Genomic DNA, 144,179 nt, shown 5'->3' with positions numbered 1-144,179 from the left:
TTTCCAACATCCAGACCCTATCTCACATGGTGGAGTCATCTAAATGGATCAAATGAAGTTAAGGAAGTTCTACATTTTGGTAACCTAAGACAATTGTGCAAATGTAAATTGAAATTGCAGTTCATTCAGGAAAATTGCATTATCAAGTAATATTTTTGACACACCTATAATCATCATGGTTTACAAACTTCCCACGAAACAAGGTTTAATAACCTTTTCTACAGTTATTCCAATTTTAAAATTATGTGGCAAGTCAGCAGTGTTGATTGTATAGTCTCGAAATAAATTTGTTAAATACCGGTTTATGTTTTGTATGTGAAATCAAACTACAAGAAAGACGATGATAGTCCAGTACTTGCTGCATACACTTTTATCGGTATCATCTTATCTTAATACAGAGGACACGAGGAAATAAATTGTTATCAGTAATGAAGCTGTGCAATATTACATCTCAAGTCATGATAGCAAAGATCATGAGACAGTAAAAAAATAAAAAAAAATAAAAAATAACTCAAATAATAATATAAAAAATGAAAGAGTAAAAGTTGTATAAATTAAAGAGAACCTGAGATGGCCAGGTCTTTGGTTAATTCTTTCTTCTCTTCACTGTTTAACCTTTCTTCATCCCCAACAATTTGTTTTACATGTTCATCAGAAGATTCCGGATCATCGTCCGATGCATCTTCTCCAACAAAAGTGGAATCATAAACACGTGTTCCATCAGGTCCTTCAATAAACTTTTTAATTTTCAGGTCTTTGGTTAATTCTTTCTTCTCTTCACTGTTTAACCTTTCTTCATCCCCAACAATTTGTTTTACATGTTCATCAGAAGATTCCGGATCATCGTCAGATGCATCGTCTCCAACAAAAGTGGAATCATAAACACGTGTTCCATCAGGTCCTTCAATAAACTTTTTAATTTTCAGGTCTTTGGTTAATTCTTTCTTCTCTTCACTGTTTAACCTTTCTTCATCCCCAACAATTTGTTTTACATGTTCATCAGAAGATTCCGGATCATCGTCCGATGCATCGTCTCCAACAAAAGTGGAATCATAAACACGTGTTCCATCAGGTCCTTCAATAAACTTTTTAATTTTCAGGCCTTTTGGCATTGTCTTCCTCCACATACCCTTCTTAAATCTACAATTAAATGACGAAAACCTTGGTTAAATGGATACAACACGTTAAATGATTCAGTACATGAAATTGATTTCAATTTAGTATTCAGATAGGTCAGCAATTGTTTGAACAATGGCGAGAAGCTTTTGGGGGTTTTAAGGGCAATGTCAAAATTATACGCAAGAAAATACACAGATAATGATTTATAAGTACTGGCATCATTAATGTTGTAGTGTTTTTTAGGTCATGGAGAAGTTGTGGTCATAGCTTTAAATTAAATTACAGTTGAGGTTACATACTAGATTTTTGGTCAGTGTAATTGTAACTGCTGCAGGCAGCAATAACAATGCCAGTTACTGTCAAAACAGCTTCGAAATTTTTCAAGCTTCTGGCCATGAAATTTTATTTTTGAAATAAAAAATACAGTATTATTTCTACAAGCTGGTGCAGTCGCCGCTAATACATAGTGGATGATTTTTTTTAGGGTATTTGAATCCCCCCACAATTGCGATGTGATGCCATGCCTCAAGTACTATTTTTTTACAGGGAAATATTGTTATAAGTAAATTAGTGGTTATGTTAGCTTCCAGTGTTAGTTTCCAGTGCTGCATTAAATAGCACAGTCCTCAATTTGAAACCATGGGTGTAAATACATCATCGTTCATCGAATGTCAAGGCCAAGATAATGGAACACTCAACATCAAGTATGTCTTGGTCAAATCAACAAGACAGCATGTAGTTCAAAGAGACGAGCTACCCACATTCTCTTTTGAACACTCTCTCTACTATTGTCTTGTTTTAGTAACTAGAACTCTACTGAGTAGGATTTAAGTAGTGAATGAATAATATACATTCAGAAAGGAAAAAAAAAAAGTTTGATAAATGAACTTAATTTCTAAGAGAATTATGACCAACAGTTTGATATGTCAAAAGTGTATATAACATACGAGTGCCAAACGTATTAAAATCATATTTTGAATAAACAAGGATTGACTTACTTTCTGATGTTAGTCGGGGATGGTTCAGGAACTAACGCTTCCATGTAAGCTTCAGTCAACTCTTTCCTCTGGCGGTTTAGGAAAGGTGCTTGAATTGCTACAAATACTCCTCTACAAGCAAATGCCACAACAAATATATACAGAACTAAAGCACCGATTCGCCTAGGTTCCCAGTTGTTGACATTCTGGTATAAGAATAAACTACACTGTTTTAGTTCACATTTAAAAAAAAAAAATACATAATAACAAAAGTAACTGGAGCCAATTATACGAATAAAGCAAGGAATCCACTTCTGCCATGCTGATCCAACAGTTTATATCGCATCGCTTTCAGTCAAAACAAATTTATCAGGACACAAATGGTTCTAGGATAGAAAATACATAAATGCGAACAAAGTCAATTCCATTCATCAAACAAATGCAATGTCATCCTATCGTATCCAATCAGTATGTAAAGAAAAATGAGAGATATCATGGCCCTGTTTGGATAAACGGTTTAGTTAAGCGTTTATAGCATAAGCGTGAATCATATAAGTGCTTATGTATAAGCTACTTCAATAACAAAAGATAAAATCAAATAAAAAATATATATATAAGCGGTAAGCTGTTTTCATAAGCTATCCTAGAGAACTTGTTGAAATAAGCTGAAAACAGCTTATAAACATATCATAAGTTTCTTCCATAAGCTCTCTTAAACAGTCTCGTGAATGCTTATGTCAATAGATAAGCTCAAATAATCTAATCCCACTCATCAAACAAATGCAATGCTATCCTATCATATCCAATCAGTATGTAAAGAAAATGAGAGACATTATGGCCCTGTTTGGATAAATGGTTTAGTTAAGCGTTTAGAGCATAAGCGTGAATCATATAAGTACTTATGTATAAGCTACTTCTATAACAAAAGATAAAATCAAATAAAAGAAAATTGTATAAGCGGTAAGTTGTTTTCATAAGATATCCTACAGAGCTTATTGAAATAAGCCAAAAACATCTTATAAACATATCATAAGTTGCTTCCATAAGCTCTCTTAAACAGTCTCGTGAATGCTTATGTCAATAGATAAGCTCAAAAATCTAATCCCACTCATCAAACAAATGCAATGCTATCCTATCATATCATATCCTGTCAAGTATGTAAAGCGAAGTTGTCACACATTAGAAGTGGAGAATTGCGGGTTCGAACCCGCACCCCAGCATGTCAAGTGTCCCTTACGATTTAAGTTGTACTTACGGAACTATAACTATCATTTTCTAGTTTCACTTATAAATACAAAAACGTCACCTTATTTCCTATTCACATTTTCTTGTTCAATACAACAGATACTGAAAACAAAATTGGTAACTATCGATAAATTAACAGTCCCTAACAAGTAACAAGTATACCAAAACACAAACATCATCCCAATGAAAACTAAACAATCTTAAACAAACCAAACACTAAAGGATCTGTTTGACTTATTTGAGTTTACCTACCGGCATGAGTTTTGTGAGAACTTACGAAAACAGCTTATGACCAATGTCTGGTCATAAGCTGTTTTCATCTTATTTCATAAGTCCTCAAAGATAGCTTATGAAAACAGATTACAGCTTATACAATAACAATTTAACTTCCATTTATCTTTTTCTATATAACTAGCATATACATACGCATTTGTGCTATAAGCTGCAAATAAGTTGCTTATCCAAACACGGCCTAAATTGAATTTAGTAAATTCTATCTCATATCACTATGAATGAAACTAACAACAAAATCTCATTACCTTCCAATTCTCGAACCGGTTCCAATCAACAAACTCATCCAAACTCGGAGTTTTCAACTCACTTCCAACCTTCCTCACACCATCCACAAACTCACCAACCTTCCCAACCCCATCTCCCAAATCAACACCCGTCTCTTTCTTCACCAAATCCCTATATTTCACCAAAAACCGCCTCGAAGCCCGGTCCAACGACTCTGACCAAGATGACCCATCAGCGCCATTTGGGTCTGCTGTAGATGAAGCTCGAAGCTTGAGCTTTCTGCGGTTGTTACTGAAGCCTAGCGTGAAAAAGTTAGGATTTTGAAGAGATGGGGTTAGTGGTGATGATGAAAGAAGAAATGGGTTTGAAGTGTTTGGAAATTTGAGAGCCATTGATGGATTTTTTTTTCTACATGGAGCAGAAGCTTCTTGGTTTCATTTTTGTAGTGAAAGATGATTTTGGAATTTTGGGGTTTATGTTATGTTGAGGATGAAGGGGTTTATCCATCATTTTTTGTTTCATTTGTTTAACTAATTATATAAAAAATAAAAAATAAAAATTTGAAGGATATAAAAAATAATTTTAAAATGTATAAAAATATAAAATGAAAATTATCAACATTAATATATTGTTTCTATTAAATAATGTTTTGAATGATAATATGTATTTTGTTCTTATAAATATATCAACTTTTTTATTCAATCCTTCAAAAAATTTCAATCACTAGTTTTAGTCCCTAAATTTAAATCAACTTATGTGAAACATTTATATTTTTGGGTTAAATATATTTTTTGTCTTTATAAATATAACAAATTTACGGTTTAATCTTTATAAAAAATTCCTTCCACTTTTAGTCCTTCAAAAAATTTCAATCTCCATATTTTGTCCCTACTTTTTTAATTCAATTCATGTGTAGCCTTCTTATTTTTTTAATGAAAATCACTAGGAATGTTTAAAATATTAAAAGGATCTCTCCCAAATATAATTAGAGTATTTTTACCCAAAATGAATTAAATATAATTTTTTTTATCTTTTTTATGTTGGTTCATCAAGAAACAACTTCACCAACATTGTGTCACCTTATATCTTTGGGTCATGTTAATTTGTGCCCTTAGGGCACAAGTTAAGAAACTTAAAAAGGAAATTAAAAATAAATTTTATATTGAAAGTATAACTTTTGCAATTTTTAAGATATTGAATGCACAAGTTCCAAGAAAAACTTTCTACATTTCTCTTCTTAACTTATGCCTCAAGGGCACAAGTTAACATTTTCCTATATCTTTATCTTTCAGAAGATATGTATCTGGTTGTATCCGTGAAGTATTTCATATGCATCAGTTGAAATATTTTTTATGAAGTAAAAAGAATAATTCTCATGCTGCTTAGCTATGTATCCACCAACATATGAGCTTTGATGTCCGACTTCTTTCGTAAAGAATCTTGTTACACAGCTCAAGCTCAACAAGAAAATTGTTTTTCTGACATACAAAACGTCCTAATAACGGGTAAAGATCCTCTCCATTTTTAGCTTTTTCCATTTGTTGCAATTTGGAGGGAGATAGACACAAAAAAATAAGTGGTGGGTCCTATCACTAAGTGGATCCCACCATCATTATTTTTTATGTGTCTATCTCTCTCCAAATTGCAACAAATGGAAAAAGTTACAAATGGAGAAGATCTTGACCCCCCTAATAACACATGGAAATTTCTAAAAAGCCTCCAGCGATAGTTAACTATCGTTCTGCAAACCGGTAACAGTTAACTACTGTTGAGGCCAACGGTAGTTAACTGCCTCTGCGCATGATACGTATTCAAGTCCGAACCCAGCTTCCAGACACTCTATCATCACCCTTTCTCTTAAAAAAAAAAAAAAACTCTACCAAATCATCCCAAATTTTTGGCACTAAATCACAAGTAAGTAATCACTTAGGCTATTATCATAAATTTTAGTTGGTATATATGTTTATATTTTATAATTTTAGTTGTAGTTTAATTTTTAAATTTTGAATTATTTTTTTAATAGGATTATGTTATAGATCTGAAATGATATTAACAGATATCATGAATACTTGTAATAATGGAGTTATATTGTGTAGATCTGAAACATTGACCGATATTTTCGACGTTCATGCACAATTCAACGGCGGAGAACCTCAGAGGTTGAAGATTCGGTGTCTTGGTGTCACGTTAAGAGGTCTTAAGGATCAACTGAATGAATTCAACCAAGGAGTCAACCCCGGAGACACAAGGAGGGTGGAATACGTTTGGTATAAACGTCCAACGCTCGACGAGGGGAGAATATCATTTACTTGGGTGGAATTAACGAACGACGATGACGTGAGGAGCATGTTTTGGGAGCTCAGCAAGTTCCAGTGGATCGATATGCGTGTAACGTTGCTGAGATCAACTGAAGATATTATCAACAGTTTGATTCCTCCAGAAGATCGTGATTAGGTAGGGAATTCACCTTCCAACTACAACAATTATCTTACTCTGAAATGGGGTAATTCAAACTTGTTAAACGGCAGTTCTCAAGCATTCTCCCGGCATTCCTATTGTTGCTTTCAAAAGATTAAATTCTTGTTAGGCTGGTTTTTTTAGATGAAGGTATTGAAGTGTCAAGGAATGCACCTCATTCTTTTGACACTTGAATACCATCATTTAAACCAAGCCTAACAATAATTTAATCTTTTGAATGGAACAATAGAAATGTCGGGTGAATGCTTGAGAGCTGCTGTTTAGCAAGTTTGAATTTACCTCATTTCAAAGGTAAGACAATTGTTGTAGTTGGAAGGCTCTATCTAAATGTAACGTAATGTAATGATAGAACATATTTAGGAACATTATGTAACTTTTATTCGAATTTATTTAATACACAATTTTTATTCGAATTCACGTTGAGTTTAATTAGTCTTTATTCGAATTTATTTAATACGCAATTTTTATTCGAATTCACGCTGAGTTTAATTAGTCTTTTTTGAATTTATTTATTCTTTAATACACAATTTTTATTCGAATTTATTTATTTCATATACAATCTTAAAATAAATGCAAATAAAAACAAAAATAAAGGAACACAAGTAATAGATATAAAATCTCATTTTATTAATATAATAATACATTTACAATGGGGTAAAACTAAATCTGCTTCGTCATACCAATAACATTAGCAATCGACTTGAGAGCACCCAAAATTGAACCTAGAACTTCTGGATACTCTTCTCCAAGATACTCAAACAAGACAACACCAAGATAACCCAAAATTGCTCCTCACCTTTGCAATCTTGTTGTTTAACCTCTTGTTGTTCTTCACCTTTGACCCAAAATTGGTGAAGGTTGGGAGGGTTTTTATAGGGGAAAATGTTGAAAAAATAGGTAGAATGATGAAAAAAAAAGGTTGAATAAAGGCTTAATTGCATGTTTGGTCCCTTATGTTTATTTTAGTTTTCAAGTTGGTCCCTTACGTTTTGAAAGTTTCAAGTTAGTCCCTTACGTTTTAAAAGTTTTCAAGTTGGTCCCTTACGTTTTGAAAGTTTCAAGTTGGTCCCTTATGTTTATTTTAGTTTTCAAGTTGGTCCCTTATGTTTATTTTAGTTTTCAAGTCGGTCCAAAACATAAGGGACCAACTTGAAAACTAAAATAAACATAAGGGACCAACTTGAAAACTAAAATAAACATAAGGGACCAACTTGAAAACTAAAATAAACATAAGGGACTAACTTGAAACTTTCAAAACGTAAGGGACCAACTTGAAAACTAAAATAAACATATGGGACCAACTTGAAACTTTCAAAACATAAGGGACCAACTTGAAAACTAAAATAAACATAAGGGACCAAACATGCAATTAAGCCTTGAATAAATGATGGAAAAAGAGGTTGAATGAATGATGGAAACAGAGGTTGAATGATGAAAAAGAGGTTGTATGATGGAAAAAGAGGTTGAATCCCAGAACGACCGTAGCGGTAGTTAACTGCTGCCGGTTTGCAGAACGGTTGTTAACTACCGCTGTGAGCTTTTTAGGAATTTCCATGTGTTATTAGGACATTTTTGATGTCAGAAAAGCAATTTTCGCTCAACAATATGCCACCTATAGACACCGTAGGTTGCACAAACCAAAGACCATGGGCGGACCTGAACAAGGCTTGGTGTGGCAAGTGCCACACCAGCCCAGGCCCAATGTTTTATTTTGTTACTTGTTAGCTATGAAGCCCCGATACTTCAAAATGGATGTTGTATCGTATCCCCTGCGTATCCTGCACCGATATCTTCCTGATACTTCCCGATACGTATCAGGAGAGTATCCGAAAATTAAATTTTATTTTTAAAAATAATAATTATCCGATAATTCCCGATACGTATCAGGAGAGTATCTGATAATTAAACTGATACCTTCCCCGATATTTCTCAATTAATATTAACTAAAATAACTTAACTCTTGAGTATTGATGTGTTCTTTTTTGGATATAGTGCTTCTTTTTTGGATCGATATATAGTATTATAAATAGAGGAGATATTAGGTTGAAAGACTAACATATGCAAAAAAAAAAACAAGGATTTGGAGAAAACAAGGTTTAGAGAGGAGGGAACAAGGGGAGAGAAGAACCAAGAGAAGGATTACCAATCGATAATTCTAAGGTAAGGGTGAGACTATCATTCGGTAATATTAAGTCTGTAATTCTGAATTTGCAATTAACATGTTCTAGGATTAGTTTGTGAGAGTTTTCGAATTAGGGTTCCGAGAGAGAATTGATGATTAGATGATGAGAAGTTGTTAGATTGATGTAGAAATTGTGTACAGACCTTAGATAATCCATGGGTAATCATAATCATAGAGCTTGAAGTGAATTTATGTTGTTCTTGAAGGTTTTCATGAAAAATGGGTCAAATGGTGATTTTTGTTGAAAGGGTGTTTTAGTTCAAGTTTTATATGGATTTGGGTGTCTTTTCATGTTTAGAAACGTTTAAACAAACACTTGCGACCAAATTTGGGCTTAGGGGATTCAAAATTGAGATTTTGGGATGAAAAATGGAGTTTTTCCGAGAGCTATCTCTGGCAGCATTCTCTATTTCATGTTTTTGCATCTTTTCACACATTTCAGTTTTGTATTGGCTTTAGGTGTAAACACGAAAGTTGTAGGTATGGATGTTAGCTTTCTAATGCCGTTGGTTTGACTTCAAAAGGATTTATAGAACTTGAGTTATGGTCAAATTACTGCACGTAGGTCACAGTGAATTTTTATGGACTTTCAGCACAACGTTTCCGAATTTAAAATGAAAACTAGTATTGATCGGTACAGAATTGGTATTAGGCATAAACATGAAAGTTTTAGATAATTTTGTTAGCTTTCCAGTGGCTTTGTTTGACATGAAAATGATGTTTGGTCTTTGAGTTATGATGAAAATACTACAAGGAGGTCTTAGCGAAATTGCACAGTGACAACATTCTCTGTTTCATGTTTTTGCGTTTTGTTCATATGTTTCTGTTTTGAATTGATCTTTGTTGTAAACATGAAAGTTGTTGATAATTGTGATTTCTTTCCAGTAGCCTTGGTTTGACATGAAAATACGTTGTGCATGATTATTTATGTTCTTACAAAGATGCATGATGAATTGTTAATACTTGAATACGATGTTATATGATGAATTGTTGATATTTGAATATAATATTAATGATGATCTGTGAAGTTGTTATAAGATGATTTAATGTTGTTACTGATGATATATATAATCGTATATGCATTATGTGTTATTATGATGCTTATGTTGATGTAATGCTTAAGATGCTATTATTATCATTTGATACTGTTATGTTGTGATGCTGATATGAAATGAATTTATAAGTGCTGTATATGTTGCTGTTGATCGTTATTAAGATGTAAATGTCGGTCTAAGTCAAAGAGTTGTAAGATGTTCATGAAGTTTCTAAGACGTAAGATGTTGGGTCCATGCATACTCATTTAAAGATTTGTTAGGTTAAATAATTGCAAACCTAAAAGTGTATAAAGTATTTGCTTCAAAAAAAAAAAAGACAAGATGATAGGAATGAAATTGATGCGATGCATTTTTTTAGATGGAATTTGTTAGGTTAAATAATTACAAACCTAATTTGCAAATAAGCGGGAAAAAATTAGGTTAAATTACTACAGACTTAACAAAATTATTAACAAAATTAATAAATAAAGATGAGTCTTGCAATATCAAGCGAAATTGTTTTCCCGAAACTTTCAAGAAGGAATAAAGGCAGATAGTGGGTATAAGCTTTCAGTTTTTTAACATGTGAATTTTTCGCAATTGGTATTTTCGGAAAGTTTAGCATTTTCCTAACTTAATATATTCCATCAATTATACTCTTTGACCACAAATGTTTTCCAGCCAACAACATATTTGATTGGCTAATTGCTTTTCGTGACCGGTTTGCGATAAAGTCCCTCGGGATGAATAACACTACTCTTCCTCGTGACATGATCAAGTTTGAAAGCCTACTCTTCCCTCGGTACGGTGAAATTAATGGGGTGTAATTGATTAAAATTTTAAAAGAGAATTTTTCTTTAAAAAGGTCTTGAGTATTTTAAAAGACTTTGTATAACACACTCTCTATCACAATATTCTTAATACATACTCCATCCGTTTCTTTTTACAAGAAAATTTTACTTTTTAGATTCATTCAATTAATGATGTATGTCGTCCATATTATGAACCACATACATCATTAATTGAATGAACCTAAAAAGTAAAATTTGCTTATAAAAAGAAACGGAGGGAGTACTCTTTTATTGAGAGAGAGAGAGAGAGAGAGTAAAACTAAAATCTTAAAAGTAAAAATAATTATAAGAAATCTCATGTTTTAATGAAAGACTTTTCATGCTAAACAATCACTGTAAATTTCACAAAATCCATCAAAATCCAATTTATTAAACAATCTTTCAAAATTTGAATACCATAAGACCTTTTTTAATTGATGAAAAGTCTTGATTGAACACGACAAGAGTTTTTCGAATAACAGAGTCTTGATTAAATACCGCAAGACTTTTTCGTAATAAAAAATTCTTTTAAAATCCCTTAGAATCTTAATCCAATACAACCCCTTAATAATTAGGGCTTTGGTCAGTTTTAGTAGTTTATTGATTTCATTTTTTTTATCAAAAAATTCATCTCGTTTTCTTTGTTACACATACAAACAAAGCCTACTATTTTTCTTCCTTTTTTTTTTTTTAAGTAAAAGTTGGTAGCAAGAAGCTAACCAACCCAAAATATATTAAAAAAGAAGAAAGCAAACAAGGAGGGGACTAGGCGGACTAGGCCAATACTCCCAAAAAGATTAGTTACAGAACCTAATTATAATTAGGCCAGCCTAATTTGTTTTTGACATATGATTCTCTAATAAACAAAGGAGCTTTCTGCCAATACATCTTTTTGATCAGAACTTAAAGCAAAATTAGTAAGGATGTCTGCCACTTGATTAGCTTCCCTATAAATTTGAGTGATGATGAAATTCATTGGTCTAAGATAAGTCATTGCATTGCTCCATCTGTTTCTTAGACTCCAAGGAACAACATTGGAATTCTTAATAGCCATAACCACCAAAGAGGAATCTGTCTCTAACCAAATTTGATGCCAATGTTTTTGATGAGCAATTTCTATAGCTGACATAATACCACAAAGCTCAGCCTTGTAGCAAGATAAGATTCCAAGAGGTTCAGCAAAGAAAAGCATGTTTGCTTCATGGTCTCAAAAAATTCCTCCACAAGCAGATATACCAAGGTTTCCTTTTGATGCTCCATCATAGCAGGAGGAGGGTGCCAAACAACTTCTTTGATTTGAGGGGCCTTAGGATGGTGGATGGTAACTTTGAATTGTTTGAGAATAGTAAAGTCTCTGATGGAATTATTAGAGGTTTTCGTTGTATAATTACTTGAAAGAGATGTACTAGCCAAGATCATAGAGATTGCAGACCTCCATGAAGTGTTTTTGTTATTGAACCTTCACTTGATTTCTTGCATACCAGTAGTGTTTAGAATATTAACCAAAATTGTTGTAATCACTATCTTGCATTAAGGAGACAAGGACAAATCACAAAGCTTCCAACATATCCTCTATAGAAGAGAATTGCAGAACTTTATTAATAGCACAAGCAAACCTTAACCACAGTCTCACTGCATAATGACATTGAAAGAACAAATGCATTGAGCTTTCATCATTAGCACAACAAAGAGAGAACATAGTGGGAATGATGCAGCCTCTATTTTTCAGATTTTCATCAGTGGGAATTTTCTCATGCATCAATCTCCAGACAAAAAGAGATTTAGAGGGTGGAATATCACAGCTCCAAATACTCTTAGCCCACTATTTTATAACAAGAATTAAAATGGTAGTTTTGTAAATTAAGAGAAACATAAATTAAAAGAATAAAATGTTTTTTCAAACCAAACAGATCCGTAATTCCTAAATTCAATTTTTAGTAATCTTTAACTTATGTTTCCTCCCAACATTACTTGATGATATTAGTCTAGGATATATATATTATAGAATCAATAGCTTGCAAATGATGGATAAAAGGCTACGTGGATGCATGCCGTAGTGGAACGAATCAGGGTCTTGTTGTGCTGCATTCCTTCTTTGGATTGATCTGAGTTAGAATCTAGTCATAATTTATTGTTATGAATTTAGATTATGCTTTCTTGATGCTGACTTCGAAGTGCATATTAAGAATGTTCATGTTATGTTATGAAATCTGGCATCCATGAAGAAATGTCATAAAAGCTTCAAACTCATTGTATTGATCAAAGTAGGATATTACAAATGAGTATTTCACAAGTCCTAACACAATTGATAAAAATATCGAAATTGTTAGGTCGGACGTTATAGCTGGGGTTTGAACTCTGGCACCTCCACTTATGTGTTAGTTTACAATGGCTTTGTCATTTCGTCTATCTACCAAAAAAGAATATATATCATAATTGAGTGAAAAGTTACCTTCTAATTGTTAGAACAATCACTATGTTCTTTGCGCAGCAAAAGTGCTGATGAAGAATAAGCTGTTTTAAGCAAGATGAGAAATAACAGAATTATTTGTAAAACTGAAAGAGAGAAAACTAATAGAAATTTTTATTGATTCACACACATTCTCTTAATATTTACAACATATGAGTGAGTATATATACAACTAGACGTTGTAACAAACTCCTCTAACAAACTAACTCCTTTGGTTAACAAGCTAACCAAAGTTTGTTACTAGACCCAGCTTCAGAAGACATCAGAAGCTACACTTCAGAAACTCGCTGATGTTCAGAGGCTGCACTTCAGAAGCTGAACAACAGTTATTGATTAATATCCTAATACTAATGAGGTGGTTACATTTATATATACTACCATCTCACTGGCACTAACTTGTAACTAATCCATGTCTCCAATAGTTTATATAAATCTTGTTCAATGATAAAAACTAAACTTGATTGTGATTGTTCAGCAACTTGCTTTACATGGGCTGTTTGATGTACACGTGAAGGCTACATGTGACGGACACATTGATGATCATCACACAAATGATTGAAACTCAAACTTTCTTCATTTTCTTAATTTCAAGATGTTACATAATGAATGATGTGCATGTTTTATTATACAGGAAATTCGCATTTACCTCATTTAACATGTTTCTATTATTACATGCACTCACGTGCCCGTCTGTCCTCTTGCTCCCTTCTTTAGCACTTTTCATTAACATAAATGTGGTGGGAGGTGTGATGCATAGCCCTCCAAAACTAGTACGGTAATAGATTTTAAATCTCATGTTGTTATGATAAACAATGTTTGACAAGAAATTCAAATGACTCTTTTCTCAAAAAATAAAAATCAAATGACTTTAATCGTTTCTTGTTTACTTAACTGTTTTCAGTTTTAGTTTCCAAATTTTTTAACAATAATTAGAAATTTTCCACTTTGTTTTCACCATTTCGTGTACAAGTAAGTATTTGACAACAAGCTTTTTTTTATTATCGAGAAAGGAAATGTTTCTGAATCTAAACCATCGTTTACCTATCTCATTGCAGATAATGATGGATTGCATCATGGTTCGGATTATGATCACAGGTCATCATGGCTTTCTAAAATTCTAAACCAAATATATATACCATTAATTTCAAGTATGTTATAATACTAAACAAACATTATGACTAACATTGTCCCAGTGAGCTTAGCTCAGTTGGCAAGGACAATGCATAATATATGCAAGGTCCGGGGTTCGTGCCCCGGACACCAACAAAAAAAAAAAACATTATGACAAACACTAAACTGAAAATTACACTAAAAATTTTATTAAAAGATTATTTGAGATCGTGCTTCACAATTCTGCAGAAGATTTGACTTACACTTTTGTGCAAAATTGAACCAATTTAGACAAAAATGTAAAAAAAAAAAAAAAAAATCAAATTTTGTGCAGAATCATTTAAAGTAAGCAAATAAGATCTTTTCTTTTCTTTGATTAGGATTTTCTAACATTTTATGATAAAAAAAGAGTTATTGAGGGACACAAATTAGAAAATGAAGAAAGTATTTGTACCCATATAAAAATAACAGAATAACTATTCTAACAAATCCAATAGATTGGAAATCCATCGTAGGATATTTTCATCAATGCATCAATCCCAATAGCTTGAAAATTGTAAATAACTTCATAATTTGAAGGAAGTATTAACTTAATCAAGGCATTGCAGTCAGGCATGGTTGAAATGCAATACCAAATCTCTGGTTCTGCTGGAACAGTTTCCTTCCATTTGGCAGAGGAACCTTCGCCCATTCCCTAGTTGTTCTGTTGTAAGTAATCATACGATAAAAATTGTGTGAATTCAAGTAACACAAGAGCAAACATTTGTTTCCAACGCAAGTCAGGCGAACCGACTTCCTGTGAAATTTTGAGAAAGACTTCCTATAAACCTCCTTCAATATGAAAGTCATTTTCAGCACCTCCCATATGCACACACATGTAACATCATTCTCTTTGACCAGCCCCACAAGCATGATCCGCCCATCAGACTCGGCCAATGTTAAGTCATATGAATGCAAAGGCACTTGGATCAAGTGTTGTGTCCAAACCCCTGTTGACGTGTCATACGAAAGAATTCCTTCTGGTTTTTCATGCTTGAAGTAAATTTTATTGTCAATGGAAACAAGATTGGAAAGCATAAAGTCTGTCCACTTAATACATTCTGGTATCTTTCCTAGATGACTCCAACATTTTGTTACTGAATCATAAATTTCATATTCTCTGGCGTAACCCAATTTCAGGACCATGTAGCCTGCACTTCCATTCATTGTCATCCCTAAACTATGCCACCTCTCAATCGACCCATCTGGCAACTTCTTAAAGGATTGAGTCAATATTGGATTACAAACATACAAAATTTGACCAAAATAGTAGTCTTGGAAACAAACTAGACCCCCTGCAGAAGAAACTGGGAAGGCAGGGGTTTCAAATGTATTAGGATAATGCCATCTTTTCGTAAAAGGGTCATACATGGCTTCGGCTTCGTAAGAGTTATTATATCCAAAAGTTATGTAAAACCATGGATATACTTGTGAAACTTGAGCAGAAAGCTGGGAAAATCTTTGAGAGATTATCAGGTTATTCCATTTCCGACATACAGTGCGAAAACATATAATTGTGGCAATAGGAAGTCGTGCAAGTACAACCTCAAATAGATCTTCAGGGAATCTTTCCCAAATTTTTGGTTTCATAGTGTCAGTCATATTTGACACTCTAGATGATTTTCTCATGTTCCTATTTCTTCGAGACTTCCTACTGCATAGAGGCTTCATCGAACTAAAACCTCCAAAATTTTCAGCTGCCATTAAAGGTCATTAAAAGATTACCAAAAATATTCATATACTTCCTACCAGGCTACCATGATATGTAATTTGATATTTCGTCATAATTAGTATCCCTTTTGCCAAAAGCATGATGAACTTGTTGAACTTGATTAAATTTGATTTTCAAAGTAAAAATTATTAAGAATGGAAATGTGAATAAACGATCCTAGTTTTCACTTGATTCATATTTTTGGCAGAAAAAAGATATAATATACACACACAAAGAGAGGGATTGATAAATAATCTTGTTCCTTAAGATGGCTGCAAAACCAATATATCCTATTCCAAAAGGTGCATCTCTCAAATAAACATGAGCAGAATATTAAAAGTTCAATTAAAAGTTAGAATACCATTAATGATAGAAAGCATAGCTCAGGTGATAAAAGCCATAATTTTGATCCAAGGGTTGTTTATTTTGATCTATTACTTCTATTCAAAGTATATTGTTTGTTTATTGATATTATTTTTCGATAATTAAAAGAAAACTAAAATCTAATACGAGAATTAAAGTATCTTCTACAGTTCAACATAAAAAATTAAAATACAAGAAAATACGACTAACCGGTGGTAGCTGAAGTGTAGAAATGACAGAGAAGAGAGTGGCGGCTTCAGGGGTCGGAGAGAGATTAGGGTTTGCTGATGGGAGTAAAGTGGAAAACTCTTCTATTCAAAATTTAATTATAACTAGTAAAATACCGTGTTTTCGGGTAACATTGCGATAGTTATGTAATAAATAATAAAATTGTTAATATTGTCAAATATTTTTAGATATTAAATGAAAATTATAGGTATTAATGTAATGTTTCTATTAAATATTTTTCTCTTATATATACAAAAATTTGTTAAATAGTTGAATCACGTCAGTTGTGGATTTTATTTGCTTATATATGTGAAAACAAATTTTTATATACATATATGACAAAGTCAATGTTATGACAAAGTCAATGTGATAAAATATTGTAAACTAATGACTATTTTCAAAAAAATAAACATTAATGTAGTGTTGCTATTAAAAACTTTTTGTTTTATATGCAAAACACTATTTCAATGTGGCAGATTCCCTTAGATTGGGCAAAAGTTATGGTGCATAAGCCATAACTTATGCACCATGCATAAGTTAATCACAACCATCAGATAATTGGACACGTGTAATGATCCTGTGCTTCTCAACTCATACCCCACAAATTTTTCTCTGTTTTCGCGTCCGACGTCGTTTTCCGGAAACTTTTACAGAAGTTCTCTTCTTGCTGTGTATCCATACTCAGATCTCTGAATATTCTGTCTACGCTTCTTCACCACCATCTCTCCCAATGCAACCACACCTACCGCCGCAATCACTCCAACCGCTATTCCTGCTTTCTTGCCTGAACACATTCCTCCGGCGGACGATTTTCCGTCTTCGCCGATGCAGGTGTGGCTAATTGCGTTTTTATCCGCCGCTTCGTCCGGAGATGGCACGGGTGATGGTGTAGGTGAAGGCGAAGAAGAAGAAGAATTATCTGGTGAAGGTGCTGGTGGTGAATCGGAATGAGGAGACGGAGTTGGAGTTGGCGCTGGAGGTGAAGTTTCCGGAGAAGGAGAATTTACCGATGAATTCGTCGTCGGAGTCGCTGTCGGAGCCGGGGAATCTGCGGATGAAGCGATGTTGACTACGAAAGAAAGAAGAAGGAAAACAAGAGAGAATCTTGCAATTGCAACTAAAGAATTCACCGCCATTGATAAGATTGAATTTGAAAATTGAATGGTTGGATCTGAAATTGAGTTGAAAAAAAACGGTTACGAATGAAGTTGGATCTGAAAAAATGGTGTTATGTCTTGCTGAGATCGGTTCAGTTCCGGTGAGAGTTGTTGTTCTTCGCTGTAGTTCTGATCCTCTTTTCTTCAACTTGGATATGGACTTGTGTTAATTGAATGAACGATGGCCGACGGTGTTTGAAGGTTTGATGTAATGGATTGGGAAATGATTTGATGTGAAATCTGTTGGTATAAGCTGGAATTCAGATTTGATGAATTATTGAGAATGTTGTGATGAATTGTGTTGTTTATGATCAATCTGTTCGGATCTGGTGTTAGCATTATTCACAGAAACCATTTTCACTGCAAAATGGTTTTGGAGTCCAACTCACGGAAACCATTTCCACAGCAAAATGGTTTTGAAACCAACTCATAGAAACCATACCCATAGCAAAACCATTAGACAATTATTTTGGTTTCTCATAGAAGACTATCAAAACCATTAAACCATAATTATGGTTTCAGTAATAATTTCAGTGTATAACATCTTAATCATCATTCAAAACCATCTAACAATAATAATTTCATTAAAAACCATTACACAATTATCTTAGTTTCACATACATGATTATCAAAACCCAAAATTTCTTAAGAATAATTAAATACTTTAAAGAGGAACAAAAACTTAGCAGATAACCTAGCAGATTTTTCTTAAGAATAATTAAATACTTTGAAATCATATGTTGAATAATCTTTAGATAGGTTGTTTTCAAAGGAAACAGTATACGATAAGGGCTGCTATTGCAAAAGAACTCAGATACATAATCCCATGCACTTGTTATCTTAGGAAATAATATTAGTGTTGAAATAATTTGTACTACAGCATTTGTGAATTTTTTGTTAATGGCGTTGTTATTCGATCTTTCTTTTACCGGTGCCATGGATGTAACACTAATCTTAGTTATCCATATTCACATTCATTCAGAGACGTGTTGTTATCACCAAAGCAACAGGCACAACAGCTTCAGATGCTAAGAAGAAAAAAGATGAAAGAGTTCAAAGCTACAAGTAAAAAAAACAACGTCATGAGGTGTAGAAAGCAATTTTGTTGGACTAGGTGTTAATGGGCTGGACTTATGCAGGACTTATTAGAATTAAGCTTTCACTTAGGGTGTAGAAAGCAATTACGTTGGGTGTAGAAAGCAATTATGCACGGTGCATACGGATTTCCTTATGCACCATAACCACTCCCTTAGAGTGGTTATGGTGCATAAGGAAATCCTTATGCACCATACATAAATCCCAGCCCATTAATCAACTGCAAGCTCAATACCTCTCCTCTCTAGGCCTGTTTGCTTTATTTGTTTTTTACACCCTCACTGTTCACACACTGCACCCCCTTTCCCTTAAAATTTTTTTCTATTTTTCTTCTTAAAATCACTTTAATCTTTTATTGTTTTTTTATTATTGTTATTTTCTTTGTTTGAATATTCTCCTTGATTATTTTAATTTGTGTGTTTATTTTTTTTGCTCCATGTTCTCCAAAGTAAAGACCTTATAGAGATATATATGAATTTAGTGAAGACATGCAAAATGTAATTGGTGAATTTTGTAACTATGAAGGGGGAAAAATGTTAAGTACTCACCACTAGAATTGGAAAGGCAATATGGCCTGTTTGAGAGCATTGTGCTACCTAATATATATCAGGTCTATCCTATGTTTTTTTTTAATCAAAAATGGCTATATGAATCCTGCTATGAAGCATTATAGTTTGTACTATCTCTATAAAGGAAATTATGTTACATCTTGTTACAAGTACCATAATTATGTTACTATCTCTATGATATTAGTCACTGTGATTGCAGACATTGCAGCTGTTGCAATGCGTATTGCAGTCTTTGTGATGTGAATTTATTTTTAATTTGTACCAAATGTTATAATTTATTACTTATCTTAAAAGCCACACATATTATATTTTCTCTCTAATTATTACTGAAACCATAATTATGGTTTAATGGTTTTGATAGTCTTCTATGTGAAACCAAAATAATTGTCTAATGGTTTTGTAATAAAACAAAAGACCAAATGTAATAAACATTTAAACCATTATTCACTAACTTCAGGGAGTGGATTATTGAAACCATAAGTATGGTTTAATGGTTTTAATAGTCTTGTATGTGAAAACAAAATAATTGTGTAATGATTTTTAACTAAATTATTATTGGTACATGATTTTAATAATGATTAAGATGTTATACACTGAAATTATTACTGAAACCATAAGTATGGTTTAATGGTTTTGATATGGTTTAATGTTACGAATCAAATCTCAATCTATGCCAAAACCATTTTATTGTGGAAATGGTTTTTGTGAGTTGTACTCCAAAACCATTAAATGTACTTGATGGTTTTGATAAGTGTTTAATGCCCTCAGATATGCAATTAACAATTTTACAATACAAAAATAGTCACGTCAAATGCCTTACAAAATTGATCCAAATCACTTCTCAATATAAGGTCTCAATGGACAATGAATTCAATCCAGCATACTCTTATTACCTGTATTACTTATATGCAAACTTGTACACACTCAACAAGGTTTATGTTATTAACCATTCATCTCTTAATAGAACTCTAGCTAGGCCCTTAACAATTGACTATTGCCTTCATTTCCCTTTTTTCTCTATCAATTTCAAGGACAGTAGTGAAAATAAGAAAAAGTATATTAAAGACGGAGCAAGACTAGACTCTAGAAAGGAGTGGCGTAAGATTTTGTACTTTCTTGTCGTTATTATTCCAATATGGAAGTAACTAAAGGTGTGATCTTGATTCCTTTGTTGTTGTTGTCTTGTTCTTCTAAACTGCGTATGAATGTCAATCTGGAAACGTATGAAAAAGGATTTTCGTGTTCTTGAGTTGTAGATCTAGGCTTTTGTGTTCATTATTTTCAAAATCTAAGTCTGGATTTGTAACAAGGATAAAAAAGGATATCTGAATATGTGTTTGTTTTCAAGTTTGGGAGAGTTTTGAAATTCCGGCGCGGCGGCGCCACCACCGGCCATCGCGCCGGAATCTGGAAATGTATGAATATGTGTTATGAACATTGAAGATGAATATTGTTTAGTGAGAGAAGAGAATATTGTTTAGTGAAGAAATGAAATGGAAAGGGAGAAGAGAGTTCTCTAAAGAAAGAGAAACTTAAAAAGGATGGACATAAGTTAATGTTTTAATCATGTGTGCTCCTCTCTTCCTTTTTAAGATACACTAGCAAATCATGATCCATTAAACAAATCTGATGGTTATGAAGTTCTTATGCATGGTGCATAAGGAAATGACTTATGCACCATAACTTATGTCGTGGTTCTTGGTCAAGACTTGGCGTCTTCAGAAAAACGCCGCTCAATGTTTGCATCACATCTGTTGAAGATTTCATGTACTTATATTTGCATAAACAAATTTTTATGATAAAATTTTGGAAACTTATGACTATTTTCAAAATTTCAGTATTAATGTAGTGTTTCTATTAAATAAATTTTTATTTTATATTTAAAACATTGTTAAATATTTGCACCACACTCGTTGAGAATTGTATATGCATGCTTATATATGCAGAAGAAAATGTTTATGTACTGATATGTGATATTCGATATGATAAAATTTGAAAATTGGTGGTGCATAATTTTGTGGAGAAAGGCAACCACGGTTTACATACGCCAGAAACAACTCATCTGATGTCTTCTCAACGGAAAGTTTCTGATATTCAATGTCATCAAATTAAACCAGCAGATAGTGTCGTGTACAACAAAGGAAACCATTTGATTTAATAAGTAAGGAAGTCGGAGGCCGAGCTAACTTAGGTATTATTCGTCTTGATCAAAAGAGTTATTTCGGAGAAAAAGACAAAGACGTTTGGTACGAGGGGAAGTTGGCTATTTATTGCAATACTTTCAACAACAACAAAAAAACTAGTAGAAAATTCAACTTTCTACCATGCCTATCAAGTAGATATTGAAGATGTCATATCACCAATGTGTTTTGGGCAGATGTTACGATGCAAGTTAATTATGGCTATTTTTGTGGTTATTTATTTTGATTCAACATACTCCACAAATCGTTCGCATAGACCACTAGCAATTATATCAGGATTTAACCACCATCGAGGGGCATTGGTTTTCGGAGCCACAATATCATATGATGAAACAACTAAGTCATATGTACAAGTGGCTCTTTGAGACATTTCTTGAGGAACACAAGCAGAAAATGCCTCAAATAGTTTTTAATGATCAAGATCAAGCAATTGCAAAAACACGTTGAAGTTATGCCTTGAACTTACCATGGCCTGTACATGGCACTTGATGCAAAATGTAATCAATCACTTAGGAAGTTTAATGAAAGGGGAATCTCATTTTATTAGTGTCTTCAGGAAATGCATGTATGGTTACGTAAATGAAGAACAATTTGAAGATGGTTGGGCAACCCTTCTTGTAAAGCATGATGTCCACGAAAATAATTGTTGGAACATTGGTGTAAAAATGAAAATAAATTGGAAGGTTGGAAGATTAAACACCAAGTTATTAAACTTTGATCTAATGTTGTGTGAATTGAAAAAATAGAGTGTGGGGGTCCCACATAAAATAGAACACACACATTAGTAGTGTTTAAATAGTGGTATTTAATTTTAAATACCTGATAATGATGAAAATAATAATTATTATTATTCTTTATTCATGGACATCACTTCCCATAATTTTAGGTTATGTTTGTTGTGATAAGATTGAGAATCCAACTGAATTTTCCATCTTTCCTTCATTAGTTTGTTTCAGCTAATCTTGTGGGTTTGTTTCTTTTTGAACTTATCCGATTAGTTTGTTACTTGAACTAATCTGTGGTTGCTTAATTTTTAAGTTTACTTAATTCTTAAGTTTCTCCAAATTAGTTACAAACTCTCCCTATAAAAGGAGAGTTCACCTAGTTCAAAAATCACACCAAAGAATTTCATTGAGTTGTCGGGAACTCTTTCTCTCTTCTCCCTTTCTTGACTTGTGTTGACGAGTCTTTCTTCTCTTCATCTCCTTTTTCTGTCCCTTCGGAATTAAGAGTGTTCTTAAGACCACAGTCCCTTTTCGGTTTAATGTCCCTACAGAATTAAGAATGGTCTTAAGTTCATAGTCCCTTCGATATTTTTGTGTCCTTCGGAATAAATAATAATTTAAGATCATGGTCCCTTTTTTGGTATAATGTCCCTTCAAAATTATGAATGATCTTAAAATATATTCTTCTTCGACTCTTGAAGAAGTTAGACGTTGGAATGGTGTAAAACCATATTTGAGTGATCATAGTATCATAGTTGGAGAAGTTAATAATTAGAATGGTGGTAACACCATATTTGAGTGGTCTCAGTACCATAATAGAGTGGTAACAGTACCATATTAAATTAGTTTCAGTATTAAAGAGTGGTCTTAGTACCATAATTGAGGGTGTAATTCTCGAACGGTTTTCTACAGTGTGCAGTAGTTAACCGCACAGTTGTAGCTGAGCTTGTTTTATCCTGGAGGCGGCGTGGTTGATAGTCTGTCTTGCACAATTTTGGGCAGTGCCACAAAACGTCTTAAAGAGAGCGACCTGGTCGTGACTCAACCTAGTAACAACTTCGGTAGATAATAGAATTTGGAAATCCAAATACAACAATTTTAAGACGTTTCGATATGCTATGTCTACCGAAGAAATTAGTTATTGAGATTTCGTTGTCCCTACATATAAGAAGGATAAATGAAGTTATAGAATTACATCTTTTGACTGAAATGACGAAGTATATATTGTTTCAAACGATAACATTAAAATTCACCAGAGAGCAATGATTTTATTTGACATTAAAAGCCACGTGCAGCTTGATTCCATTTCATATTAATTAAAAAATATGACTTGCGATAATGTTAAAAGAACTTTTATGGAATTACATAGAAGTATGAACCCTAAGCTTGGATATGACTTCATTCTTCCTATTGAAAACTCAACATTTGCACCGAACCCTTTATTGGTTGCCATTAAAGATTTCTTGGATGTACTAATGATTTCTACGGTGCAATAAGCTGGGATGGATTCAGTTGCTACCTTAGTAAATTGCTCTCCGAATAATCATATGGAAAAATGCACAAATTCTTAAATTTGAGCACGGATTATTCAGTTAAAGGAAATAGCGTGATTTTAGTTCGGTTGGGAGTGCTAAAATTGGGAAGTTAGTTACTCTCAAAATAAGAAAGAATCTGAATTTCAGATTTCTATTGAATAAGACTGAGTTGACTCAGACTTAAAAGAGACTTGTGTACCATGCATTTTTGTGGTAAAAAAAACTGTGCATTTGATGGTATGTTCAAAATTAAATTATCCTTTTATTTTATTAGTTGTGATTTTAATGTTTGACATATCAAAATTTATCACGTGAACAAGCATTTAATTTTGGAATTTGAGTAACTTGGATTTAATTTCAAAGTTATATGATTAGACAATTTTATTTATTGCAGTCAAGATATATGAACCAAAAGTTCATATAAATCAGAATTTAGAGAATATGAATCTCTAAACTTAATAAATTATGATATGTGCGAATTTGATGGCACATAAATTAGAATGATATTTTTATCATATTTATTGATGACTGTGAATTTTGGAAAATAAAATTGATATGCTTGATATGTTCAATTTTTATAACGAAAATTGAAATTTATAGAGTACCCAAATCTAAGAACAAAAATTCTAATTACAAAATTTTTGAAGAAAAGACAATCCAACTTGTCTGATTTTTGAACTTGGGATTGTATGGACTATATTTTGACTCTGAATCCCAAGAAAGTTGAACTCACTAGTAGAGCCTATGAATGTGTATTCATTGGGTATGCCATAAACAGCGAAACATGTAGGTTTATGACCTAAATGCTAAAGTGATCATAGAATTAAAAGATGCCGATTTCTATGAAAATATTTACCCCTTTAACCAAAGAATAGTGGGGGCAATAGTGGGGGCGCTAGTGGGAGCAAGGTATTAGTGGGGGCAAAAATAAATTCCTTTTTTTAAAAAAAAAATTATTAACTAGTGGGGGCACTATATCTGATCACATTCCAGTAATCAGAAATAGTTATGAAAACATCGTATGAGATGTTAAAGAACCTCGAAGAGGTAAGAAAGCAAGAATTGCTAAAGAGTATGAACTTATGGTTTATACATTGGAAGAAGATTCATTAATCCTTAACGAAGCTATATCCTTATTGGATGTTGAATTATGGTAAGAAGCAATAAACGATGAAATGGTTTTTCTAGTGTAACGCCCCATTTTTATTCTATTATTTTTTTAGTGGATGTTTGAGTGTTTTATATAATTTTATATGATTTATTTGGTATTTGATGTGTTGTATATTATTTAAATGAATATGGCTTTATTATTTGTGGAAATATTAGGAGAAATAAAAATAGGAGTAAAATATTAATATTTTGGTTAATGGGAGTTAATTAGTAATTATGAGAGTTTAGTGGGAGTTAAATGAAAAAAAAGAAGTTATATTTTTGGGAGAAAAAGAAAGAGAAGCAGAGATAAACAGTTTCACGTACAAACAATAGAAAAACTGGTTTTTGGAGAGAAAAAGGAGAAGAACCAAGAGAAAGCTAGGAGAAGAGCTAGGAAGAGAGAATCCAACCGTTTTTGCTGTAGAATTTGCTGTGATAAGGTAAGGGTGGGATTCCTTTCAATAATCATGGTATATAATTTGAAAATTGATGAATTTGTTGTTCTTGGTTTTTAGGGTTTGAGAAGTTATGTTAGATGATGAATTATGATGAAACTTGTTGTTGAATTGCATGATTATATGTTGTTTTATCCCCTATGTTGTCTAATAAACCTGTAAACATGTTTCTAATTCATTTTGGGTGATTAGGGGATCAAAAAATGGGTTTTGGAGTGAAAACTGGTCTGTTCTCGTAAATCTGTCCATGTCCCATCGTAGTACGATGCTGGGAAATCGTACTACGATTTTTCCAGCAGCAAACAAGACTTTTTCAGTGTATCCCATCGTAGTACGATGCATTCCATCGTAGTACGATGTAATAGTGACAGCATTCCCCTGTTTCGTGTTCTTGCGTCTTTTTCACCCGTTTCTGTTTTGAACTGGCCTTAGGTGTAAACATGAAAGTTGTAGATAATTAAGTTAGCTTTAAAATGGCCTTGGTTTGGAGTGGAAAAGATTTGTAGATTTTGAGTTATGATAAAAATAGTCCAAGTGGATCTTCAGAAAACTTTAAGAAAACTTAGCATAACTAATCCCAAGTTAGTCCAAAAACATATGGTTGGTTTCCCAACTTCAAACTTAAGTGTTAGGGACTTAGTTGAGGTGTTTTATGGGTATTTGGCTTATGTCCTATTGATCAAAACTTAATTGCTTTTGAAGGATGTTTTAGACTTAGAGATGAATGTAATTGATTTATATATATGCTATGTTGTTTAATTTCCGTTGTTGATGTCGTTGTATCATCTGATGTCGAAGTTGGGGAGTGTGTCATAATTGTTGTAGGCACATATGTTGTTGTTGTAGTCGTTGTTGAAGTTGTATGTTGATATACACAAGTCGAGTCCATATGCATACTCATGTTCTGTTGGGGGCTTATGCCCTGGAATGTTTATCATTCAAATTGTTGGGGGCTTATGCCCTGGAATGTTTATCATTCACCTGTTGGGGGCTTATGCCCTGGGATGCTTTAACCATCCAAATCGTTGGGGGCTTATGCCCTGGAATGCTTAGCATTCAACGCGCGTAGATTGGTACCACCTGCATGATGCATTAGTTGTTGTTGTCGTAGCATTGTTGGGTTGTTGTTGTCGTTGTAGCATTGTTGAGTTGTTGTCGTTGTCGCATTGTCGAGTTGTCGGTGTCGTTGTGGATAACGTTGTTGTTGTTGTTGTTGTACCTTGTTGCTGAAAATAATTATGTCGTTGCCTATGTGTTTATTTAAATACATTATTAATGATGCCTGTTGTGATATGCTTTGTTGTTTTCATTAATTTGATGAATTATATATTATTATTATTGGATAAGTTTCTCACCCCTTCTGCGTATATGTTGCCTCGACCGTGGGTAATGTGCAGGTACTGATGACTTGTAGGTTTGGTCGGCTCAAGTGTCTAGGGCTCTGATACATACTAGGATGGGGAAATCGTTGCGAATGTCTTCTCATTTCTTTTATGTATCACATATTTTGGAAAAGACTTGCTATTAGAGTTTATCGTTGTTGAAAATAAAGTTGATTTATGTTGGGGCCTATGTGCCAAGATTTTCATTGATGTTGAATTTTGGTTGAAATTATATTTTTAAAGAATTATTCCGCTGCGGTTTATTAAGATTCTTTATGTTGGTCTTAAATAAATAGATATTTTCTATTTATGAATTTTTGAAAAGTAGTGTGACACTCCGTTGTGTGATTACTCTGATTATAATAATTAATATTACGTTGTTGGGAGAACGGGGTGTTACAATTGGTATCAGAGCAGGTCGGTCCGTCCGCCCAATTAGTAGAGTCGTGTCGAGCCTAGTAGTGTTGTGTGACAATTTTGTATTGTCCTAGTTGTCCTGTTTGTTGTTTGTTGTGTAACCCTTCGTATGAACTGGTTGGAGTACAACCATGTTCATATTAATTGTTATAGTAAGTCGGTGTATTTTTCTTCTGTTGAAGAAGAAAGTGGAGCTGAGTTCTTGACTACTAAGCAGTTAACGTGTGATGGAATTCCGATGTTTTCTTGATGGCGTATTTGTCTGTGGAGAATCAGGCTATGATTGATAGATTGCCCGTTGTGAATGAATTTCCTAAAGTTTTTCCTGATGAGATTCCAAGATGTGCCACAGAGAGGGAGGTTGAATTTTCAATTGACCTTGTGCCGGGTACGAAGCCTGTGTCGATGGCTCCTTACCGTATGTCAGCTTCCGAGTTGGCAGAATTGAAGAAGCAGTTAGAAGAATTGCTAGATAAGAAGTTTGTAAGACCGAGTGTCTCACCTTGGGGAGCGCCGGTATTGTTGGTAAAGAAGAAGGATGGTAGCATGCGACTATGCATAGATTACCGTCAGCTGAATAAAGTGACGATAAAGAATAGGTATCCACTTTCGAGAATTGACGATTTGATGGATCAGTTAGTGGGTGCACGTGTGTTTAGTAAAATTGATTTGAGGTCAGGTTACCATCAGATTAAGGTGAAGGATGAAGATATGCAAAAGACGGCCTTTAGGACACGGTATGGACACTATGAATATAAAGTGATGCCTTTCGGTGTTTACTAATGCGCCTGGTGTGTTCATGGAGTATATGAACAGAATTTTTCATGCTTTTCTGGATAAGTTTGTTGTTGTATTTATTGATGATATCTTGATTTATTCTAAGATTGAAGAAGAGCATGCAGAACATTTGAAGATTATGTTGCAGGTGCTGAAAGAAAAGAAGTTGTATGCAAAGTTGTCAAAGTGCGAGTTCTGGTTAAGTGAAGTAAGTTTCCTTGGCCATATTATTTCTGGTAGTGGTACTGTGGTTGACCCGTCGAAGGCTGAAGCGGTATCACAGTGGGAGACTCCTAAGTCAGTTACAGAGATTAGAAGTTTTCTTGGTTTGGCTGGTTATTACAGAAGATTTATCGAAGGATTTTCGAAGTTGGCACTTCCATTGACTCAGTTGACCTGTAAAGGTAAAACTTTTGTGTGGGATGCTCAGTGTGAGAATAACTTCAATGAGTTGAAGCGAAGATTGACGACGGCTCCAATTTTGATTTTGCCAGAGCCAGATAAACCTTTTGTTGTTTATTGTGATGCGTCCAAGTTGGGCTTGGGTGGTGTGCTGATGCAAGATGGTAAGGTAGTGGCTTATGCTTCTAGACAGTTGAGAATTCATGAGAAGAATTACCCTACGCATGATTTAGAGTTGGCTGCTGTGGTTTTTGTGTTGAAAATTTGGAGACACTATTTGTACGGTTCCAGATTTGAAGTGTTTAGTGATCATAAAAGTCTGAAATATTTATTTGATCAAAAGGAGTTAAATATGAGGCAGAGAAGGTGGCTAGAGTTGTTGAAAGATTATGATTTTGGCTTGAATTACCATCCGGGTAAAGCTAATGTGGTTGCAGATGCCTTGAGTAGGAAAACGTTGCACATGTCGGCTATGATGGTGAAAGAATTTGAATTGCTGGAACAGTTTAGAGACTTAAGTCTTGTTTGTGAATTGGCATCTCAGAGTGTGCAGTTGGGTATGTTGAAAATTAATAATGATTTCTTGAAGAGTATCAAAGAAGCCCAGGAGGTTGATGTGAAATTTGTAGACTTGATGGCTGCTAGTAATCAGAATGCAGATGGTGATTTTCAGGTTGATGATCAAGGAGTGTTGAGATTCCGAGGTAGGATTTGTATTCCTGATAATAATGAATTGAAAAAGTTGATTTTAGAAGAAAGTCACAGAAGCAACTTGAGTATCCATCCGGGAGCTACAAAGATGTACCACGACTTGAAGAAACTGTTTTGGTGGTCTGGGTTGAAGCGAGATGTCGCACAATTTGTATATGCTTGTTTGACTTGTCAGAAATCGAAAGTTGAATCAGAAGCCTGCTGGTTTGTTGACACCTTTAGATGTGCCGGAATGGAAATGGGATAGCATCTCCATGGACTTTGTGACGAGTTTACCAAACACTCAAAGAGGGCATGATGCCATTTGGGTTGTTGTCGATAGATTGACGAAGTCGGCACACTTTATTCCAATTAATATCACTTATTCGGTAGCTCAGTTGGCGGAGATCTATATTCATAATATTGTGAAGTTGCATGGTGTCCCGTCGAGTATTGTGTCGGATAGAGATCCGAGGTTCGCTTCGAGATTTTGGAAGAGCTTGCAAGAAGCTTTGGGCTCTCAGTTGAAGTTGAGTTCGGCTTATCATCTGCAAACAGATGGTCAGTCGGAAAGAACGATTCAATCATTAGAAGATTTGTTGAGGGTGTGTGTACTTGAGCAAGGTGGAGCTTGGGATAGTCACCTACCGTTGATAGAGTTCACATACAACAATAGTTACCATTCGAGTATTGGTATGGCACCTTTCGAAGCTTTATATGGTTGAAGGTGTAGAACTCTTTTATGTTGGTTTGAGTCGGGTGAAAGTGTTGTGTTGGGACCTGAAATAGTTCAGCAGACTACAGAGAAGGTCAAGATGATAAGGGAGCATATGAAAGAGTCGCAGAGTCAACAGAAGAGCTATCATGACAAGCGTAGGAAGGACCTTGAGTTTCAAGAGGGTGACCATGTGTTCTTGAGAGTCACTCCTATGACCGGTGTGGGTCGTGCATTGAAGTCCAAGAAGTTGACTCCAAAGTTTATTGGTCCTTATCAGATATATGAGAGAATTGGCACGATGGCTTATAGAGTTGGTTTGCCACCACATCTTTCGAACTTGCATGATGTGTTTCATGTGTCGCAACTTCGGAAGTATGTAGCGGATCCTTCACATGTTATTCCTAGAGATGATGTGCAAGTTAGAGACAACCTTACGGTGGAGACTTTACCTTTGAGGATTGATGATCGCAAGGTGAAGACGTTGAGAGGCAAGGAGATACCTCTAGTGAGGGTTGTTTGGGGAGGAGCAACTGGTGAAAATCTTACTTGGGAGTTGGAAAGTAAGATGCAGGAGTCATATCCTGAGTTGTTTGCTTGAGGTAATATTTCGAGGACGAAATTCTATAAGTTGGGGAGAGTTGTAACGCCCCATTTTTATTCTATTATTTTTTTAGTGGATGTTTGAGTGTTTTATATAATTTTATATGATTTATTTGGTATTTGATGTGTTGTATATTATTTAAATGAATATGGCTTTATTATTTGTGGAAATATTAGGAGAAATAAAAATAGGAGTAAAATATTAATATTTTGGTTAATGGGAGTTAATTAGTAATTATGAGAGTTTAGTGGGAGTTAAATGAAAAAAAAGAAGTTATATTTTTGGGAGAAAAAGAAAGAGAAGCAGAGATAAACAGTTTCACGTACAAACAATAGAAAAACTGGTTTTTGGAGAGAAAAAGGAGAAGAACCAAGAGAAAGCTAGGAGAAGAGCTAGGAAGAGAGAATCCAACCGTTTTTGCTGTAGAATTTGCTGTGATAAGGTAAGGGTGGGATTCCTTTCAATAATCATGGTATATAATTTGAAAATTGATGAATTTGTTGTTCTTGGTTTTTAGGGTTTGAGAAGTTATGTTAGATGATGAATTATGATGAAACTTGTTGTTGAATTGCATGATTATATGTTGTTTTATCCCCTATGTTGTCTAATAAACCTGTAAACATGTTTCTAATTCATTTTGGGTGATTAGGGGATCAAAAAATGGGTTTTGGAGTGAAAACTGGTCTGTTCTCGTAAATCTGTCCATGTCCCATCGTAGTACGATGCTGGGAAATCGTACTACGATTTTTCCAGCAGCAAACAAGACTTTTTCAGTGTATCCCATCGTAGTACGATGCATTCCATCGTAGTACGATGTAATAGTGACAGCATTCCCCTGTTTCGTGTTCTTGCGTCTTTTTCACCCGTTTCTGTTTTGAACTGGCCTTAGGTGTAAACATGAAAGTTGTAGATAATTAAGTTAGCTTTAAAATGGCCTTGGTTTGGAGTGGAAAAGATTTGTAGATTTTGAGTTATGATAAAAATAGTCCAAGTGGATCTTCAGAAAACTTTAAGAAAACTTAGCATAACTAATCCCAAGTTAGTCCAAAAACATATGGTTGGTTTCCCAACTTCAAACTTAAGTGTTAGGGACTTAGTTGAGGTGTTTTATGGGTATTTGGCTTATGTCCTATTGATCAAAACTTAATTGCTTTTGAAGGATGTTTTAGACTTAGAGATGAATGTAATTGATTTATATATATGCTATGTTGTTTAATTTCCGTTGTTGATGTCGTTGTATCATCTGATGTCGAAGTTGGGGAGTGTGTCATAATTGTTGTAGGCACATATGTTGTTGTTGTAGTCGTTGTTGAAGTTGTATGTTGATATACACAAGTCGAGTCCATATGCATACTCATGTTCTGTTGGGGGCTTATGCCCTGGAATGTTTATCATTCAAATTGTTGGGGGCTTATGCCCTGGAATGTTTATCATTCACCTGTTGGGGGCTTATGCCCTGGGATGCTTTAACCATCCAAATCGTTGGGGGCTTATGCCCTGGAATGCTTAGCATTCAACGCGCGTAGATTGGTACCACCTGCATGATGCATTAGTTGTTGTTGTCGTAGCATTGTTGGGTTGTTGTTGTCGTTGTAGCATTGTTGAGTTGTTGTCGTTGTCGCATTGTCGAGTTGTCGGTGTCGTTGTGGATAACGTTGTTGTTGTTGTTGTTGTTGTACCTTGTTGCTGAAAATAATTATGTCGTTGCCTATGTGTTTATTTAAATACATTATTAATGATGCCTGTTGTGATATGCTTTGTTGTTTTCATTAATTTGATGAATTATATATTATTATTATTGGATAAGTTTCTCACCCCTTCTGCGTATATGTTGCCTCGACCGTGGGTAATGTGCAGGTACTGATGACTTGTAGGTTTGGTCGGCTCAAGTGTCTAGGGCTCTGATACATACTAGGATGGGGAAATCGTTGCGAATGTCTTCTCATTTCTTTTATGTATCACATATTTTGGAAAAGACTTGCTATTAGAGTTTATCGTTGTTGAAAATAAAGTTGATTTATGTTGGGGCCTATGTGCCAAGATTTTCATTGATGTTGAATTTTGGTTGAAATTATATTTTTAAAGAATTATTCCGCTGCGGTTTATTAAGATTCTTTATGTTGGTCTTAAATAAATAGATATTTTCTATTTATGAATTTTTGAAAAGTAGTGTGACACTCCGTTGTGTGATTACTCTGATTATAATAATTAATATTACGTTGTTGGGAGAACGGGGTGTTACATCTAGAGTCTAACAAAACATGACACTTGGTTGACTTGCCTCATAATTGCAAAATTAATCGGTTGTATTTGAATTTTGGAAAAAGAAACTACAACCTGATGGTACGGTTAATGAATACAAGGCTCTCCTTGTAGTCAAAGGTTGTAGAAAAAGAGAAAAATATAGACTTCTTCGACACTTATTCACCAGCCACTAGAATAATATATCCATAAGAGTACTAGTCCCTTTAGCCTCCGTTCATAACTCGATAATACTCCAAATGGATGTGAAAATTGTCTTTTTTATGGTGAACTAGAGGAAGAAATCTATATGAAACAACCTGAACGTTTTGTGATTCATGGACAAGAAAACAAGGTATGTAAGTTAGATAATTCTTTGTGAGGTCTAAAATAAACTCTTAAGAAATGACATGAAAAAATTTGACATTCTAATGTTATTGAATGAGTATAAAGTGAATGAAAGTGACAAATAATATTTGCACGACCATATGTCTCGATGAAGATGACTTGCTCATATTTTCTCTAAAGATTCATGTTATGAATTATGTGAAATCATTGTTTATCAACAACATTGATAAGGAAGACCTAGACAAAGTTGAAGTAATTTTTTGTTTCAAGATTACTAGATCAGAAAAGAGAACTTTTTTGATAGATCTCACAAAGTTGAGAAAATCTTTAGGAAATGTAATTATTTAACCGTAAACATCATATATTATAATCCAAGTGTAAGAACACTTGAGATGGAGTTAGAAAAACAGAATATGCGAGCATCATTGGCAGTACGTAGGTATGCCACTGAATGTATTAGACCCGACATTGCCGATGTCGTGAAACTCTTGTGCAAGTTTACTAGTAGACGGATGAGAAGCATTGCCATTGTATAGAAAGAGTCATGAGGTGCCTTAAGAAGACTATGACTCTAGGATTACTTCATGAGGAGTAACCTATTGCACTTAAATGGTACAAGATATAAAATAGAACATCCTTCAGATGAGTATTTAGACCAGTGACTGCACATTGAGCATCATTGGAGGAGTTGTTTGTTAAAACAAATGATATTGACTCAGTCCACTATGGAATGAATCTGAGATGAGAACACTAGAGAAAACTAGTGAAAAAGCAAGTTGATAAGATGCTTGCTAGTTGAGAACCCTCAGTGGTTAAATCGTTGCCAAAAGTGTTAATTCATTGTGATAGTCTGCAGCTATTACAAAATTGAGAATCGTTACCACAATGGTAAGAGACGATAATTAAGGCACAAACATAGAATAATTATAGAGCTCTAAAGGAACGGTTTAAAGTATATCGTGCACGTACTAATGAAGAATTAGTTGATCCTTTGACGAAAGGAATTACTCGAAAGAAAGTCCTAAACACATCCAATAGGATGGGACTAATGCCCAAAGGTCACAAGTGATGGTAACCCGACCTACATGACTGGAGATCCTAAGAAATAGGTTCAATGGGTAATAACAAGTCACAAGTGATAGAACATGCTATGACAAAAGTAAGAAAGCATGATTCCTGCAGTGATAGAAGGATGAGATAATAGAAACTCTTAATGAGATCTATACTCTATGTTGAGTGGAGTACATAACTACAGGAGTACTCTTGATAGACTCACCTATACGAATGTGGAACAGAGGCTGATTCCTATGGTATTCAGGGCAGAATACCTAGAGCGTTCGTTAAATCTGGGATAGACGTGCATGTCCATAAACGCACGGGCTTTTAGAATACACCTTAGGAAAAGGTTTGTGTGCGGGTTTTATGTCTGAGATAGAGTTCAATGCTATAAGCAACTCTTGTAAATCGGAATATTATCCACTATGCAAAGGTTCAAGTTGTAGGCAACACCTTTGTTTATTAGCAACCTTATGGAAACGTTTTGACGTTATTATTGAAACCATTTTTTAAATTCAAGTGGGGGATTGTTGGAACGTTGGTGTAAAAATGAAAATAAATTGGAAGGTTGGAAGATTAAACACCAAGTTATTAAACTTTGATCTAATGTTGTGTGAATTGAAAAAATAGTGTGTGGGGGTCCTACATAAAATAGAACACACACATTAGTAGTGTTTAAATAGTGGTATTTAATTTTAAATACCTGATAATGATGAAAATAATAATAATTATTATTCTTTATTCATGGATATCACTTCCCATAATTTTAGTTTATGTTTGTTGTGATAAGATTGAGAATCCAACTGAATTTCCTATCTTTCCTTCATTAGTTTGTTTCAGCTAATCTTGTGGGTTTGTTTCTTTTTGAACTTATCCGATTAGTTTGTTACTTGAACTGATCTGTGGGTTGCTTAATTTTTAAGTTTACTTAATTCTTAAGTTTCTCCAAATTAGTTACAAACTCTCCCTATAAAAGGAGAGCTCACCTAGTTCAAAAATCACACCAAAGAGTTTCATTGAGTTGTCGGGAACTCTTTCTCTCTTCTCCCTTTCTTGACTTGTGTTGACGAGTCTTTCTTCTCTTCATCTCCTTTTTCTGTCCCTTCGGAATTAAGAGTGTTCTTAAGACCATAGTCCCTTTTCGGTTTAATGTCCCTTCGGAATTAAGAATGGTCTTAAGTTCATAGTCCCTTCGATATTTTTGTGTCCTTCGGAAGAAATAATAATTTAAGATCATGGTCCCTTTTTTGGTATAATGTCCCTTCAAAATTATGAATGATCTTAAAATATATTCTTCTTCGACTCTTGAAGAAGTTAGACGTTGGAATGGTGTAAAACCATATTTGAGTGATCATAGTATCATAGTTGGAGAAGTTAAGAATTAGAATGGTGGTAACACCATATTTGAGTGATCTCAGTACCATAATAGAGTGGTAACTGTACCATATTAAATTGGTTTCAGTATTAAAGAGTGGTCTTAGTACCATATTTGAGCGTGTAATTCTCGAACGGTTTTCTACAGTGTGCAGTAGTTAACCGCACAGTTGTAGCTGGGCTTGTTTTATCCTGGAGGCGGCGTGGTTGATAGTCTGTCTTGCACAATTTTGGGCAGTGCCACGAAACGTCTTAAAGAGAGCGACCTGGTCGTGACTCAACCTAGTAACAACTTCGGTAGATAATAGAATTTGGAAATCCAAATACAATAGTTTTGAAATCTAAAAACAACAATAAATGGTTGCAAAAAGTGTACAACATAAAGGAGAAATGGGCATCTTGTTACATGAAGAAGGCCTAGACATTAGGGACGTGAAGCAATCAACTTAGTGAAAGTGTAAATGTTGAAATTAAAATTTTTAAGTGAAGAAAGTGTCAATTGGGGATGTACAAGTATTACATTTTCCATGTAATGACTTTAGTGGTTCAGAAAATGTTATTCAACCACAATTTTCTGACTTTTAAAGTTTATGAATCACTTATGTTGGGCTTTTTACCTTTTGGATAGCTGCAACTAAATATTGGTCATTCATTTTGGATAGCAAGTATTATCTTTCTACTGATGTTTCTAGTAAATAGTTCATCGTTAACAACGGAGCTTGATGAAAATATAACCACATAACTGATCCAGATCCTCGGCTGTGGCAAGAAAAACTCTTGATGTTGAAATTGTCGCGATGGTGGTGAAAACAAATTAGTAACAAGAAAACAAATATTGAAACACTGATTAATTAAACTGATATCAGTAACAAGAAAACAAATTTTGATATTTAGACGAATATCCAAGTGGAAGAACTTACACAAGTTTTATTTTTATAATTACGTGGCGTTTTCTGATTGAAAAATTAAATCTTTGATTTCAGAAATTGTTGGAGCTTGAAGCATTGTAAGAGTATTTTTGTTGAATTTAGGTAAAATAATTGTATCTCTAAAATAATTAGTGATATTTGAATCATGAATTGTAGAGAAAAGGACCAGAGGTGAATTTCAGGCTATGAGAAAATAATTGAAATATTTTTCTACAACTACACTGGCCAATTTGTATAAAGGTCAAGAGATAAAACAACACAGCAATCTTCAGTGACCGCATACTGGAGAAGATAATTAATCTATTTCCTAAGAAGGTGAATGTTTATGCGGACATATTAATCAAATGGATGGGAATTACGATTAATGATTAAGAGGTTGCTGCAGACATATTAGACATCATCATTTGGTATGTGCAGTTCCAAAGGGGTTCTGTCAAGTTCTTAATATCTTGGTCAGCACGCATATGTGGATTGAACTACTGATATTACTGATCATAGTCTTCCATCAAAACTCAAGACCAGTCCTTTGCTCTAGTCTCTTCAATCACAATGCGTACATGTCTCGTGACAATAATTGGGATTGCCGAGTAAGTATTTGTAAAAGAAGTTGTCAGCATTGATATATGTTATTTCATGGGATAAGAATTTGTATGTGAGACCCTCTCCAAACCCTACATTGGTGTGATCCGTCCGCAGCAAGCAACCATTTTTTGTGTTATTGTTGGAACTTGGAAGGTTATAAAGTTTGTTTCTTGTTGTAGGAATAATTTATACCAGCAAGGTTTTCTGTTGATTTATCTTGAAGAACAATCAATGACTTTGTATTGTACACATGATTTTTAAATTATTTAGGTTCGCACATTAGTCATCACTTGCTCAATTATAGTAGCGCAAATTCTCTGTCTAAAAGTATCAGTACAAGTATGCTTCGAGTGTTGGTGTGAAATAATATGTATATTATAAAAGCAATGTTAGTCACAGTTTAATGAAGAATGTAAATAAAAGAACATGGTAATATCAAATTAAAAATATCACTAAAATGAAGATGTTGCTCTTGTTATTGGAACGGTACTGCAAAGAACTCTGAAAAAAATTTAATAAAAATAAAAAAAATATACTAAAAATCTTGCACACACGATCAAGTCATTAAATCACGGTTGCCGCCACCAATATCTTCTTCTCATCTCCACATCTACAATTGCCAAAATCACTTATTGAATTTGAAACTGTTGCCCATATATGTTGTTGTCTCCGCAGTCATTGTTTCCGTCATTGTTGTTGTCTTCCCTGTCGTTGCTGCTGTAACCATCATCGTGATTCTCGACAGTTGCAACTCCAGCCTCCAACCATCAATTTAAATAGATTCCTTCGGTTTCAGCATTCAATTCAATTGAAAGAGTGGATATAATTTGTCTATTTATTGCATTTTTCTTATTTCGTTAGACAGAATTTTCGGTTTCTTTGCTTATTAATTTAGTTGATTAATTTAAGTTATTTTGTTTTAAAATAATTGATGCACTAGTGGAAGCATGATTTAAGCATGATTTACTTCATCTGACCAAGAGGAAAGTTGTGATGATAATTTAGATGAAAATATTGTTGATGAAGATGAAAAATTTAAGGTTGGGATGACATTTAGTTCTGAAGAAGATTTTACCAAATATTACAAGAATTATGCTCGACGTGTGGGTTTTGGTGTTAGTAAATTCATTTCAAAAAATGCAGATGATGGAAAAAAATACTTTACTCTAGCATGTAGTCGTGCAAGAAGCTATTCAAGCAAGGCAATGAATATGTTGAAGCCAAATGCTATTATTAGATCACAGTGTAAGGCTGGAGTAAATGTGTGTATGTCTTTAGATGGAACAATTACAGTTTCAAAAGTTGCTTTTGAGCATAGTTTAAGCCCCAACAAAGTCAAGATATTTTAGATGCAACAAGAACTTGGACGCTCATATAAAAAGGAGGTTATAGGTTAATGATCAAGCTGGCTTTAACGTAAGTAGAAATTTTCGGTCCATGGTTGTTGAAGCAAATTGGCTATGATAATCTTACTTTTGGAGAAAAAGATTGTAGAAATTATATAGTTTTAAAGACACAAGGTTCAAAGTATTCTTCAATGAGAAAGACTTTGAAATACAATGTGCATGTTGTTTATTTGAGTTTAAAGATATATTATGTAGACACGTCCTTTGTGTTCTCGTTGATGATGATTTATTGCAAGTGATGAATTGGATCAAGGATTTAAATATTAAATTAACTTGTAAAGAAAGTTCTCATGTGGTTATAGAAGAAGATAAAGGACATCCTCCCTCAAAATGGAAATATTCTAAAGTTGATCAAATTGTGTAGATGAAGATTGCAGGAAAGAAAACTCAAAATTGCAACACAAAGTAATAATTATCAAAGCCAAGAAGAGATGATGTTGAAAATTTTCAAGTTTATTTTCTAGTTAAATGAAATAGCATATATCTTTAATTTTATATTTTTTGCCGCAGGGATTATTATCTAGAGTTCAAGAAAGTAAAAATGCAAGTTTTTCTACATCTCAAACCATTGAAGAAATTAGCACACTAGATAGAATTCAAGTACATTTAGCTCTCCCTTCAATCCAAATCAAAGATATCCAATTAAAGTAAATCAGGTGCAATTAGATTAAAAAAAAATTAATTTAAATTGGAACAATTTTATTTATATTATGGAAGTAATTGATTCAATATATTTGTTTTGCAGGTTCCATGTTACTCTCAAAGCATAAATCATAATATTACCTATTTAGAACTCTTAGAGGTATTTGTTCTTTAATTTTTTTAGTAATATAATCAAATTTTGATATAAATCATCAATACTTACATTCATTTGTTCTTTTTATAGGCACAACAGCATATGAATGATAAACCATTATCACCATGAGGACATGAATGAACCGCTTCTTTGGGAGTTGCGAGTTGAAGATGACTGTTGCGCACTTGCATGCATCTCGACTATGATGGTTGCGTTTCTTCAGGAGCTTGTTCCTTTTGGAGTTTCTCGGCCTGTTTTTCTTCGGTCCAGGATCTTGTGCAGATGGTGTATGCAACTATTACAGTTTATGTTCGCATTTTGAGTAGCTTGTCGGTCTGCTTTTCTGCTCTTTTTCTAATTCTGTGTGCTGAAAAGAAACTTGCAGAGTTTCCTCTAATTCTGTTTGACAGATGTTCCAGTTTCATTTTCTTTGGATCAGGGTGTTTTATGATGTGGATCAGGGTGTTTTATGGTTTTCATTTTGTTGTGAATTGTTTTGTTATCCTGTTTCTTTAACTATTAGCACACCCAAAAGTATATCTTGTACTTTTGGATACATGTTTTTATGATATGAATGTATTTGTAACAACTATTTACAATCAATCATTGATGTGTTAATCAAAATCAATCTTCTTTATATTTCATATTCACATATTACAACAAATGTGAATACAATAACAATTTGTGTGTTGATCCAAATCTTGCATATGTAGTTTTTTCTACAAATATGCCTTTACATCAATTTCTACAACTCACATATTATGGACCCTGAAGGCCTTGTTGAGAGGGTTCGAGATGGTCTTGGGCTTAAAAGTAAATTTTCATAAGAGTTGTTTGATAGGTGTTAATGTGGAGTCAGAATTCATGTCGATGGCAAGTAACTTTTTGAATTGTAGTCAAGGTTTGATTCCATTTGTATACTTGGGACTCCCGGTAGGGGCGAATCCGAGAAAGGTGACAACGTGGGAACCGATGGTGGAACAATTAAGGAAAAGGCTCCTTTCGTGGGGAAATAGATATATTAGTTTGGGAGGACGTATTGTCCTTCTAAACTCGGTGCTTAATTCTATTCCTATTTTCTATCTTTCTTTTCTAAAAATGCCGGCTAAGGTGGTGAAGATGGTGGTGGCCCTCCAAAGAAATTTTCTTTGGGGGGTGGGAAGAGGTGACCATAGGAGATTGTGTTGGGTAAATTGGAGGAGGCTATGCCAACCAAGGCAAAAGGGTGGTTTAGGAGTGAGAGATGTGAAGTTGGTGAACCTTAGCCTTCTAGTCAAATGTTGATGGAAGCTTCTCAAAGACGATGGTGCGTTCTTGAAGCAAGTGCTTGTAGATAAGTATGGAGAGGGAGTGGGGCCGTGAGGGTATCAAACGGAGGGGTTGAGTATCGGCTAGCTTCCTTGTGGTGGAAAGATTTGATTTTGTTGGAGGAGGGGAGTGGGACTAGTTGGTTCAAACCCGAGGTGGTTAGGAAGTTAGGAGATGGTATGAGTACTAGTTTTTGGAAGAAAAATTGGAGATCTAATATCCCCTTTTGTGAGCTTTTTCCGCTACTTTTTGTGCTTTCAAGGCAAAAGGATTGTTGTGTAGGGGAGGTTGGTTTAATTTCGGATGGTTTGAGAAGTTGGAGTTTTATGTGGCGTAGAGATCTTTTCGTTTGGGAGTCGGAACTACTTGATAATTTACTAGGTATGTTGGAGGGAGTGGTGTTGGGGGAAGGGAGTGATGATTGGAGATGGAGGCCGGAGGAGGAGGGAGATTTCGGTAAAATAGTGCCATAATCTTCTCGAGAAGGTGTTTTTGATTGATTGTAATATTCCCAAAGGTGAGGAGCATATGTTTGATTATCTTTGGAAATGTCAAGCCCCGTCAAAGATATTGGCATTTGCTTGGTCAATGCTACTTGATAGAATTCCAACACGGGTGAACTTAGTTTATAGAGGAGTGTTGAATGTGGAGGCATCAAAGAATTGTGTGTTTTGTGTGTGGCAGGAGGAAACGGCGTTACACCTTTTCTTGCACTGTGAGGTGGTAATCCATAAAAGAGGTTTTTGTTTGATTTGGCTTGCTTCTATTTGGGCTATTCGGAAGAAAAGGAATGATATTATCTTCAATAATGGTGGTTTTGAGATTGAGGAATTGGTCGATAATATCAAGGTGTTAGCTTGGTTTTGGAGCTGGAGTAAGTTGAAAATTGCTTCGTGTTTGTATTATGAGTGGTGTTGTTACCCTCGGGAATGCTTACCTAGATAACCATCCGGTGTTTATTTTGAGGCTATTTTGTTTGAGGGCAGCTGTGGTAGTTTTTTGGTGCTGATTTTTGCACAGTTTTAGCCGTGCAGCTGTGTTTTGGGGTGTGGAGTGCTGGCTGCTGTTTTTTAGTGCTGTTTTTTTTCATGTTGTGCCCACCTTTTTTAGCGTATGCGCTGGGGTGTTGTATGGTGTTTTTCCGGACCAACTTTCGTCTTGAGAGTTTTGGTTCTGGTAATAATATTGGCTGTTAAAAAAAAAATATAGCATTCAGATTGTGAAGCACTCTTTGCCTTTCTCCAATGCAATTTCCTTGTGAAAAATATAGCATTCAGATCTGAAAAAAGTAGTATTTCCCTTATCTAGACAAACAAACAGAGGCGTGCAAAGTGATCAACTCGGTTCAGCCGCGCGTGTGAGCGTAACACTTGACCTTGTTTCTGTTATCATACTTCTACTTTTGAGCAGTTCCAGTATTTTACCCTTTTCTACCATAGTACACTTTTAATTTTTGAGCAATACTTTATTTTGGCAGCAGATAATACTTCACTACTGCTTCATGTTGTATTGACTTCAACAAACATTTTAAGCTCAATCCTTTACACAAGATATCATTACATTGCGTTTTTGAAAGCACTGTCCTAAACACAACTACTTGAATCCATCAATTCCACAAGGAAACCACATACATAATTTTAATATTGGCATGTAACACTATCTTTTTATATTTCTGCTATTCAGCTTCTGCAAACAGAAGACACAATATCAAATGCATTTCTCCAATTCAAAGTTGAATCCTTTCAAATTTTTGATTGAACTAAGCTTAGTTTAGTTTCATTCAGGTTTGGCTCTCTTTTTCATTTCAAAATTGTCGTTGTTTTTGAAAAATTCTTTCTTTTGATTAAAGTTTACATACTCGCTGGTAAACATGAAAAAGAAACCAATCTTATTCTTTGTTAACAACTAATGCTATATGATTCCCCCAAAACAAATCAAACAGAGAAGGAAAAAGTGTCTCATTGTGGCAATGGCATCAGACCGTGTTCTACTAGGTCGAGAGTGAATTAGTGGGGCTTCAACAAGAGAGGTGTTTCCAATTTCTCACCGAAAATCAAAAAAGGAAACTGCGTGCACGAAGAAAAAGGGAGGAAGGGATTAAGTGATTGTGGTGGTATCGCAGGATGTGGAGAGTTTTGATGCATAGAAGTCGATTCCAGAGTTGGCGTAGTTCAACAAACAATACAGGGTTAAATTGGGTATTTTGTATGAAATAGAATTTAAGAAAGCTGGGATGCCACCTCATTCGTGTGGTTTGCACGAGTTTTGGTGTCTAGCCATATAGCAGTTCAGTTCTGTTACTTGAAACTCAAACTTGCTTCATTTTCTTAATTTCAAGATATTACATAATAAGTTTACTAACACAGTAAATAGGATTTGCATTTACCATGGAACTTGTTGAAATTGAATATATATGTAGGCATTAAACTAAGAGGTTTCTATTACTATATATGTAGGCATTGCTTCAAGCCCTTGGTGATAGAAAGGGTATTAACCGGTTTGGCGACTTCTCTGCTCCTCTTGATCGATGAAACATTGATACACGTTTCAAGAAGTTGAGAAGCTAATTTCAAATGTCATATATTTAAGACAAATATGATTTTAAATCACATATTATGAAGTCAAACAAATTGTTTGAGATACTGTTTCCACTTTGTTTTCCCCATTTCAAGTATTTGAAAACAGCGTCTTTTATACTAGTGAGAAAGGAAAATGTTTCTAAATCCAATCCATCGTTTACCCATTGTCATTGCAGAAAATGATCGATTGCAATCATGGTTGGTTAATTACAATCACAGGTCATCATGGCTTTCTAAAATTCCTAACCAAATATACCATTAATTTTAAGTGTGTTAATAATAATTAAAAAAAAAAAAACATTATGAATTACACTAAACTGAAAATAAATTAGACAGTAGATGTAAATTTGAACATGAAATTTGCAGTAGTACCAACCAAATAAGATCTTTGCTTTTCTCACATGATATTATAAAAAAGAGTTATTGATGGACACAAATACAATCAATTTTAAACTAACTTAGTTTTGAACTCACACTTAGGCAACAATAGCATGATCAACTGAATAAAATAACTAACTCTAACAAATGTAATAGAATCATAACTGACTAATAATTAATTAATAAATACCATCGAAAATACTTTGATTCTTAAAGTGTTACTCTCCTCTGAGCATTGTACAATCCTAGTAAATTCTTCCAATAACCGCTTTGTCTTCTCACTTTCAGTCCTTAAATTACCATCAAGCCATGTTTTTCTAATCTTGAATACCTCACAACAAAATTTTTAGAATAAGGATGATTGTGAAGCATCAAAAGCAACTCTTTACCAATTGAAACTAGAGGTTGTAATTTCCATTAAGAACTAGTCAAGTAAAGACGCTATTTGTGAGGTCCAAATATCTTAACTCAACTTTGACTTCCACCACTCAAATTTAAGTCTTATTTAAAAAAAAAAACTCTCACCCTCGTACATTCTAGATTCACATTATGCACCACCTAGATTTACCTGCCTAGGAACTCCTCTCAAGATATCTGTAGCGATCTCTTGCAATGTAGCTTACAATACAAGTCTCACATTTTTTTTGACCAACACTATGATTACTAAAAGCAATGAAGTAGTATAACTCTCCTTCAACTCAAGCAAACAACGCACTCTTCAAAGAAATATCTGCTAAACAATGGGACAATAGTTCAAGATCCTATAGGTCCACGCAAGCTTATGGTAGCCAACCACTTCAAATAAGGTGGCTATCCTACCCTCCTAACAATTATACTTGTAGTTTTTTTTTGAGAGAACAATTATACTTGTAGTTAATATCTAATGAGTTTCTCCAATCACTTAAATCCCCATGATAAAAGACAATTGGGTGTAGACATCACACATTCTTGATACTAGTAATTCAATCGTCACTACTTATCATAGATAAGATCAAGATCAAAGTGCTTGCGCTTGGAACACACACTATTTCAAGAAAACATATTGATTTTTTTTTTTTTTGGAGTAAGTCAGAAATGCACATCATCTTTAGAGGACTTCAACCGACATGACTAGCGCTAAAATTACTTACACAAACTACCCAGACATCCCCACTGTCCGAACTGGATCGAACTTCTCTGATACCAAATGTAACGACCCAAATTTTCGGACGTTAAATAGCAACTTCTTAGTGAAAAGACGAATATTTTTTTTTTCTTTAAAATAATAACAATAACTTAAAACTCATTGGATTCAAAATAACAACAAATAAATTTCTCTTAAATTTTCAAAGTAGTGAATCAGAGTTCTTACATTAAAAGTATAAATTCTTAAGAACATGACTTTTGCCCTTTCCTACCCAAGACAAAACCTAGCTGATCATAGTTGTGGATGCTTGTGAATTTTTTTCTCAACAAGACTAATACCCCTGTCAGAATATAGCAAGCCTCCAAATGTGCACCACTGTTTTACTTGTGCCTTCTTCTACTAGGTCATTTTGCATCCCTGACGTCACGACCAAGGAGGAAAAACGGATTGACGGTTATCTGTCCAAAAGTAAGGGTCATCTTCAACTAACAAACATGGTTCAAATAGGCATGCAACATAGATTTCATAACAACAAAAATAAATGAAACATACATGACACATTGCTCTAGTTTCTAATCATCACCCCTAGCACCAAGATACAATCTAACTAAAATGCGTTAGTCTCTAATGGTCAATCTATATGCCAATGCTCATGATCCGGATTTCACCTCTAAACGGAGCCAAATGTCCCACCATTGGACAATATACCCCACCATTGGGCAATACCCCACCATTGGGTAATAACTCCTAAAAATTCGATGTTCAGTACCCCACCATTGGGCATTATTCTGAATCATCTAATGCATGAATGTCTCCGTAAATACCCCACCGTTGGGTAACCTCCTAAAATCAAAAGTCTAATATCCCACCTTTGGATATTGTTTTGAATCACCATTTTAGTTACTTAAGGTTATTCACCCATAAACAAATAGTATTTATATTAAACAACACCACAAAAACAATACACAAAATATTCATGCCAAAACAACACCACCAAGACAATTATCACATCACCAATATATAACACATAGCATTCATTTCAAAACAACAACACTATGATAATTATCACAATAGAAATATATACACACATACACGTATGAAAGCGTGTGGAGTGATGCCCTTACCTTCACAATAGTAGCTCTTAAAGTTTCCACACAACGGTCTTTGTTCCACTACATTTATACCTTCACAATTAAATAAAAACTAACCTAGTGTAACTACTACCCATCATTATTCCTATGCAAGATTTGAGGTTTGGCTACGGTTTCTTATCACAAGAATTTCACTCAAAATATAAATAAATATTTCTAAACATAGACTAGTGTAAAAGAAAAATAATGAGTTTCAAACCTCAATATTTTCTTCGCAATTCTCGACCTGCGCGTTCAAGTGTACTCTCATTCTCAATTATTATTATTTTCAATTCTCTTAAGTTTTAGCAAATCCAAGTTTCGACATATTAATAGTTGATGAAAAGAATTAACTTTAGCCTCTAAAACTTTCAAGATTCACACAATTTGTCTCTAGCATTCTATTATCATCCATTCATTTTATACCTAATCTTCTGACCAAAAATTTGTTTTCTAATCATTCCACTATTATAAAATCATTTGAACCATTAAATCATCCTAAACATTTTCGATACATTTATATACTCTAAAAATAATCATTGACGTCTATATTTTTTCAAGAATCTATCTGCATATTTAGGGAGAGTTTTCAATTGAAATTTAACATAAGAAAGTAAACTCATTGGTTTCTAACAATAGGTTAATAATGAGAAAGAATGATGAGAAAATAGTCTTACTTGGTGATGAGGTCTAATTGCTAGTCCTTAAGGTTGGTAAATTCATCCTCTTTTCTACCTCCTCCGAGACTCTCTAATGTTTCCTTTCTCTCTCAGTTTTTTTCTATTTCCTAAGTGTAGAAATAATAAAGTGATGAATGAATAAAATGAGAGAGGTAACCGGTTGTTATTAATAGTGAAATACTCCTATCACTAACTCCCTAATTGAGTGGCACTATGCTTAAAGAGAGGGATGTGAAACTGACCATGTAACTAGGAAGGAGGTTGCATTGTTTCTTTTCAAATACATGTCCCCATTTCTTTTCTACAATTTTGGACCAGTCATTATATTTAATATTAGTTTAATAGTAACATGAGATAAAGATGAAAATTGGTTTTGCTACACGTACATGCATTGAAAAACAAATGGAACTCAAACCTAGAATATAGTAACTACTAGTACATAGGGGTGGAAATGGGCTAGGCCGGGCCGGGCTTTGTAAGGCCTAAGCTTGGCCTACTTCAAAAATTATAGGCCTAAGTCTGGCCTATTACCCGTCATAGGCTCATTTTCGAGGCCTTGCCTGGCCTTTTTAAAGGCCTGATGAAGTCTTAAAGCCTATTTAAAAGCCTATTTTATGCTAAGGTCTGACAGCACATGTACGCCTGCTCCTAAATAGGCCAAAACTTATTAAGGCCTAAAACACACAAATATGTTTGCTACTAAATAATGAATTCTTACGAAGGTCTAATCACACCAATATATCAGCTACTAAATAACCAATCATATGAAGGCTTTTGTTTATGAAAAAAAAACTTCAATAATATCAATAATGGAAGATATATTATATATGAAAAAGCTTAATAGGCCGGCCTGATAGGCTTAGGAGGCTTTTTTGTAAGCCTTAGCCTGGCCTGTTTAATTAAATAGGCCTTATAAAAAGCTTGAGCCTGAACTTGTTAATAAACGAGCTGGGCCGAGCTAAGCTTTAAATAGGCTAGGTCGTAGGCCCCTATCGAACGGCCTGACCTATTCCCACCCCTACTGGTACATAAGACAATTAGGTATCAAGACCAAGTCATTTCCCCATACCATAATAATATGCATAAATGGTACACAGTACACTATTTAATAATTAGAGGAATGAATTTAGCTATATAATTTGATGATGGTAATAATAATAATAATAGTAGCAATACTATCAGATAATAAATCATGAAGATAACATATTCTAATGTCGAATTACGATAAAATAATATAGAAAAAAAAATGGATAAAATATCCGGGTCTTACATCTTACACTTCATGTGATGTGGAATTTCAGACGCAACTAGGACATTATAAAGAATCAATCTATTTTCCACAAACGCACTCTGTTCTTGTGATATGCATTTTGGTAATAACCTCTTCAAACGATTAGGCAACACTTTGGAGATGATTTTGTCGAGTACGTTGCATAGAGATATAGGTCGTAAATCTCGCATGGTTTCCGGATTATCCTTCTTTGGAATTAGTGTTGGAACAAAATGTGTTTAACAATAAACCTTTGAGAGTTTTGATGATAACAAGGTATTAAAAATTGTCAATTGGACTAGCTAATATTTGTTCAAGTGTACAGGACCATAGACAAAATTTTACATCCGAAATAGGTTTTGAATGAACAAAAGAGAGCTAAGAAATCAACAAAAAGGAAGCTTTAAAGCATCTGAAGAGAAGTGCTCCTGAAGTCAAAAGTGTTCCTGAAGATAAAGTGCTCCTGAAGTGATGACGTCATCAGAAGCTGAAGTTCATTAGAAGCAAGTTCATCAGAAGCGACTTCATCAGAAGTTGAAAATCACCAGAAGCTGAAGATTCAAGAATTAATACTTCAAAAGTTGTCTAATGGATTCGAAAGCAATGCAGAAGACTGGGAATACAAAACAACGGCCACTTTGAGAAGATTTGATCAAAAAGCATTGACAAAGTACAACTGTACGAAGTGTACAACCACTACCTCCACTACTCTGCAATGTCCATACTACAAGACAAGAAAACATCTCTGAAATACAGCTCTGCCTGCAACGATGTTCCTTCACAATGGGAATGGATTTGAAATTGATCCTTCATAGGACAATACCCAAATCAGGCAAAAGATCATTGGTGATTGATCAAAGCTTCAAACGACTCTTTTTGATGTGCTGGCAATTTCACAACGTCCTTCACACCTCTATATAAAGGAGTGAAGACTTAGAGTTTTATATAAGACTTAACAACAATTTACAAGTGTCCTAAACTCTGCTGAAATTGTTCTTCAATCAAAGTTCACTTAGAATTTCTGTGTTCAAGTTCATATCTTAGAAATTCTAGAGTCTTAAGAGTCTGTATCTGATTTGTATTGTGAACACCACTGATTGTATATCAAGTGTTCAACCTCAAACATTTTTCTTTGTAATTCTGTTTGATTAGAAGTCTCTTGCAGTTGTGCTTGAGCAATAGAAGTCTCTTGATTGTGTTCAGGAGCATAGGAAGTCTCTTGCTTGTGTGCTTGAGCAGTTTGAAGTCTCTTGCTAGTTTTAGCAGTGGGCAGTTGTAATCAGATATTACATATTAGTGAACTCTCCTTGGAAGTGCAAGGGGGACAGGACTACTTCCGGTTTGTGGAAGGAACCTGTATAATTGCTTTGTGTCTTTCTTCTCTCTCTCACTCTCTGTTTTTATCCGCTACATTTAGATCCTGAATATCACTTCAGAAGCAGTCATTATTTGCTTCTGGCCAGTGTGTTTCAGCTTAGGAGAAACGAAGAAAAATCAAACACAATTCAACCCCCCCCCCCTTCTTGTGTTTTTCTCACCTTCAATTGGTATCTAGAGCCTTGGTATGTTGTCTTAACACTTAACAGTGTAATAGAAAAAGATCTGAGAAAAACATGTCTGGTGAATCCTCCAACTCTGGTTCTGGCCAAACAAACAACAATGTTGTCTCATATGATTATGGTGACAGTAAGAAATCCAACTTTGGAAAGATTCCTAAGTTCAATGGAGATCCTGAAGAATTTTCTTGGTGGAAAACCAACTTTTACAGCTATGTCATGGGCTTAGATGAAGAACTATAGGGCATACTTAAAGATGGTGTTGGTGACTTGGTTCTTGATGAAGAAGGAGATGATGTTGATAGAAAGAAACATACTTCTGCTTTGAAGAAGCTTTACAAGAAGCATCATATTATCAGAGGAGCACTTGTCACTGCTATACCTAAAGCAGAGTATATGAAGATGAGTGACAAATCCACTGCTAAAGCTATGTTTACTTCTCTCTGTTCTAACTATGAAGGCAGCAAAAAGGTCAAAGAAGCAAAAGCTCTTATGCTTGTTCTTCAGTATGAGTGTTCAAAATGAAGGATGATGAAACTATTGAGGAAATGTACTCAAGGTTTCAAACCTTAGTCTCTGGACTACAAATACTGAAGAAGAGCTATGTTTCTTCTGATAATGTTAGCAAGATACTGAGAAGCTTGCCTGCTAGATGGAGACCTAAGGTTACTGCTATTGAGGAAGCTAATGATTTAAACACCTTAAGTGTTGAAGATCTTGTCAGCTCTCTTAAAGTTCATGAGATTAGTCTTAATGAACATGAGCCTGCTAAGAAGAGTAAATCTATTACACTACCATCTAAAGGGAAGTCATCAAAAGCTCTGAAGGTTGTTGAATCTGAAGAAGAGTCATTTGATGGAGACTCTAGTGAAGATCCTGCAGAGAAGATGGCTATGCTTTCCAACAAGCTTGAGTATCTGGCAAGGAAGAACAGGAAGTTTCTGAGCAAGAGAGGTGGCTACAAGAGCTCCAAGAAAGAAGATCAGAAGGGATGCTTCAATTGTAAGAAGCCTGGACACTTCATTGCTGATTGCCCTGATCTTCAGAAGGAGAATTCAAAGGACAAGTCAAAGAAATCAAGTTTCAACACAAGGAAATTTAGAAAGCAGATTAAGAAGAGTTTAATGGCAACCTGGGAAGATTTGGATAGTGAATCTGGGTCTGAAAAGGAAGAAGCTGATAAAGATGCTAAAGTAGTTGTTGGGTTAGTGGCTACTGAGACTTCAGAAGCAGATCCTGACTCAGACTCTGAAGATGAAAATGAGGTATATTCTAAAATTCCCAAATAAGAACTTGTTGAGTCACTTAAAGAACTTTTTACACATTTTGAACTAAGAACCAATGAGTTGAAAGATTTAAAAAAAAAAATATGTTGTGTTAATGAAACAACAAGAATCAACTCTATTGGATCTGAAAGCTTCTGTAGAGGGACTTAGAGGCTTTGACTTCATTTGTAAAACTTATAAAGAAAAGCTCAAGTATCTTTGTCAGAAGCTACAAGAAAAGTGTAATGGAAAGTCTTTAAGCAAGCATGAGATTGCTCTTGAAGATTTTATTATATCTGGTATTGACAGAAGCAAAGTTGCTTCAATGATTTATAGCATTTACAGAAACAATGGCAAAGGGATTGGATTTTCAGGAGGGAAACCTAATGAAATCAGTCTCAAAGCATGTTGTTAATGCGTCAAGGAAGGATTGAAAACCTTCTTGGTACCTGAAGGTGCTAAGTTGGAAACTGGTGTTCAATCAAAACCTGAAGCTTCTAGTTCTAAGGCTAAGATTACTTCAAATCCAAAGAACTCTAAGCCAAAGGCTATGATTAACTCTGATTCTAAGACTTCAAAGATCAGGATTCTAAAGATATCAGAACCTGTTCCTCAGAGTCTGGTGAAACCTAAATCTGAGGTTCTGAAGACTAAGTTTCAGAAGAAGACAGTTACTGCTCCTGGAATACCAAAACCAAAGGTTATTAAACCTAAGGTAATGGTTAACCAGAAGCTACCAAACTTACAGCACAAGGTACAAGAAGTGAAGAGTAAAACTTCTAGTACTAACCTGCAAGGACCCATAAAACAATGGGTACCTAAACTTGGAATTGTCCATGAATTCTCTTCTCCTAGAACTCCAGAACAAAATGGGGTTGTAGAGAGAAAGAATAGAACTTTAGAAGAAATGGCTAGAACCATGATCCATGAAAACAATTTGGCTAAACATTTCTGGGCAGAAGCCGTGAATACAACATGTTATGTCCAAAATAGAATTTATATCAGACCTATCTTGGAGAAAACTGCATATGAACTCTTTAAGGGAAGAAGACCCAATATCTCTTACTTTCATCAATTTGGATGTACATGTTACATTGTAAATAACAAACTCTACCTAAAGAAATTTGATGCCAAGGCCCAAAGAGGAATCTTCTTAGGTTACTCTGAAAGGTCAAAGGCATACATAATATATAATTCAGAAACACTTTGTGTTGAAGAATCAATGCACGTAAAATTTGATGACAAAGAGCCTGGAAGTAAAACTTCAGAGCAAGATGAAGGTTTTATAGAGATACAGCTTCCTGAAGATACTCCAGAGCCTGATCTGAAAGCTGAATCTGAAGAAAGTCGAGAAGCTGAACCCACCCCAGAAGCACAAGATGAAATTGCTTCTGATGAAGCTTAAGATGGCTCTCAGCAAGATATTCAATCCAAGAACACATTCAAGCATAAGTCTTCACATCCTGAGGAGCTAATCATTGGAAACAAAGATAGTCCTAGAAGAACAAGATCATATTTCAGACAGGAAGAGTCTGTGATAGGATTGTATTGAACCTGCTACAGTTGATGAAGCACTTTCAGATGATGGATGGATACTGGCTATGCAAGAAGAGCTTAATCAGTTTCAAAGGAATGATGTGTGGGATCTGGTACCCAAACCTCAACATAAGAACATTATTGGAACAAAATGGGTATTCAGAAACAAACTGCATGAGCAAGGAGAAGTAATCAGAAACAAAGCAAGACTTGTTGCACAATGTTACGGTCAACAAGAAGGCATTGATTATACTGAAACATTTGCTCCAGTTGCAAGATTGGAAGCAATCAGGTTACTTCTTTCCTATGCAGTAAATCATGGCATAATATTATATCAAATGGATGTCAAGAGGGCATTTATAAATGGAGTCATTGAAGAAGAAGAAGTGTTTGTCAAGCAGCCTCCTGGTTTTGAGGATCTTAAGCATCCTGACCATGTTTTCAAACTTAAGAAATCACTATATGGCTTGAAACAAGCTCCTAGAGCTTGTTATGATAGACTTAGTAATTTCCTGATTAAAAATGATTTCAAAAGAGGCCAAGTTGACACAACACTCTTCAGAAGGACTCTTGAGAAAGACATTCTTGTTGTGCAGATATATGTTGATGATATAATATTTGGTTCTACTAATGCATCTCTTTGCAAGGAATTCTCTAAGTTAATGCAGGATGAATTTGGAATGAGCATGATGGGAGAGCTGAAGTTCTTCCTAGGCATTCAAATCAATCAAAGCAAAGATGGAGTCTATGTTCATCAAACAAAATATATTATGGAGCTTCTGAAGAAGTTTAAGCTAGAAGATTGTAAAGTGATGAACACTCCAATGCATCCAACTTGCAGTTTAAGTAAAGATACCAGTTCAACAGTAGACCAGAAGTTGTACAGAGGTATGATTGGTTCTTTTTTATACCTCACTGCATCTAGGCCAGATATTTTATTCAGTGTATGCTTGTATGCAAGATTCCAATCTGATCCTATAGAATCTCATTTGACTAATGTCAAGAGAATCTTCAGGTATCTGAAAGGAACAACTAATCTTGGACTCCTGTATAGGAAATCCTTAGATTATAAGTTGGTTGGATTCTGTGATACTGATTATGCTGATGATAGGATTGAAAGAAAGTCAACCAGTGGAAATTGTCAATTTCTAGGTGATAATCTGATATCCTGGGCTAGCAAAAGACAAGAAAATCTTGCTATGTCTACAGCAGAAGCAGAATACATTTCAGCTGCAAGTTGTTGTACACAACTACTTTGGATGAAACATCAGTTAGAAGACTATCAGATTAATGCTAACAGTATTCCCATTTATTGTGATAATACTGCTGTTATTTGTTTGTCTAAAAATCCAATTTTGCATTCAAGAGCTAAGCATATTGAAATCAAACACCAATTTATCAAAGACTATGTTCAAGAAGGAATTTTAGATATACAATTCATTGATACTGAGAATTAATGGGCTGATATATTTACTAAGCCTTTAACTGTTGAAAGATTTGATTTTATAAAGAAAAATTTGAACATGCATTTTGTGTCTGATTAAAAGTTTGCTTGCTCCTGAATAGGATTTTACGTTCTGAAGTCTGTTCAGAAGTTATGGCCCATCAGAAGCTCTTTATTAAGGTTCTGAGGAAAATGTGCTTTTGATGATGACGTCAGCATCTGAAGTCCAGAAGCTGGGTTTTGTGCTTCTGAATATCAGAGTTAATGGAAACGCTGGAAGTTACTTGTTGGTAACAACTGGCCCACTAACTTGGCAGTTATTCTGAGAACCTCTGACGTGGATTATTTGTATTGGTGTATAACTTAAGAGGGCTATAATGATTTTAAGCTTTGAATGTACTAACACGCGCCCCCTAAGTCATTAATGCTATTTTTGTTTGTCGTTTCTGAATTGCAAACGTTTTACTCAAAACATTTAGACAATTCACACACTACTCACTTCACAACAAACACTTTTCTCTTTCAACCTTCGTTGCGAAGTAAGCGCAATCCCTGTTCTCAAAACTTTAGAACCCTAAAACTTCATCATCATCTATGGCATCATCTAGTTCGAATCAAGATATTCTAGAATCAACTTCTAACATGAAACAACAAGGTGCTCCAGAATCATCTTCACAAGATACTCCAGCATATGAGATTACTGGAAGAACGATGAAGTTGGAAGAATGGGATTTGAGCATTCAAACTGAGAATCCAGTAGACTTCACATCACTAGCACATCATGGGTGCGATATCAGCAGTTACTATGAAGCTCAGGGGTTAATGGATTACTTTACAATGTTGAATGGACCAACATATGAAGCTTTGGTAAGGCACTTCTAGGTACGAGCCTCAGTCTACAACAAAGCTGCTTCTGAAGCTGAAGAGAGACAGAAGATTCTTCTTGATCCTTCTTTGCCTGGTAAGACAAAAGAAGAAATTGGTTTGGAACCATACAGATGTCTGGAGATCAGGTCCAACATCTTGGGTATCCCAGTGTTAATCTTTGAAAATGTTGTTGCTACAGTACTCAGAAGAGATACTTCTGGTAAATATGAAGGATCAGAGATACCCAATTCAAAGTCAAGTCCTTGGAAGCTAATAGTGAATGAAACAATCTATGGAAAGAAGAAGGGAGGCAATAATGCTGATCTCAGCATTGAGAAGAAGATTTTTCTGAAAATCCAGAACGAAAATTTACTTCCAAAAGGTGGTGGTAGTGATCAACCTTCTCTGGCTCATAAAGTGTTTCTCCATCACTTCATCAACAAGATCAGAGTGAATGTGCCTAAGTACATCTTCAGGCACATGATCAAAGAGCTGAAGGAGAGTCAGGACAATGGCATATTCTGGGTTCCTTATGGGAGACTCATTTTAGAAATTCTTCATCAAGGAGGAATTCTGAAGGCCATCAGCGAGGTCAAAATCTACAATGATACTAATTTGGGCACTGTCACAGGCAAAGTCATCAGTGGAAAAACTCTTAGGAATATGTCATTAATTGCTAAAGATGGTTTCAAATAGCTTCCTACGGATCTGAAGGTGTCAGATGCCAAATCAAATTTGATGGAAGACTTCCCACCAATCTGCAAGCAAGAGCCTTTGGATGTTCAAATGTACGTCATTCAAGAGCACTTTGCTCTAACTGGTAAGAAGATCAGGCTTGAGGATGTTCCTGAGACCATGTATGGTGGAGCATTACCAGTTGCAAAAGGCAGAAAATCCAGAAGGAAGGCCATCTCTAAATAAGAGTATTTGGAAGCTGAGCAACCTTCCAAGAAGGCAAAGAAGGATAAAGCTTCTGAGAAGCTTAAGCTTGGTGGCTCTGGCATGCCATCAATTGAAGAAGAAGTTCAGGACCTGGATAGTGATGTGGTTCTGAACCAGAAGACCAGGAGTGGAAAAGCTGCTGCTTCTTCACAAACTTCTTCACAGGTTGCTCCTGAACAACCTCCAGTGCCTAAGAGGAAGAGCAAACCAGCTATCAGGAAGATTAAAGAGTCACCCTATATGACTGAGGAAGTAGAAGGTGTAGAAGCTGTTACTGACTTGGTTACAAGAGAGGTCAAGAAAAGGAAAGCTGAAGAAGCTACTGCTAAAGCACTCCAGAAGGTTGTGGAGATTGCAAAGGAAGTTGAGATTCCAGCATCCAACCTAGCTAGAGCTGATGCAGCTGCTGATGCTGAAGAGGTAGTGAAGGCCACTGAAGCTGTGCAAGAGCTAGCCACTTCAGAAGCTGGGAATTTGATAATGGTAGTAAGAGCTTCTGCAGACTCTGCTGCTGGACAAGTAGATACTGCTCCAGAAGCTACTCAAGGTAATCCTGATCTCTCACATACTAATGATGTAGTAGAGATAGAATCTGACTCTAACCCTTCATCACCCTCCCAATCCACATCATCTTCATCATCCACTGACACACATGATATTCCTTTAGGCCAAATCTATAATATCAAACTCAAACAGCCTAAAACCAATATTTCTCAAGAACCTGTTAGAACTGCTATAGATGAAAGAGTCATTGGCTTAGCTCAAAGAAAAGCAGATCTCTACAATAGATTTCCTGTTAGTTGCAATCCTTTAAAGCCACCAATGATTCAACCACTTAACATGGTTCCTTCTAAGAATATTGAATCATCATCATCATCATCTCAACCACCCTCAACCAACCAAAACCAAGACAACACTGTCTTAGATAATCTGGTTAGTCACTACTCTGGTGAGCTACCAAAGGTTAGGCCAAATCCAGAAAGAGCCTCTGAAGTTGCTTCTGAGGAAGTTGCTTCAGAAAGCCCCCAACAACAAACACCAAACTCACATATAGCCCCACAAACAAACTCTAACCCTATCACTTACCCTGAACAAGTCTCTACATCTGAGCATGTCTCCTCACCTGAACTTGTTGTTCCTGAACAGATTGTTCCTGAACAACTTGTTCCTGACCAATCCCAATCATCTACCATTCCCTTACCTGAAACTGTTTTTAAACCAACCAGCATTGCAAATCTGTTTCTATAGCCAGATCAGTGGACTCTGACTCTGAGGATGATCAAGTCAATCCTCAACCTGACACATTAGTTATAGAACCTAACCCTGATCAACCATCTTCATCAAACCTACCTGAAAATGTCAGTGATATTGACAATATAATCACATCAGATGCTACTAATATGGAGATTGAGCAATTTGTCTCCAATGTGGTTATAGAGTCTGTCTCTGATCAACCTTCAACCAGCTCCACTCTTATTCCAAACTCTACAAAAAGCCAACCTTCATCATCCAACCTAGCCACTGTACCTACTGCCCCTCCTAAACCTACAAAGATACCCTCACAACCAACAATATTCCTTGATTCTACTCTACTTCAGAATGTAAGTGAGAATATAGGTCAGGAATTAGTTCAGCTTATTCAAGCCAGAGAGGATCTAGTGCACAAAGAGAATCATGAGAAGAGATGGAGCAGACTCAAAGAAAGAGCTGACTATGTTATGTCTGCACTCCAATCTACCTGCATAGATACTCAAGCTCAAGCTCAGCAGAAGCTTCAAGACTGGCTGAAGGGTATTGATAACAGTCTGCAGGAAGTCAAGGTTCTCAGGACATGGGTGCATAATCCCCCAGGTATCAAAGGAAGAGAAGTTACAGACTTCAATCCTTTAGGTGTGCATCCAAGAGGACTGGACTTGACCTTCCTTAACAAGATCAACTTCAAGACAGCCTCTCCTGATCTAGCTTTGCTGCAAAAGAATGCTCTCTTGGAAGAGAAGAACAAGAAGCTAGAAAATGAACTCCTAGAGCAGAAGCTACTGTTATTAGAGTACATGTCATCTACTAAAGCCAAGCTAGAAGAAGCAAGAGTAAGGGAAGAGAATCTGATCAGAAGCAATGAGGAATTTAAAGTTGAAATGAAGCAACAACAAGAGAAGACAAATATGTTGTTACAATAGATGATGGAAATGTTCAACAAACAAGCCAAACCTTAGTTGCACACCTCTTTAGCTTGTTTAGTTTAAATTTCCCTGAATTGCATCTTCTTGTCTTTTTGTGCTTCTGAATTAAAATTTTGCTTCTAAACATCTTTTGTGCTTATTTATCTATGCTTCTGACCTTAATTTATTTACTCTGATATACATTTGATTATATTGCTTACTCTGATATTTATATGTTTCTCACTATCTTTTTACTATCTTTCTTTTCGTCTTTAGTTTTTAAAACTTTTTGTTGATGACAAAAGGGGGAGTAGTATGTATAGTATTTATAGGCTCTGAGCCCCATTAATTTAAAATTAAAATTTAAATTAATAGGACCATCTTCTTATCTCTTAGTCTATTTTAATGTGAGATTATTCTGAGAGTTATTTTCGTTTTAAATGATGAATTTAATTAACTTGAATAGAACTCGGGGAGCTTACAAAACTCACCTTAAGGACTATTAGACTCAGGGGGAGCTTGCAAACCTCAAACCCTTAAAGTCAACATGTTAATTAGATTAATAACAATTGCACATTTTAAATACTATTGTTTGTCATCATCAAAAAGGGGGAGATTGTTGGAACAAAATGTGTTTAACAATAAACCTTTGAGAGTTTTGATGATAACAAGGTATTAAAAATTGTCAATTGGACTAGCTAATATTTGTTCAAGTGTATAGGACCATAGACAAAATTTTACATCCGAAATAGGTTTTGAATGAACAAAAGAGAAGTGCTTTAAAGCGTCTGAAAGAAGTGCTACTGAAGTCAAAAGTGCTCCTGAAGATAAAGTGCGCCTGAAGTGATGACGTCATCAGAAGCTGAAGTTCATCAGAAGGAAGTTCATCAGAAGCGACTTCATCAGAAGCTGAAAATCACCAGAAGCTGAAGATTCAAGAATTAATACTTCAAAAGCTGTCTAATGGATTCGAAAGCAATGCAGAAGACTGGGAATACAAAACAACTGTCACTTTGAGAAGATTTGAAGGCATTGGATGCTTATCTTCAAAAAGTGTTGACAAAGTACAATTGTACGAAGTGTACAACTACTACCTTCACTACTCTGCAATGTCCATACTACAAGACAAGAAAACAGCTCTGAAATACAGCTCTGCCTGCAATGACGTTCCTTCACAATGGGAATGGATTTGAAATTGATCCTTCATAGGACAATACCAAAATCAGGCAAAAGATCATTGGCGATTGATCAAAGCTTCAAACGACTCTTTTTGATGTGCTAGCAATTTCACAACGTCTCTTTCACACCTCTATACAAAGGAGTGAAGACTTAGATTTTTATACAAGACTTAACAACAATTTACAAGTGTCAAAACTCTGCAGAAATTGTTCTGCAATCAAAGTTCACTTAGAATTTCTGTGTTCAAGTTCATATCTTAGAAATTCTAGAGTCTTAAGAGTCTGTATCTGATTTGTATTGTGAACGCCACTGATTGTATATCAAATGTTCAACCTCAAACATTTTTCTTTGTAATTCTGTTTGATTAGAAGTCTCTTGCAGTTGTGCTTGAGCAATAGAAGTCTCTTGATTGTGTTCAGGAGCATAGGAAGTCTCTTGTGTAACGCCCACTTTGATATTTAATTATTTTTATTAAGTTAGAGTCTATTTATGTGATTTATTTTAAATATGTGAGGTGCTTGTGAGTTTTGCGATTTGGTTTTTAGAACAAGGGTTTACGGTTTGGTTTTGAGGGTAAGGGTTTGGTTTTGAATTTTACTGATGTTTTTTATTTTTAGAATCGTGGTTTTAGTTCAGAGAAGCAGGAATTCAGTTGTGATTTATGATGGTGTTTGTGAATCACGTAACAATTTATTTTTAATGAAAAATAAATAATTTTTTTTGGTCACATTTGTTACTAATTTTTTATTAGAGGATTGTTTAAAGTCCAATCTTTAACATAATTTTTTCCTCGCGTTTGTTACTAATATTTTTTATAGAGGATTTAAAGTCCAATCTTTAACATTATTTTTTGCTCACATTTGTTAATAATTTTTTTTCCCAAAGGATTTAAAGTACAATCTTTACCATTATTTTTTGCTCACGTTTGTTACAATTGATCAAAGGCTATGGAAGAGTAACTTATATTAATAAAATAATATGGAAAATACTGTTTTTTGTGGAAGGGATATGAAAATTCTTAACAATCTTTGTCGGTTGCATTGAGGGGAACAACACAGATGTACAACATAAAATCGACTGGAAAAAAAAAGTAACATGAGTTTTTGTTTTGTGCAAGTTTTTTATGAGTTTGATACGTGGTTAACAGAGGTAAAAGAGGGTTAACGGGGATGATTAGTGACATGAATTAGTAATCCACGTGTTATTTTATAATTGGCGAACAGTAAGGAATTGTGCGTAAGTTTTCTCCTTAAATTAAATTTATTCTTATCTATTTGTTACATGTGTTATTTGTATTTAAAATTAAAATTAAAAATTAAGGGTATTTTTGGAAAGAAAAGTTCAACCCAAAAGTGTGCTGAAAGGGGTAGTTTTCTTTATATATAGTATAGATGATACATGTTATGAACTCTTTGAATATTTTCTACCCATCAAGAGTTTTTTTACTCCACTAGATGGTATTCAGTTTTTAAAAGTGTATGTATAATATTCTTTGAGAAAGTAGCACGCTCTTGTGGTGACAATATAAGTTTTAAAAAATAGACGTAGCAGATCATATATTTTCTTGTGGTGACAATATAAGTTTTCAAAAAAATGTTCCAACAGTTTACTCATTACATTTTAAAATTACATAATATAAATAGAATTTCACATGATAGTTCAAAACGATCTACATTTTTATAATGAAAAAAACCAACATGCCCTTGTTACGGGTCATTTATGCTAGTACTTATGTATATGTGAGACTATAGAGAGTATTTTAAATTTGACAAACATATCAAAGGCAGAAATTGATTGACCAAAAACTCATTTCTCTAACATTCGTAGTAGCAAAAGCATTCAGAAGTAAAAAAGCCTTCACAAGAACCAGATACTGCATTCAACTCCGTGTCGATGCACTTTGCATCGCACACTGAGTCAATACAATATGGGCTTGACAATGTTCTATTTGGCCTACCACAAAGTTTTGCTTCCACCTCTACACATAAAATTAAAAAAAAAATAATAAAGGAAATTAAAAAATATAATTAAATAAAGCATAGAATTGAAGAAGCACGAGAGAATAAATATAGTTTTCTTAGTTGATTTTTACCCCATGTGAAAATAAGTAGAAATGCAAGACAGAGAAAGATGAAGACGGTGTAGAATTTACTAACAGAGGAAGTCATGATTCGTAAATGTAAATGGCAACAAAATATTTGTGTCTGTGTGTATAGAGAAATCACTATATGTAGAGATCATGGAAAAGCTAGATGAATTTTTTAAGGGTTTTTTTTTTCAATTATATTATCTATTTAATTTAATTCACCCATATATTATGTTTAGGAGCCAAGACATGAATTGTTTTTGGGTAGAAAATAAAGTAATTTGGAGGTGACATGTGTCATAACGAGTAATTTTTTCAAGATTTTTATTCATGTAATTGTTGTCAGTTTAGTACAAAATAAATGTCTAACGTAAATAAATTGTAATTGTTAGACAGATAAAAAAAAATAATTGATTTTAATTATAACTGTTTATTTTTATATTGTACATATGATTGATTGTGATTTGTTGAAGTTGTATCATAATTATACTCTTCTTTTAATATTATAATTGTTTTGATGTTTCAATAATTGTTTTAAGATATCGAATAATTTTCTATTCTAAAAATGGGTTGATTTGCATTGGTTTTGATAGAGTTAAGACTAGCAGAATTGGCATACTTTGGAGAAAAAAATATTGGTGTATCATTCCATACACAAAGACACATAGACTAATAGTAAAAAACAATTTGTTTGTGCATGTTACCAAAACATAAAAATACCAATATTCAACAAAACATCAAAATATATCAACACAACCAAGATAGGTCATTGCCAAAACATGAAAATAATACTCTATTTATTGAGTGGCTTTGAAACTCCCCATTCTAAGTCTCAATCGATATTAGGTGGCATGGTTTATGTGACAAAGTCCTGGAGAGTAACATATAAAAGGTGCTCTACGTATTATGCACTAATATTCACTGCATTCAAAGATATGGTTCGAATCCTCGTGCATATCTCTAAAGCATCAACAATGTCATTTCGTTATCATGTTGTATGAGAACCTCTTGATATGTTGGCCTTGGAGGATCTTCCTCTACATCATGTATTACCATGGGATTGGAGACCTTATAGAACCACTTAATGTAACCAAGCTTGCCTTTCGGTCCCAACAAATGGCCCCCCACATTTCTTCGGGTATAACATATAACAAGTAATCTTGACGTGCATAATCGATCTAATAAATTTTTTGCTATGATGTGTTGAATCAAGATGGGTTTTAGAAAGAAGTCTCTAAGATGATGAGAACAATGTATAGAAGAACAATCGGGTATTCTTTTTTTTGGTAGTGGCCGGGGTTTGATCCCCGGACCTTGCATATTTTTATGCATTGTCCAACCAACTGAGCTAAGCTCACGAGGACAACAATCGGGTATTCTAATGTTTCTTCAAGTGCGCATGACCATAAAATTAAAATATGACTCTGAAGTCAACATTCTAACTTTGTTATATACTGCTATGAGCAAAGAAGAACAACTCTGATGCTCAAGAGAAGCTCTGACAACAAAGCTATTATTTGAAGATTGTCAACAAAAGTCAAAGCTCTGAATGAGTATTTATCAATTGTTGAAGCTAAACATCGGATCTGAAGGATTAAGTCAACGTTCATCGCTCTGAAGAACATCTGACCATATTTGTCTTCTTTTGGAGAAATGTCATTGTCCATGTTCAGTAGTACGTTTTGTCCTTGATGATTAAATAGAAGACACGTTTTAGAAACGGAAAACCTTTGTGAAAACAAAGTGGATGCAACAGATCACTCCAAAAGAATCAATAAAATTATGAAGTATTGTTCAACGAAATTATCCTTAAGAGGCAAAGATTTCAAATCTGAAGAAAACTTCTCAAGGAAGCATGATGCGTTGGCACCCTCTTCAAACAACGACTCTTTTCAAATCTCTTGTAAAATGACCTTGAGTGTTTGAAGAAAAATAGAGAACTGCACGCTTTCAAACTGTGCCAAAACTCAGATCAAATCTCTAGAGCAAAAACACTTAGAAAAATGTTTACAAAAATTTAATCTTAGATTTTGTGCTTAATTCAGTTTACCACCCTGAGTCTGAAGTGTAAACAACATCAAATTATTGTAAACCTTTCAATACTACTAGATTGAAGGAAATCCTCAAGGCAGGGTGGTAGCTCTGAAAACACTTTATTTTCATGAGTCTTACTAGTGCAAGTATACAATGTCTAGAGAAATAGCATAAAAGGATCGAACTTACAAAGATTGGGGGCGTTATAGCTTCTTATAGCTTTTTCAGCGATGAACTTGTTTGCACAAAAATAATTTAAATCATTTGGTGTCACAACAATAAAAATAAATGTTAAAATAATTACCAACTTAGGAGAGAAAGTCAAAACTAGAAGTTCTCAAACATGAAAAAGTGGTTTAAACATTGAATTAGTTATGACAGAACTTTGCTACGATGAAGAGAGATATAGTTTTCTGTGGCTTCTTGGAAACCTAGTGACCTTGGGGGTCTTTCAATATAACCATCAATGTTAAGCATGGGACAACACACCGTTCGGGGTACACTCATAGTACTTAACATGCAACATTAGTAGGCTATGTCATCAGTAGCTTTCCATCCATGGAGGGGCGAAAATTTGGCCTATGACAAGAATCCTAGATAGATCTTTTTGCATCTCTAGGTGTTTCAAAGATCTTTTTTAAGTTCAACAAGTCTTTCTTGTTCCTATCTCCTTTTGGTACTTAGGTACGTAACTCATATTAAAAAAACATTTTCATTCTATTTTTCTTTCATTCTAAAGGAATTTAGCAATAAAAATAAAAGTGGCCGCTCAATTCTATCTAGCGAAATTAAGACCCTTGGCACTAACATGTGATTGTCCTGTTATAGTACAAGGCAACCCACAAGTTGTTCCCTTTGGTAATTTCCTCTATGAGGTGTATCTGCTTAGCACATATCATGTTCCTTTATTCCTTGTACTGCAACGATAGGCACCGGCTCATTGGAATTAGCCTTTAAGCAATGATAGACAAGGGTTCCAATAGTTTGTATAATTATACGCATGTATTGGGCAATCCACAATGATAGATCCCAGCTACTCCTAGCGATGTATCTGTTACATCAACTATGTTATTCCTATATCATGTTCTTTTCCATTAATGGTTAACCTAGTAGAAATGTCAATTTATGTGCGAAAACATTTGGTTATAATCTTGCTTAGGGTATACATGTGGAAAGCTGATTTCTTTTATTGAGTCATACCTTTTCTTGTTTGTCCCCGTCGAGTATAGTTCATATTTAAATGTATAATCATTTGCCTAATGATTTACCAATAGCACTTCAATGCATTTTGTTGTCATTTCCATTTACTGACCATGCTATGGGATTTTCACATTAAACAACATTGTACGAAATAGCTGTATTCCAAAAAGGCAAAACCATCTGAAACAATTACTACCTCCGTCCCGGTATAATTGACCTACTTTGGTTTTTCACACAGATTAAGAAAAGTGTATAAATAAAGGGGAAAGTGGAATATATTGTATTGGGAATGATAAAAGTAGTATTATTTAGTGTTATATTGTATTGGGAATGATGAAAGTTGTATTGAAAATTGAAATGGGTCAGTTATTTTGGGACATTTTTTTTTAGAAAATGGGTCAGTTATTCCGGGACGGAGGGAGTAAAATATTACACAGAATTGACATTATTCCCCACACCACAAACAAAAGGGAAAATGAGGGAAATAGATACATGATACAAAAACATGATGATTCATGTTTTCCTGGAATCAGCAGGTCAGCATAATTCTATCTAAATATGTGAGCCATGATACAAATACAATTGCACATCATTGCAAGCAATGAGAGATGGAGGTGAGTGAGAAAGGAAGCAAACAATAATTGTGTATATATGAACACATTTAAGCAATATTACAAAGCAAATACTTGTGGTGGTGTCATAGCTCTGAGAGAATGGCAGGAATGTAATGTGATAACTCTGCAGTTAGAGACTGAAATCCATTTACAAGTTGGGTATGGAAATCCTGATCTTCCTCACCTATCAATCTGAAATGTACACGAATGGCTCGTTTGCAAACAGCCATGAATTCCAGAAGGGCGGCTATAAGTTGCTGAAGTTCCTGTGACCGTAATCTTGTAGCTGGCTCGCCAGACAAGAAGGCTGTGCAAACACTCAAAACTCCACTATTTACCTGCACAAAAACCAGTGTTATGTAAGAACTGAAAGACCGGAAGTAAAGCACGTACTGTTGATAATGGAGGCCAGAAATACAGACTGAATTCATGTAACCAAATCAAAATGAATGCAAAGAAGGGAATATGATAGCGTAATAAGAATCAATACTGAACATACTTGTACTGCAACGCTGCCTTGGAGGATTCTTTGTAGACTTTGAAGTCTTGGAAGTTGATCCCCTTCAGAACTTCGAGGCTCTTCAAGCTCATTTCTTAATGCAGCTGTTCGTGTTTCAATCATTCCAATGGCATTTTCTACAGGTGAAAATTCAAGAGACTCGGATTTGATTACCAATAGCCTATTTACTAAAGCTGGAAATGATCCCTCAGTCTGAAGAACAGTGCGTCGCTTCCATTGATCTTCCAGTCCACCTTGATTCTTGCCATTTTTTGTAAATGGGGTATCAAACAAAAATCGGTCAAACACACGGGCACGGACACTTCCAGTAGAAAGAGAGAAAATTCTCTCTCTTCTACTTCCTAAATCCTCATCTTCCATGACTGCATCAACAGCAGTAATCTGAAGGTAGCAGGTACCAGGCTGCAACTCTTCTGCCTTCACTTGTCTAGAATCTGGAATAATATGCAAAGTGTGATTACCATCCATTCTGGACTCGTATATGTGACTAAGTTTTTCCATTATGTCCCCTAGACGTACATCACGAGGTTCACGATATATATACTCCTTTTTGTCAAGTTTTCCAAATCTATCACCATAAAATCCAACCCTATAGTATGTTGCGTCGGTGAAAGGAATCGGACTAGATTCCTGTTCAAGTATTGATTCGTAAATATTAGTAAGTAAAGTGTGACATTTAGCCAGCTGTCCATAAGCCCGTCTGCTCTTGTTAACTGGGATTACGAGTTCCAGAATGCTTGCACAGAAATGAAATAGCTCAGCTTGTGAAAAAAGCTTATTAGCAAGCTGCAAGTATTTCACAGCAGAGTCAACTGTCAGTTTTGATGCACCATATCCCTCTACCTCTGCAGCAGATGCTTCACACGTGATCTCACTGCTAACCATAGGACAAATCTTACGGAGAGCAGCAACATGGTCTCTGTTCCAAACACCATCCTTTCTGGCAACAAGGGCCTGCATCAAATTCAATAATAGTGTAAGCACAAGTTAGTTGCAACATAAATCAGTGGAAGTTCCAGCTCTCTCCTCCCCCTCCTCCTAGAGAGAGGCGGCATAAAATAATATGAGTGTCGCCTAAAAGGATGGCTAATTAGTGCTTACAACAAATATTGCACAATTGTTCAGAGTCAAATTTACTTATAATAGAAGTCAAAATTGGCTGTACTTTTGGTTTCTTACACTTCAGATAACTAACAAAGTGTTAGGCAAGAATTGAGAAGCATATTGGCACGAAAAAGAAAATAGGCTCTAATTGAAAATGTAGGAAAGCAATAGTGACTGGATTTATAGTTTAACCTTAAATTTTTCCTCCATCAGTTCTTATAGTAAACATATATTAGCATATAGAAGGGTGCTTGTACTTGGTTTTATTTGTTCAAGTTGAAAAGTTTACTAGCATGACCACACATTAGATCTATTTAAAAAGGGGGGAAACTATTTATTCTCGTTTAATAGCCACAGCTTGAATGAAATGCAGATTTTAGGAGCATATAGTAAAATATAAAAAGGAGAAATAAAAAGGAAAAATATGCCTATTCGTATTTTGGATATTGATAATTAGGGGTGACCAGTTGAGAATTATAATTCATCCATTGAAGGAAGTTGCAGGAATAAGATAAGTTGTCCATTTTCTTTTTGAGGCAGCGATAAAATGTCTATTTGATTTTTGCTAATTTTCTTACTAATAACAAGCAAGTAGCAAACACGACTTCTAATATTTAAAAAGGATAAACATGTTTTTAGCCTCTATAAAAATATGGACCTTTCAAGTTTACTATAAATAATTTTTTATCATTTTTAGTCCCTACCTTTTTATAAAAAAACGGTGCAGAGACTAAAAGCACCCGTTTTTATAAAAGTTAAGGACTAAAAGTTGATAAAAAAAATTTGGGTATAAAATCAAAACATGGACATTTTATAGGGAATAAAAACATAGAAATATTGGTAGAATTGGCCAAGTAAAGAAATATAATGGAATAAAAGGACAGAAATATTGCATTCCCATCTTTGTATCAAACTAGCATGGGTTCAAATATATTAATTTGTCTTTATAGTTTATATTGCAACCATAAGCCTGTATCTACTTTAATGCATAACTAGTCTGGTCACAGTCCACCCTATCAACAAAAGAATAAAAGAATATCCAAGAAGCAACCATGCTTTGAGAATCATGAATGCATACTGAGTAAATGAAAACCTCAATAATTATAGATCACACTGACATTACAATTTATCTGAGCCTTGAATATACATAGATAAATCACGCCTTTACCTGCATTACAACACCAGCAACGGCAACGGCGCATTGAGCGGCTTCAGCCCATGACTGCATTTCCTGATGTGCATCACATAGATGAAGTAACCACATTATGTGAAGATCAGGGACTGGAGCAAATGCCATTGCCAGTTTATAGAAGCTCTCAGCTGCCGCATATCTATCCATAGTCATTACAGGGGCCTGAAACAAGATTACAGTTAGTAATAAACTGAAGCCCATTAAACCGGTTGTAATGATCAGATTCGGAACCAAGCCATAATAAGATAAAGATCCAAAATGAGTAGTTCATTCCACCTACATATCATCAAGTTATAAATAAATTACCAAAGCCTTTATCCACTATGTAAAGTCAGCTATATATATATCAAGTGATGCCATAATGTTATGTAAATCGTGTCAAATGACAAAATTAAAATAAAATCAAAAACCGTCTTTAATAATTTGTTCACTTCTAAATATAACATTATCCTTCATCTCCTCTACCGTAACCATTGGTGTTAGATCAAGCGATGCCATAATGTTCTGATGTAAATCATGTCAAATGACAATTAAAATAGAAAAATAAAATCATAAAGACAAATTACATGTCTTTATAATTGTGCAATTAAATATTCAATTAAAATTAAGAATGATATCTTTTAATCACAAATTACACCTGAAGCATTTCTTCATTTGATTCAACCTACATGAATTTATATCTCAAAACAACATGAACTTGTGGGATATTGGTATGTTGCAATTTTCATGTGTAAACTAGATACTCGTGTGGCTCTTGTTTAACTTATACTCCATATGCAAAGGGTAAAGTCAGGTGCTACACAAACATGTCTCCACAACTTCCCATTGAAGTCTTTTCAACTCTCCAAACAAGGACCGTACAAAAAACATATACCATGGCATTGGATCTTGGATATGTTTAATGACCACATCCAAAACCAGGAAAAAAGGATAGGTATTCAAAAGAAAAGAAAGCAGAGGGACAATCAACTCTACATATGTATTATTATCAGGAAACTTAATGAGAAGCAATTCCTCAGCCACAAAAAAAAAAAATCAAAATTGATTTTATTTGGTACATATATATTCAAAACTTACCAATAGTGCATGTTCCAAGCTACCATCCAGGGCTAAGAGAAGACTGTCAGAGAGATATTTCACCTCTGACCAGGACCATCTATTCTCTGCCTTTTTTTCTGGTATGGCTACAAGAGCATTCTCAAGTAATCCACACTCCTCCAATAGGAAAGAACTTTTAGTTTCATCTTTCATTTCCTCTAAGGATTTTCTAAGTCTCCGTGCTTCACCACTCTCTTCTAGGCTACCATCAGATCTCATTTGAGTCACTTGCACATCAGACATTAACTCCGATAAAGTGATGATCAACATGACTCTTAACCTTGCTGTCTGCGTAAAGTGATGAAATGAACACTGCACAAATTGGATAAACCAAGACAAAGGTTTAGATCAATATGATATAAAACCGAATCCAATATCAAAACTTTCAATAAAAATTTAAATTGATGAAAACATACCCTCACAAGTATTTGAAGCCCAACAACTGCCCTTTTCCTGATGTTGTCATTTCTGAAAACTGCAAGCCGGAGGAGATGGAAAGTGACTTGCTTCAGAAAACGATCATTTTCTCTTGCCATTAGAGTTGCCCCATGTAAATCAAACACACTGTTAAATACAGGAAAAAATGCTTTCCAAAAAGACAATGGCTGATTTCTAGATAGAAAGCTCATGAATACAGCCGTGATGCAATCAAGTTTTCCAACATCAGTAGCAATGCTTTGTGATGCTGCCATCACTGAAAACTTTTTAGTCACTTCCAAGACCTGAAGACTGACAGAAGCGCTCAAATTTTCTTCCCATAGCTCCTACAATATACAGGAACCCAAACCAAATAGAAGTTGATACAAATGTCAGTTACCAAATGTAAATAAACAAACACACAAAAAATAAACTAAGGAGTAGATATTTCAAATGAATGGTGCATTTATCTATGTTAAAGATTCTGTTACAGCAGTTGAAGACTAATTTGGGGAATAAAACATGCATTTCTTAATCCGCAAATTAGGGTAACAATTGAAACCCACAGAAGAGAGTTTACAGCAGGTATTTATACAAAAGAATCGGCAAAAAAAAAAGGTACACTATCCACTGACAAAACCATCTTAGAATTATTATAAAAAATAATATTTAGTTAAACAAGATAAAAATTACCAATTTTTGCCTCAAAAGTGGGTGCAAAGATTCTCGAAGTGCTTGAGCAGAAGCTCCAATCCTAGATGACTGTGCTTGGGCAAGAGCTTCTCTCAAGGAATATGGCTGGCTAGGAGAGCTTAACTGGGAATTTACTCTCTGCCATAAATATCCATTATCAGGTGTTCCCTGAGGCTGCCAAGCAAATATTAAAGCCATTAGATGCAAAATAAATAAATAAATAAATAAATAAATAATGGATTCACCTACCTCAAGCATTCAAGCCTAGTACAAGGAAGCAAATCAAACCGTAACAAAAAAATACACTAGAAATAGCTAAGCAGAAGTTGGCTCACCCTGACTTCTTGCCTTGAGGCCTCAGATAGATAGTTGTTGATTGCGGGAGAAAGTCTCTCAGAGTATTTGGGGGAAGCAGGTGCCTCCCCTACGGGATTCCGAGAACTAGAGCCAAGTAACATGCCATCAGAAGGTTTTTTGTGCTGTAAAACACACTACTGTTAACAGAACAATTATGACATTTGATAAAAAGAAGTATACCAACTACCCTAATAAATAATTATAACATATGACAAAAAGCAGAGTAAACTTAATTGTCAAAATAATGATAAATGTCCAGGGACTATCTTCTGGGTGCTAGCATCGTAACCCAAAGAAATATAATATAACCCAAAGAAACAGAGTTTGGGTCCCTCTAGGGAATGTATGGCCTAGCCTAGTGCTCCCCACTACCCTAATAAAATAATATTCCCCTCCCCTAACTTTAAAATATAAACATTCAGCATCTTCAAAATTTATAAATCAGATAAACCAATCAATCACAAAAACTACTGTACGAAGAGTAACCTCAAATAGCAGTAAGCATTCCTCCATGAGCTTGAAAAACAATCTAGTACGGGCAACGTTTTGCTGCCATGCCTTCACCAGTGATGCATCGTCAAGATTTCGAACTATTTCTAGAATTACAATTGAAACTTCACGCTTCTCAACAGAATTCAGGTTGTAGAAAACAGGCATCTCATCTAATATCTGAAAAGACAAACGGAATTCATTAGAGAAATTGGAAGTCAAAAAAATAATTTTAGAAAATGAGAACAAGATTTAATATATAAATCTTAATTTTTTACATCTCTTAAAATAAATGTTAACAAACTAAAGTTTAAATTTACAGCATTTATATATGTAAACTATACTTAAATCTAACTAATACACATTAAAATATTCCTTTACTGATAATTTGAATATATTCAAATTAATTGAAAAGAATTTCTTGAGCATTTGCATAAAATCCTTACAGATTATGATCCATTACTTTATATAAAGTGGCCAAAAAATAATCAATATAATCCGTTTATCAGCCAAAAACACAGTAATTGCATGGTACAAAGCAAACACCCGCATAAAAAGTTTCAATTAACACAACAAGAAGAAAGACCATTAAAATTAAAATGATATTATGCACCTGTCCAATAACCGGCAAATATAGCTGAGCAATATACAACTTATCTTCAGGCTTTTGGTATCTCACATCAAACTCATGCTTGCACAGGAGCACTACCAATATTCTAGCTGCCTACAGATGGATACACAAGGAGGGTAATATCTAATAAAAAAATGTTATGAATCAGAAATAATACAACTTTCAGGAGGCAAAAGAAAATCAAGATACTCTATTCCAACTAAACTCACCTTTGCCCGTAGAGACAAATCTTCATGATCCCAAGTAACAAACAGTTCTTGTATCAATACAGAGGAAAGGTAGTTCCTGTAACAAGTATATAGACAGTCAAATATGCGGGTCATTGTTTATACATGAAATTTCAGAATTTTTCCTGGTTCACACTGACCATTTAATTAGATATCACAAGTCATATATGAGGTAGCATTATCCCACAAGTTCCGGTATGTTTACTTAAAAAGTTTAAACCCCCTCAAAGTTCAACAAAGTATAGCATGGCTTCATGTCAATGAAATAAAACAAAATCTAATCAGACATATTAACCGATGGTTATTGAATGTCATCCAAAGAAAACAAACAACATCCAAAGATAGGTCAAAGGAGATAGTTATCACAAGCTAACAATATTGACAGGAGTATAAAACGTGTAACATAGTTAAGAGAAAACTAAGCTAAAAATCTCAGTGCATAAATTATGATACTTTCTAAGTAAATATCTGTGCCCAGGATGGTAACATGATATAAATAAGTAATCAAACAAAAACTATATCAATACAGTACCTATCTGAAGGGTCTCTTCCAGGCATTTCAACAAAAAGATCATGGTCACAGATTATTTGAAGAAAGGTAAGTTTGCACTCATGAAGAACTGATTGACATACACCAGAGAACTTATCGAGATATAATGATACCTGCATAGACAATAAACTTGGCATGAAGTCATAGAACCATAGCATGGAAGCAATGTAAAAATCGAGATTTGGACTAGGACTGAAAGGGGATGACAGATTGTGAGTTGTATCATGGATCGCAAGATCCTACATAAAATGTCAAACTATACCTACGCATGCATATTCATAAAATACTAATATAGATAAGGAAAATAATCATTAAATCAGATTAGTTAAATTAAAAATCTGTAGCCATAAGATTAAATACAATTCAAAACCAGTCACAATTTCATGAAGTAAGTTCAAAACATAAGTTCCGCACTTCACTTAGGAGGATAAGACCATCTAACATCAATTTTTTAACCCCTCGCTGTTTTCTCTCCACAACCAAACGAGAAACAAAAAATGGTATAGTTCTCTCATTTTTGCATCTTTCAACTTGCCTTATCGCATTAGCCATCGAGACAAACAAAGGGAAACTCATTTTCTATGGAGACAAAACACAAGGTAACAATCCATGCATCTATTCATTAGTGGCTCTATTTTCTCCACATGTGGCCAAACAAACTAAGGAGACAATCTACCATATTTTCAAAAAAAAGGTGCTATGCATTTTTTTTTTTATATGCATTCATTGCTATCCCATCTTGTGTGATTACTCATTCATTGTAACGTTCATACTTCTGTAATAGCCTAATAAGGAATTGGGTATTATGGGGTGCTATTATGGGATGCCCAAGACCACATTGAGTCATATGATATTCTCAATGAAATATTTATGTGGCTTTGGTTCTTCACCCTTGATATGTAGCTTTCAGGGGCGGGTTCCCCAAGTGCTTGGATACTTACTATGGGTGTCAAAGCCTGATTGCCGATGACTCGGAAAGGGATACCTACAGAGGGGGTGACCAGAAAGGCCATGTAAAGCGTCGTAGAGTGCAACTGCCAGGGCTTCAGCTCTTAGGGGCAGAATTTATTGGCTTAGTCCTTCCCCATTGATAGCTAGCCTTTACAGGAGGGTTCCCCAAGTGCTTGAATATTTATCATTCTGCAACACTGAATTTATATTATGTTTGGCTATTACCACCCAATATTCAATCTCATACCAACATCTAGCTCCCAATTATCCCTTAAGCTTGGGTAGTACATTTAAATCCTAAAAATAATACCCAGAGCATTCTTCATTTCATCGACCTTGCAACCTTCCTGGAATCTTATGGTTTACATGTCTTCATTTGCCCTTCAACAAAAAGAGTCCTCCATTGCAGAAAGTATCCCATTTTATAATTAATATGCAAAAACCCTCCAAGTATAAGAAAAAGAAAATCCAAATATATTGAAACCCCCCAAAAAGAGATTCGCATAAAACAACATACCAACTCAAAAACTTGTCGTGGCTCAATAATTGATAGAAGGTCATAACAAAAGAAGGCCAGACTACTGTTCAAGCGCTTTGCCAAGCTTAAACCCTTCTTGCAGCGCTCGTGCACCTCAGTGAGAAGGCAATCATACAACTGCATTATGCATCTGAATACACCATCCTTCAACTGCATCGGTGGGATATCTTCACCTTTAAAGTAAAAAACAAGAGAAAGATTGAGATCAAAATCAACGTCAGAATATAAGCCAACTCAAATATTATGAATTTGATGTCTTTGTTTGAACTTTGAACACAATATCCATTTTGAAAGAAGGGAAAAAAGGAAAAACCCTCTCTGCTGAATCAAATACATATAAATAGCAACAGACAGCTAAACAAAAAACATGTTTGGGTAAATAGCTTAATTAAGTGCTTACTCATTCAGCTATTTTATAAAGCTTAAGAGCTGATTTACAAGTTACCCAAGAACTTACAAAAATAAGCTGAAAACAATTTACGGATGATGTTTAAGTCAAATTTTAAAGTGTATTACTATTAACACTGATGAAAGTAATTACGGGATAGGTCCAAATTAGCCCAAATAAGCTCTTCCAAATTTCCCTAGAGGCCTCCTTCTCCACTGTGAACTTTGCTTTTAGGCAGAAAGCAATATGAACAAGTGTGGTGAGTCAAATCGTAGAATCATGGAGTTTAAAAAATTGGCGACGTTTGAGAAGAGGTAGAAGAAGACCCAAAGCAACTCTAGTGAAACTACTCAACTTGACGTAAATCTAAACGAACTATCTAAAGAATTGACTTGGCTTTTGTCGTACTATTTAGGTAGACACAACAGATAATATATTCATGTGTGTTTACACTATATTCATGTGCGTTTACACTAGAGACACATGTTTGCCCATTAACCATATTTAGAAATTATGCATTGAATAGCTCAAGATCATTTCCCAAACTATATATAAAATTGAAAATTAATATTCTTCATGATATATAAAATAACAATAAAGAATGAATTGTTCAAGAAATTAGAAAGGATTGAAATTTAATAAGCCATAGAATGTTTGGATGATCAGATCAAAAGCTTTTATAGGTACCTATTGGAAGGCTATGATAGAAGAGGCGAGTCTTCTCCAATGCCATTGATTTAACAATCAACTCCAGAAAAAACCATGCCATTGCCAAAACATCATCATACACTGGTCCAACACGATACCCTTTAGCCTGTAACATAAACTCATTCTATTCACCAACTAGAAGGGTGGAAAAAAATAGACAATTGAAAATTCATGCTAATGAATTGGTTTTGCTTGCAATTATAACACAACAGCATGAAATTCATTCAATAAGAAAGTCAAAATAAGGTATCACATTTTGAATAGAATAGAAATGAAAAAGTATATGGATGCAAAGTCAAATTGCCTAAACAGAAAATTATGGATGATTATATCAGAAACTAGGATCTGTTTTCTTTATTTATGCCACATCCTTCGTTGTGAAAGTGATTCCTGAACCATTATTTATTGACAGAAAATTCAGCTTATCGGGAAGAAATTTATGACTTCTATGTCATGAATCTTCTAATAATTCAAACTATTTGTTCTCAACTGGTCACAATTCAAGTCTTCGTTGAAATCTATTCAAACTAGTTTTCCAATAAAATTGTAAATAAATGGTTAGAGAAGGAAAGCATTTCCCTTTGGTTTATGTGAATGTTAATCACTAACGAAAATTGAGATTGGAAGAAAGTGAAGGATAAAAAAATATATTCATGTATGATTAAGCCACCTGTAAATAAGTAGTTAAACACATAAAGACAACAGCAGTGGCAACAGTTACGTCTTTGACCAAATAATATTATGAGCTTAACTTGAAACATGATCTAAAAAGTGAGATTATTGTCAAACATCCCACTATGGGAACTTCCTACTTTCACTTAAAACATCAAATCACCATAGGCATGCACGTGAGAAGCAGCCAATTTCTAATGCATGGTGAAAACTTAGATAGATGATTATGGATACAACATTATGACAAACATGGGAAATAGCAATAGACAAATGATAATGAACATCTCAGTACCTTACTTCGTGCCAGACTTCCCCAAACAGTAGATAACCCAGGATATACTGGTGGTTGACGACCCCCAAAATCATTGAAAGCACAATCAACATAGTTGACTAGAAAATGATTTCTTTCAGCATCGTCAACCGACTCCTGCTGCACCCTACAAATTAGACTTGCATATCACAACGATAACTCAAAGGGAGGTTACAAATTCAAAGAACAAATTTCCCACATGTCAAAGACATACACAACCATGTAAAGGTCTAACAGCTACGCATTCCCAAATACATTTTTAAGTTGAGCAACACCCCTACCACAAAGACACAAGGGAATGAGGAGGGACCGAAAAGAACATAATACACATTTGATTTGAGATCATACATGTGTCAAGCTGGTTTTGACAACAGAGATTCCCAGGACAAGGCTATTTCTGTCCACCAACTCACAAGAAGAGTGTGGCATGTAGCGAATAAGGGACAAAGAATGACATCTTTCTGCCCCAAAAGCATAGTTCATTGTACATGATTCAACCACATTATATCCCAATCCAACATGTCTTCTCTTATTTTCGAATTTTGTACCAGGTTATAATATAAAGTGTAGCATATGAATACACACTTCCTGAGAATATAGATAAAAAGCATACCTAGTTACAATATTAACCATGGCCCGGAAAGCCGCAACCTGAAAATAGTTGTGGAAAAGTGAATTTAATGTGAAAGAAGCAAATCCACGCATGCAAAGGATTTGGGGGGAGTATTGAACCAACAAAATATAATTTAAAAACACATGACAAAAAAGAACAAATTAATGAGCAAACCTGGAGTGTTTCTCCACCATTGCCAATAAGATGAAGCAGCATGTTAAGAATTGGGTGAAGAAACTGAAGTAAAGCAGTAGAATCAACGTTCTTCAAACTATTAATAGCCTGCATTCCAGAATAAGTTAATCTTAATTTAGTACTCCAACTAATGATATCATATAATCAGCGTACAATATATACAAACCATAGTCTTCAAATGATTACAAACATATAAAGTGAAACCCAAAAGAAAACAACAGGTAAGGATTGCACAATAAGAAACCATATAAGACTATAAAAATTTATTGCTATATTAGCTTATGATGTCAACAATAGCTAAAACATAACTACTACTTAGACAATTAGACATAATAATGACCATCTCATACGATAAAATGTAGGGTGAGCTACCACGGGAGGTGCCTCACTCATGTCCATGAGGCATTAAAATTACCCAATACTTCCAATTATCCCACACCCAACAGATGAAATAATATGAATTTGAGAAACAAAACCACAGCTAATCATATACCACAGCCTTCCCAATCATAAGCCACAGTGCTCAAGCAACAGACCCAAACACTAGTTGAAATGCCACCTCTGTTCTCTTGGATCAAGCTTCTCTACCCTGAGAACATTATTGAATGGTACCAACTATTTGATGCTCACAAGAAGAAACTGTTGGAAACTTCCCCTTCATTGTGGTCCGCCCCTAGCCACCTAATTGCGGCATTTGGGGCCATCATTGCAGCCACCAATACCTACACTGTGTTTAGTGTGAAGGGGTGGATTTAGTCCGTGTGTAGTGTTTATAAAGTTTAGTAAGGTTGGGTTAGGTCCACCCAAGCAGGGACCATCTTAGAATTTGGGTTGGGCATGACTCAACCTTACATAACCGGCTCCATATGTGCCTCATAAAACAAATGGAAGTCAAGGATCAAGCCGGTTTTGTAAGGTTGGGTTAGACCCAACCCAAATTTTAGGAGAAACATATTCATCAGCTTGAGTGATGCTTGTTTGATTCTCACCACACAGGTTCTGATTTTGATGTTGTAAAGGTGAAAACAACAGAAATAGCGATGGGTGATGGGTCCGATGACAGTGGTGAGGAGTGTTAGATACTAGGCTTGAAGTGTTGCTGGATTGTCAGGCAATGAAGGCAATGTGGAGGTGAATGAGGCCACGTAGATACATTACTAATGGCGATGGTAACTTGGTGACAGTCATTGTATTTCACACTCTTCTTCACCTTTACCTCACCACCACAAAACCCATTATTTGCAAATTGCATTGGGGTAGGAGGAGGACCCTATTCTCCCGTTTGCTCTATTCCCAAAATCACAGCTGTCTAATTGTTGAATAATATATCTGAAAGTTTGGAATAGTGATTCAGCAGCTTCACCACAAAGAAACCTATCACGGTACCTCACCGTAATATCCACACAAAAATATCCATGTTAAAAAAATCTAAGACACCCTTCCAAGTTCAAGGGAAATAAAAGGCGGTCCTCAACAATAAGATCAAAACAGTGTTGTTAAATAGTGCGGCTATAGCACTATAGCATAGCGAAATTCGAATAGATCTCTATTCTTTCGCAATAAGCTATTTATTACAAAATGTTGTCAAATAGAGGCAATATAACACTGTTGTGTAGCGGAATTTGAACAAACTACTATTTTCTGCGATCTGCAATAGACAATATTGGTTCAAAATATAATACGAGTACAACATTACCTATAGAAGTCGAAAATATACAATTAAGATAACTAAGAGGGCCCAAAATCATACTAAAAATAAAGCTGGACAATAAAGGTACCTCTAGCAGTTCAGAACCCCAAGGTGGACTTGTTCGAAGAGTGTGTCGATCATATTCGAGAAAAAAGTCTCTAATACGTTCATTGATAGGGTATAAAGAAGAACATAACCGTAAACGCAGTCTGAAGACATTTTTCCCATCTTCCAAATAATCCAATCTCTCCTATCAAAAAGCAAGAGAACAAAACATAAAATGACTCAAGCTCAAACACATTATGAAAAAGAATCCAAAAAAAAAATAAAGTCACATCAAGTAAAATATAACACATTAGACTAAGACAGATAACCATAAAAACAAAAATGAAAAGGAAAGAGAACAAGAGGCTAAGAATCAATTCCATTCACTGTTCTTAGATTTTTTTTTTTTTAATAAAGAAGGCTAATGGGGTGCAAAGCCATTCACTCTCCTTGGATGCTTAGAATCCTTTGTCATAAAGGAGGGGGGTAGAAGATCATGTCATGATCTATCATTTTATAAAACTCTTAACCGACAACAGTTTTAATTAAATTTTCCCTTTCCACCCAAACATACAAAAGCAACACATGAACATTAAGATATACAGGTGTGCATAAATATTATAAACACATACCCGTCCTGCATCCTGGAGATAATGTGGGACCAACTCTCTCAAAATTGGGAGATTGATTTCCGAACGCAACCTGAATAACCACAAGAAAAAAAATTCAGTAAAAGTGAGTGAATGATTGGTAACGAGTTTTTTCGGGAGAAAACCACTTTTTTTCAGAAGGTCATTAAGGACACTGTTAAAAACGTTTTGGCCTTAAAATATGCTCAAAATGCAGACATAAAAAGTTCTTTCAGTATTAAAGCATAATAGAGAACGGAAAAATACAAATGAAGAGGTATTATGATTCAAGATACAATTTAAGAGTTCAAATGCAGCATGGGGACTGATTTACTTTTTTTGTAAAGATTTAATTGGGTTATACTTGTTAAAATGTAGTTTCCACTGTATTGAAGTCAAATTTCTGCTAATTAGTTTACCTATGATCCACCCATTACACGTTGACAAACGCCAAAGGCTAAACAATTAGCAGAATTTCAACAACAGAAAAATTAGACCACTTTCTATCACCATTATGATCTTAGGTTGTTAATTGAGGTTTCTATCATGTGCAGTCTATATTTGTTTGACTAACCAAGAGCATTAAAGCACCAACTACCATTAATAAATAAAATAGACATTTCTTATGTCGAATCAAATATATAGATATCAAATCAAGAGAACATACTGAGCATGTGACGATAAAGGAAGTGCTGCATATCCAATTACCACCTGTGAAAAATTAACAAGGATTATCAATTCAACAGAATTAAAAAGAAGCCCCAGACTCCCAACCATAATAGCAGGAATAAAAAAAATATAAAAATAAAAAATAAAAAATTAAGTGGAACAGGAAACAGATAAACAAACTTACTGGCTTTGGTGCTTCCAATTTCGTTTGCAGATCAACATGAAATAAAGTAAATAGAAGGTGGTGCATTGGTGTCCACATGGCAGGAAGGGAAAGTTTAATTTCGTCATGGTAGCAAGCAACCCTAGCCCCAACAGCAACTTGGGTGTGACCCCATTTCTGAAATGAGGTCTCAACACCTGGATCTCTAGGATAAATTGCCTGGACAGATTAGCCGCACCAAAAAAAAAAAACAAATAAGACAATTAAGAAATTATAGCACAAGCCAAGAGTGGTTATAAGAACAAAAAATGAAGGTCAATACCTCCAACGGCTGTCTGCGAATATCACCATCATCCTCTCTGAGTTCAACCCGTATAAACAAATTCCTTTTCCTACCCAAACTTACAGTCAACGGATACACATAGAGGCAGTGAAAAAGTTGCAAAAAAGGCTCGTTTCTTGTTGTTGTGCGGAAGTCAAAAGCATGGAACTATATGTTAATCAATATAGAGCATATTAGCACTGACATGGCATATAGACATAAAATTAACTTATAATTACAACATCAAGATATATCCTCATCACTGCAGCAAAATTAAACATGATTGGTCTTTAATATCTTACCAAACACAACATAGACAAGCAAAATTCAAAGATCCATTCAAAGTGATCACTATTCAGCAAGAGAAGTCGCAATTATAAATCCCAAAAATGGTAGACAATCTCACTATCCTTGAGAAGGCATGATAAGTTACTTTTGACCTCCCATAATTAAGAAAGGAACCTTTTAAAAATGAACCTCTAGGGTTGGATACTTTCAATTTTACATATTATTGCATGTACCCCACAGCCTTTAACTAAGCATTTCAGTGTAACATAGGAAAAGTTCTTTTTTTTTAAGAAGCTAAATATCCCACCCAAATTGGCGTCATGAAGAATCGAACTTGAGACCTTGAGGAGGAGCACACTCTAAGGTCCCAAACCAACACCACTAGGCCAACCCAAGTGGGTTTGTAGGAAATGTTCACTATTTATAGCAGATAGTTACTTCAATCTATAAAGGATTCACAATTATGAATCCCTAGGTGTGAGACCCTTTTTTGACATAGTATAGAAACAAACCATTTTAAAAACAAACATCCACGATTGCATATGTCCAATGTCACATAATTCTACTTTGTGCACCCACACAACCTTATCTATGTATTTCAGTGTAAAATTGGAAAAGATCCTTGCTTATAGCAGCTAGTAACTCCATCTTAAGCTACTCAGTAATGATAAATTTAACACCTAGGTACACCATAAAGCTATTCTCTTTACCATAAACTAAAATATCCACATCTTTCCAGACACCATAAAGAACCTATCGATAAGAAGTCGGGTATAAAATGCAATTTATTTAGTAAAAAAACTGTTTCAATAAATCCCTTTAAATATTAACTTCTGCTCTAAGGAATCAACCCAACAGGTAAATATAGGCTGTCAACTCAGTCATAAGATATAATACTTACATCATCAGCATTAAAATCCGAGTTTCCATGTTGATTTGCTCCATTGCTCAAAACTTCTTTTGCATCACTGATGTTCCACCTGGAGATACTACCCTGAGGATCATCACAACCATTACTAGGATACTTTCCAGACATGGAATCAGCAATGCGATCCCCGGGATCAACTGAATCATTGGTTGCACTGCCGCATTCTGATATGTTTTCCAAATCAGCTTGAGAAATCTGGTGCTTTTCAATTTCCAGTCTCAAAACTCCTTTGACAGGTTTATGCACTTTCCGCTTGGGATCCTTGTCATTTTGTTGACAACCAAAGAGTATCAAGTCAACACACTTATGTTGAAATCATAGCAGACATGAAATTTTGACTTCACAAGAATAGAGAAATGCAGTTATTAAGAACATAGTATTAAAAATATGACAAATGGACAGATGAGTTCCTATCAAGAAACTTGGGAAGATGTTTTGGTTAATTTTTTTAAACCCCAAAAACTAAGAACTTAAAATAAGTTTGAATTTCAAATTGAATAAAATAAAATGATCAGAGAATAATGCGATCACGATTTAGCATTTAGCTGTAAACAGGAAATTGAAACCAATACGATAGTAAAAGTTCAATAAATACATATATTCAATGCATACTAAATGATTGCAATATAAGTTGTCTAATATAAAGAGTTTAAGTCATTAATAATACTCTGAAGTTGTATAAATAGCAGCAAACTTTAGCCTGAATTATTATACCTTCAATTTAGTACTAAAGAACATAAAAGAGTCTCCATCAAAGGAACCCGGTGAACATACCTGAAGTGATTCCTCAGTATAGCTTTCTTTGACTTTATTTAAGTTTGAAACCTCAACTACAACAGAATTTCCATTTGAGTAACTCAGCTTTCCATCTAAAGAGACTTTTGTATTAGTCTCGAAAACACCTTCATGCGAACTTGAACCAGATACACTTGGAGCAAGAGGGCTGCTTGGGGAAGCAGGCCCAACCGAAGCTGCACCAATACTGCCATCAAATAGTGACACAATGGCCCATGCGAATGACTCTTTGTAAGGCATGATTTGAGACCACACCTGCAATTTTTGCTTCTCTCTCTCAGTCAAATGCACCTGTCATAATTTAGAGAAATCAATTAAACGGTTTTTCAAACAATATATCATTTCATGCACATATAGCCCTGCAAATTATATATTATAAATAGTCAAGCATCCATGTTCCATAGTTAGCCAACCAATATTCAGATAAGATATATATTTCTACGAGAAAATTCAACTGGAAAATGCATATCTACACCCTGCTTCTCATTTATGATATGAATCAACAATTTCAAAAAATGTAGCAAGGAATTAAGAGTACAGATCCGTTTTACTGAGAAACAAAATACAAGCTAACATCTTGAGAACTGTGTTTTACAAGGTTATCCTTTTATTTTCCAAATTTTCATATTGAAAAAGTAGAAAAATATCCCTAACTAAAACAATGTCTTGGCCATTTTCAGTTGTATCCAAACCCACAGAATAATACTTGCTAAAAAGTAGAAGAAAGGAGAGAAAAGAAAAATTACCTATTATTATCTAATCCAAAAGCCTAGTTGAACTGTCTAGGCTCACAGCATTGTTTCTTAATTTGGTTTTCTTGTTAAGATGTCATTAATCCTTCAGATCCCCCATAGTATAAATCTATAGTCTATACACTTCTACTCTCCCTTTACACTCTTTCGCACTCTTTCATTTTATTTTATATATAAAGAATTGATCCTCCAAACTTCTGTTAGGCATCAAAAAGAGCCCATAACAGACGATAGAGTTATGAAGGTTTATTATAGGAAAAGGGGGAAGGTTGCAAAATAATAGTTAGTTAAGTTATTTATCTGGTAGTGTTTGTTAGTTAGCTATTTTTTATTCTATTTTTGTATTCTGTTCTTTGAATCATTAAAATCTAAGGGCGAATAATCCCATTTCCCTATCGGTTGGTGATCAACCACTGTTAGATCCCTAACTATCTGTCCATAAAAATAGGCTTAGATGCTTAATAATATTTCTAGGTGTAAAGCTTGAGTAATTTAAGTAAATAAAAATATATATCTTTTAAAGCAAGCAATGGCTGCTCATTGAGATTTGATTTGAGAGTTCAGATCTATCTTTGCAATTATGCTAGAATCTTCTCATTTATATCCTATCCTAGTGAAATAAAATTATAAAAATAAAAAATAAAAGTAAATGAATAAATAAATTATACAACAATGGGAGAGTCATCCCACACCCAAAAGGTGCTTCTACATACTACATTGGCATAAAAAAGGAACAGCGGTCCATAATTCCTGGCTAAAGCATAAAGAAAAAACCATCCACAACAATAAAAGAAAAACATTGATACGTACCGAATCTTTACGAGAATAAACAGAAGGAGTGACTCCGCCTTCTTCAGTAGCATGCTTCTCCAACTGGATTAACAAACAAACTGAAGCAGATGGCGCATCTAAGTAAAAGATTGCGCGGGGTTCACAGGTAATTTTGGCCTAGAATTTGATAAAAGGGAATGATCATCGTCAGTATGAAATCATCAACTGATTTGATGAATTCAAAATAAATAAATCATATCCAAGAAAATTTGTTAAAATTGGTCTTGTATAGCTTACATCTTGCATTTCGATTGGTGATATATGAAAGTAAAAGTCTTCCGATAATTTCTCTCTTCTCTCCCTATTGTATAAGCAAATTGTACCATAAAAGGGCTCTACAAAACATGAATTCGAAAAAAGAACTTTGAGTCAGACACTTGAACCTGCTCTCAGCATAAAAACTAAAAGGCATTCGCAGTGGCAGCTCAATGAGAGAAAGCAATCCATCAAAATTGTCCCGTCAATAACTACAGCATAACACTCACCAGACAATCCTGCCTGAAATTGTAAAGACTGAACCTTTACAGAAATCTTCATTCCACTGAGATGCCCGGCAGAAAAGGGATGACAAAAAAAAATTCAGTTGGGCAAAAACAAACTGCAAAGACAGATCAAAAAAAACTCTACTAGAAACATCTCACAACTTCCATACTGCGTTATAGGAGTTTCTGGTATTCTTTGCCCAAATATCAATGACCTCTCATTTTCCCAATCAAATGCCGGCTCATAAGCAGGAAGGGGAGATTGACCAAAATGCTGCACATTGAACGTAAACAAAAGAAAAAATAACCAAAATCAGCATTGATGTTTGAAAATATATATAATAAAACCACAAATACATTATACATGCGCAACAGAAACATAAATAAACCCCATTAACCTTTGGAACATCTGAATGTTCACCATCTGCAGCTTCCATAAACTGCCTTCCCGAAGTACTAGGGATGTCATCTTCGCTAATGTCATCACCCTTCGTTCGTCTCGCACCAGCAAGCCGCATTTCTGCATAACACCATTAAAGTTTTTTACCCAAAAATGTAAAATAAAATAAAATAAAACAGCTACAATTACTAATTATTACTATCTCCGTTTCTTACTAATCACCTTTGCAAAGTTATTTACACATACCAAAAAAATCAATAATTTTTTTTCCTTTCAATGCAATTATTTATCTTTTTCCTATAATACCCTAACTATTTATTATCTCATTCTACTTATATCTCTCTATGCAAACCATTTTGTTCATACTACTATAAACTTAAAAAACGACAAATAAAATGAAACAAAAATTTCTTATTAAATTAATAACCACATTCACAGCATGCAGCCTCCAGAACCTAAAGACTTGCAGTCAGTGCCACTCCAGTAAGTGTCTGTTTGGCAAGTCGCATTTTTGAGATTGTAGCATATAAGATCAAACGACTAAAAAAGACCCGCTTTGTAACCGTCATTTTCTCACGAGCTTATAATTTATGTTTACCAGCTTATAGCGTTTCTGACAAGCTAATTCAAGTAGCTTGCACCTTATCATTCTTCTCTCTCAATTTCACCCTTGTAATCTTAACTAAAAATATTAAATATTAATTAAATATATTTTTTTTACGTCATTTCATATTTACAAGATAGTTCAACCGTTCATTTTATCAAACATACAAAATTCGATCAGCTAGCTAATCCGCAATCAGCTATAAGCTAGCTCGTCAGCTATTCTCTATTATTTTTTTTACCAAACAGAACCTAAATAAGCATACATTCACAGCATGCACATTCTAATTCTAATAAGCACATTCAAAACATGCACATTCTAAATCTAAGAACCACATTTTTCATTCAAAAATTATTAACATCAAATATTCTAAAATTAGAAGCAAAATGCATAGAACATTATATCATAAAAAAAAAATTATCAAAATTGAAATAATACCAGTTTCAATGTCAGTATCAGGCCCCTCATAAATCTGATTAGAAAACGACGGCGTTCCAATACTCTCATAATGACCATATTTGTTCTCATCTTTAACCCAATCCGTAGTGTAACAATGCACAAGCTCATTCAGATGCGGCCATTGCTCCAAATTTTCATCAAACTACAACACAACACACAACATCACATCAAAACGCACCGTTTCACGCTAATTTGATCTAGAAATGAATACTACATACCTTGTTCCGCCATTTTGTGGTGGCCGGAGTAGAATCACGACGGTGACGAAGATGAAGCATTGCGGATCTAGGGTTTTAGTCTCAGAACGCAAGAAAACGAAGTCGTTTTGGTGTTATGCGTTAGGTAGAGAGTGAGTTAGGTAGAAGATTCGATGGATCTGGAAATAGAAGAAGAAGCATTGCGAGGATTTAGAGAGAATGAAAGAAGAGAGAGTGAAAAAGAGTCAAAAAAAAGTCTTATAAATCTAACTAAGAAAGAAAATGACAAAGAGGGTGAAGATAGATAGAAGGGAAAGTGGTGTTGGACCCAATGTCACTTTCTATCAACTTGGACTTGTTTTAAGTTTTAGCAATCAAATTAATATAAGATTCTAGTTGAGCAATGAAATTAATGGCTAAGCAAAGATTAGCAATATTTCTATTTTTTAACTTTCAATTTGTAAAGAAATAAGAGGGAAAAATAAAATAGTGTTGAAATGGAAAGTATATTATTTATTATTGTGGTTAGTTAGTTTCCAAAAAAAATAATGATTGTATGAGAATTTTAAATAAGCTTACCTAAGACACTAAATCTGATATGAAGTTGGTGGTTTTAATTTATTTTTATTTTTTGCCAAAGGCAAATATGTAATTGGTATGTTAGATGTGATGACATCTACAAAATGTCCTTTTTTTTTTTTAAGTAACAAAATGTACTTGTTACGTCCAATACCTTTGGGGATTATGAATAGCAGGGACGGACCCACATAGAGAGCTATGTGGGCCAAGGCCCTCACACCAATTTTAATATTTTCATTCATATATATGTTACTTGCTTGGTTTAACTTGTACTTTGACTCTTATTATGGTCTCTTCCTCTTTAATGTCATATATTTATAAGTATAATAAAATATAATAATAGAGTAATGATCATTTTGGTCTCTAAATGTGTAACAAAAAATCACAATAGTCCCTAAATGTATCAAAATTTCAAAATAGTCATTGATTATGCACTTTGTTAGTCAAAAATATTCTTCTTTATAGCTGCACATCATTGGATGTATGTGTAGAATAATTATACACCGATAGAGTACGCTAATTAAATTCTTTCCAATTTTATTCTTCTTTTACTTGGTTTGATTTTTTAAAACATACTTTGTTTAATATTTTAAACCTAAATTGAATTTACTTATTCATTATTTTAAATACTGCCCTCACTACTCAAATTTCCTGGGTCCGTCAGTGATGAATAGTATCTGTTAGAAACGATTGATTCAACTTCTATCATTGTTAATATACCGATTTTGTCTAGCCTTTTATTTGTGTCCCACGCAACAATTGATTCATTCATAATGTAATATTTCCTTGCGTTACCTAGTCTTTATTATAGACTAGATACATTAATTATTGAATGTAACTAAAAAATGAAGTTTTGTTTATAATAGTGATCGGAGGGAGTACTAATTTAGATTAACATTAAATTAGAATAAAAATTTAAAGTACTACTAAAAGCAATCAGACTTTTTCACGTGATAACGCAAGGAAAATTACTCTTTTGCAAAAAAATTAAAATATAGAACATTTTTTTTTAAAGCAAAAAGTATAGAACATATCAATGAAATTTTTTAAAACAACTTTTATGGAAAATTTTCATCTAAAAATTGATTTTTATTTAAATATTATTTCTTCTATAAGCTTTACAAAAAAAAATCAATTGTTATTGTCATGCAATATATTCCGCTATTGTTATTAAATTAACCGGAGGTGATTCGGTACGAACATAGCGTATATAAGCTCAAACTCCGACTCTTATATAGTCTCATTACAATCAACAAAATAAAATGACACCATTGGACACCCTATTATCCTAATACATGACCCAAGAGCCACTTATATTACACAATAATTTATCAAAAGTGCTTCAAAAATAAAATTATACCAAATTAACATTATACTTATTTTACAATTGGACAAATTTATAATAGTAACCAATTCAGATTTCCATTCCAGTACATACATGCTTATATCAATTCTATAAATTAAAACTGATCGGTTACCTTAAGTTTGGACAAAATTTAAACTATGGCAGGTTCATACCTTTGTTAATAGTTTGTTTGAGCAATCAAAACCGATTGCTTGCAAGTAAGTTTGGACAGTTAAATCAAACCTTATTACTTGATATCTTGAAAGCTTATTTAGTTTGGTATAATGTAACATATTTGTTAAATACCTTTAGGCATAAATATTCAAATCAAACCAAATGAGATAGTAATAAAAGATATCTTGGAAAATTAAGACAAATGATATAAATTGTTTGGTACTAAAATACTCCATCCGTTCCAAAATGAGTGCTGCTTTAGCCAAAAAAAATTGTTTCAAAATGAATGTCGCTTTCAGTTTCCAAAGCAATAATAACTTTTTCTTTTCAATTGTACCCTCCAATTAATACTCTGCACACTACTTCCAAAGTATTACTTTTAAAACTAACAAATAGTTAATAAGGATACTTTGGTAAAATAACCATTCTCTTTCTTTTAATCATTGCATTTCTTAATATGTGTGTAAACACCTAAAACGACACTCATTTTAAAATGGAGGGAGTAGAGTTCTAGCCTGCACCAACCTCCTGTTTTAATGATATATTTTCGCCTTTGAATTTCCCCCCTCCACCATCCATGGATAGAAGAATAGAAGGTTCATTTGTTTTGCAAGAATGAAAGCGTTTGGTATAACCATAATGTAAAATCCAGCCACTTGCCATCTGTCAATATAAGTATTTGTCTTTCTTCATACGTTAGTCATTAGTATCTTGTCAATTTTGATTTCGGTTTATATATTAAAAGCCATAGCCAATAAAAGAGCTAGTTTCTTTGTTTTTCTCGATCGGGGTTTGATTAGTATTCCTAGCATATTTAGGAGAAGATAAAGAGCTTAGTTACAGTGAAACCTAAGAAGCTTAGATTGAAAGAGGTGCTAATGAAGATGCATAATTTGCACCTTCACAGATCACAATTGCAATGTAATTCTGAGATTGGTCTTATGGAGAATGTACTACTATGAACGTCAATTTGAAGTTTTTTTTTTACCATGATTGCAAGGACGGCGTAACTTGCCCATGTCTAAACTCTAAACTTTCTATCGGCTCATTTCCCATTTGAGGCAGCCTGATTTTCCTTTTACATAGATGAAAATACCAAATACATTTGATCACTGTATTGGTGAAAACTTGATATATCATATGTTCAACTGGCAATATTACATTTAACTTCATCAACATGGCAATTCTTCACACTTCGCCCAGATAATTATAGTGTCGTACTTTAAGGCCTTTTGTTCAGTCATAGGTGGCAAATGAAAACTTGAACTACTTTTCTTATATCCATGTTTTATTTTCTGTTTAACTTATATTACAACATTCTTGTTGCAAGCTATTGGAAATTGAACAGATGGAACTAAAGGGAATTCTGTAAAAGTGTTGACGAACCAAATAAACAAAAGAACATGAATACATTAAAGGTCTGATTTTCTGATGTAAAACATAATGAATCAAACATTCAGCTAAAATGTGCTATTGAGATAGAAGTATAATCCTGCAAGAACTATAACTCCCACGGCAACTGCAATAGGAAGTGCTTTCCTGTTGAAATCAGCATAATAAATTATGTCAAAAACAGAAATAATTGGTGAGAGTCGACAAATTAAGCAAGGCAAAAAGAAAATGACTACGGCTCACTAACCCAGTTGCTTCATCTCTTTGGAGTTCAGCTTTTCTTGCCTTTCTAACATCTGTTTCACTGAACCTAACATGCACTTAGAATTAGAAATCACATTTTCAACTATAACCCAAGTAATCCACGACAGTTAATTCTATTTCGTCAGCAGGCAATGCAGTCTGACAAAAAACCAAACAAAGACAGCTTCTGAAAGACATCTTCCACAAAACCAATTAAATATATATCTTACCAAATTGCCAAAAACAACATCTGAGGTTGATAACTCCTTAACAATTGTGTAGTGAAACTTTGTGGGAAGAAAGAGAGTAGAAACACCATTAGGAATGCTGGAGCAGTCGGAAGAACTTGCACACTCGTGCTGCAAAAGCCATAAAAACGGAATTGAAACAGATTATAAACTTATAAAATGTCACTTACAATAGTAATGCCAAGTTCCACGTGAAATGTTCTCAAATTCTATCTTACACGTATATATAGCATGAATGGATAGTGGAGAGATACAGATAAATGCATGCATGTGAAACAGCAAAGGATCCAAAACTGATTGGTTTGCATGGGGAATGAAAAAGGACGGAACTAAAAGGCTAGCACGTTCTTTTTTGTATGTGACGTTCCAACAAACACCACTATCACTAAGGCTGAGTTAATGCTCCCGAAAAATAGGAAAAGAAAAACAGAATACAATGCAAAGTTTAAAAATCAAATTCAAACATAAGGAGGGAAATATTTTTAGGGTTGATTAGCAATTAATTGTAGGTGATTAGAGGGAAAAATTAAGTTTAGTGATAAGCTATACCTAATAAGCTTTAAGAGTAAGTGATAGCTTTGACATTAACTAGACTTTTGACCCGTGCGTCGCACGGGTTTTCTCGACTATAATAGAGACCAATAAATAATCTTTAACCCGTAAGATCATAGACATGGTAGAAAATATTTTCTTTAAAAAAAAAAAAGGCAAGCAGATAGGAATGAAATTGATGTGCAATGCATTTTTTTAGATGGAATTTGTTAGGTTAAATAATTGCAAACCCAATAAAGCAAACGAACGGGAAAAAATTAGGTTAAGTTGCTGCAGACGCAACAAAATTAATAAATAAGGATGTAAAAAAAAGGCATGAAATTTAAAAAAAAAATCCAAAAAAAAGTGTAAAATTCTTGACAAAAAAGAGAGTATAAAATAGAAGGATCATACGTGATCATTGGTAGAAAATATTTCCTTCAAAAAAAAAGGCAAGCGGATAGGAATGAAATTGGTGTTCAATGCATTTTTTTAGATGGAATTTGTTAGGTTAAATAATTGCAAACCTAATAAAGAAAATGAGCGGGAAAAAAATTAGGTTAAGTTGCTGCAGACGTAACAAAATTAATAAAAAAGAGTGTAAAATTCTTGACAAAAAAAAGTATAAAATAGAAGGATCATACGTGATCATTGATATGGTAGAAAATATTTTCTTCAAAAAAAAGGCAAGCGGATAGGAATGAAATTGGTGTGCAATGCATTTTTTTAGATGAAATTTGTTAGGTTAAATAATTGCAAACCAAATAAAGCAAATGATCGGGAAAAAATTAGGTTAAGTTGCTGCAGACTCAACAAAATTAATAAATAAGGATGTAAAAAACAGGCATGAAATTTAAAAAATCCAAAAAAAAAGTGTAAAATTCTTGACAAAAAAAAGAGTATAAAATAGAAGGATCATACGTGATCATTGGTAGAAAATATTTTCTTCAAAAAAAAAAAGGCAAGCGGATAGGAATGAAATTGGTGTTCAATGCATTTTTTTAGATGGAATTTGTTAGGTTAAATAATTGCAAACCTAATAAAGCAAATGAGCGGGAAAAAATTAGGTTAAGTTGATGCAGACGTAACAAAATTAATAAATAAAGGACTAGATCACCGACCCGTGCAATGCACGGGTCCTATCATCGAAAACATGCACGAATAAGTTTAATTGTAATTAAAAATTACAGTGAAATAACAAAATACTTCTTGATAAACGACATTTGAAGTCTCATTAATATTTCACATCTTCATAAGTTATCAGTATCTTTTTTCAAACATGTACTCCGTCAGTTTCAAAATGAATATCGTTTAAGATTTTTACACACATATTAAGAAAAGCCTTAATTAAAAGAAAGAGAAGTGTTATTTTATCAAATCATCCTAATCAACTATTGGTTTGTTTTTCATTAAAGAAAAAAGTAATATTTTGGAAGCTAGTATTATATTATTATTATTATTTTTGAATCAAAAAGACATATCATTAATGAATTAAATTACGAAAGTACACATCATTGATTTCATTTGGCACCTCCTCGATCCAGACCCTGTTGGGCTCTGAATGAGCTAATTGGGCCAAGCTATGGGCTACAGAATTACCCAGCCTAGGAATATATCTAAACTGGCACAGATCAAAGAGCTTTCGCAGCTGTTGGATTTCTTCGACCATCATACCAAAATACGACCTGTCTACTTGCTTCAGATCTAACACTCTTTGTATGAGTCTTTCGTTGTCACTTTCGAAGATAATCCTGCGAAATCCACAGTCTGCTGCCAAGCGGACATTAGACAAGAGCGCATAAGCTTCCGCCATGGCCACATCATCCCTTCCTGGCAAACTCCAAGTTGCTGCTGCCATTGCTAACCCATGTTCGTTACGAATGATGCCTCCTAAGCCCCAGACACCATTGATTTGAAGATTCGCGTCACTATTGGCTTTGACCACATCTGGCCCGGGTTTAACCCATCTCGCATTACGGATCTGGCGAGTAGGAGCTAAGGGAGATGAAGACCGATTGGAGATATGGGTACTCTGCATGGCGCTGGTCAAGTTGTGAGTGTGACGATGTGCAACCGTAGAGTCTCCATCTGCAGGATTGTTGATAGTGGGATTCGAGCAAGCTTCACGATATGAGATGACACTTTGAGTAGCTTTCCTGATGATATCCTCTGCAGGTAAATTCTGTCCTTCAAAAGTACATAAGTTTCTAGCCATCCATATGTTATAAGTTAGTGCTGCAATCTGAATGAGAGTATCCTCATCTTTGTGTAAAATAGTGTGTTGAAGCCAATCTGTAAAATCCTTAAAGGGTTTGAAGGGTACAATTGATAAAAATTATTATTGCATTGGAAACTAAAAGTGACATTTACTTTAAAATAATATTTTCTTTTTAAAATGACACTCATTTTAAAACGGAAGGAGGAGGAAAAAGCTTAATAAAGATACTCTATTTCTTTGAAAAAACATCTAAACCAATATTGAGGTGCTATTTGAAAGATACCTTATCAACCATCTCAATGTGTCTTTTTTTTAAGAAAAGCATGGTAATTTTCGATGCAAGTTCACTAAAATTACCATACAACATTTTAATTTCAGCAATATTCATATTCATGATTACGTGAAGAGATTCTCTCCTGTTAAAGTTGTTTCGTGTGAAATCAGAACCATTCGTTTTTGTTATTGTAGGCAGTTCAAATTGTAAAAATGTTATAAAGGTGCAAATATGCACTACACTCCCTCGTGTGAAATTCTCACAGAAGAGATTACATAGAATTAATGCTAGCAACAATCTCTTTTGAACACCCTCTTTTATTGGTTTAAATCATTGTGAGTCTACATTTTTAAAATTAAACTCACACAAAGTGGTGGGACATACATTGATTTCATTCAATAAAAGAATGAATGTTAGAAAGAGTCTTGAAAAATAAGTGTTGTTAGCATTTCTCGATTATATAGAGCACAAAAAAATGGATGTATTAATTCGGTACATTGTAGGCGCATAGGTTATAAAAAGACTTTAGAATGTGTTGTATTCAATGCATATAGAGCACCAAAAACAATTAATTAAGTCTGACCCAAACAAAAAACAATAAGCCATTAGCTAACATGTTTAATAGCTTACATTTAATAAAAGCACTATTTTTTAAAAAAACAAAACAAAAAATCTATTTGGGGTTGGTCCATTGACGTTGGCTCAAGAGTTTGGGATGTGTTTCTCTCAATTTTGATGGATTAAGTCCATATGGAGCTATGTTCAGACTTCAAAAGCCTTCGGTAGACACTGGGATTGGAAACACCGGATACTGATTTAAAAAATTTCAAGTACTATTATTAAAAAGAGTCCTGATAGGTGAACACCCTAACGTGGCAAACACCCTCCTACCTCCACACAAAAAAAAATGACATGTGGCAATGTGGGGCCCACACTCCCACAGCTCTTTCCAACCATTCTCTCTCTCCTCTCTTTTCACGTTCTTCTTCTTCTTCTTCTAAGCACCCAGATTTTTTATTTTCAAAAAAAAAAACCATATTCTTTCTTCATCGATATCCCCACTCTCTCTCTTGCTTCCACAACAAAATCCATAAATAGTACAGCACAAGAGTAAAAAAACAAAACCAGATTCATCAGCATAACCAAATTTACAACAATGCTTCTAAGTTCTTCAACATCGGTGATGAATCCATGGATTCCACATACAAATTCAAAAGATCCATCTTCTGAACCTGAGTTTCTTAACCAAATTCGGAAATCCAGATCTGTCACTCCGGATGCAATTTTCGGCGAGTTAGTTGAGTTTAGTTGGGACTCCGATTTGTTTCTGATAGAATGCAACAATGGTAAAGGCGATGGATTTGTTGAACTAGGGTTTTACATTATTGTTGAATTAGGGTCATACATCTTTTATCTCTTCCTCGGTGATTCTTCCATCTGCATCTATGTCAACCCTCTAATCAAAATCAATGTTGGTGATATGTTTATGGAGCATTCAACAAATAGAAAAGTTAGTGATATGTTTATGGAGCATTCAACAAATAGAAAATTGAATCAAAAGAAACACTTAGAAGATCGTGGGTTTAAGTTTTGAGTTTAATTTGGTTTAATTTATGGGTTTTTGTTAAATCTGTTAATTTCTGGGTTTTTCTATTCCGACGTCGTCGCCGTCGTTGAGACAGAAGGTGGAACTGTTGATGCAAATCTGGGTTTAACTGTATGACCACATTTTTACAAATACGTGACCACTATTTTTTCATAAATTAGAACTTGTCCGTCCTTAGGCGTGATAAACTTGCCGATTGTAAAACAAGTTATTTATGGTTGGAAATGTTTTTAGTGCAGTGATCAAATGAGATTATGCGTTCGATTCGCCTAAAACGAAATTATTTACATCTGGAAAATATAAACTAGCCAAATATATGGTCTGTGTGACCACATTTTTACATATGTGTGACCACTATTTTTTCATAAATTAGAACTTGTCCGTCCTTAGGCGTGATAAACTAGCCGATTGTAAAACATGTTATTTATGGTTGGAAATGTTTTTAGTGCAGTGATCAAATGAGATCATGCGTTCGATTCGCCTTAAACGAGATTATTTACATCTGGGAAATATAAACTAGCCAAATATATGGTCAGTATGACCACATTTTTACAGATACGTGATCACTATTTTTTCATAAATTAGAACTTGTCCGTCTTTAGGCGTGATAAACTTGTCGATTGTAAAACATGTTATTTATGATTGGAAATGCTTTTAGTGCAGTAATCAAATGAGATCATGCGTTCAATTCTCCTTAAACGAGATTATTTACATCTGGGAAATATAAACTAGCCAAATATATGGTCAGTATGATCACATTTTTACAAATAAGTGACCACTATTTTTTCATAAATTAGAACTTGTCCGTCTTTAGGCGTGATAAACTTGCCGATTGTAAAACATGTTATTTATGGTTGGAAATGCTTTTAGTGCAATGATCAAATGAGATCATGCGTTCGATTCGCCTTAAACGAGATTATTTACATCTGGGAAACATAAACTAGCCAAATATATGGTCAGTATGATCACATTTTTACAAATATGTGACCACTATTTTTTCATAAATTAGAACTTGTCCGTCTTTAGGCGTGATCAAATGAGATCATGCATTCGATAAAATGGTTACGCCTTTGTAAAATTGGTTTAAACACATGAAAGAAAAAAAAACATGGTTACACCTTTGTAAAATTGTGGTTACACACTTCAAATATTTGGTTATACATAATTTTCCTGTGAAAACAATATTATTTTAAGGCGAGTTATCACTGAAATATCAAAAGTGATAAAATGTAGTGAAAACAATATCATTTTAAGGCATTTTAAGGCGATATATGTATTCGAGTTTAAACTATTTACTCATTGTTTGATGATAATAAAGTGAGGTGAATGATCTTCATTGTTTGACAGACTTTAGGAAAACTTTCCAAAAATGATTTGAGTTTAACCATTTTTTAACAAAGGTGTAACCACATTTTATTTTCATGACCAAATTGTCTTTATCACTATTTCACATGATATTAAGAGTTCAAGAAACATAGAATCTATATCTTTTGATATTTCAGTGATAAATTTCCCATTGATTTACAATAAATAAGGAATGTTTACAATACCTTAATATTACACATCCAAGTCAAAACATTACAAAGAAATCTGTCAATTATCAAAGAATCACTCATTCTTTCTTGAGCCACTATATCATGTTATGGTCCTTCCTATACACTTTTCATCTTTTCTTCTAGTACAACCAATCCCTCCTTTTTGTTAAACTGGTAATACAAGACCTTGACTTTCATGATTCCAAGATCTTTCTTATCTTTCACCTTGGGTATATCAAGTCATGACAATTGACAACAACCTAAATTGAAGCTTCTTTTCAGTTTGTACTGTACCTGATACAATATGGTTCTCCTCTTCACGGTTCCAACATATTCCTCAAGATATTCCTGCACGTGATATATAAAATTTGTTTTTGATATTCATCCTAAAGATAGCACATTAACACAGATAACACATCTAATCTTTTATCTTAACATGAGAGACTTACACTAACATGAGCAGTTGCAAGAAAAGAAATAGACATATCAACATAAACATTCATGGGGAGACCATTTCCATGGATTACAGCCCCTCCAACTTCACTCACAAAAGTTGAAATTGCACCATTAGCCAACTTTCCAGTGTTGTCCTGTAAGAGAGGTGAAAGTAACAACCTTTTACCATTCAATTCTACTAGACCATCGACCCGTGCTCCGCACGGGTCCTACCGACTAAAATATGTACGAATAAGTTATATCATAATAATAAAAAAAATATGAAATATTCATATGATAAAAATGTATTACATTAATCATATCATCTTGACATTAATATAGTTTAAAAACCGTACATTTTACATTAGTTATCATACATTACGAAATACTATAAAAATGACATTTGAAGTGACATTAGTATTTTCACATTCATCATTGATTATCATCAACCCATATTTTTTTGACGTCACTACCCACATTTTTTTTGACAAAGCGTCAATACCCACATGTATCATTCAAGTTGTAGTTTTTCTTTTTTATATTTTCTTTGTTTACTTTTTTTTTACCTTTTCCCACCCATATTTTTTTGACGTCACAACCCATATTTTTTTTTGACAAAGCGTCAATACCCATATGTATCATTCAAGTTGTAGTTTTTCTTTTTTATATTTTCTTTGTTTACTTTTTTTTACCTTGCCCTTAATTCATATAATATAATATATATTTTTAAATAAAATCTATAATAAATAGTAAAGCCACTTTAGTTGAATAAAAAATATTAATTGAATTCATAAAACACATTTATCATTTTGGAGATGAAAGTAATTTGAAATAAATTTATATATTTAAAAAAAAACAAGTAAAAAAATTATACATATAATTTATATATAAAAAATAAACAAGAATGTCATTTTATGTCATTTTATATTTATCAATCACTTCAACGGTTAATTTTACCAAACATTTCTAATAATCAAGTTTTTCAGCTATAAACTATCAGCTACCGATCATCAGGTATAAGCTACCTTTTCAACTATCAGCTAGCTAATAGCTTATTTTTACCGAACTGAGCAAACCGATTAACTTCAAATATTTACATACAAATCACATCAAGCTCTTTTACCATATATGATTCGAGGTATATGAAATTGTTGACGATTTCCTTCAAGTGCTTAGCTGATAAAAGGTTTCTTAAGTTATCTCTAATCCATCTCTCTAACGTTTGGTTATCATTGTTGAGGTAATGATCTGCCTCTGCTGATAGAAAATGTTTTATGGTATGAACAAAATTTGATTTGAACTTCTTCAATTTTTTGAGGCTAAATGTCTCATCTGAATGAACATAGATATCAAAATTCATAGCTTGTGGTTTGCTCCAAGTTGATGGACCTAATTTTTTTCATATAGAGATCCATTAAACACGGATGAAAATTAACTCAAAATTAGTCTCATAAAGCCAGTAGACTATTTTGTAGAAATGATGTCAATTGTAATGCCGACCCTTTGATTTCTTAAGACTATATTCTTCCTTAGGTTGATTGTATATTGCATCAAATTACAGTGCAAGAAAATGAAGGGACAAGTAAATCAATTACCTTCTACACTATGCTTTTGACATTTTCTTGCTCTATGTGAATGACACCGACACTTCGAATTAAATGTGTTATGTGCCCAACACTGGTAAAATTTTGTTGGCCACACAGTTTTGTGATTTCCAGCAATGTAATATAACAGCACAAAATTAGCTAATAAATTTAGTATATACATTTTGTGTGGTGGACTTGCCCTATTTGAGAACATATCATATAAGATTTGGCCTTCTTGGTTGTATAAATCCAAGATCTATAATCAGAGTGAATGATGGCATTAATACGATTCTCAATAAATGCAGACTAACTAAAGAAAGAGTTTCTTCGTGTATTTGTCTTGAATCACAAAACCATAGTAAGATGTTCAGCTTGTTGAAACGAAACACATAAGTACCTAATCATAAAGTTTTAAAAAAAATTATATAATTAAAGAAATTATTTGTTAGTTCCACTAGAGCTTAGATATGGGATTCTAAGCTCTACCTAGTCACCAAGTTTATTATGATAGTATTGCCCCTTTGTCAAAAAGAAAATTGCTATAAAACATCACGGTCCACTAGACTGGACTGATGTTGCATAATTTTCCTAAGTTCTGGAATGTAATTTAGTATAATGTTAAGACTTCTATCCAAATTCTGAGCATATGTTGATGTCTTGCAAATTGCAAACATATAAAAGTCAAGTATTGAAGTTTCCATAAAGTGCATGATTATAAAGTAAAAGAGAACAAAGGCCATGTTGTAAAGGCCATCAAATAAAATTAAGGAAGCAAAATATTGTTGACAGGTAATTCAGTGATTCAATAACAATAACAGAGTGCCTTAACATAGTTCTCACAAACCACAAAAAAGAGAACAAAGAAAAAAGAACAAGAAAAATTAAAACACTGTAAAGAGACAGACATAGTAACAAGTCAACTTAAAATCTATGCAGAATCCTCAGTCAGAAGGGAAGGCAGAACTGAGGAGCTTCTCGTCCTCACAGAAAATCTGCATGTTTTTGGACTCCATCAGAAATTCAACATCTTCATTCTTGAATTTCAGCACAAAACCCAACGTGATCAATTCAGATAGGGCAGGAACAAAATCATGATTCTCACACAAAACACCTTCTGATATTGTTTCAGAGAAATATGTGGCATATTTCAGTGCATTTCCCTGCGGCTCATCCAACTTCTGGATGAAAAACTTGGAACTTAGCCTTTCCCAGCGAACCATTTTGTCATCTTTCTTTGTAACGATGTCCCCTGATGACAGTGATAGACTATAGTTAACCGTGACCGGGACCTTTGCCTCAAGGAAGCTCAGGTTGAGAAGACCTTGAACAGCTTCATGCCTCTTGTCTGGTTCCATTTTCAGGCTAGAACAAGCAAGAAAGCCGAGAATCAGCTTAATCAAACCTTTTAAGTTGAAAAGAATATCATTATGATCAACATGCACCATTTCAACACCATCATTCAGCAAGGAAGATTCTTCTTTGCATAATGATTCAGATATATTTCGAGCACCAATTTTTCTGTAGATGTCATATAACTTAGAAATGGAAGAAGGCCCAAAGTCCTGCTGAGGATACCACACAAAAATCTTCTCCTGCTCAAAAAGCTTCTTCAGATGAAGGTTATCAGGTATAAAAACATCTTTCTTGTCCAGCAGAAATATCTCTTTGCTTCCTGTTGTTACAGGTAGTTTGCTCAACCTCTCCGAAAGTTTCTTCTCTGTATTTGTGCCCAAATGTTTCAGGATAAACATCCAGAATTTCCAGCACTTGTCATGCGACAATTCTTCCAATGAACTCTCCCATTCATTCCAAAGATCAACATAATCATCAAGTGAGGGTTTAGCCCTGACTTCCATGGCAAAGGTAAAGAAAGGAAAAAGCTTCCTATCATAGATATCTTCAAGAACATAGAATTTTAAACCAAAAAGCTTATCAGGGTCATGTACGATGAATTCTTCAGAGAGGACCCACTGTCCACCTTCAGTTCCATTGGGAATCCAAATTTTCTTGGCAGCTTTATCCTCAGGTTTCCAGTTGTATTCAGACAAGTACCTATGTATATTCACAATATTATCAAAGTCAAAGAGAGTTAAGGTGACTGGCAAGCAAGAAGCAAAAAGAGACACATCATGTGGGTGATTAAATAACGTACCTGTATATTTTGACAATAGTCTCACTGTCAGAGAGAATCTCAAGGTGACCGGCAAGCAAGGAGCATCCTTTCTCTAGGTCAGTGGTGACACCTATTGCATTGAATTCTTTCTGGAAAGATGCTATTGTAGGACCATAAAAATTTGCATCAATAAAAGGCCCATCAGTTGGATTAAAGAAAGAACTCCACTTGGAATTAAACAGCAAACACATCTCTGGAGGCCTATAACCAGCATGTGTCTTCAACCAATTTCTGGACAATCTCTTTCTGAACTCATCATCAATGGAAAGCTTATGCTCTTCATATAAACTTTGGATGCATTCCAGCAAAGAAAACACACTTTCAGGAGTAATGGTGGAGGGATCTGAAGGGAAATTAAGACATTTAGGCACAAACCTCACGCCATGTTTCAATCCAGTAACAACACCAAGGATCTTCAGTTCTTCCTTGTATTCATGTATTGCCGTACCATAAAATTTGTCACTGTCGTCAATGAAAGGGAGACAACTAATTGAAGATATAGATTTCCACTCCGGACCATATAAAATGCATTGTTTTGGGCACGCATAACAACCAACCTTAGTATACAGCCACTTCTGATTATGTATAATGGTAGAAAAATCAGAAGGAAATCTATAAACAGTCCCCTTCAGCAGCCTGCAACATGAAAGAAATGACATGACATTTTCTTGTTTAAATGAAGCTTGTGATGCCTTCTGTTTGAAGAGAGAAGCAAATCTGTTGATAGCATCTCCAAAATCAACAACCACGCCGATTTTTTTCAGTTCATTTTTGTAAGAGAAAATATTATCTCCATAGAATTTATGATCAATCACAGGAAGGGCATTGAATACATCCAAAATGCAGCCCCACGTCTGGTCATACAAGAAACATTCACTTGGTATTTTGAAACCCATGTTTGTCTTCAAGCAGCTTGTTCCCTTCAATGAATTTAAGATTTTACTAGGGTCATCCAAGAATTTGATGCATTGCATTATCAAAAGAACAGCCTCAGCTGTCAAAGAGGCCAAATTTGAGGGTGATTTTAAGTGCTTGATAACAATTTGGTACTTTCTATTTAAGCCAACTACCACTCCCAACAACTTCAGCTCCTCATTGTAGCTATATATTTCCTCACCAAAGTAAGCTTGATCAATAAAAGGGATATTACTAATTTGCGATGCTACTTTCCATCCGGAATCATTCAATACAGATCCAACAGGAGACCTGAGACCTTCAGATGTCTTTAGCCAAGGTTCATCTCTGATGCTGTTCACAAATTTGTCCAATGGGAGAAGACTTCTCCTGAGATATTGGATGAATTTAAGCATCAAAAGGACATGATTCTTACTTAAAGTGAAGGAAGAAGCGCGAGACATCAGTTCTCTTCCAATGAATTTACATGCTTCCTCACAACTGGACATCACTCCAATTGTTTTCAACTCCTCTTCATACTTGTTTATTCTATCCCCATAGAAGCTCTCATCAATGAGGGGTATATCAACAAGAACCGAACCACTTTGCAAGATTTTTCCCAATGGCGAGTGAATTAAGAACGACTTTGAAGGAGGACTGTATCCATTAACGGAAACTTTAAGCCAGCTGCCATCTTTTATACATTTCAAAAACCTCTCTGGTAGGTGCACTCCTCTGTGCTTCAGATTCCGAATCCAATCCAAAAGCAAAAAGGCATTGTTTTTGGTAAGTGGTGTATCAACAGCTGAAAACCCAGCATTTGGAGGAGATATAAGAGGAATGTCAGAAGCTCCAACATGAGTTGTGAGAAAATTAATAAGCTTCCCGGAACCTGTAAATTGGCCTGCATAAGATGAGGAATTTAGGTACTCCTTTCCGAGCTCAACATAATTTTCATTCCTCCAAGGATTAGAAACAATCAAGTCTGCCCATTTGCTCACATTTGCAGGCACAAGAACCCCCTTTCTTGTTTCTGTGACACGCCCATAGTTGTCAACAAGTGGCATAGAACTACATAGACTATCAACCTCCCGCTTTGACAAATACTTCATTGATAAAGAGTGGTACAAAAAATGAGCATATGCAATGGCATGTTTGCTGCTATTTTTGAGAGAACTGCATAGGACATTGGCAAAAGTGTACACGTTCAAATTAGTAACAGAAACGTCATTTGCAAGCCATTCCATCAAAGTCTGCTTCTGGGCCAATCTCAAGATAGCCTTTTGCGTGTTTTCTGGCATAAAAAACCGGTTTCCTGCACATGAAAATTCCTTGTTCCAATTGATCAGCCATGAACAAGCATTAGACTGACTTGAGTCTGTCATTACTACTCGCTTCGCACCTGCATAGTGCTGTGTGCATTCATAAAGACTGAAAGAGGATAGAGTTCCATCAGAAGCCACGTATTTTATCAATGGAATACTATTAATGTTTGTTCCCTTAAATCTTGAAGACCAGTTTTTAGCAACAAACAGTAAAAGTTTAAGATAGAGATCTTCTGATACACCATCCACAAGATTAGAACTCTGGATGCACTTTGCATACCAATCAACGGTCACTAGTTTAACCCCTAAAAAGTTGAGTACATTATCATACTCACTTTTATCAAACGAAGAACTCAAGATCTTCCTCCCATCATGAGAAGATAGGTTAAGCAAGTACACTTCTTCCTCTCGGGCTTTACTCAAAATATTCCAGAATTCAGACAGCAACCTACTAACGTCACCAGGCTTATAGAAGTGCTTCTGCTCTGTGTATGTCTCTATCGGAACAATATTTTCATTAACCAACTTTGCTTTGATTTTGTCCCTCACATGATTAAACTTCTCAAATGGCGAACTTTCAATGGGAAGGAACTTGAACATACGAGCCAAACTTGATACCGGAGCTTGATCGGATCCTACAACAAGTGTTTTGAATGCATCCATAAAGGCCGATGGAACACATTCAAGTATCCCTTGGTTCCATTTATTATCCAAGAGAATTGTCTCCCTAGATGAGGCAAGGACAAAATCTGCTTGAATAATGAAAGGAAAATTAGTGACCATCTCTGTAGGAAGAAATGCATAGACCCCTGGTGAGCTTTTACCCCTATGAAGCCTCTCCTGATTTGGGAAGGCCAGTGTCACAACCCATTCTTCAACATCTGTTCTCCTTTCAACCACATTTTCTGACCTGACCGGAAACTTTTGCTTCCACATGTAGTAGCTGCACTCTTTCTCAGCATTACTATTTTCCTCTGCGGAGAGATGTAGTGTGTAAGATTCAGCATTCATATTTTTTCTTGTCACAAAGTTAATCTCGCTTGAAATAGATACAGCAGTTATAGTGTTCTGTGTGGGATTTTCAGTAACTTCTCTAACCGAAAGGTGTCTGATTTTTGTAAGAAACAAAAGGACTTCGGGATGAACGCTTGAAAGCTGCTGTTTAACAGGGTTGACCTTATCCGGCTTCAGGGGCAAGACAATGGTTGTAGTTGGAAGGTCTTTACCAGCACCATATATCTGCTTTATTTCAGCAAGGGTTGGCTTCTCCTCAACCCATTCAGGAACTATATACCCAAGACTGCAATGTGGACAAGGCTTCTCATTGAACCTTATCTGATATCCATTGCTAAAAATATACGGCTGCATGGTAACCAGAAACACACTCTTGAAACCAATTCCTGAAATTCAACCATTAAAGAGATTTTGTCAATGATTTGCACAATCATCTTCAATTTGGCTACTTTAATGGATATCCCTACTTCACAGTCAAGCGTAATTTTATATCACTTGATTAACAAGGATTACCAAATAAGTAAAACATTCAACTAATTGTCATCGAAAGTAACCATATTAGCACAAGTCCATCTTGAGTCCAAAGTACACAACATTTTAAGAAACAAATAAATATAAGAATGTGATTTACCTTTCTCTCCTATGTAACCACTGCTCCTATTGCCTTTCTTTGTGGATCTTCCAACACTGCATATGGACTCAATGTTTTTTGGAGAGAAACCCTTTTCATTATTGAAAATAAGTAATGTGGCTGGAGCACCAGTAGCAGTAATGTCATCAGAAGTTATGACAAACTCAAGTGCTGGCTTCACTCCCTCATTATAGTGGTTATCTTCAGCATTCTGTTCAAGTTGACAAACAAAAATTGTGCAAATGAATTTCAATTACTATAATTTGAAAAGAGAAATGTTATTGAGTTTGAGAACAAAATTGGTGTCCAATACCTAGTATGTACACAACTGGAATATACCGTGACTTTTATATTAGTTCTCTTTCTCAAAGACATTAGCAATTTTAGAGGTGTATAACTGATTTTGACATATCTGCATGTTTTTCCATTAAAATTGATTTGGACTCTATAATTGATTATAGCTTGAAGCTAGAATTTGTTACTTTTGACTCCAAATGTAATTTTTAACACAAATTTATCGTTAACTCACTTTTACTCATTTTACATTCGACTCACTTTTAGCTAAAATGAATTCATTCAAACTATATTTTATCATGAAAAACCAAACAAACACTAAATAGTATATTTTCTTTATACGACTTAATAAGATGTTAGATTTTTATGCTGAAATAAAACCCCTCATAAAAACACGATCGCATGATTCTGGATATAGGAAAAATGATAGTGATATAAACAAAGAAAAATCTCTATGAATCATGCACGTTTACAAAAAAAAAAAGTAATGAAAAGTATTCAAATGTAAAAGAAGAACGAGCATGGTCTTAGTATGCGTAACTGAACCTACCCAAAAAGAATAAAATAAATTTTAAAAACGTATATATTATTCATACTTATGCATGCATGCATGCAAGATTATACTAAGAAAGAAAAGAGGATGAAAGATAATGAGTATACTTGTATGAGCTCCATTAGGAAATGGACATCTTTTGCATAAAGTTCGGCAGAGAGATTCTTAACAGCGTGATGAAGATCCTCAGTCAAAGGATTAGGATTCCCACCAATAGAGAACTTTGTCCTTCGTATCTCTTCAACATGCTCTTTTGGTGTAGCCATTGATCTTCTCTAACTGAAATGAAGTACCAGCTGTGAAGAAGAATGGTTACTAAACTTATTTGAAACGACACAAAGAACACAGTGAAGACTCCTTCTTGGAGAAGTAACTTAATAAAAAAGGAAAAGTTATAAAGTTATTGGAAAGGAAAAGGTATAAAGTTGGTTATTGCTTATTGGTTATTAATGTGTACGTTAAAGAAAGACTGTCTAGTGTGACTGTGATTGTCCTTTCCAATTATCCCAAATTCTTATCCCAAATTTCCAACCGGTCAAGTCTAAGGAAACAACATCCATTCGGCTTTCCAGTGCCATATGTACACGCTTATACATTAAGAAATGCTCCATTTGTGATAACTTGCAAAGTCTATCTCATTCATGCTCATATTATTTTTTTCTTTTTACTTCCTCCGTTTTAAAATGGTGTCGTTTTAGGTATTTACACATATATTAAGAAATGTAATGATTAAAAGAAAGAGAATGATTATTTTACCAAATTATCCTTATTAACTATTGGTTAGTTTTAAAAGTAATACTTTGGAAGTAGTGTGCAGAGTATTAATTTGAGGGTACAATTGAAAAGGAAAAGTTATTATTGCATTGAAAACTGAAAGTGACATTCATTTTGAAACAATTTTTTTTTTGCTAAAGCGACACTCATTTTGAAACGGATGGAGTATTATATTCTCTATTGTTTTTGTCTCCTCAAAAAAGGGAAAACAATTTGTTCTAAAAAGTAATCGTCAAATATCATTTTTCATTTATCTTTGGTGTGTTTCACACCTTAAAACAATTTATACCAATTACACAACTTGGTTATTATTATAAGTAAAAAAACTGTATTTTACATTCATTTAATTAATGATGTATATGATCATTTAATGAATGAATTTAAAATATTATAATAGTGACCAGATGATATAAATATTTAAGATATTTAATCATTTAAATTTATTAATATAATCAATATATATTTTTTGCTAAAAAGTTTTTTTAAGTTTTTTTTTCATTCAGTTATTATACTTTATGAATGATTAAAGTATAAAATTTTATTTTATAAACAAAGTAAAAAATAATAGATAAGATTAAAAAAAAAGGATATATTTTTTGCTAAAAAGTTGTTTTAAGTTTTTTTTTTCATTCAGTTATTATACTTTATGAATGACTAAAGTATAAAATTTTATTTTATAAACAAAGTAAAAAATAATAGATAAGATTAAAAAATGGATAAAAACAAAAGTGTTAAAAGAAGACGAGTCCTGATAGGTGAACACCCTAACGTGGCAAACACCCTCCTACCTCCACACAAAAAAAATGACATGTGGCAATGTGGGGCCCACACTCCCACAGCTCTTTCCAACCATTCTCTCTCTCCTCTCTTTTCACGTTCTTCTTCTTCTTCTTCTAAGCACCCAGATTTTTTATTTTCAAAAAAAAAAAAAAACCATATTCTTTCTTCATCAATATCCCCACTCTCTCTCTTGCTTCCACAACAAAATCCATAAATAGTACAACACAAGAGTAAAAAAACAAAACCAGATTCATCAGCATAACCAAATTTACAACAATGCTTCTAAGTTCTTCAACACCGGTGATGAATCCATGGATTCCACAAACAAAATCAAAAGATCCATCTTCTGAACCTGAGTTTCTTAACCAAATTCGGAAATCCAGATCTGTCACTCCGGATGCAATTTTCGGCGAGTTAGTTGAGTTTAGTTGGGACTCCGATTTGTTTCTGATAGAATGCAACAATGGTAAAGGCGATGGATTTGTTGAACTAGGGTTTTACATTATTGTTGAATTAGGGTCATACATCTTTTATCTCTTCCTCGGTGATTCTTCCATCTGCATCTATGTCAACCCTCTAATCAAAATCAATGTTGGTGATATGTTTATGGAGCATTCAACAAATAGAAAAGTTGGTGATATGTTTATGGAGCATTCAACAAATAGAAAATTGAATCAAAAGAAACACTTAGAAGATCGTGGGTTTAAGTTTTGAGTTTAATTTGGTTTAATTTATGGGTTTTTGTTAAATCTGTTAATTACTGGGTTTTTCTATTCCGACGTCGTCACCGTCGTTGATACAAAAGGTGGAACTGTTGATGCAGATCTGGGTTTAATTGTATGACCACATTTTTACAACTACGTGACCACTATTTTTTCATAAATTAGAACTTGTTTGTCCTTAGGCGTGATAAACTTGCCGATTGTAAAACAGGTTATTTATGGTTGGAAATGTTTTTAGTGCAGTGATCAAATGAGATTATGCGTTCGATTCGCCTAAAACGAAATTATTTACATCTGGAAAATATAAACTAGCCAAATATATGGTCTGTATGACCACATTTTTACATATGTGTGACCACTATTTTTTTCATAAATTAGAACTTGTCCGTCCTTAGGCGTGATAAACTAGCCGATTGTAAAACAGGTTATTTATGGTTGGAAATGTTTTTAGTGCAGTGATCAAATGAGATCATGCGTTCGATTCGCCTTAAACGAGATTATTTACATCTGGGAAATATAAACTAGCCAAATATATGGTCAGTATGACCACATTTTTACAGATACGTGATCACTATTTTTTCATAAATTAGAACTTGTCCGTCTTTAGGCGTGATAAACTTGTCGATTGTAAAACATGTTATTTATGATTGGAAATGCTTTTAGTGCAGTGATCAAATGAGATCATGCGTTCAATTCACCTTAAACGAGATTATTTACATCTGGGAAATATAAACTAGCCAAATATATGGTCAGTATGACCACATTTTTACAAATACGTGACCACTATTTTTTCATAAATTAGAACTTGTCCGTCTTTAGGCGTGATAAACTTGCCGATTGTAAAACATGTTATTTATGGTTGGAAATGCTTTTAGTGCAATGATCAAATGAGATCATGCGTTCGATTCGCCTTAAACGAGATTATTTACATCTGGGAAATATAAACTAGCCAAATATATGGTCAGTATGACCACATTTTTACAAATATGTGACCACTATTTTTTCATAAATTAGAACTTGTCCGTCTTTAGGCGTGATCAAATGAGATCATGCGTTCGATAAAATGGTTACGCCTTTGTAAAATTGGCTTAAACACATGAAAGAAAAAAAAACATGGTTACACCTTTGTAAAATTGTGGTTACACACTTCAAATATTTGGTTATACATAATTTTCCTGTGAAAACAATATTATTTTAAGGCGAGTTATCACTGAAATATCAAAAGTGATAAAATGTAGTGAAAACAATATCATTTTAAGGCATTTTAAGGCGATATATGTATTCGAGTTTAAACTATTTACTCATTGTTTGATGATAATAAAGTGAGGTGAATGATCTTCATTGTTTGACAGACTTTAGGAAAACTATGCAAAAATGATTTGCGTTTAACCATTTTTTAACAAAGGTGTAACCACATTTTATTTTCATGACCAAATTGTCTTTATCACTATTTCACATGATATTAAGAGTTCAAGAAACATAGAATCTATATCTTTTGATATTTTAGTGATAAATTTCCCATTGATTTACAATAAATAAGGAATGTTTACAATACCTTAATATTACACATCCAAGTCAAAACATTACAAAGAAATCTGTCAATTATCAAAGAATCACTCATTCTTTCTTGAGCCACTATATCATGTTATGGTCCTTCTCATACACTTTTCATCTTTTCTTCTAGTACAACCAATCCCTCCTCTTTGTTATACTGGTAATACAAGACCTTGACTTTCATGATTCCAAGATCTTTCTTATCTTTCACCTTGGGTATATCAAGTCATGACAATTGACAACAACCTAAATTGAAGCTTCTTTTCAGTTTGTACTGTACCTGATACAATATGGTTCTCCTCTTCACGGTTCCAACATATTCCTCAAGATATTCCTGCACGTGATATATAAAATTTGTTTTTGATATTCATCCTAAAGATAGCACATTAACACAGATAACACACCTAATCTTTTATGTTAACATGAGAGACTTACACTAACATGAGCAGTTGCAAGAAAAGAAATAGACATATCAACATAAACATTCATGGGGAGACCATTTCCATGGATTACAGCCCCTCCAACTTCACTCACAAAAGTTGAAATTGCACCATTAGCCAACTTTCCAGTGTTGTCCTGTAAGAGAGGTGAAAGTAACAACCTTTTACCATTCAATTCTATATAGAATAATCATGACCAGTTTTTCTTAAATTTAATCTCTAATATCCAAGTAAGATTGTATGACCTCTCACACCCTTAACTAATAAAGGATTATTATTTCTATCTTTGAAATATACATGCTCATATATTTATACAAATATCAAATAGGAAATAAAAGATCAATAGATCAATAAATTTGCACGCTTTACTCCTAGAAAAATCAATAGTTGTGTTAGATCATCAACTAGTAACAAACAAAAGATTAAAGAAAATCCAAATCGCAAACAATCCAAACAACATTCAACAAAAATCGCATGAATCTCCTTTTTATTTCAAGTAATTTTACGACAACCCGACGACAAAACCCAATTTCTCTGGTTCGTGCTTCGTAGTTATTTTATTGAGAAGGTTTTCCTCTACGGTTCGCAAATCCACGAGATATGTATTCCTCTAGATACACAAATCCAAGAGTACATTGAAAGTGAAAAACAACCCATCAACTGGAGGAAAAGGCTAGTTTGAAACTTAAAAAGTCCTGCCACAGAGCAAAAAAGCAACGAAGACTAACTAATTGAAACACATCCTAGAAATCTCACTCATAAAAATCTACATGTCATTAATCGTAGAAATCTGAGAGACAGAACCACAGTTGTATACTATAAGCTAAGTTTGAAGCAAAGTAAAGACTGAAGTGAACAGGTGCATTTGTTGATAACAAATTTTATTTAAGTGCTCAAAGTTTCCGCAATTGTCAATGCTACCTGAAAGATACACAATTTTGACAACCATGCTTCACATTACTCTACACCAAAGTTTAGAAACAAAGTAGACTAAAGAGAACAGGTGCGATTGTTGATAACGCATTTTATTTATAAGCGCTCAAAATTTGATAATACTGCCTGCAAGGAAACACAATTTTGACAACCATGTTTTACATTACTCTAAGCTAAAGTTCAGAAATAAAGTAAAGACTAAAGAAAACAGGTACATTCGTTCATAACACGTTTTATAGGGACAGTCGTTCATAACACGTTTTATAGGGAAGTGGCCAACACTACACAGAAAAAAAGAATTTTGAGAACGGGGTTTATAACTTGTATAGTAAGATCCTATCCAAATAATATAAAACCATAATTCAACATATTCATATATGCATATAAAATAAGACTGATAAGAAAACACGACCCTAAATCATCCTCAGAAAATTTTAAAACTCAACATATGATGGCATAAGTTCTTGGAAAAGGACATCATAGTGATGTAAAGCTCAAACTATAATGGAGTTCATAGAATGGCCAAACCAATTGTGATTATGAATCTATTATAGGCAAAGGCTAATTCCATGACTGAAACCCATGACCTAATGACATGACTATATAACTCTAACCATTGCACTGGCACCGAGGTCCCCTTCCTGGAAGAAAACAGCCTAATTGCTAAAAGACACAACTTCTTAAAACCCTTAAAATTAAAACACTACAAGTAAACAACTCAACTACTAAATATCTGTGCTGAAGAAAAAGGAATAGAGACATCAAAGTGGCGAACAAAACAGGAACAGAAAAATACAGGGCGACTCACAAACTTCATGTCTGGTCACCCAACTCAATACGCTTACATTTGTGGAGTATCACTAATTACAGCATCTCTCCCTGTTTCATGTTTCCCCAATGATCCGATCCCATCACAATGGTGTATTGTTTAATTCCATGACTGAAACCCATGACCTAATAATGATTTCTATGTTTAAACTTGAAATTAACAATGGTGTATTGTTTAATTTGAATCTCTTGAATTGAAAATGAAGATTCGACTTCTCAATGCATAAAAAAGAAAATGGGTATCAGAATCTTACCGAAAATCTTGTCGTAGCTGATGAGTTGTTGCAAACCCTAGAACCTTGCGTGCTTGGATTGCGAGAGAATAAGATAAAAGATGAAAATTATGGCTTTGAGATTGCGAGAGAAGATGATGTTGACCTTGAATCGATTGTGGCTCTGAGGGTTTGTGAGATTGAGACCTTCAAACACGGTTGAGAGGGAGAAGAAAGGGAGATCTAAGAGAGAGAAGAGGGTGAGAAAGAGAAAGTTGTGTGAAATTTCAAAAATACCCTTGCCACATAAGGGGTGTATGGAAGAGTGGTATGGAGAAGGGTGTTCACCAATCTTTTTCCTATTAAAAATACCATATATAGTATGACTACATATAGTTACTTATAGATTGTAACCAAAAAAAAAAGGAAAAAGATTCATAAACACCCTTCTCCATACCACTCTTCCATACACCCCTTATGTGGCATGGGTATTTTTGAAATTTCACACAACTTTCTCTTTCTCACCCTCTTCTCTCTCTTAGATCTCCCTTTCTTTCTTCTCCCTCTCACTCTGCCTCTCACTCACCTGCCATCACCACTGGTCGCCGCCGCATCCTAGTATACCACTCCCATAACCGGTCGTTCCCACTTTCTCCAGAACACGGGAACAACCAAGGAAGCGTTTCTTTTCTCCTCACCCTCACCCACCGGCGGCACATCACTCACCCTCACCCACCGTCAATCAGTCCGCAACCGGCGAATTCTCCGTTGAACTCAAAGCCTCCATCTCCTCTCTCAGCATCAATCTCTTACTCTGATTCTTCATTTCTCTCAATCTTTATACAAACCCTAAAACTGTTAAAAAATTGTAAGTGTATCTCTGTTTTTTTTATTTATTTTTGTTAGTTAATTAATTTGATTTTTTATTTTGTTTTCAATTTCAATTTTCCCATAACCCTAATCAACATAAAAGGGGTTTTTTGATTTTTGATTTTTGTCAATGATATTGAACGTATAGCTTTATAGCATTATGTTTTGATTTTTGATTTTTGTATGTTATGGGAATCATTGGTGACTTGAAAAGAGGCTCCTGAACATATAACATTATGTTTTGATTGAGGATAGAACAATTGCTTGGTTTGATACTCAAAGTAGTAACATTCATACTATGGCTTAAGAATATAGAGGTTTCTGATGCCACTGAAATTCCAAATCCTGGTCACTTTTAGTAGTTTCTAATTTGTTTGGCAGCCCGTAGTGTTGCTAGCTAGATTCCATAGTACTTTATAAGTTATTTGAATCAACAATTAATGTTCAATTCAATATTCATTGTCATATTCACATGTTACTGCTGCCACTGGTGCAAGAAGTGTCCTACCCAGACTTAAACTTTGAAGTTTCTAGTTGAGTACAATACGCATTCATTTGGCTATTTTGAACTTGAACACCTTCACTGCACCTCTCAATTGTGGAATATTCTTTCTGGCCTGTATCTAATGTAATGTTGTACATAGAATTCGCAATGTCCTAAAGGCTACCATCCAATTTGCACTTACTAGATATTTTTTACTTTTTTTAATTTCTTATTATTCTATATTTTATATGACTACATCTTTAAAAATTGAATGCTCAAACTAGAAATTTAACTTTCTGCTATGGCTTTGGTGTTTGCATAAACTACCATTCAAATAGTAAGCTGCAATTAATAATTGGTTCATCCTTGAATAATTGGCAAATTGGCTTAGGTAGTTAGGCTTGTCCAAATTATTTCATATGTGTGTTTGAATTTTATCTATTAATGTATATGGTTTCTTGACTGTGTATTCCACATAACTATCCCTGCGTTGTTAAAAAAATATAGATTACCCTGTAATTGCTCTCTCAACTACTTCCTCGGTAGAAATTTGAAACTCATATCCCCTTTGGAGTTTTGATCAAGCACTTCACATCTCTTCATCCTCCTTCCGTAGACTTTATAATTTTGGGTCCTGGTGCCAGACCCATAATAGTCACACATGTTGATGTTGTTTCCCTTTTCTTCTGAAACCAACCACATTATGTAACTCATTACCTTTACAACTTTTAACAAAATTGGTTTGCTTATGTTTTCTCTGATAGACATATAGCCTAATTGTTTGGTGGAACATTTGTTATTTGTATGTTGTTCTTGTTCTTGTATCATTTGGTTTTGATTCTTTCTATATCGCAACAAAGGTCATGTATTTAAACAATTTTTTTTTTGATGTTAGACCAGACAAATTGTCAAATTGATCCAAAATCCTTGAAATTTAGGAAGAACGATTATGGCAAGCCTGAGGTGTGTCTTTCTATTCTTAATTATTTATTGTTTGTAACTTTTGAAAGATTGCCTTTGTTGCAAATATTTCTCTCTATGTTGCTTTTCTTATACATTTCTATAAAAGACATACATGAATGACGCAAGATGGGCCATCTGAAACAAAAAATTCATGTGGCAAATGAAAGTAATGTAAGTACACTTAGATTTGGTTTCAAAGTTTGTATAACTGTCCCAGACTAAAGCCATAGATGTGTAAATGGTTCATTTTCAGGTACAGTTAAGGCATGTTTTTGAAACGAAATCATTGATAGAAGTCAATAAAAACTCCGAGTCAAGCTCAGAAGAATCAACTTCAAGCAACTACGTTCAATTTTTTGAATTTTATTTTATTATGTGATGTACTAATTCGGCCATGTATATGATATGGCTAACTTATTTAGTTTTAGTTTTATTGTTTGAAGCACTTATTCCACCATGTAAATGATATGAGTAAATAGTTTAAACTCGAATACATATATCGCCTTAAAATGCCTTAAAATGATATTGTTTTCACTACATTTTATCACTTTTGATATTTCAGTGATAACTCGCCTTAAAAGAATATTTATTTCACAAGAAAATTATGTATAACCAAATATTTGAAGTGTGTAACCACAATTTTACAAAGGCGTAACCATGTTTTTTTTCTTTCATGTGTTTAAACCAATTTTACAAAGGCGTACCCATTTTATCGAACGCATGATCTCATTTGATCACTGCACTAATAGCCTTTCCAACCATAAATAACCTGATTTACAATCAGCGAGTTTATCATGCCTAAGGACGGACAAGTTCTAATTTATGAAAAAATAATGGTCACGTATTTGTAAAAATGTGGTCATACAGACCATATATTTGGCTAGTTTATATTTCCCAGATGTAAATAATTTCGTTTTAGGCGAATCGAACGCATGATCTCATTTGATCACTGCATTAAAAGCCTTTCAAACGATAAATAACTTCTTTTACAATCTGCAAGTTTGTCACGCCTAAAGACGAACAAGTTCTAATTTCTGAAAAAATAGTGGTCACGCACCTTAAAATATGTGGTCACACAAAACATATATTTGGCTAGTTTATATTTCCCATGTATAAATAATCTTGTTTTATGCGAATCAAACACATAATCTAATTTGATCACTACACTAAAAGCAATTCCAACAATAAATAACTTATTTTACAATCTGCGAGTTTAGCACACCTAAAGACGCGTTATTCTCACCCGTTACACGGCATTGCCTCCAATGACAGGTTTGCCAATGCTATGTTGTACATGGCAGAGGAGGTTGCTTCTGGCTGTGCTGAGGTCCTCAAGCAAATGCAGGAATTGGATGAAGAGATAATCTAGCCAAATATAAACTTGCCAATGCACGAAATTATTTACATTTGGGAAATATAAACTAGCCAAATATATGGTCTGTATGACCACATTTTTACAAATATGTGACCACTATTTTTTTTCATAAATTAGAATTTGTCCGTCCTTAGGCGTGATAAACTTGCCGATTGTAAAACAGGTTATTTATGGTTGGAAATGCTTTTAGTGAAGTGATCAAATGAAATCATGCGTTCGATTCGCCTAAAATGATATTATTTACACCTGGTAAATATAAACTAGCCAAATATATGGTATGTGTGACCACATTTTTAATATGCGTGACCACTATTTTTTCAGAAATTAGAACTTGTCCGCCTTTAGGTGTGATAAACTCGCAGATTGTAAAATAAGTTATTTATTGTTGGAATTGCTTTTAGTGAAGTGATCAAATTAGATTGTGTGTTTGACTCGCCTAAAACAAGATTATTTATACCTGGTAAATATAAACTCGCCAAATATATGGTATGTGTGACCATATTTTTTAATATGTGTGACCACTATTTTTTCAGAAATTAGAACTTGTCCGTCTTTAGGCGTGATAAACTTGCAGATTGTAAAAGAATTTATTTATCGTTTGAAAGACTTTTAATGCAATGATCAAATGAGATCATGCGTTCGATTCGCCTAAAACGAAATTATTTACATCTGAGATATATAAACTAGCCAAATATATGGTCTGTATGACCACATTTTTACAAATATGTGACCTCTATTTTTTCATAACCACATAACCACAATTATTTGTGTTCATATATAGTACAACATTGATACATGAACAATTATTTTTTTACAAGCAAACATGTATTCAATTAAAGATGGTTATGCATATTAGTACAAGCAGCAGAGACTGCGGGTTTAGGGACATATCCCACCCATGAGTTAGAACCAAACCTTTTTCAACTCCCACTAGGCTATGGGCAGCAACAATCTTAGTTCTTTTAATAAAAATAACAGTACAATTGTACAGAGTAGATAAAATGTCTATGCAATCTAGAATAATATTTTATATCTCAACCACCCAAATAAGACCTTGGATACATTTCACCGTGATTTCAGACTCAGTTTCAATGAGGAAATGTCCATCTTGATTTGTTGTGAGGATCCATTGGAGACACCACTGAAGGGCTAATGCTTCGGCCAGAGCAGGGAATAGTTGCCTTCATTCTAGTTTTGTTGCAGCAAATTTCAGGACTCCTCTATGGTCTCTAGACTACTATTCTCCATATCATTGTATCATCCTTAAAGCATCCTCAATCCACATTCAAATTCAGATTCATCACACCTGGTGGAGGGGGACACCAAAATTCAGTATCAGTTCTCACTAAAACAGTAGCTATAGGTGAAATAGCTATTTGGATAAGATTCAATTGCTGATTTTGGAGCACCATCTAGTTCCTAACCTGCCAAATCTTCCAGAAAGTGATACAAAAAAATTGAGCTGATAGGTGATCTTTTTTATCATCTAACCATACATCCAGACTTTCAAGCACAAACGAGTAAGCACATGATGTCCTTAGGTAATTTGATTGACTCTACTAGCATTGTCGAATAGAACTATTATAACTATATATAACCAAAATTTTGAAGAGTATAACCAAAATTGTACAAAGGCGTAACCATATGTTTTCTTGCGTGCAAAATTGGTAGTCTATAAGTTTACCATACTCATAACAGAAAACTAATGCAATTAAGAGTCCAAGAAACATAGAATATATATCTCTTGATATCTCTGTGATAAATTGCCATAGAATGGTATTGTTTTAGCAAGAAAACTACATATAGCTAAATATTTGAAGCGTGTAACCACAATTTTACAAACGCGTCACCATGTTTTTTCCCGCGTTCAAAATTGGTCGCAAGTTTACCAAATTACGTTTTATCATGGTAGTTAGGGTATGTCGGACCATTAAGCTGCGAGTATTGCACGCATATGCACAGTAGGACAAGCAACACACACACATAGTTTTTTAGCCAATGCGATTCAAAATCAAAAATAGATTATCTTCATCCAAAAAGAAAAATGATGTCTTCATGTCTTTATTGTGATTCAATTAGAACTGCATAGGATTTCTACTTTTCTGAACCGACATTATCTCAATTTAACATTCATTTAAAAATGCTTAATTAAATAAACAAATCAAAACATGTCTTTGTTAAAACGATAACCATCATAATCAATAAACCTTATTGAGTCTACCAAATAATTAGGAATAAAATAAAGCTACTAAGAGACCAACTCAATCTCTAAATTCATTAAACAAAACCTTCTTTATCAGTAAAACTTGTACATAAAACTCAAAAAATTCAACTCAACCCTAACCCAATCTTTTTTACAATAACCATGTAAATAAAATTCAAATAAAACCAATCTCTTTTACAATCTCTTCTCGCCCATTGAAGAGGCAAAAAAAAAAAACTCACCTTTATGTTGAAGCAAATGGGCAGATTGAGGTAATCGCCGATGAAGCCAAGTGGAAGGAAGATCAACCAATGGCGACGGTGAAAATGGCGGAGGAAATCGAAGGTAATTAACTATTTCCACAACTAGTTTTAAAATACCTTAATTTCAGTCTTTAATAAACATTGTACCACTGTTCCTTAGAGAGAAAACTCAGGCGAGGGAGAAGAGAAAAAGAAAAAATGCAGATTAGATTTGAGGGGAAGGAGAGAGTTCAGAGAGGGTGAGGAAAAAGGAAATTATTTATGGTAGTTATTTATGGTTGGAAGGGAATCAGTAATGATAATGGTGTTGGTGGTGGGGCCGACAGCGGCGGTCGATTGGAGAAGAGAGTGCACAAGGAAAAGAGAAGAGAGGGATGAAGGAAAAAGGAAAAGAGAAGAGAGGGATGAAGGAAAAAGGAAAAGAGAGACAATAAGTGGAGTGTGAGGCCCACATTGTCACATGTCATTTTTTTATGTGGGTGTAGGAGTGGTATTGCCACCTATGGTGGTATACCTATCAGGACTCAAAAAAAAAATATAGTTACTTATAGAAATTGATATGCATGTATCATTACGTAGATTGTGGACGCACATGTTATCATTACGTAGATTGTGGACGCACATTTTATTCATATTTAATACGGGACCTATTTTTGTAATTTATGAATGTGCCTATATTTTTATGGGACCTACTATTTTGTAGTTTATGCACGTTTCTGTATTTTTACGAGGATTTTTTTTTGTAATTTATTCACGTCTCAATATTTCCACAAATACTTTAGAAGAGAAAATATTTTTTTATAATTGATACCCGTGCCTATATTTTACTTATATATTAATACGTAGAACTATATTTTCGTTGTAATTTATACGCGTGTCTATATTTTTACTCATACTTAAATGAAAAGTTATTTTATTTATAATTTATACATGTGTCTATATTTTTACTCATATTTATTATGTGGGTCTATTTCTGTAAAAAATTATCATATCGACATCGACTTTTTTATATCGATACATAAAAATTTGCTTCCACAAATATAACCCGCAACCGACACGGTGCAAATATTTAACGAATTTTTCTACAATTGGCACAGTGTAAATATTTAACGCATTTTTACATATATAAAAAAATTAATAGAAACATTGTGACAAATACACGAGTCTTTTATGGTAAACAACTTAGCCGTTCAATGTGGTTTAGACTTGGACCATAACATTGTGATAAATCAATTAGAGAGAGAGAGGGAGGGAGGGAGGGAGGGAGAGGGGAGAGAGAGAGGGGTTTAACAAGAAAAGATTAATTACTTCCTTTCAAAAAAAGCAAAAACAGATTTACTAGCAAATTAACCCAAATGAAATAAAAAAAATAAATAAATAAATCAAGAAGCTTCCAAGCAAGTGCGTAAAAACCCTAGTTCTGTCTGTCTATATAACTAACTATTATAAGAGGATAGACACTCACTTATACCCTCAACATAATAATAATATCAACGACGAAAAACACTTTCTCTGTTGTTTCAATATTATCGCTCTCTCGATTCCAAGTTTGCAGTAAGTCAGTAACGAAAAACATAATGAACAGAGTTCGTAGTGGTTTCGTACCCTTTTCGATTGTAGACAACGTTGCTGTGTTTGATTCTTTTGTGGTTCAACCCCACAACCACAACATGCTTTCTTCTGTAATACCTACAACAACACCAATAACAATGAATTCAAATGTCCGTCTGGGACCAAGAAGAACAAGGATCAATCCACCAAACGTTCGTGGTGTTTTCAATGCTTCAGTTCTTGGGGTGCATACAAATTTCGGATTGAATTATGCTGGTCGGAACTTTGCTGAACAACGTGAACCACCAACAACAGGGTCGGATGCTTCGAAACCCGACAGTGTAGAATCCACATGCTGTATATGTCTTTGTGACTTGTCTGATTCTTCGGCAGCAGTTCGGATGCCACGACATTGCTGTTCTCACGTGTTTCACAGAGATTGCATCCAAAAGTGGATGAGTGTCAGAAGAACATGTCCTTTGTGTAGGAAGAATGTTTAGTTACAATATTAATTCCTAATATTAATGTAATAAGCAGTTTATTTGTTATAGCTTAGTATTTGATGAACCAATGTCGTATGTTTTCAATTATTGGAATGAATGAATGCCTCTTTTTTCACTTTTCACATTGTATATTCTGAGGTGCTATTTTACTAATGTTGTAGCCGTTTTTTCATATGGTTTGTTGCTGCTTGCTTCTTTTTTGGATGTTGATGTGCTGAAGTAAAAAGGGACTGATCATAACGTTTGTTTATTTTCTGCTACTGATGATTTGATGTTCTATGTTATGTAGGTGCTATTGTATTTGTTGCAGGGGATTTTTATGTATTGAAATGTTGTTAATGTTGTTGATGTTGTCGTCCTTCGGATGTTATGGCTGGTTATCTATCTCTTTGTGCGGATGCTGAAATAATGATCCTGTGTACATTATACCAAGAGGTACCATTGGGAGTGTAGATGATTTAGATTAAAAGCTTGCTCTAACTTTGATACAGAAAATTTTACATCCTATAATCATTGACTCTGAAATAATTGTTTTGAAACAAGTACATGCTTGGATGCATCTTTAGCTTAAATAATTGTCTTGTGCAGTAAGCCAATGGTTTGCTAATGCTTTGGATTGTTTGGGAGTAGATGTTTGGACCGTTAAGGAGAATAACTGTCTTTGGCTGTGTAAGTTTTACAAAATTTTGCAGCTAGAAAATGATGTTCCAAACACATTATTTTCTGTAGGTTTACATATGTTGTTTGGTCTTCTGTCAATGATGTTCCAAACACACTATTGTTCATTAATATGCACGCATCATTGCAGTCTCTTTTATTACATTTTGCACTATTTTCTAGCTCAGATTGTGTATTATGTAAACTAAAATGCAAATAGAACTCTATAAAATTTACCATTCCAAAAAAGATCTATAAATATTTGTGCCTCAATTTCATCACAATTGATAACACAGTTTCCTTTTTTAGTCTAGAGATATTGAAAGATCTGTGCCAAACCTGAGAGCTGCACGCTAATTGTAAATATTTATACTGACGATTTTCCTATATTGTAACTACTTTAATTGAATTGCATGAAGAAAAAAAATGTTCATTCATATAATTTCTAACCCCAGCTCCAATGATCATCTAGTTATAGACATGATTTAGATATATGTACGTTACTTGCTCAACATAAAAATCGCAACTCGGAATATGGAATTCAAAGGTATCAAATAGGAAAAAATATTCTTAATCATAGACCTACAAGGAAATACACGATCAACCAACATTTCTCAAATTCAAAAAAAAAACCAGAAGAAATGGCCTCTTATTTTGATTTATCAAACCGAGAGATCTATGAATAAGGATCAAAATGCATATAAATACAAATGGTCCAATGGGAGTAAGAATTTCCAGGAACAATTGGACCATTTCATTTCTGAGCAGAATAGCCGTTTTCAAGTAGTGTTCGATCGATTTCAAGTAGTGTTCGATCGATTACATATGACTGCATATTCGATTGATTGGTCTGAGGTTATTGATAAAAAAGATTTGTCTAAGTCACTTTATTTCTTTTGGTCCAAGTTTCTTCACTTCCTTTTTTCTTTGTGAGTTTCGGTTATATCCCCGTTCATAGATCCGAGATCCACATCTATGAATTGAAACGTCCGAATGATCCACTCGGGAATCAGTTGTTAGAATCAATAGGCCTTCAAATCGTTCATTTGAAAAAAAGGAAACCCTTCTTATTGGATGACTTTTATATTTCTAAAAAATCAAAATTATCCTTCAATGAAGGAACAATATCACCATTTTTGTTCAATAAGAGACAAAATTGGATATCATTCCATACTAGAAAGAAGAAAAAGAAAGAAGAAGAGAAGAAGAAAGCGCAGGAAATCTTTTTATAACATGAAATCTTTTTATAACATGGATTTCTCAATGATATCCCACGATCAAGAGAATTGGCGGAATCCCCTGAAACCATTTCATAGAAGTTCATTGATATCCTCTTTTTTAAAAGCACATCGACTTCGATTCTTTAATAATCAATATGCGGGAAGGTCCTGTAGCTGGCACATTCATAGGTTTTTCCTCGATTCATTCTTCCATGAATCGTTAAAAAAAAGTGCATCAAAATTCAGGATCTAATAAATCGAATAATTGAAAATGATTCTTGAAATTAACGAATTTGTGAATCCCGAATACCCAACTGATTTATTAATTTTTTATAATGTATTTTATTTTTCTTTGATAAATAAGACAGTAGTCGTTGCCGTTTTCCTAGAATTATATGTAAACCCCTTTGAGATAAATAGTCTTTTGGGTGTAATTCCAAATGTGAAGTAAGTCTTAGTACCCTTATTATGAAAATTGAATACTTGAAATTCAACTGATCCGGGGTTTTCTTCTTCTTCTTGTTTTTTTTTTGTTTGTGAAATAACAGGTATAAATGAATTTTTTATCATAAAATGAAATGAAAGCTTTTCTCTCCCCCTCGTTTTTGGTAGATATTTTTATTGATCAGTAATAGTAATGACACTAATTTTTAATTTTGTATATAAAATTATCTTTGTAACACCCATACCAGACGTATCTAGAAAGTCTGGCACGTGCGTTAACATTAGTAATGGATACATTAAAATATACAACATAAAGAAAATTACATTCGAATGAATATTATACAACAAATTGCGTTCGTACATTAATAACATAAACATCTCAATCATAAATATAATTTCATCCTTAAAGTCCCAAGCATCCTGCAGCGACACGAACGCACACACTTGCTGAAACATCCATCCGACTTCAAGCTTGAATAACATCCTGCTTATCTGAAACAAATAAGGATTGGGATGAGACATAATGTCTCAGTGAGTTCCCCTAAATCCTAGGCTATAGGCAACCTCAAGGGGAAACCTACGGTCACCATGTGTCTACATTACAACCTGACGGTTGATTATACGTGTGTGGGGACTTGCATACTTAGACGGTAGTGCATACTAGAGCCGTCATAGTCTTATCTCACTTGTTATAGGCTTCTCTTCCTATACGTGTCATGGCGGTTGAGGGGAAATCTAAAACCGCATTGCCAAGAATACACTCTACGTATCGAGGCTTACACATAACATATCATGACACTAATCTAAACCGGACGATTAGGGGAAACCTAAGATCGTCATCGGTATCATGTTCTTTACTTGCTCTAATCCATGCCTTGTACTTATCATGTAGCATCTAATGCTCTTGTTCTTGAACATAAACGTGCATGGAGTCATTTTCGCATAAACATAAACATAACATGCATATTCGTATCTAAGTTCATTCATTATGTTAGCGTTGAACATACAAACATTATCTTGATTCATTTTACGGATAGTCCCGGGTGGAGTAACCCCGAGAACAATCCCATACATGACTGATGTACGTACATCGGACTCCCTCGGTTTCGTGCGGGTCCCTTGCGGCTTGAACCGTTCCCCTTAGGTCGAGAACCTCCCGTATCCCCCTGGCGTGGATAACAAGAGACATGAGCACCTACGTCTTGTTACTCAGTGACATGTGGGTCCCTTACGGCTTGAACCATGCCCATCATGAGAACCCCTTGTATCCCCCTGATGTGGATAACAAGAGACATGCCACCTACACTTATTAGTCATGGTCTTGTCATACACGTAAGCTAAACATATACATACTTGATCATAAGCGAAGAGAATACACTTCGCGTCTTATCATTCTAAGGATTCATATCCTATACTTGCCATAATTATCATTCATGCTATTTTTCTAGTTCTCAACCCTATGTCGAGGCTCTACATTCATTCCCTTTCTTAATTCATTGCTACCCGAGTAATATCGGCTTAAACTCTTTTGATTCACTCTTGCCATTCTTATTAAGTTTGCCATGATTCTCATTTCAAGAATCGTTTGATGTTATGTGCATTGCCTAGATGTTGTTTTGAAGTTATAAAGTTATAAAACGTTGAAAGAAAAGCTTCGGAATGCACCACGAACCCTGAACTTGTCCAACAGGCCAAAGCAAGTTAGCCAAGTCCAGAGAGCTGCGCTAATAGCTCAGCTGGGGCGTGGCTCATCCTGAGAATTTCGCTATTAGCGTAGATTTCGCTAATAGCGTGGCTCTTCGGGTCTGAGATACAAAATTTCCAGTTTTGACCCAAAACTTGTCCAGTTTAATCCTGCAATGCACCATAATCATCCAACAACATATATATACATTTATAAACATATTTCATGGCAAACTAACATGTAATTGACAAGAATTTATCAAATGTACATTAAGGTTTAAAACCTCTCATAAACATAAATCACTACTTTCTAACATGAATTTACACAACCAAGGGAAGGTAAACTATCTATGGAACTCACCTAATCATGTTTTCTTGCTTTCCTTCAAGATCCAAGCTCAAACCCTAGATTCCTCTTCATTCTTGATCCACCATTTTTCCCACCAAACCATGCTTAAATCCATGCTTCCTCTTGTTTCTTGCTTGCTAAGCCATGCTTGATCAGGTATTAAAGAAGTTTGGATGACTTAGAGAGGAGAGGGAGGCGAAATTCCTAGAGAGAAGGGGGAGAGAAAGGTTTTTTCCAAAACCTAGAGAGAGAAGTGAAATGGGAAAATGAATATTTTGGTGCCAAAACCACTTATATACTCCCTTGCGCGCAAATACTTAAATGCCCTTCGTCTCAGACGTGTTTACTTGACACTGATACACAAGTCCATATTTAACTGATACCACATAATATTAGCTTCCCTTGCACTTAACATTTTTGTCATACTTGCTTTCCATGAATCTTAGTCCTCTGATACATTTATCAGATAAAATTTCCATTAGCTGACGAGCGGGATGTTACAATCTTAATTTTTTTTTCAAATCAATTATATTATTATATTAGTAAGGAATGTAATTCAAATAGATAAAAAAAATACTATATTTATTAATTGAATAAATAAAAATTCTATTGTCTTGTCTATTTCAAATAAAAATAAGACCATCGCATTTTTTTTTTATTTAAATTTATAGTGCAGAGATTTTAAATTTGTATCATATCATATAATAAGTTTGAGGCTGATATAGAGCACCGAAGGTAGGAAATCTCTCTTTTCCAAGTGTAGGTTTTTCATAAAAAAATGTGAAAAACATAATTTTTTATTTTTTTTGAAGGATGAAAAACATTATTTGAAAGCCTGAAAATTTGCATAACTATATATAGTTGATAGTTTAAAATCTATAAATTTTGTGCCATATCAAAGTTCATGTTTATTTTTTAACCATAAATGTTAATTTTCATCCTTCATACACAAGCAAATATCCAAGTGACCATGGATGACTACACCTTTTTTTTTTTTTTGTTACATGATGACTATACCTTTAATAAAATAGAATTTTCAGTTTTTGTGAGAGTTTAGATAAAATAGTGAATTTGTGATAGCTTTTTTATACACATAAATAAATGTTTTTTTATTCTCTGTTTTTTTTTGGTACATGCCTCTCTTTTCTCTTTTTGATGTGTAATGTTGGAGTTAACTCTCAATTTATTAGTCTATGCATTTTTTCCGTTTGAAGAGATAAAAACACAAAAGTTTTAAAATAATTAATAGTGGTGGTACCTACTATATTTTTTTATCCATCTCTTACTAAATAACATTGTTCATTTATTTTAAACAAACGGACAGATCTTATATTTATATTAAGCAAATGGCATTGCACATGTTCAATTATTGTAGTGACCACGTATGTCAAATTTTCAACAAGTTTTCCTGAAAGTCTTGTTCATTCCAATTCTCTCAGCTCTGTGATTGCCTTTAACAATGGCAGAGGAGTTGATATTATTGGATGAATGGCTTAGTATGTTTGGTATGAGAGCAAGGATAGCATTGGCTGAAAAAGGGATAAAGTATGAGTACAAGGAAGAAGATCTTGAAAACAAGAGCCAAATGCTTTTGCAAATGAATCCAATTCAAAAGAAGATTCCGGTTCTTATCCATAAGGGAAAACCAATTTCTGATTCCATCATTATTGTTGAGTATATTGATGAGGTTTGGAAGGATACAGTTCCATTTCTACCCTCAGATCCTTATGAGAAAGCTCAAGCAAGATTTTGGGCTGATTTTGTCAACAAGAAGATATGTTTTGTTAGGTACCAAAGTTTTTTGTGTCTCATTCAATGGCTTAACATAATTTTTTTTGTCAAGTAGTCTAGTGGTTAGAGGTCATACAATTTAATTGTGGAGAAGTGAGGTGTTTGGGGTTCGAACCCCGGTCCCTACATATAAAATGCAATATCCCTACCAGCTGAGTTAAGCTCACGGAGATGGCTTAACATATTTTTACCTACCAGTAAATAAATAAAAATATCTAATTTCTTACTTGTTAGCAGTAACTTTTGATATTAAGTAATAATACTTGTATCCAGTTTGGTCTGCTTGATGGACCGGATATGCAAACATCCCGGTGAAACCCGGTGTGACCCGGTCAGGTCGATGGTCCAACCGGTGAACCAATACAGCCCGGACCGAACCGAATCGGTTTGATGCTTTAATGGAAGTTATGAATATTTTTTTTTTTTTATATAGACCGGGTTAATAGTCATGCGGTCTGACCAGTGACCCACTGGTCTGACCACTGACCCAATGACCCAATGCCTTGACCAGGTCAATCACCGGTCCAGGTTTTAAAACATTGCTTGTATCCTTTCCTTCCTAGTGAGATATGAGTATAGGAAACATTCTTGATATTTAATCAATGGATAGATTTATCATTCATCTTATTGGTATCCATATTATTAAAGACTGGGTTGCATCAATGTGCAAAGAGAATATGCTAATTTTTATTCATTTTAATGTATTAAAAAAATGCAGGTTGGTGATGTTGGAGGGAGGATATGGGCTGGAAAGAGAGATGAGATTGAATTGGCAAAGAAGGAGTTGATTGAAGGCTTAAAGGAATTAGAGAATGTGCTTGGAGACCAACCTTATTTTGGTGGTGACACATTTGGGTTTGTTGACATTGCTTTGATCCCTTTTCATAGTTGGTTTTATACTTATGAGAAATTATGCAACATCAAAGTTGAGGAAGAGTGTGAAAAACTGATTGCTTGGGCAAAGAGATGCAAGCAAAGAGAGAGTGTTTCCAAATCTGTTGCTGATGAGAAAGAAGTGTATGAGTTTGTTGTTAACTATAGGAAGAGGTTTGAGTTGGACTGAGAAGACACTTTGGACTCTGAGAAATTCAACTTGTTTGTCTTGTTTTTTTGAAAATGTAAACAAAACAATTTGGTTTTTCCTATTAGTGCTTTGGTCAAATATAGTTATGCAAATAAGTGCTTCAAAACTACTGACACAGTGACACTATTTCTTACATAAATGAAATTTTTCCAAACTAAACATTTATGTGACATAGAGGATATGTCTTGCTAATATTGAGCCACTTACTAGTACAATCTTTGTGAAATACATGAAACATAGATTGAGAGACATCCCCATTGTTGAACCATTAGACAACTCTCCAAGACATATAAGACGCACACAGTCATTGTTGTTTCATCAATTGTGACATGTTGAGTAGAATTTTGATGCATTCCAAAAGCTCTGGTACGATTCACCCCAACATTAACTCCACCATTGTTGTGTTGGTGACCCAAAGAATCAATGGCAACACCAATATCTATCATTGACCATAACATCATGCGACCTCTAGCATTCAAAGCACCTACATTTGTATTCACCCTTCTTGTTGCTACGAAAGACAACATGATGTGGTTGTGACACATGGTGAATCAAGGACAATATCATTATCTACCATTGAGCACTGCATAATGCCTCTTCTAGCTCTAGCTACATCACACATGTTTCACAGGGTTTAATATATAAGAGTAGTTGATTGAATATATAGAGTGATACATTTAGGTGATGAGGGAGGAATTTGGCTCCTCCAAAAGTGAGTGAAGTGTAAAGTAAAAAATTCAAAGGATGTTATTTAAACAACCTCATGATTTGATATTGTATATTTACAATATTCACCTTTAATTTGTTAATTAGTGGTCCATTATACTAACTTTACTCTCTAAAATGAATTCTTCACTTTAGAGGAGCTGAATTCAACAAGGGAGTGTTATTTATACAATATGGGATGGAGGGAGTAGCATTTAACTAAGTCTGCAGTTATGTTTGAGAGAGAAATATAACCTTTTTTGTTACTCTTAGAACAGTTAATAGTATGAAAAAGACTTAATAATTGCAAATATTTTCCTCCAATGTTGAAATGAGTGAAAAATAGTACCTTCTGTTTCTTTGTTTGATGCAATGTATCTTTTTGTTCATCTTCATTCTCAAAACAGCCTTCAACTTGAGTTCCTGTTTCACTTGATTCTAACTCATAAATATCCCTACATCTTTTTGCCTGATTTCCCAACTCCAACTCAAACCCTAATTGTTCAACAAAACTAAGATATTCTGAACCATAGATTTGGCAGATCCCACACTCTTTAATCACCACATTCATCTTATCCTCGGTTTCAACAAAGAATTTAAATGAAAGCTTTGGTTTATAAGCAGTATAGTCGTCATTGGTTCTACTTTTTCCCGTTGTGTTAAACATGTCAAAACAAAAGTTTTCATCATACCATAGGTACACATGATCTGAAACCAATCCTGTAGCAAAAGAGCACATAATTGTGTTTCTGATGTTTTCACCACCTTCCATGTAGCATTCACATCCGATTTTCCAATTGAGATTCTTTTCATTTGGTAATGATTGAGGAAGAATGAGGCAGAAAATGAAACCAAATATGTTGGATTGTGGAGAATGTGAGACTGAAAGTTCGATGGTTATCGATGATTTAGTTGACCGATAGTGAAACCAGTCAGGAACTCTACTTCCAGGGCAAATAACAGTTGGTGGATGATGATAAGACGACGCTGCCTCTGATTTAAAAAAGAAACAAGGGTCACTCTCACTCCCTTCTATTTTTGCTGATACATCAACATAGGCCGCCTCTTTTAGTCTGACTTGGGCATCTAATATAATACCATTGCGGGAGTATTCATTCAATTCCACACAATTTTTGAAGGAAATGAATACCTTGTGCTCTTGTAGTAGTTCATCAATAGCAGGACAGGTGAAAACGGTCTCCAAGGACGTGCAGTTGGTGACATCCAACACTTCAATGGATGGTGGGAGTTCTGGTAGATACTGAATGCTCATGCATTTGCACAATTCAAGAGATTCTAGCTGTGAAAGATGCTTGATGCTTTTAGGAATGTTCTTCACATTGCTTCCACTGAGTGATAAATAATACAATGATGATAACAGACTAATATTATGAGGGAGTTCAGTTAGGTTACAACAGTTGTCGAGACAAAGGTATCCTAAAGAACGCAGGCCATCAAATAGAAGATGCAGATTCGATGTGTCAAGTAGAGTGCAATCAGAAAGTACCAGACGGCCAAGAGATTTCAGGCATGAGAACTCATTTGGAAGATTTCTAAGGCGCACACAGCTACTCAGCTCCAAGTTCATAAGACTACCTAGGTACTTAACTGATGGAGGCAATTCATTGATAGCAGTACATCTTAAATCCAAGTATGTCATTTCTTCAGATGTCACCGAAAATTCCTTGAGACTTGAGCAGCCGTAGAGCTCGAGAATTCTCAGAGAATTTAAAGGGGTATTGCTTAGAAGACTCTTAAGCTTTTTACACCAAACCAGGTTTAAATTGGCAAGTTTTTGGAGAGATAAAATAGATGCGTGAACATGACGCAACCTTACACATCTAGAGAGGTTAACGGTTTGGAGATTCGATGCCATGGAGAAATCTGGAAGCTCTATCAAGTTCTCACAACTGCTGAGATCCATTTCCTTTAAATTGGTAAGATCCTGTAACAAATCAAAGAAACATCAATCACATATTATACCCTGTTTAAATTAAAATTCATATATTTCAAGCCACACACCTGCACTCCTTCCCATAATCTTTTAACGCGGCTGTTTGGCATGTAAAGCTCAACAAGTTTCTCAGGCGAAAAACCTGATGGTAGAGACTTCAAAGGATATGCACTCCAATGGAGGTACCTTAACTTGTTAGAAAATGATTCAAGACCAGCAGGAAGGGAGATACTACATCTCTCACCCGACCGAGAGTAGAATTTGAGAAATCTTAGGTTGATCATCTTCACAAAAATGTCAGAGCTCAAATTCATATCTTTGATTTGGGACACATCTAAGCTAATGCCTTCAATTGCACTGGTTCCCTGATAATTGAAATTTAATTAGAACAATAATAATTGTAAGTAAATGGAACCATATAATCTAACTGATGCTGCTGCATTTCAATACAATTTATGATGGGAAGTTATTAGTGCTTATTTCTCTCACCATGTTATTCTTCAGCACATCATATACTTCTTGGTGATCATACAATCGACTGCGTCTACCAGGATCTTTTGTAGATTCTTGACGAACAATTTCCCGGCCCATTTCTTGTATCAAGGCATGCATTTGTACTTGATTATTATTTGAAAAAGTAATTAGAGCTTTTTCCAAAAGGGTTTCTAAACCAGGAACTGCATAGAAACCACAAGCATCTAGAAGTCTTGTCACATGTTGTCTATCCTTTCCATTCAGAAAGCAGGCAATGTCTAGAAATATTTCTTTCTCTGTATCATCTAACCCATCATAGCTCAGTCTTAAGATATTCTGAATTTCCCTACAGGGAATTTTCTTTAGTTTAGTCATTGTACTTTGCCATATTTCTTTACTCTTATAAGAAAATAATGAGCCTAAAACTTTCAAAGCCAGTGGAATGCCACCTGCATAATTAACCACACTTTCCGATAGCTGCTGATAGCCAATATCTGGGCACACTTTCTTGAAAGCACTTAAACTGAAAAGCTGAAGAGATTCATGAAAGTTTAATGGCTTCACCTCATATATTTCATGAGCTCGTTCAATAAGCGCGTGCTTATCTCTAGCTGTAACAATGACTCTACTCCCCGGTCCCAAGCAGGTATGCGCTCCAACTAGAAAATCTAGTTGCTCTGGAGTTCTAACATCGTCAAGCACAATGAGAACTTTTTTATGACTAAGCCTGCTCTTACTATAGTTGAAACCTATTCTGACTGTGCCAACATGGAAATTTTCATTTTCTTCCAGTAGCATTGTTAGAAGTTTGTTATGCAAAAAATTCAATCCATGCCTATCTGATTCATCTCCTACATTTTCCAAGAAACAACATCCTTCAAATTGAGAAGAGAAATGGTCAAATATAGCTGCAGCAATGGTTGTTTTACCGATGCCGCCCATCCCCCATATTCCAATCATTCCAACTTCTTTTGACCCTATTCTCATGAATGATTCAAGATGTGCATAGTGTTTGTCAATTCCAACAAGACCCTTCGATTCGCTTGGATATTTACAGTGAAGTTTTTGCAAAACGTCTTGGACAATGTCTTCCACGAGTTCTGATTCAAGCCTAAAAAATGGAAGAGGAAGACAATACTTATTCAAGCTGACACAGTTCCAGCAATACCTTCCAGAAACATATATGGTTTTGAATTCAGCCGCGATATTGCTGATTTTAAAGTCTCAGAAATTGCAACAGTAATTTCGAAGACAACTTTTTGAATTTCACCACAAAGTAAATGTTAGCACTGTAATGATATTGCATACACAAAACCAAATTTATTACAGCCTCATTTTCATTCCTTAATTTGTCTGCCAATGAAATGTGCCAAAATTTTACATTTACTTTGTGTGTGATTTTTTAAATTTGATTTTCTATCAGTCTGCACGCAGTCAGTGTTTGTGTGACCGTTAAATGGTGATCAAACACGATTCAGATGTCAAACAGATTTTAATTCAATTAAACTGTCACATAGTTACTAATTGTGTTAATTCAATGACGGCAGAGAATCTCGGATCCGACATTTTTTTTTCTTTCCAGATCTGTAGAATCTTGTACAAGATCTTTACTAGATCTAGTACATACAAGTAAATATGTTCATTAACAAATCGAATTCAATCAATATACAATGCAATAAGTTTGTAAAATAAGAGAGAATAAAAATAATTACAAACATACATGTATTTACGAGAGTCCCATCCAGCCAAACTAGTTGCTTGAGTTAAAGCTTCACGCCAATCATTGACCTTATTAAAGTGGTTGAGATTACACACATGCTTCTCAAAAGCAATCATATAACTACCACTCTGCTTCCGTACGTGGGAAGGATCAACGTTATAGAAAACAGGTACAACAACGATCTGGTTCTGTTTCAAACACTTCATCATGTGTGTAAGCTCGTCTAAGCACCATGTTGAGGATGCAAAGTTTTCCGAGAAAACAACAACAGATACGTAGGAATTTTGTATTTCCTTCATGAATGTTTCTGAGATATTGTCACCTTTTTTAAGGTTGTAGTCGATGTAGGTTTTAACTTTGGTTCGACATAGAGCTGCATGAAGATGGCTTGTGAAGTTGCTGCGTGTATCCTCGCCTCTAAAGCTTATGAACACGTCGTTTTTTTTACTCTCTGAGCAAAAGCTTCCTTCTTTTTCTACTTCTTCTTTCATATTTAACCAGCTTTAAAATTTTCTCAGTTTACAACTGTGGAGAAGAGCAAAGCTCCTTCTTCTTCTTCTTACTCCAATGAGAATATTTCTTCATTCGAAAAGTCAACCACTAAGAAGGGGAAGACTCACCAATAAAAAAACTAATTTATTGATAACAAAAAGTTTAGGTGACGTTATTTAAAAAAAAGAAAAAAGTTTAGGTGACTATAGTATCAAAATCCTTAAGGTAGCAGCTAAAGTTGAATACATGTCTATTTGTCATCTCTTTACTAACCGAAACAATATGCTTCACAAAAGAGAACGTTGATTGAATCAATATGCTTCACAAATTATATATCCTTAAATCAAACCAATTTAATATAAAGGTTAATTTAGTAAATTTCACTCAATTTTTATTTTTTAAAAAATATTCCAAAAATTGTTTTCTAAAGATAAAAATAACCTTGGAATTCAAGTACTCGTAGGACAGATGTTCTACGTGATGTCCTGAATAACAGGTACGACAATATGTGATGTTCAAGACAACAAGTATGACAATGTAGCACAACAAATATTATATAGAAATAAAGTAAAGTGCGATAAAGAAGTGTTGAGTATTTGTATTGGCTGCATTGTTGCTAAAACAAATATCCTTGTACGTGTTGTTGGAACCAATGTTCCAACATGTGTTTAGGTATCCCTGTAAGATGTTGGATACAATGTTCCAACATCCTGGCACAGTTCAGTGTGCCTGGGTTCATGCAAATTTGTACGCGCGCCCTTTATTGTTTAAGGAAACAATATTTCCTTATCTTATTGACCAAGCAACGTGCATATCTTCACAGAATCAGTTGTGAAATATTTCTAAAGTAGTATTTATATTTTAGGAAATATTTGTATTTGTTTTGGACGATCCTAAAGATGTTCCGACATTTTAGGACTTTCCATATTTGTTTCTGAATTCTGTTTTGCAGATTAGCTGAACCGATCTGCTTTGTTCTGAAGCCCAACTAGAATATTTGGCCCGAGCTGCTTCAGTATATAAACAAGACTTCAAGACCTAATTCATCATTCAAGCCGTCATACTAAAAAGTTTAGATTTTTAGGGTTTTGAGTCTACATGTGCTCTACTCTTGTATCATGTTGATGCAAGTTTAGAACCTTTATTGTGACCCTTTCTTGTATCGTCTGTGATACTTGTTTAGGACTGTGTGTGTGAGTTTGATACTCTAGTGTACTACACCAAAGCTTGTAAGCAAGGTGTTAGTTGTTGTGTTTGAAGGTAACTTCACCGTTTGAGTTTGTGTTAAGTGAAGGTGAGAATAACACAAGAAAAGGGGGTTAATTGTGTTAGCTTTTTCTTCGTTTTCTCCTAAGCTGAAAACACTAATCAGAAGCAGATAGAGTTCTACTTCTGAAGTGATGTTCAGGACTAACTTGCAGCGGATAAAAACAGAGAGAGAAAGAAGAAAGACACAAAGCAATTATACAGGTTCCTTCCACAAACCGGAAGTAATCCTGTCCCCCTTGCACTTCCAAGGAGAGTTCACTAAAATGTAATATCTAATTACAACTGCTCACTGCTAAACTTAGCAAAAGACTTCAAACTGCTCAAGCACAACTGCAAGAGACTTCCTATGCTCCTGAACACAATCAAGAGACTTCTAATACTCAAGCACAACTGCAAGAGACTTCTATTCAAACAGAATTACAAAGAAAAATGTTTGAGGTTGAACACTTGATATACAATCAGTGGTGTTCACAATACAAATCAGATACAGACTTTTAAGACTCTAGAATTTCCAAGATATGAAAGTTGTTAAGAAATTCTAAGTGAACTTTTGATTGCAGAACAATTTCAGTAGAGTTTTGACAATTGTAAATTGTTGTTTTGTCCTTGCCAATCTCTAAGTCTTCACTCCTTTATATAGAGGTGTGAAAGAGACGTTGTGAATTGCCAGCACATCAAAATAGAGTCGTTTGAAGCTTTGATTAATCATCAATGATCTTTTGCCTGATGTGGTTATTGTCCTATGAAGGATCTATTTCAAATCCATTTCAATTGTGAAGGAACATCGTTGTAGGCAGAGCTGTTTTTCTTGTCTTGTAGAAGAGAAAAAACATAGTAGTGGAGGTAGTGATTGTACACTTCGTACAATTGTACTTTGTCAACGCTCTTTAAAGAACAAGCATACAATGCCTTCAAATCCTTTCAAAATAGATGTTGCTTCACTTTTCCAATCTTCTGCAATGCTTAGACGAGATTAAATCCATTGAACAACCTTTGAAGCTTTAAGTCTTGCATCTCCTGATGAACTTTAGCTTCTGGTGATCTTCAGCTTCTGATGAGATGCTTCTGATGAACTTGCTTCTGATGACGTCATCACTTCATGAGCACTATACTTCAGGAGCACTTCTCTTCAGATGCTTCAACCTTCCTTTTTGTTGATTCCTTAGCTCTCTTTTGTTCTTTCAGAACCTATTTAAGATATCAAACTTTTGTCTATGGTCCTGTACACTTGAACAAATATTAGCATATCCAATTGACAATTTTTAATACCTTGTTATCATCAAAACTCTCAAAGGGTAATGTTAAACACATTTTGTTCCAACAATCTCCCCATTTTTGATGATGACAAACATTAATTAGTATTTAAAATGTGCAATTGTTGTTAATCTAATTAACAAGTGGACTATAAGGGTTTGAGGTTTGTAAGCTCCCCCTGAGTCTAATAGTACTTGAAGGTGAGGTTTGTAAGCTCCCCCTGAGTTCTATCCATGTTAATTAAATTCATCAATAAAAAATGATATAACACTCAGAATATTCTCACATTAATAGACTAAGAGATAAGAAGACAGTCCTATTAATTTAATTTGATTAAAATTAAATTAATGAGGCTCAGAGCCTATAAATATAATACATCTACTCCCCCTTTTGTCATCAACAAAAAGTATAAAAACTAAAGACAAAAAGAAAGAGATAAGAAAAAGATAGTGAGAAAAATTCTATATATGCACAAAATTCAGTTCAGAAGCAAAAAAAATCATTGATCAGGAGCAGTAATTCAAAAGCATGTAAACATAAATTCAGAAGCAAACAAAAGATACAAACAAAAGATTTAAAAACAAGCTAAGGGTGTGCAATCTAAGGTTGGGCTTGTTTATGAAACATTTCCATCATCTGTTTCATCAACTTGTTTGTTTCTTCAGACTGTTGCTTCATTTCCTTCTTGAAATCTTCATTACTCTTGATCAATTTCTCTTCCCTAACTCTTGCTTCTTCCAGCTTAGCTTATGTAGAAGACTTGTATTCAATCAGAAGTAGCTTCTGCTCAAGAAGTTCTTTCCTTAGGTGCCTGTTTTCAGTTTCCAACTCAGCATTCCTTTGCAGCAAGGCTAGTTCTGTAGAGACTGGATTGACATTCACCTTTAACAACCAGTTGACATTTAACTCTCTTGGGTGTATACCTGCTGGAATGAAATCAGTAACATTTCTTTCCCTTAAGCATAGAGGAGTCTGCACCCAAGTTCTTAGAACTTTTACTTCTTGCAGATTATTATCGACTCCCTTCAGCCAATCTTGAAGCTTTTGTTGAGCAGAGTCTTGAGCATCCATACAAGTTCTATAAAGCTCAGTCAGGACATAGTCTACTCACTCCTTTAATCTCTTCCATTGCTTCTCATAGCAGTCTTTATGAATCAGATTATTCCTAGTTTGAATCAGCTTATTGAGCTCTTGAAATATGTTCTCACACACATCTGCTAAGATAGTAGAATCTAAAAACAGGGTGGGTGGAGATGGGACATTTGTTTTGGCAGGAGCACAAGGTTGAATGGCTAAGTTTGATGATGAAGGTTGGTCATTTGTGGAGATTGAGGTTTGGATATTGCTCTCTGAGGGTTTATCAGGAACATAGTTTACAATCACAATAGAGGAAGAGTTTGATTTCTCAACCTCAACATCGGAAGCTTCTGATGTGATCATAAAATCAGGTTCACTGATTGTTTCAGGAATAGAAAGAGACTCAATATCAACTGAGAGGCTCTGTTCAGGAACAGAGACAGCTGGGCAGGTTGTTGAGGTTATTTGTAGGTTTGGTGCTTGTTGTTGGGGGCTTTCTAAAGTAACTTCATCAGAAGCTACCTTAGAGGCTCTCTGTAGATTAGGCTCAACACCTAGTAGTTCACCAGAATAATGACTGGCCAGATTCTCTAAGACTGATGTTCCTAAAGTTTGGTTGGTTGAAGATGGATGAGATGATGATTCATCGTTAAGGTTTGAAGACTCGGGACCTACATGTTCACCTATGACATCTGCATCAGCAGGAACAAAGCTGAGAGGTTCAATCATGGGTGGTTGGAAAGGATGGTTAGGAGGTAGTCTTTCACAAACCTTATTTCTCATCTCAGACATATTACCTATTCTTTCATCAACACTAGGATACATAGGCTCATAGGGAGTGTTATTAGCAGGATTTTTGTGGAGTTTGGTGGATGGTGAAAGGCCTTTATGAATGGTTGAAAATATTCTGCCTATGGGTACATCATCTAAATCTGAAGAGGTTGAGGAAGTTGAATTGGAGATAGAGGTTGAACTAGATTCTACTACTATAACCTTAGCATTATGTGGAGAATCAGGATTACCTCTTGCATCTTCAGGAGCAGCAGCTTCTGAACCAACAACATCATCCTTCTGAACTTCTTCAGTAGCCTTCTCACCAGCAATCATGAGCAAACTTCCAGCTTCTGAAGTCACCAATTCTTGTACTTCTTCAGTAGCTTTCACAACTTGTTGTACAATAGTACCAGCATTTTCCCTTGTTATGCTTGATGCAGGAACTTCAATCCCCTTTGCAAGTGCAGTAGCATCTTCAGCCTTCTTCTTCTCCAGTTCTCTTGTGACTAGATCAGTAGCAGCTACACTCCGTCTTCATCCTCAGACACATACTCTGCTATCTTTAGCTTCCTGATAGCAGGTTTCTTCTTCTTCTGAGGTAATGATGGTTGCGGAGGTTGAGTTTGAGAAGTGGCAACAGATTTGCCACTTCTAGTTCTTTTGTTCAGGACCCCACCAGCATCTAAGTCCTAAACTTCTTCTTAGATAGTTGGCACAACAGGACCAACTATTTTCTCCTTCTTAGCCTTCTTGGCCTTCTTCTTCTGAGGTTTTTCAAAAGCATCATCTAGATACTCTTCCTTTGTGAGAGCTTTCCTCTGTCTTTTTGCTCTTGGCCACTGGCAAGGCACCACCATACATGGTGTCTGGAACATCACACAGCCTGATTGTCTTGCCAGTATTTTCAAAGTGATCCACAATGTAGTTCATCTGAACATCAAGAGGATCTTGCTTGCAGATTGGAGGAAACCCATCAATTAGAGCAGATACAACATCTGACTCTTTCAGATCTGTGCTAAGCTTCTTAAAAGCTCCCTTCTCTATCAGCTTCATCTTCCTGAGGGTTTGTCCATTGATCACTTTGCCTGTTTCAGTACCAAGCTGATCATCAGTGAATATGTTGAGCTCCTTAAGTACTTTCAGAATTCTTCCTTGATGAAGAATCTCTGAAATTAACCTTCCATAGGGAATCCAACACCTTCTGTTATCCTGGCTTTCCCTGAGCTCTTTGATCATGTGCTTGAAGATATACCTAGGCACATTTGCACTTTCCTTCTTGATGAAGTAATGAAGGAAGACTCTGTGTTCCAAAGAAGGTTGATCTCTACCACCACCTTTTGGTAGGAGATTTTCGTTTTGTATCTTCAGGAGCAGCTTCTTTTCCATTGTCAAGTCACAGTAAGCCCCTTTCTTCCTGCTATTGAACATTGACTTGTTCACAACTTCATTCCAGGGACTATTGTTGCTATTGTCTTTACCATCTGTGAAACTTCCTCTTGATGGTCTTCTGATAACAAATGCAATCACTTCCTGAGAGATGAAGACAGGAATTCCCATGATGCTTGACCTAATTTCTGTAACCGTGAAAGGTTCCAAACCCATTTCTTTTCTTGATTTCCCAGCAAGAGTAGGATCAATCAGAATTTTCTCCATTTCTTCCAACTTAGCAGCTTTTCGGTCGTAAACTTGTGCTCTAACCCATAAGTGCCTCACTAGGTTCTTGTAAGTTGGACCATTCAACATAGTGAAGTAATCCATCAGACCTTGAGCCATGATATGCCAGGGAGATGAAATTTACAGGATTCTCAGTCTGAACGTTGAGTTCCCATTCCTCTAGGGACATAGTTCTTCCTCTGATTTCATACGCAGGAGTTTCTTGAGTAGTTGATTCTGGAACTATTTCTTGCATGTTTGATTATGGAACAGGGATTGAGGATGCCATTGTTGTTAAAGAAAGTTTTTAGGGTTCTAAGGTTTGTTTGGAGAGGATGAGCTGACTTCACAGAGATACAATGAAAAGAGGAAAGTGTAGGTTGTAAAGTGAGTAGTGTGTGATTTGTCTAAGTGTTTTGAGTAAAACGTTTGCAATTCAGAAGGGGACAAACAAACACAACATTAATGACATAGGGGGCACAAGATAGTACATTCAAAGCTTAAAATTATCATTGCCCTCTTACGTTATACACCAATACACATAAGCCACGTCATAGTTTCTCAGAGTAACTGCCAAGTTAGTGGGACAGGTGTTACTAAAAAGTAACTTCCAACGTTTCCACTAACTCTGCTATTCAGGAGCACAAAATCCAACTTCTGGAGTTCAGATGCTAATGTCATCTTCAGAAGCACATTTTCCTCAGAACCTCAATAAAGAGCTTCTGATGGACCATTGCTTCTGAACAGACTTCAGGACCTAACTTCTAGTTCAAAAGCAAGCAAATTTAATCAGACACAAAGTGGATGTTCAAATTTTTCTTTATAAAATCAAATATTTCCACAGTTAAAGGCTTAGTAAATATATCAGCCCATTGATGTTCAGTATCAATGAATTGTATATCTAAAATTCCTTTTTGAACATAGTCTCTAATAAAGTGGTGTTTGATTTCAATATGCTTGGCTCTTGAATGTAGAATAGGATTCTTTGACAAACAAATAGCAGCAGTATTATCACAATAAATGGGAATATTGTTAGCATTAATCTGATAGTCTTCCAACTGATGTTTCATCCAAAGCAGTTGTGTACAACAACTTGCAGCTGAGATGTATTCTGCTTCTGTTGTAGACATAGCAATAGTTGCTTATCTTTTGCTAGCCCAGGATATTAGATTATCATGCAAAAACTGGCAGTTGCCACTGGTTGATTTTCTTTCAAGCCTATCACCAGCATAATCAGCATCACAAAATCCAACCAACTGATAATCTAAGGACTTTCTATAAAGGAGTCCAAGATTAGTTGTTCCTTTCAAATACCTGAAGATTCTCTTAACAGCTGTTAAATGAGATTCTCTAGGATCTGATTGGAATCTTGCACACAAGCATACACTGAATAAAATATCTGGCCTAGATGCAGTGAGGTATAACAAAGAACCAATCATACCTTTATACAGCTTCTGATTCTTTGCTTAAGGTGCAGGTTGGATGCATTGGAGTGTTCATCACTTTACAATCTTCCAGCTTGAACTTCTTCAGAAGCTCCTTATTATACTTTGTTTGATGAACATATACTCAATCTTTGCTTTGATTGATTTGAATTCCAAGGAAGAATTTCAACTCTCCTATCATGCTCATTTCAAATTCATCCTGCATTAACTTAGAAAATTCCTTGCAAAGAGATGCATTAGTGGAACCAAATATTATATCATCAACATATATCTGCACAATAAGAATGTCTTCCTCAAGAGTCCTCCTGAAGAGTGTTGTGTCACCTCTTTTAAAATCATTTTTGATCAAGAAATTATTTAGTCTATCATACCAAGCTCTGGGAGCTTGTTTCAAGCCATATAGTGATTTCTTAAGTTTGTAAACATGGTCAGGATGCTTAAGATCCTCAAAACCAGGAGGTTGCTTGACAAACACTTCTTCTGATATTACTCCATTGATAAATGCACTCTTTACATCCATCTGATATAATATTATGCCATGATTTACTGCATAGGATAGAAGTAACCTGATTGCTTCCAATCTTGCAACTGGAGCAAATGTTTCAGTATAATCAATGCCTTCTTGTTGACTGTAACCTTGTGCAACAAGTCTTGCTTTGTTTCTGACTACTTCACCTTGTTCATTCAACTTATTTCTGAATACCCATTTTGTTCCAATAATGTTCTTCTGTTGAGGTTTGGGTACCAGATCCCACACATTATTCCTTTGAAACTGATTGAACTCTTCTTGCATAGCTAGTATCCATCCATCATTTGAAAGTGCTTCAGCAACTGTGGCAGGTTCAATCACTGATAACTGTAACACCCCGTTTTCCCAGCGTAAAAATTTCATAAATAAATCAGAGTTTTTCAACTTTAAACGGAATGCTACACTTCTTAAAAATTCATAAACTGAATAAATAACAATTTATTCTTCAAAATCATTTAACATAAGTAATTCAAAACTTCGCAGCGGAAATTAGTTCAACAATAAAAATAATCTTTGGCACGCAGGCCTCAACATAAAAATCTCATAAGTCTTGTTCAACATTTATTCATAAAAATCCATAAGTAATACGTAAGGAATAGAAATAGAAGACATAATCCCATCCTGTTACGTATCAGAGCACCTAAGACACACTTGTGAGGAGTCCACTCACGACCGCAACTAATCCTGGTTACCTGCAAGTTACCCATACGAAGAGCAACATTTCCAAGCAGAGGGGTGAGATTTCTCAAACAATAATATTAAGTATATAAATCATATAAAGTACATTCAACAACTTAAACATCTTATAATTCATTAATCATATCTAATAACTCAAACTTCCTTAACTAGTGTCATTATCCTTCCTACATTAGTCATATACTTCATCAAGTAATTTCAATTATTATTCATAAAACATCTTATCTTAAATCATGATCATAAGCATCAATATCTAACACAAAATATAATCGTAAGCATCATCATATAATTCACATAAGTATCATTATCAAAACATAGCATTTATCGAAACAACTTCATAATCAAGTTCATAATCAACTTCATAAACAAACATCATCATTAAATCATAATCATCAAATCACAATCAAACTTCATAATCAAACCTCACTTAAGTCGACAATGCGACTCAACTCGACTATGTAACTCTTAACATCTCAAATCATCTTAGCATCTTGACAACTTAACAACTTGACAATTTGACAACTTCACATCTTAAATCATCTTAAAACTTCTTGATATGCAAATGCATTTGGTACCAATACAGAGCATCAAGCTCCCAACCAACTTATATGAGCGTAAATAGGCTCTTCAGAGCATCAAGCTCCCAACCAACTTATATGAGCGTAAATAGGCTCTTCAGAGCATCAAGCTCCCAACCAATCGTGTGAATGACTAAGCATTCCAGAGCATCAAGCCCCCAACCAACGTATATGAGTATGCAATGGACTCAACTTCCTACAACTTAGACAACTTCATGAACATCTATGACATCCTAACATCTTGATATCTTGACAACATAACATCTTAATAACTTGATGACTTCATAACGACTTGACGACTTAACAACTCTTATCATTTTAACGTCTTAACATCTTAACATTTTGACAACATATGGATCACATAAATAATTCATGTCATATCATAATATAACAATATCAATGATAATAAACAACATCTTAAAACATCATATTCATCAATCATAAACAACTTCATATAACATCGTATTTAAACATCAACAATAATTCACTATGTATCTTTGTAAAAACATATTAAATTATTCACAACATATTTTCATGTCAAACCAAAGCTAATGGAAAGATATCATAAATATCAACAACTTTCATGTTTACAACAAAGATCAATTCAAAACAAAAACATATGAACAAAACGCAAAAACATGAAATAGAGAATGCTGTCACCGTACAATTTTGCTAAGACCTCCCAGTAGTATTTTCATCATAACTCAAAGACCAAACATCATTTTTACGTCAAGCCAAAGCCACTAGAAAGCTAACAAAATTATCTAAAACTTTCATGTTTACGCCTAAGACCAATTATGTACCGATCAATACCAGTTTTCATTTTAAATTTGGAAAAGTTGTGCTGAAAGTCCATAAAAATTCACTGTGACCTACGTGCAATAATTTGACCATAACGCAAGTTCTGTATATCGTTTTGACATGAGACCAACGACATTAGAAAGCTAACATCCATACCTACAACTTTCGTGTTTACACCTAAACCCAGTTCGGAACTTAAACTTGTCAAACTGAGAAAATAAAAACACGTTTTGCACATTGACAGCAAAATCGCAGTTCAGCTGCGATTTCGCTTTGGGGAAATCTTTTCCACTTCGTATTTGATCCAATACTCTCCAAACTTGACCCTAATCATTACCCTATCATTAGAACATTAATTATTCATCAACTTACTGTATGCAAATTCAAAGGGTTCTCAAATCTATTAACAACCTATTACAATTATTAAACCCTAATTCTTAAACTCACCAACATCTCATCCAATTCCTTGGTTCTAACCTCAAAACTACATCCAATAATCATCATATGGGTTATCTAAGGACTGTATACAATTTCTACATCAATTCAACAAGTTTTCATCATCTAATCATCAAATCTCTCTCAAAACCCTAATTCTCAAATTCTCACAAACTTTCCCCAACTTGTTGATGCAATGTAATGATTTAACAACTTAATATTAATGCAAGATAGTCTCACCCTCACCTTAGATTAATTCCTGAATCAGCAGCAGCGTTCTTCTTTCCTAAGGTATTCTCCTCTTCTCTTGACTTTTCTCTTCTCTTCTCTTCTTTCTTGTTCTCCTTTTTTCCAAAAAAAGCGGTTTTAGGGTAAACTCTTTCTAACCTAAGCTTCTCTATTTAGAATACTAAAATATTCTTCCCAAATCTATTTAAGCACAACAACTTACTCTTCTTTCTATTCTAACCCCCAAATCCACTCACACTAATAATCCTCATATTCTAATAAATAATATTTCTCTACTAAATATATAATAATACACCAAATAACAAATATATATCTATAACAATTAACAAATATATTATGCTAGTAAATACCAACATATAACATAACAAAATATCACTCAACAAAATATATTAACTAAATTATAAAAAGACATCTAATCTCAACAAATCATATATCCCTCATATACATCATATAAATATATAAATATATTCTAAAACTAATTAAAATAATTAAATAAAAAGGAGGGTGTTACAATAACAGTCCTATCATAGACTCTTCTTATCTAAAATATGATCTTGTTCTTCTAGGACTTTCTTTGTTTCCAATGATTTGATCCTCAGAATGTGAAGACTTTTACCTGAATGTATTCTTGGATTGATTAGCTTGCTGAGAGCCATCTTGAGCTTCATCAGAAGCAACTTCATCTTGTGCTTCTGGGGTTAGTTCAGCTTCTGGACTATCTTCAGATTCAACAATCTGATCAGGTTCTGGAATGTTTTCAGGAACCTGTATATCTGCAAAACTTTCATCTTGCTTTGGAGTTTCACTTCCAGGCTCTTTGTCATCAAATTTAACGTGCATTGATTCTTCAACACAAAGTGTTTCTGAATTATACACTCTGTATGCCTTTGACCCTTCAGAGTAACCTAAAAAGATTCCTCTTTGGGCCTTGGCATCAAATTTCCTTAGGTAAAGCTTGTTATTTAGACTGTAACAGGTACATCCAAATTGATGAAAGTAAGAGATATTGGGACTTCTTCCCTTAAAGAGTTCATATGTTATTTTCTCCAAGATAGGTTTGATATAGATTATGTTTCGGACATAACATGTTGTATTCACTGCTTCTGCCCAGAAATGTTTAGCCAAATTGTTTTCATGAATCATGGTTCTCGCCATTCTTGCAAAGTTCTATTCTTTCTCTCGACAACCCCATTTTATTGTGGAGTTCTAGGATAAGAGAATTCATGGACATTTCTAAGTTTTTCACAAAATTTTTTAAATGGCTCATTTTCAAATTCTCCACCATGATTACTTCTTACTTTTAAAATCTTCATTTCTTTTTCAGACTGTATTTGAGTGCAGAAGTTACTGAATACATCATAAGCATTATCCTTACTTTTCAGAAATTTCACCCAAGTCCATCTGCTGTAATCATCAACAATAACTAATCCATATTTACTTCCATATAAGGATGTAGTGCTAACTGGTCCAAATAGATCAATATGAAGTAATTATAATGGTCTAGAGGTTGATACAATGTTTTTTGTTTTAAAAGATGATTTTACAATCTTCCCTTTCTGGCATGCACCACAAAGTGCATCTGAATGATAGTCAATATCTGGTAGGCCTTTGACAAGTTGTAACTTACTAAGCTTAGAGATTAATCTCCAGTTAGCATGTCCCAACCTTTTGTGCCACATCCATTTCTTATCATTCACTGACATAAGACAAATTACCTTCTGGTCAACCAGTTCAGAGAAGTTAATTTTATAGACATTCTCCATCCTCTTTCCCTTGAATACTATGGACTTGTTATCTTTGTTGATTACTGTGTAGTTGGTCTTTTCAAACATCACATCATAACCATTATCATAAAACTGACTGATACTCAAAAGGTTATGTTCAAGACCATCTACCAACCACACATTATTAATTGAGATAGAGGAGTTACCAATAGTTCATGTACCAATGATCTTGACAGACTGGTTGCCTCCAAACTTCACATTTCCTCCTTCTTTCATTGTGAGGGTGAGGAACACAGACTTCTCTCCTGTCATATGCCTTGAGCAACTGCTGTCTAGGTACCATGATTTTTGCTTTTCCTTTGCTCTTAGACATATCTCACTTTCATCTTCAGAGTCTGAGTCAGGTTCTGCTTCTGAAGTCACTGTAGCCACTAACCCCATAGC

General features: G+C 34.5%; 7 protein-coding genes, 6 long non-coding RNA genes and 2 pseudogenes across 19 annotated transcripts in view; 4 read left to right on the top strand and 11 right to left on the bottom strand.

Annotated features, from left to right (window-relative positions):
• Nucleotides 1-4,345, bottom strand: part of FTSH12 (FTSH protease 12) — a 13,911-nt gene extending 9,566 nt beyond the window's left edge. For all 4 annotated transcript variants that reach the window (XM_085739063.1, XM_085739065.1, XM_085739064.1 and 1 more), the window contains exons 1-3: nucleotides 3,881-4,345; nucleotides 2,118-2,302; nucleotides 566-1,140 (exon numbers count right to left, since the gene is read on the bottom strand). In XM_085739063.1, coding sequence (XP_085595189.1) covers nucleotides 566-1,140; nucleotides 2,118-2,302; nucleotides 3,881-4,252 — 1,132 coding nt within the window. In that variant the 5' untranslated portion in view covers nucleotides 4,253-4,345. The remainder of the gene's footprint in view (nucleotides 1-565; nucleotides 1,141-2,117; nucleotides 2,303-3,880) is intronic.
• A 10,123-nt stretch (nucleotides 4,346-14,468) lies between these two features.
• Nucleotides 14,469-15,707, bottom strand: LOC146898832 (F-box only protein 6 pseudogene; annotated as a pseudogene).
• A 1,244-nt stretch (nucleotides 15,708-16,951) lies between these two features.
• Nucleotides 16,952-17,441, bottom strand: LOC146898831 (uncharacterized). Its single transcript, XM_085736624.1, has one exon. The coding sequence runs from the start codon at nucleotides 17,439-17,441 to the stop codon at nucleotides 16,953-16,955; it is 489 nt and encodes a 162-aa protein (XP_085592750.1). The 3' UTR covers nucleotide 16,952.
• A 27,027-nt stretch (nucleotides 17,442-44,468) lies between these two features.
• LOC146898830 (uncharacterized) lies at nucleotides 44,469-46,390 on the bottom strand. Of its 2 annotated transcripts, none has more exons than XR_015022298.1 (2): nucleotides 46,112-46,390; nucleotides 44,469-44,762 (listed from the first exon to the last, which is right to left on the bottom strand). It is a non-coding gene; the product is annotated as an uncharacterized LOC146898830 (long non-coding RNA). The 2 variants fall into 2 exon arrangements; XR_015022299.1 differs by lacking the exon at nucleotides 46,112-46,390 and adding an exon at nucleotides 45,429-45,568.
• Nucleotides 46,391-52,541: 6,151 nt separating this feature from the next.
• LOC146898829 (secreted RxLR effector protein 161-like) lies at nucleotides 52,542-53,285 on the top strand (annotated as a pseudogene).
• A 10,789-nt stretch (nucleotides 53,286-64,074) lies between these two features.
• SPK1 (guanyl-nucleotide exchange factor) lies at nucleotides 64,075-85,441 on the bottom strand. The gene is made up of 30 exons (XM_085737372.1): nucleotides 85,195-85,441; nucleotides 84,956-85,118; nucleotides 83,912-84,033; nucleotides 83,684-83,787; nucleotides 83,517-83,572; nucleotides 83,269-83,366; nucleotides 83,011-83,148; nucleotides 81,428-81,739; nucleotides 80,627-80,914; nucleotides 79,438-79,605; nucleotides 79,137-79,334; nucleotides 78,951-78,994; nucleotides 78,287-78,356; nucleotides 77,698-77,859; nucleotides 75,899-76,006; nucleotides 75,725-75,762; nucleotides 75,094-75,238; nucleotides 74,109-74,235; nucleotides 73,013-73,206; nucleotides 71,527-71,657; nucleotides 70,977-71,052; nucleotides 70,750-70,860; nucleotides 70,134-70,316; nucleotides 69,626-69,769; nucleotides 69,291-69,464; nucleotides 68,597-68,944; nucleotides 68,160-68,492; nucleotides 67,059-67,244; nucleotides 64,766-65,740; nucleotides 64,075-64,604 (listed from the first exon to the last, which is right to left on the bottom strand). The coding sequence occupies exons 1-30, from the start codon at nucleotides 85,252-85,254 to the stop codon at nucleotides 64,350-64,352; spliced, it is 5,511 nt and encodes a 1,836-aa protein (XP_085593498.1). The 5' UTR covers nucleotides 85,255-85,441; the 3' UTR covers nucleotides 64,075-64,349.
• A 3,220-nt stretch (nucleotides 85,442-88,661) lies between these two features.
• On the bottom strand, nucleotides 88,662-88,967 carry LOC146898827 (uncharacterized). Its single transcript, XR_015022793.1, has 2 exons — nucleotides 88,911-88,967; nucleotides 88,662-88,810 (listed from the first exon to the last, which is right to left on the bottom strand). It is a non-coding gene; the product is annotated as an uncharacterized LOC146898827 (long non-coding RNA).
• Nucleotides 88,968-95,254: 6,287 nt separating this feature from the next.
• Nucleotides 95,255-95,943, bottom strand: LOC146898826 (uncharacterized). The gene is made up of 2 exons (XR_015021641.1): nucleotides 95,768-95,943; nucleotides 95,255-95,666 (listed from the first exon to the last, which is right to left on the bottom strand). It is a non-coding gene; the product is annotated as an uncharacterized LOC146898826 (long non-coding RNA).
• A 2,116-nt stretch (nucleotides 95,944-98,059) lies between these two features.
• Nucleotides 98,060-104,572, bottom strand: LOC146898825 (uncharacterized). The gene is made up of 4 exons (XM_085733148.1): nucleotides 104,331-104,572; nucleotides 103,377-103,587; nucleotides 99,492-103,131; nucleotides 98,060-99,391 (listed from the first exon to the last, which is right to left on the bottom strand). The coding sequence occupies exons 1-4, from the start codon at nucleotides 104,487-104,489 to the stop codon at nucleotides 98,281-98,283; spliced, it is 5,121 nt and encodes a 1,706-aa protein (XP_085589274.1). The 5' UTR covers nucleotides 104,490-104,572; the 3' UTR covers nucleotides 98,060-98,280.
• A 3,428-nt stretch (nucleotides 104,573-108,000) lies between these two features.
• LOC146898824 (uncharacterized) lies at nucleotides 108,001-110,687 on the bottom strand. Its single transcript, XR_015021638.1, has 3 exons — nucleotides 110,509-110,687; nucleotides 108,489-108,629; nucleotides 108,001-108,387 (listed from the first exon to the last, which is right to left on the bottom strand). It is a non-coding gene; the product is annotated as an uncharacterized LOC146898824 (long non-coding RNA).
• Nucleotides 110,688-110,832: 145 nt separating this feature from the next.
• Nucleotides 110,833-113,276, top strand: LOC146898823 (uncharacterized). Of its 2 annotated transcripts, XR_015021639.1 has the most exons (3): nucleotides 110,833-111,334; nucleotides 112,716-112,954; nucleotides 113,037-113,276. It is a non-coding gene; the product is annotated as an uncharacterized LOC146898823 (long non-coding RNA). The 2 variants fall into 2 exon arrangements; XR_015021640.1 differs by having other exon boundaries at nucleotides 112,716-113,276.
• A 1,781-nt stretch (nucleotides 113,277-115,057) lies between these two features.
• LOC146898822 (uncharacterized) lies at nucleotides 115,058-115,705 on the bottom strand. The gene is made up of 2 exons (XR_015021637.1): nucleotides 115,583-115,705; nucleotides 115,058-115,464 (listed from the first exon to the last, which is right to left on the bottom strand). It is a non-coding gene; the product is annotated as an uncharacterized LOC146898822 (long non-coding RNA).
• A 2,496-nt stretch (nucleotides 115,706-118,201) lies between these two features.
• Nucleotides 118,202-118,675, top strand: LOC146898821 (E3 ubiquitin-protein ligase SIRP1-like). Its single transcript, XM_085736623.1, has one exon. It carries the CDS (start codon nucleotides 118,202-118,204, stop codon nucleotides 118,673-118,675), a length of 474 nt encoding a protein of 157 aa, XP_085592749.1.
• Nucleotides 118,676-124,422: 5,747 nt separating this feature from the next.
• LOC146898820 (putative glutathione S-transferase parC) lies at nucleotides 124,423-126,015 on the top strand. The gene is made up of 2 exons (XM_085733104.1): nucleotides 124,423-124,814; nucleotides 125,541-126,015. Exons 1-2 carry the CDS (start codon nucleotides 124,491-124,493, stop codon nucleotides 125,883-125,885), a joined length of 669 nt encoding a protein of 222 aa, XP_085589230.1. The 5' UTR covers nucleotides 124,423-124,490; the 3' UTR covers nucleotides 125,886-126,015.
• LOC146898819 (disease resistance protein RML1A-like) lies at nucleotides 125,990-131,555 on the bottom strand. 2 transcript variants are annotated; one of them, XM_085733102.1, is made up of 5 exons: nucleotides 130,760-131,555; nucleotides 129,055-130,150; nucleotides 128,634-128,930; nucleotides 126,961-128,556; nucleotides 125,990-126,515 (listed from the first exon to the last, which is right to left on the bottom strand). In XM_085733102.1, exons 1-5 carry the CDS (start codon nucleotides 131,248-131,250, stop codon nucleotides 126,477-126,479), a joined length of 3,519 nt encoding a protein of 1,172 aa, XP_085589228.1. In that variant the 5' UTR covers nucleotides 131,251-131,555; the 3' UTR covers nucleotides 125,990-126,476. The 2 variants fall into 2 exon arrangements, with proteins under 2 accessions (XP_085589228.1, XP_085589229.1); XM_085733103.1 differs by having other exon boundaries at nucleotides 125,990-126,511.
• Between the last annotated feature and the right edge of the window lie 12,624 nt (nucleotides 131,556-144,179).

This window comes from Medicago sativa, chromosome 8 (genome assembly GCF_051527215.1).
Source record: "Medicago sativa cultivar Bolivia chromosome 8, Bolivia_mono, whole genome shotgun sequence".
In the NCBI taxonomy this organism is placed as follows: Eukaryota; Viridiplantae; Streptophyta; class Magnoliopsida; order Fabales; family Fabaceae; genus Medicago; species Medicago sativa.
Note: the sequence above shows the minus strand (reverse complement) of the source record. Positions and strands in the feature narration are given on the sequence as shown.

Bases quoted from the DNA above. Each gene is read 5' to 3' on its own strand.
- LOC146898831 (XM_085736624.1), bottom strand. From the start codon at position 17,441: ATGGCGGTGAATTCTTTAGTTGCAATTGCAAGATTCTCTCTTGTTTTC.
- SPK1 (XM_085737372.1), bottom strand. From the start codon at position 85,254: ATGCTTCATCTTCGTCACCGTCGTGATTCTACTCCGGCCACCACAAAA. The intron at 78,995-79,136 runs GTAAGTTTGTTT...AATTTTTCACAG, and splicing joins AATTGGAAGCACCAAAGCCA to GTGGTAATTGGATATGCAGC. The intron at 69,770-70,133 runs GTTACTCTTCGT...TGTGTTTTACAG, and splicing joins AATGCTTACTGCTATTTGAG to CACAAAAAACCTTCTGATGG.
- LOC146898825 (XM_085733148.1), bottom strand. From the start codon at position 104,489: ATGGCTACACCAAAAGAGCATGTTGAAGAGATACGAAGGACAAAGTTC. The intron at 103,588-104,330 runs GTATACTCATTA...CAACTTGAACAG, and splicing joins TCCTAATGGAGCTCATACAA to AATGCTGAAGATAACCACTA. The intron at 99,392-99,491 runs GTACGTTATTTA...GAATATACATAG, and splicing joins ACTATTGTCAAAATATACAG to GTACTTGTCTGAATACAACT.
- LOC146898821 (XM_085736623.1), top strand. From the start codon at position 118,202: ATGAACAGAGTTCGTAGTGGTTTCGTACCCTTTTCGATTGTAGACAAC.
- LOC146898820 (XM_085733104.1), top strand. From the start codon at position 124,491: ATGGCAGAGGAGTTGATATTATTGGATGAATGGCTTAGTATGTTTGGT. The intron at 124,815-125,540 runs GTTAGGTACCAA...AAAAAAATGCAG, and splicing joins TCAACAAGAAGATATGTTTT to GTTGGTGATGTTGGAGGGAG.
- LOC146898819 (XM_085733102.1), bottom strand. From the start codon at position 131,250: ATGAAAGAAGAAGTAGAAAAAGAAGGAAGCTTTTGCTCAGAGAGTAAA. The intron at 128,931-129,054 runs GTGAGAGAAATA...TTCAATTATCAG, and splicing joins ATGTGCTGAAGAATAACATG to GGAACCAGTGCAATTGAAGG. The intron at 126,516-126,960 runs GTACTATTTTTC...TGTGTGATGTAG, and splicing joins ATCAAACAAAGAAACAGAAG to CTAGAGCTAGAAGAGGCATT.